The sequence below is a fragment of the Melopsittacus undulatus genome, chromosome 5, assembly GCF_012275295.1.
Source record: "Melopsittacus undulatus isolate bMelUnd1 chromosome 5, bMelUnd1.mat.Z, whole genome shotgun sequence".
NCBI lineage: Eukaryota > Metazoa > Chordata > Aves > Psittaciformes > Psittaculidae > Melopsittacus > Melopsittacus undulatus.
In genome coordinates, this window is record NC_047531.1 from 3,827,072 (window position 1) to 3,941,466 (window position 114,395).

At 44.8% G+C, this 114,395-nt stretch overlaps 1 protein-coding gene across 3 annotated transcripts; it reads left to right on the forward strand.

Annotated features, from left to right (window-relative positions):
- The first annotated feature begins 3,806 nt into the window (after nucleotides 1-3,806).
- MKLN1 (muskelin 1) lies at nucleotides 3,807-108,518 on the forward strand. Of its 3 annotated transcripts, none has more exons than XM_034063148.1 (18): nucleotides 3,807-3,921; nucleotides 20,683-20,752; nucleotides 28,312-28,454; nucleotides 29,814-29,902; nucleotides 36,096-36,205; nucleotides 39,962-40,154; nucleotides 48,841-48,918; nucleotides 50,107-50,172; nucleotides 59,153-59,265; nucleotides 77,818-78,030; nucleotides 79,857-80,078; nucleotides 81,988-82,117; nucleotides 91,151-91,298; nucleotides 92,360-92,474; nucleotides 95,097-95,236; nucleotides 98,286-98,388; nucleotides 105,920-105,974; nucleotides 108,174-108,518. In XM_034063148.1, the coding sequence occupies exons 1-18, from the start codon at nucleotides 3,827-3,829 to the stop codon at nucleotides 108,293-108,295; spliced, it is 2,205 nt and encodes a 734-aa protein (XP_033919039.1). In that variant the 5' UTR covers nucleotides 3,807-3,826; the 3' UTR covers nucleotides 108,296-108,518. The 3 variants fall into 3 exon arrangements, with proteins under 3 accessions (XP_033919039.1, XP_030909712.1, XP_030909714.1); XM_031053852.2 differs by lacking the exon at nucleotides 3,807-3,921 and adding an exon at nucleotides 20,501-20,519; XM_031053854.2 differs by lacking the exons at nucleotides 3,807-3,921; nucleotides 20,683-20,752; nucleotides 28,312-28,454; nucleotides 29,814-29,902 and having other exon boundaries at nucleotides 36,098-36,205; nucleotides 39,959-40,154.
- The last annotated feature ends 5,877 nt before the right edge of the window (nucleotides 108,519-114,395 follow it).

The following is a 114,395-nucleotide window of genomic DNA, read 5'->3' on the forward strand; positions in this document are numbered from 1 at the left end:
GACCTGCAGGATGCTGCTCCCCTGCTCACCACACTCCTCCTCACCACGATGAGTCTGCTTAGAGAGTGGAAAAACCCTCTCCCAGTAACTGCATAGCACTGGGAAGGCTGAGAAACCAGGAGGACTCTTGCTTGCAGCTCAGGATTGCTTTGCTTCCTCGCAGCTTACCCTGCTGCCTATGCTGCAGATGAATAAAGGCTCTCCAGGGCTGTCAGTACTGCGTATTTCACCAGCATTCACTTCGCTTTGAGTCTGAAATGTGCTAAAAATAAGCTGGCTTGGTCTTGATTCAATTGGTAACAGGATACCAGGGCAGAGAAACTCCTGGGGTGGTTTGCATTGTGCAGCGGTGAGCAAGGAGCTGCTGGATTGCCTTCCTTCTCTTCCTCTTCCTCCTTCTCTTCCTCTTCCTCCTCCTGGCTCCAACTCACAACTCCCTGAATGTCATATATGCAGGTCACAGGTTTTATATGGCATTGCTCCTCTTGGGCTGGTTGTTAGAGAGGCTCCGACACTGAGGTGGCATCTCTGCCTCTGGGGTTGGGGGTGTATTACTAGTGAGAACCATAGTAAACTATTTAATGCTACATCATTGGGGAAGAGAGGCTGGAAAACTGCCCATAGAGAAGGACCTGGGGGTGCTGATTGAGTATGGGCAGCTTGTGCCCAGGCAGTCAAGAAGCCCCCAGCATCCTGGCCTGGATCAGCACCAGTATGGCCGCAGTGATTGTGCCCCTGCACGGGGCACTGGTGAGGCTGCACCTTGAATCCTGTGCTCAGCTCTGGGCCCCTCACTACAAGAGAGACCTTGAGGGGCTGGAGCAGGGCCAGGGAAGGGCAATGGAGCTGGTGCAGGGCCCGGAGCACAAGAGAGATGGGGAACAGCTGAGGGACCTGGGGGGTTCAGATGGAGAAGAGAAGGCTCAGGGGGGACCTGATGGCTCCCTCCAAGTGCCTGCAGGAGGATGGAGCCAGGAGGGGCTGGGCTCTGCTCCCAAGGAACAAGGGATGGGACAAGAGGAAACGGCCTCAGGCTCACATACGGACTCCATAGCACCACTGCAGAACCGTGTGGCTTTGACAGCAGCGAAAACCCTGCGAGCCCCTCTCCTGGGCAGGGCCTGGAGATGAAGCTCTTGCTGCTCCCTCTTGCTTTGTATAATCCCCCGTTGATGCTGAGCGCTAAAGGCTGCAGCACAAGTGTTCCATCCGCAGGCACATCCTGCTGCCACGTTCTCGCTTGCCTAAAATAAAGGGGGGGGGGGAATAAAAAGAGCCTTGTGCTAATTTAATGGAGGCAGGCATCCATCGTGTCCTGCCTGGTAATACCTCCCCAGGCTGTCCTCTCAGCACACAGCTGCTTGTTTGTGTGTTTGCCTTCATGGCTTTTCTGCCCTGCTCTGGGAATAGCTCCTCTCGTTTCTCCAGCATCCCCAGGGATGTCCCAGACCTCCCCATTGCTTTGGCCTGGGGGAAATATCCCTAAGGAAAACACTACAATAACCTCAGAGAGAGAAATGGGTCAGAGGATAGTGAATGTAGGTGCTGGTTCCATAGGTGTTTGGAGCCAGGCTCCTGCCATGCAGTGGGACAAAGCACTGAACCTGGTGCAGGTATGGAGATCCTCATGGATCCCTCCAAGCTTGAGCCTGGCACTGCAGACCCAGAGAGGTACCAAAGCCACCAGTGAATTATCCAACAGCATCAACAGCAAGGGAGGAGATGGGTAATGTTTTAATGGCTGTTTAGCATCTTCCTAAGGGATGTGAGGGTGCTGAGGTACAGGGTGCCCAGAGAAGCTGTGGCTGCCCCATCCCTGGCAGTGTTCAAGGCCAGGTTGGACACAGGGGCTTGGAGCAGCTGCTCCAGTGGAAGGGGTCCCTGCCTGTGGCAGGGGTTGGGGCTGGAGGAGCTTTAAGGTCCCTTCCAACCCGAACCAGGCTGGGATTCCATGAGAAAGTGCTTCCTGATGAAGTCTGTCGATGATACCAAACCAAGTGGGGAAGCTACAGCAGGAGCACCTGGACTGGGTACTGGGTTAACAAGGACCCTGTGGAGTGCACCTGGGAAAACACAATCCCGGAGTGCAGCACAGGCTGGGATATGCCCTGGGAGCAGCTCTGGGAATGGGACTTGCTGGTCCTGGTGGACACAAACTCCATAGGAGTGAAGAGTGTGCTGCTGTGGCAAAGAAATCCAACAGGATGCTGGGGACCATCAACAGGGGCATCACCAGCAGGGATAAAGATGTCACTGTCCCACTCAGTGCTTGTCCGGCCACACCTGGAATAATGGGTTCAGTTTTGGTCTCTGCTGTACATATGGACAGGCTGGAGAGGGTCCAGAGAAGGGTCACAGAGATGATCCAAGGATTGGGAAGCCATGTGAGGAAAAGCTGAGAGCACTGGGACTGTTGAACCCAGGGGAGACCTTATCCCCATGACCCAGTATTTAAGGGGTGGCTACAAAGATGGAGACTCCCTGTTGGCAAGGAATCGCATGGAAAAGAGGTGTGATGGGCACAAGTTACTGCTGGGGAGATTCCAACAGGACACAAGAGGGAAGTTTTCCCAATGAGAGCATTGGAATAACCTCCCCAGGGAAGTGATGGATTCCCCAGATTAGGATTCATCTGCACAGGTGCTGGGACATCTGAACCTAGGTCATACTTTACCTGGAAAGCTTGGACCAAATGATCCTTGAGGTCCCTTCCAACCTGGGGTTCTGGGATTAAATACAAGTTATTGCCTAAAATCCACAGCAAAGGAGATACGTAAGTGATGAACCATGACATGAAATATGGGGAAACACTCATGCTCCTTCCCACAGCTGGGACCCCCAGGTTGCCTCTCCATGGGGCACATGGATGAGCTGTTGTATGGGTGGAATGTGGGACCCAAGGAAAAGAGCCGTGATTCACGCTCAGTTTGGAAGTGCTTTCAGAGGGGACTGTTGGTTATGGGGAACGTGGGAATCACTTTGATTTCACTTGTTTGCTTTTATTTATCTATTTACTGTCATTTACAGTGACTTTAATGGCTTTGCCTCCTTCTCGGGATACAAACCTCCACAACCAAACCCACCAGTGCTTATTCATTGGCACAAGTGTCAAAACAAGCTTGGAAGTGTGGGATTACACAGGCACATATTGGGCTATAGAGCGGAGAAGGGGATGACAATGTGCAACCCACGGCACAGGGGCTGGTGCAGGAGCAGCGTTGGGATCACGTCCGGTTGGGTTTCCCTACATCCCGTTCCCAAGCACCGACCCATGGCAGTGGGAACATCCCATTCCTGCCCCATGGTGCTTTCTCCTGAGCCCCACAGCCCCGTGGCGCATCCCCCTGAGCCCCAAAGCCCCATGGCGCATCCCCAAGCCCCACAGCAGCTCTATACGGAATCCCCCTGAGCCCCACAGCAGCTCTATATGGAATCCCCCTGAGCCCCACAGCCCAATGCAGCGCCATGGCGCATCTCCCTAAGCCCCACAGCAGCTCTATATAGAATCCCCCTGAGCCCCACAGCGAGTGCAGCCCCATGGCGCATCCCCCTGAGCCCCACGGTGCATCCCCATGAGCCCCATAGCAGCTCTACACGGAATCCCCCTGAGCACCACAGCCCAGTGCAGCCCCACAGCTCCAAGGGGCATCACCCTTTAGACCTCACAAGCCCCCTACCCCATTGCTACCCCATTGCTGCCCCACATCCCACCTCCATCCCCATATCACCCCCAACGCTCCCCCACAGCCGCCGCGGCCCCTTTAAGAGCTGTGCTCCGCCCCTCGCGGTCGCTGCCGGGGCCGCGGCTGCCGCTGCTGACAACAAGATGGCGGCGGCGGCGGGCCCGGCGGGTGTTGAGAGCCGGGTGTTGGGGTACACCCTGCACCGCTGGAGCAGCTTCTCCTCCACCTACCTGCCCGAGTGAGTGCCGGCCCTCACCGTGGCCTCGCTCCGCTGCCCCTCACCGCGGCCTCGCTCCGCTGCCCCGCTCCGGGCCGCTCCGCTCCGGGCCCCTGCGGCCTGCGCCGGGCCTGCGCCTGGGGCCTGTGCGGGGAGGCCGCGGCCGCTGTGAGAGGATGGGGTGGGGGGGGTAAGGGGTTTGTGTGGGGAGGGGTTGGTTGTGGGGCGGTGTGGGGTTTGTGTGGGGAGGGGTTGGTTGTGGGGTGGTGTGGGGTTTGTGTCCACAGGAGTTGGGGGGAGGTGTTTATGTGGGAAGGGATGGTTGGGGTTTAGGGATCTTTGTGTGAGGGGGGGTTGAACAGTAGGATTGAGGGGGGTTGTGTGTATGGGGGTTTATGCAGAAGGGTTTGGGGGTCTGTTCGGCGGGATTTAGGGGGTGTGGGTGAGGGGTTTGGGGTGTCTGTGTGTGTGGGGTGTGCAGAGCAGGGTTTTGGGTGTCTGTACAGGAGGGTTGAGGGGGGGTTGTATGTATGGGGTTTGGGGGGCTCTGTGTGTGTAAGTCTGTGAAGCAGGATTTAGGGGCTATGGGTGAGGGGGCTCTACCTTAGGATTTGGGGTGTTTGGGTGCATGTGGGGTGTGCAGAGCAGGGTTTTGGGTGTCTGTACTGTTGGATTGGGGGGGGTTGTGTGGCAGGATTTGGAGGGGCTCTATGTGAAGCAGGCTTTGGGGGTTCTGTCCATCAGGATTCAAGGGGGGTTGTGTGCATGGGTCTCTAGGGCAGGATTTAGGGGGTTGTGGGTATGGGAAGGGTCTGCAGCATGATTTAGGGGTTGTGTGTGTGGATGCTCAGCAGGGCTGGGAGGGTGTTTGGGTCAGCGGCTGACCACCACCTCTATGAGGGGTCTGTGTTGTGTATGGGGAGCAGTGGTTGGACACATCCGGGGGGCTTTGTGTGGTGTTTGGGGGGCCTGAGCTGTAGGTTTGGGGGTGAATTAAGTGTGGGGGTCTGGCTGTTGTGTTAGCATCAGGTAGGAGCCGGGGGGAGATATGGACTCTGTGTGTATGAGAGGCTGGTCACCATGTGAAGTGGGGAGAAGGGTCAGTGAACCTGCCCCATGCCCTGCCCCATGGAGCTGGGTATGTCAGGTATGGGGTATGGGGCACTGTTATTTGGCTGCCTGTCCTGCCCCTGACCTCTGAAACACTGGGCTCCCATCGTCTGTTGTTGTGGGGGGGGTTTGGGGAAAGGAGGTCAGCTGCTGCCCTCCTGCCCTCTGTATCTGGGGCTTGGCAGAAGGGAACTGGAGCTGTTTTAGAGCATCCGTTTGTGCTGCTGTGCTAATGTGAACCCATCCCGCATAGGAAGCGCGGCTGTGTAGCCTGTTACATTCCTTTACTTACTGAAAGTAAGGTTTGGAGCGGCTACAACGTGGTCTGATTGTGCTGTTCTCAACACACCTCAGGCTTCAGTGCTGGAGGTTGGGAGGACTTGAGGATTACAGCTCTTGGGTCACTGCAGAGTCGTGTCTAATCATTGATGGTGCTGGATTTAACACCCTTTGCTTGAACCCACACTCAGCAAGGGGCAGGGTTGGATGGTTGTGAATAATTCATGACGGGAATAATCTCTGCTTTCCAAAATGAAGTGAGCCTTTAACAAAGCCAAAGTTTCCCTGACTAAACTCCTTGTAGATGTGTCTTTCTGTGTATTGGCTTTGTTAGATATTAAAAAGAACAGGATTCTGTTCTGGTTGATAATCTTCAGTAATGAAGTAATCCCTTTACCTTCCTTGTTAACAAGACTGGACTTTAAGGTGTTTCAGCTCTGTGACCACGCTTGTAGTTGTTTCTACCAGCACTTCTGGCTTTTGACAGCATGTTCTTGTTGGTCCCTGGATAGAAGGATGACAGCCCATTATTGATCTCACTGCTGTGATATGAAAACATAATTCACCTCAATATTCCATTCCAAGGCTCTCATTAGCCCTTTTTTGCTACAGACTTACATTGGGTATTAATGTTCACGTGATATCTGCAGTGCTGCCCAAAGCCCTTAATGTCATTGCCTTCTGCAACACAATTCCCTTTCCTGTAGTAGGCCTGGTGTTCTCCAAATGCATGACCTTGCATTCTGCTGTGTTTTATGGTGTTTAAATGTGCTTATCACCAGTAAAAACAATGTTCAAGGCTTTTAAGCAGTGTTCAGTGATCTCGGTGATGGGGCTGTTCTCCAGCAGGCTGACCTTGAGTCTGAGGGATGCTGGTCCTATGCTGTGTGTTGTCTGCTGGGAAGGCTTTGGGTTTTAACTTGCTGTCTGTTAACTTCTGCTTCCTGTGCTCTGGGGGAGAGTTTAAATGCTATGGGAAATGGATTGAGGATGAAATTCTCCAAAGGATGATTTATAAAGGAACGTATGGGAGGGTGGGTTTTGGGGGATGGAGGGAAGATGGAAAACTTCTAACATGCTGGGACAGGAACATAACATCCTGCAGGATGAATGTGGAGATCAAGCTGAAAGTTGATTTAGTATTTAATCTGTGGAACAGAATGATGCTTTTCTGGAAGGATGTTGGGAATTCTGCTTATACTTTAGTTTCAAGTTTTCTTGCTAGGAAGAAGCCACATTAACCTTGAAGAAGAGGAACTTGATCATAATGTGTATAGGAATATACTACTTGTTAAATCATGCTGCTTGTCGTTGGGAGCTGTGTGGTGTCACAGAGTGCTTTTGGAAGAGTAGCAGAGTGGATTAGCTGTGGTCTTTGTCAGCTAAGTGCAGTTGAAACACACTTCTGAAGTAGTTGTATGGTTTGAAATGTGAAACAAAGCCATGAAATATAAAGCTTTCATCATCACTGCCCAGGGGAGAAATGAGATGCCTGGTAACTTCCATCACCTCTGCTTAGGTGATGCTGAACTGCACTTGAAGCTTTCCAGAACACTGAAATCATCTGATAACTGCTCTTTTTAATTAAAACAAAAACGCCCTCAACCAACCAACACAAAACAAACACAAAACCCACAAGTGTTTTGCAAAGACCTTTCTGGTCATGGGCTGGTTTGGCATCAGTCTGTTGAAAACCGCTTCTTTCACTGACAGAGAAGTTTCTTCTGTTGAATGCCAGGCTCTTTCCTATTGTTTGGTGGTCGTACAAGGGGATTAGTGCTGGATCCAATTTCTGGCTCTTTTACCAGTGCTGCAGTTTACCTCCGTGTTTGCAAAGGCCTTTACAAGCATTAAATGAAGATTGCCCTTCTTGAGTCAGCCAAGGAATAATTGCTCTGTTACCCAAACTGCCAGAGTTGTCCTCTATTGACTGGTAGCTACCAGCAGGAAGACTGACTTGAGTATTTGTTTTAACAGCTCTATGTGTAGAAGTCAAAGAGCTGATTTAGTTCTCATGTCTAGTTCAGTAGGTTGTGCCTTTGGGAAGCAAACTGATCCAAGAGGAAATGTGTTCTTGAAACATCTGGTGTTTCCAGACACACTCAGCCTGTGCAGAGGCAACCGTGCGTGGAGAGGCTTTGGCTTGTCCAGCTTGGAGAATATTCAGCCCAGCACATCGCCTGAGACTCTTCTGTCAGATCCCTTCCTTTGGCTCTCCGTGGTTCCTCTCTGAAGGAATGGAGCCATGTGGAAGGTTGTTTGTTCCCTGGTGTCTCACAGGGGGTCATCCCATAGATTTCCCCCACCCCAGTCACTTCATGTGAGTACATATGCTTTAGACATATGCTGATGGAGACCTGGACTTCATTCCCCTCTTTCCTTCTGCAGAAAGCAGTGAGCTCAGTCCCTCCTTGTTTGAGGGAATAGGGAACTTACAGAAGGTAAAACAACTGTTGTTCAAACTGGGGTTATTTTCTGTGACAGAACCAAAAGCCATTGCTCTACATTCTGGCAGAACCACTTCATATCCTGCTTTTTTCAAGAGCCCCTTTTTGTGCCTGCTCCAGTTGGTGAATAAGAGGTGAAGCATTGTGCTGTGTGCAGTTGTGTCCCCTCAATTACTGTATGCCAGGACCATGGTTTCTAGTGCTTGTGTCACACTTGTGACTGATGGTGTCTTGTAGTTTGCTGATGCACTCAGGTCCTTCTGTCACTGTTTCCTGCAGCTGAAATCCCAGTTCAGAGACTAACGAGGTTTTTGCTGTGTTATCCTTGTACCTTTGTGGGGAAGCTTCATCCCATTTCTATTGCTCAGACCTTCAGAGTCACTCAGGTTTTCCTGTAGGATATTTCTATAGAGGAAGATCAGCTGTTCCCTACATTGGTCTTTATGATATTTATTGCTGTTTTGTTTGATTATTTCTTGTGATCAGGTTGTTACTAAGAATAGAAACCAAGATTGTTTTCCTGGCTGATAGCTAAATACCATTAGCAACTTCCTTCTCATTGGTATGGCTTCATGCAACCTGTTTTTATCTGTTTCACTGTGGACTTGATAATTCCAGGCTTTTCTATTTTGACACCTCAAGTGGTGCTGCAGCAAGTCTTGAAGCCTGGAAGGCTCTTTCCTAGAAAGCACACTGGAACCTAGAAAGATCTAGCTGACCTGTTACAATACACTTAAAATAGCTGTGTTTTTGCTAGTTTTCTCTATTTCCATCAAACCAGGGGAAGCAAATGAGGTGAAAGATACTTTGTTAGTAAAATCTGAGTGCCAAAATGAGAATGCTATTGTTTCTTTTGCTTTTTAGTTAGAGGATATGGCAGTAAGTTCCTGCCCAGTCTAACCAAACATCCACTGTGTTGTGTTTACTCTGAAACAGAGATGTATTCTCCTGTGCCTTCAACTCTAGGGTAAGTGCAATGCATTAGTAAGAAAGTGCTGAGAGCATCTATACCAACCTTTTTGGGGTAAAGTCCATAAGGATTTAAAAACAACCCCTACAAAGCCAGCCACAAAATAACCTGAATCCCAGCTACCCTGTTCTCTGTGATTTCTGTAACAGGAAACACCGAGTATTTGTGGCTAGTGAAATGTGATTCTCAGGTTCTCCTCCTACCACATGAAGCTGATGATTCAGCTGCATGAGGTTCACAAGTCTCGTTAGAGATGCAGCCAGGTCTCAAAGAAGCTCATGTTCAAGTTGACATCAGTGATGACTAATGAAAAGGTTTGGTTTTTCCTGTTCCATTTTCTCATACTGGTTTCTGCTTGCTTGATGAGGTGAAGGTACTTCTTTTGAGGTCTCAGCAGTTTAAAGCTGTCTACACCAGATCTAATGCTGGACTGCAAAGTGTGCTTTGAACTTTTCTGGCAGGGTGATCTGTGTTCATGGTCCATACACTAGAAGTCTTCATTATGCTCCATGATCAGAGAGGGCTGGAGCAGCTCTGCTCTGGAGCCAGGCTGAGAGAGCTGGGCTGGGGCAGCCTGGACAAGAGAAGGCTCCTGAAGGGGAGACCCCAGAGCAGCTCCAGTGCCTAAAGGGGCTGCAGGAAAACTGGAGAGGGGCTTGGGACAAGGGCCTGTAGGGACAGGCCAAGGGGAATGGCTTGAACCTGCCCGAGGGAAGATGTGAGATGAGCTCTCTTTCTCTTGGACAGAGCTTGGAGCAGCTGCTCCAGTGGAAGGTGTCTCTGCCCGTGGCAGGGCTTGGAACTGGATGAGCTTTAAAGTCCCTTCCAACCCAAACCACCCTGTGATACTGCGTATGTCCTATCGTTTCTTACGTTAACGTGGTAGTGATGATTTCCATTTAGATGTAGAACATTGACTCTGGTGTTTATTTTGCACATACAAGCACAAATGTAGTTGTTTCAATTTAAACAGTCAGCATTTACAGCTTTACTTGAGCATTTTAATGTAGCCAATTCACTTGCCATGTTGTAATTGCTTTGCCTTGAGCAATGGGAAGATGAAGGGCACACCTGCAGGCTCCCTGGAATTACATGTTTGTGATGTCTTTGCAATGCAGATCGATAACATTGACTAAAATGAGCTGGGAGTGCAAACACTGCCCAGTGAAGTGAACTGATGGACTCTGTCACCTCAGGTGAACCCTGTGTAGAGAAATGTTTTCACTTCTGCTTCTGGTCCTTTTCAGTGTGCAGTTTTCTCCCACTTGTTTGTCCAGAAACATGGAGAAAATCCATAAGATCTCATGTTATGACAGGCATTTTCTTACCTCTCTACATCACTTCACCTGAAATTAAGCACTTACAGAGCAAAATCCATAGAAAGTGAAGTTATCAACAGGTTGAGTATGTATTAGGTCCTTTAGTGGGAGAAGGGGGTGTGGAGAGAAAGGAAAAGGTCAGGGAGGTGGAGGGAGTGAAGAAATCGGCAACAATTGCAGTTATTGGCATCAGAACTCCGACAGCTTTTTCTTCGCAGGTAAAAGCTCAAATGCTGAGGTCTGAGAAGGAATTCCTTTAAGCTCCAGTTCAAACAGCCATTGTAGGAGAGGTTTGGCAGAGTGTTGTTCCCTGGCAGAAGGCTGAAGGTGAAATGCTAATAGCTGTAGTTCCCTGGTGTGCCTAACCTGGCAGAACCTGTGTAACTCCAGTGTGCAGGCTTTTCTGGGATGGCATTTTTGGGGAACATTAAGAATGTCAAATTTTCATAGGAGCTGTTAACACCATCACATTATGGATCATTGGCTCTCTATGTGATTTTATAGCTGGAAAGTTTAATAAAGGTGTTCAAGCTCCTGATTACTGATTACTTGAAGACTAAAACCCTATTTCAAGCAGGGCACAACGTGTCTGGGATAACTCTTCATACTGCTCAGACATGTATAGTCTGATTTGTGTTATTCATGGCAAAGAATACAGTTTCTTATTCTGCACGTTCATCTTTTTTAGCAGGTCACTGTTAGAATGCACTCTTGGGTTGATCACCTCCCCTGGTTTTACAAAGTGATCATGATTTTTAAGTTGAAGTTAAGTGGTGTGTGCAGCATCGAATCAAGTTATCTAGAGGTCAGGAGCTCCCACCTGCGGTTCTGTGTTCTGCTCTGGCACCCCCAACACAAGTGAAGCTGTTGGACCAGGTTCAGAGGAGCCACGGAGACACTGTGAGGGGGCTGGAGCAGCTCTGCTCTGGAGCCAGGCTGGGAGAGCTGGGCTGGGGCAGCCTGGACAAGAGAAGGCTCCTGAAGGGGAGACCCCAGAGCAGCTCCAGTGCCTAAAGGGGCTGCAGGAAAGCTGGAGAGGGGCTTGGGACAAGGGCCTGTAGGGACAGGCCAAGGGGAATGGCTTGAACCTGCCTGAGGGGAGACTGAGCTGAGCTCTAAGGCAGAAGCTGTTCCCTGTGAGGGTGCTGAGGCACTGGCACAGGGTGCCCAGAGAAGCTGTGGCTGCCCCATCCCTGGCAGTGCTCAAGGCCAGGTTGGACACAGGGGCTTGGAGCAGCTGCTCCAGTGGAAGGGGTCCCTGCCTGTGGCAGGGGTTGGAACTGGATAGGCTTTAAGGTCCCTTCCAATCCAACCAGTTCCATGATTCTACGTTCCAAACTTCCAAAGCAAACCAGTACTTGACTTACTTTAATTCTATATTAATATAAACTTGCAGAACCAAATGTAGTTTTGCTTTTTTGGTTGTGGTCTGTTGAATTGTATACAGCATTGGGCTGTAAGTTCAGCTGGGTCTGAGTTACAAATTACTGGAAAGGGAAGAAGGAGTCCTGAAGACGTAGAGTGGTTTGTTACCTTATGTAGCTGCTATTTTAGTCACTGAAACTCAGTATGCATAATGTTAGATAAATGATTTCCTGGATCAATTTAAATCAAGGAGCACAACCATATATTTAAGTTGAGGACAGCAGCCTACATGTCTGACTCCACACTGCAACAGCAAACTGGTTTCTAGCACTTGCTCCTCCTCTGCTGGCATGTTCTGCAGTTCCTGGAAAATGGCATGATTTGGTAATGGAGGAAAATGATCCACTGCTCACTTTGGATTTGGTGGTGTTTTTCTCAGCCCTCTCTGCCTTTTTTACCCTAGCTCCTGGGTTCATAGTGTCACTCTCCAGCTGTGGGTATGTGCCTGCAAACACTGCTTAGGACATGACCGGTGTATTTTTGAATGCTTTTCTCTAGGTACATACATCAAGCAGCATTTGGTTCTTATGGTAACTATTTAGATGCTCATTTCCTCACCTGTTCTACGTATGGAAGTTGTGGTAATAAAGAGATGCCCTTAACACAGGGGGTTAAAATGGAAGAAGAATATTTGGAGTATTAAATTGACCTGTGGGTAAGGAATTGTTGGCTGAGTTCATACCCTGCTCTTTCAGGACAGCGTGTTACTGCATATTGTGTCCTAAAAATTCTGCTTTCTGGTACAGGGTTTGGAAGCTGCCAAGTATGAAAGTGATGATGGCTTGGGGACTGGGGGATTCTTTAGCAGGATTTGTGCATATTGCCTCAACATGAGGAATGATTCCATAATGCAGCTCCAGGGACAAATGTTTCTGACTTGTAACACAATTCCCCCCATAACCTGTGCTTAAGGACAGGCTGATATTTCTTTGCTCTTCCCAGGTCAGTATTTTGTCTTCTGGATTCCCTGGATAGAGTTGCATTGATAGTAACAGAGCCTTGATCCTGAAAGGAATGTTGATAGAGTTAAGATTGTCCCACCTGGAAGCAGGCATTTTACATAGAGTTGTTAGGGACAAAGCTCAATACCTGATGTTATTTTGCGCCTGGGGGGGCTTCAGTCTCTTTTATGGGCATCATTTTTGGGTGAGCTTGATACTGAGTGAGAAGTTACAGTGCTGCTGTACAGTGCTGTACACTGCTGTACAGTGAAGTTGTGGTTATGGCTCACATGAGGAATTCCTCATCTTTAGGTGTTATCACTCTGTTTTTGTGGATTCCTCTTTTGAATGGAAATATTCCCAACTTTGTGGCATGTCAGAGCATTGTTGAAATGCTGTGAAATCATGGAAGACCCAACTCTACTTCCTTTGTAAAATGTTTCCATATGTGCGTTAGTCAAAAATATTCCACCAAACTTGTGATACTTCCAAAATACAGCACAGGGGATTTACATGGATGCGTGTTAGGTATTGATTTCCTCCAGTCATCTTGTGAAGGGGCTGTTGCTTTCCAGGAAACTGATTTTGGAAATGAGGAGCAGTTCTGTTCCACCAGTATCATGGAACATTTGTGGATCACTTTGGACAAGGGCCTGTAGGGACAGGCCAAGGGGAATGGCTTGAACCTGCCCAAGAGAGGGGAGACTGAGCTGAGCTCTTAGGCAGAAGCTGTTCCCTGTGAGGGGTGCTGAGGCGCTGGCACAGGGTGCCCAGAGAAGCTGTGGCTGCCCCATCCCTGGCAGTGTTCAAGGCCAGGTTGGACACAGGGGCTTGGAGCAGCTGCTCCAGTGGAAGGGGTCCCTGCCCATGGCAGGGGTTGGAGCTTTAAGGTCCCTTCCAACACAAACCATTCCATGATTTGGGAAGCCTGCGTTCAGTGGCTTTTCTGGTGCTGGCTGGCAGTAGAAATCCCAATGCTCACACGTCATCTAAACTGTTTCCTCAGCAAGATGTGGTATTTGCGTAAAATTAAAACTGAACTTTGTTACAAAGTGGCCATGGCTCCTGATGTCTTAAACTACCAGCAGATTTTACTGCAATATTGTATCTATTGACTACAAGTCCAATCAGCTGCAGAATTTAATCTCTTTGACTTTTCCCTTGAATATTGAAGGGTAGAATTTGTGCTATTCTTGGGCATGTTATTAAGACAGGGATTTATTCCTGCTCGGGGAACCTCTTGGAAACTCATCCAGGCTCAGCTGAGTGCACGCCGTGTCACTTGTGTTAGTGCTTTATGCATTTCTGAAAAGGCTGCATTTCAAATATCGTTGTCTTAGAGATGTACAGATGAACATTGGGTATGAAATAAGCAATAGAAATGATTCCAGATAATAAATAACAGGTTGGATGGGGCTTGGAGCAATGGGCTCTAGTGGAAGGTGCCCCTGCTCATGGCGGGGGGTTGGAACGGGAGGAGATTTAAGGTCCCTTCCAACCCAAACCAGTCTGTGATTATTATATATAATAAATATATCCATATCTATAACATGAATAGTCATTCACTAATGTAAGTTCACTAAGTACATCGACATTTTTGTTTCTAAAAAGCAGATAGACGTTATGTACACGGGAGAGATCAGTTTTAGTGATGTAACAGTTATATTTAAACCCAAGGCTGGTGTGGAGAGAGAACAAACCTGATAAAGCTTAAAGGTTCAGCATCACTCACCAGTTAAGCTGCATCTAAACTATCATCCCTAAACATTTAGACTGGTGATCATCAGCAATGTGTGAAGTTATGGTTATCACCAACATACCTGACTAAGCCTGACTTTAGTTATTCTCCTCCAGTTTCTTTTTCCTCTGTGCTAACACTGTTATAACCGCCCTGGAGCTGGGGAGCTCTTGCTGCAAAGGATTTGGGTTGCTCAGTGCTGTGATACAGTGAAAAGTTTAATCCATGATTTAGGGTTGCTGAGTGTCACTGGAATGGAAGTTATTCCACAGGCTCTGATGATTTGCTGGGAATTCATCACCCTGCAGCAGTTTTAGTCACTCCTGGTGACATTTAATTCTTGGCGTGTCAGGAGGAAGCTCTGAGGAATCCAAATATTTTGTTTAGAGAAGTCTTAACTGGGTGGAGGGAGAGAATCCAAAGTGCTTTTTAACTGGTGTTACTGGAAATGGCTGCAGCAGTGTTAGTTTGTGGTTAAGAAGCAATTTGTTTTACAAAGGCTGAAGCTAAGTGATACCTGTTTTGTTGTCCAGTGTAGTTAGATGTGATCTGGTAACATGATTTCTGAGATCACTTTAAATCACAGAATGGTTTGGGTTGGAAAGAACCTTAAGATCATCCCATTCTAACCCCCTGCCATGGGCAGGGACTCCTCATGCTAGACCATGTTGTCCAAGGCTCCATCTAACCTGGCTTTGAATAACACCAGATGAAAAGATACTGCAGGATTTGTGCAGTAAAGGTAAAATCCCATAAATCTGCCTGTTGTAATGGATGAGAACCAAAGCAGAACAACTCTATGAGGCAAAACTAACCTCAGCAAACCCCAACACAGCTCTTGAAGTAAAGGTTCACTTGTTGTGAAGTGCCCCAAGACAAAACAAGCGCAAGCAACGGCCAAACATGGGAATGGGATGGACTGTGGATGTATCATTTGATTTTGATTTTTACCACTGGCTCAGTGTTTTCACTTGTTTTGCATTTTTTAAAGTCCAGGACTTCCTATAACCCCACTGCTGAGAAGTGCAGCGGCACCTCTTGTATGGTGAAACAAAGCTTGAGTAAACTGTGTAGCTGCTCAGTTTTAAATGCTGTGTTGTCATGGGATTTGCCAGTTTACTTAGGCTGTGCAGGAGTGTCTTTATTGCTGATGCTTTGTACTGGCTGGTGTGATGCCTCCGCACGCTTGAAGTGGTTGGTCCACTACATCTTGCAACCATCTATAAACTTGGTTCCAGCTCCTCAGCAGTTTCACACATGCATCTGGTAATTATAAATTTAACTGGGCCCCTCACTACAAGAGAGACCTTGAGGGGCTGGAGCGGGGCCAGAGAATGGCACTGGAGATGGTGCAGGGCCTGGAGCACAAGAGAGATGGGGAACGGCTGAGGGACCTGGGGGGTTCAGATGGAGGAGAGAAGGCTCAGGGGGGACCAGGTCACAGCTGACTCTATTGGACAGCAAACCAGGTGTCACTTAGCTCTGGCATAGAAATAATTGTGTTCAAACCAGTTTCTCACTTATTTCTTTCAATGACCAGTTTACTTTTGGTTCTTTTAAGCTTCTTTGGTTCTTATCACTGCAGCCCAGTGATACTCAGAGGCCTTGACTAAAAACCAGCCTACTGCTTAACCATACAGTGACACTGCTGCAGACATTGCAGTAACACAGGTTAAGAAGTACTTCTTTATTCACTCCCCATTATTAAGACCTCTTTAAGACAACCAAACTCAAAACCCCTTCTTCCCTGAATATATCTGTGTACTGCATAACACTTGTGCATGTTTTAGTGTCTCAACAAAGAAATCTTCATGTGTTTATGCCCTTAGGCCATTTAAAGTAGAGAACTTTTCCAATAGAAAGGAGAGAAACTTCATAACAAAATCCATAAAGTTTTTTTGTGCTATTTTAGGGGAGAGCCAATGGCCTGCTGAGCTTTTTAAAACCTGGGTTGAAGTCAGCATTAGTTGCATTAAGTGTCTGGGAGTTGCATGAGGGGAAAATTCCATAGTTCTTTCCAGATCCATGAACTGGGCTTGTTGCTGGTGGTGTTTCTCCCTTCTCCCCCCCTGTTTCTTCTCTCTTAAGGCTGTGTGTACATTCCAGTGTCATTCAGGCTGGGCAGGAGTATCTGTGTTGTTGATCCTTTGTACTGGCTGGTGTGATGCCTCCACATACTTGAAATAGTTGGTTCACCATGGCGTGCAGCCCTCTGCAAAGTGGCTTAATGGTGATTTTAGTGCATTCTAGTTGCTGCATCCTTGCTGGTCTCTTTTGGGGTGGTTGTAAGGAACAATGAGGAAGCATCACATGAACAACCCTGAAGGAAGCACTTTGTCCGTTTTCGGTCAGGCTGGGTTTTGTTGCCTTCCAAATGCAGTGTAGTGCTGTGGTACCTCCTTTTCTGCACGAGCTGTGTCTGAGTTCCAAGTCCTCTCAGAGCTGTGTGTGCTCTATTCTGCACAGCTGCTCTCTGAAGAGCACTTTGATTGTACCAAGCAAAGCTGGTGTTTTGGATTTGTTTATTCTGAAGGACTTGTTCCTAAAGTCATGGGTTTCTTGAGCAGCAGCTTCATGAAAATATTTAGGTTAGATACAAATTATAGCAGCCTTAAACCTTATTTCGAGTGTTTTCTGCAAAGTTATCTTATTCCTCTCTTCCATCCCCACTGATATGGAGAGTAACTCCCCCTTAGGGACTGTCATGCCTGAAACCACAGAGCTGTTTAGAGAGGTCCTCTGGTAGCATCAAGTGTGGGGCCATTTCTCCAACTCCAGCAGAGAGCAGTTCGTACAGTGCATGTGATGGTTTCGGGGTTGGCAAAAGGAGAAATGATCTTCCAGCTGTTGCAAGACCTGTGTCTGCAGGGGAAGAGACTTCCACTGTGGTCTGCCAAGAGAGCTTTCTCCATAAGGCAGCCACTTCTCCTACTTAGCAATGGGAATGCTTACAAGAAAAGCTTAGCTACTAATAGCTGGGAAGGAAGCTGGGTTATGAAGTTTAAGGCACATTAGTGCCTCTGGACGTGGTGCAAATAAAACAGCTCCTTCTGCTCAGCATTTAGTGCAGGATCGCCCACAGAGTAGCAGAACTACCATGGCATGTAAGTTCTTCAGTAGCTACTTGCCAGTGTTGGAGATTGGATGTTCTGTCTGAACCCCTCATCCAGATCCAGCCGCTTATCCTTTCCTTGTCCTTTTGTGCTGGTACCAGTAGGAAGCTGAATTGGACTGACTAAAGGAGTTATTTATGCTGCTCTTTATTGTAGGTATGAGGAGAGGGAGGATCAGGCATGAGGGGATGGACTGGTCCCTCTTGGCAGTGTAGATTGATGCTAGACTTGATCTTGGATCTACAGTTGATGGTTATGAGTTCTCTCAAACCACATTTTAATGGGTTTCTTTTCTTCACAGGAAAAGCTTGCATAAAACTATTTGGTGCTTGTGGTAGCTCAAGGGCTTACAAATACCCTATTTTAATCCCTTGTGAAAATTCCATTGAAAATCATCGAGGTAATGGAATTTTCTGAAGTCTCTCAGATGTTAATCTAGGTGTAATACAGGACCTCCAGGTACTGTGTGAGAGTTTTGTGATGGCCACAAAAAGGGCTTTACATGGAAAACAGCATCTGTCACTAGGGTATGCGTTTGTTTCTTACTGTCTCATGACTTCTGGAATGCTTGAATTCCTCCAAGCTCATAAATTTCCCTAAAACAGTGCAATAAATTGACTTTTTACATATGGACTTGTCTTCAGTGTTTGTTTAATCTTCATAAAATAATAAACCATGTGTTTTTAAACATTTATAACTCCATTGACATTGCCGTCTTCATCTTTTAAATGGCTTTTCAGCCTTGATTTTCAGTGAGCTGCCTGTGCCTCTCCTGTCTCTTACAGAAGAGATGTACTGATTGAGGTCCTCTTTAGCTGTGGCAAACTGAGCTTTGACCTGGAGAAGCAAACAAATCTCCTGTTAAAAATACGATCTTTGGGATCTGTCCCAGTTATAAAATGCCTCTTTCCAACAGGGCATTATCTGACCATGTACCAGTGCCAAGTCCTGCAAATGTTGCTCAACATATGAAGAGCTTATCTGTTGTTTAGACAAATGTAATAGCAGCATAAATGAAACTTCTTCTGTAGGGTGGGTTGTCTTCTTGTGGGCTGGGATTAAGTTCCACAAAGGAGAAGAGCCCCATAGCGGTTCTATCTCCCTTCATGTCCCTTATGTATTTAATATGATACAGATCTCCTTCAGTACAGCAGTTTTTCCTCTTTCCAGATATTAAAAGGTATTGGGAAATTAATAAGCATCCTTTTGCCTTGCCTATGGCATGGTATAGGAGGCCACAGGTATGGTTCTTCTCAAAACAATGTGTTTTGGTTTCTAGTGGTGACTTTCTAGTTTGAGACTGGCAACTTCTATTAGAAATCTGTGTCTTATCCTGGAATCATATGGTTTGGAAAAGATCTTTAAGATCAACAAGGCCAGCCATTGCCCAGCACTGCCAAGGCCACCACTAACCCATGGCACTGAGGGTCTTGTCTACATGGTGTGGAACACGGTTCCCTTTGGCTTGGTTGGTTCTTCTTGTCCCTGTTACAATTAAAGACAGCAGCTAGGTTTTCCCTTGGAGTTGAGCCTCTTTGTGCTGCAAACTAGATGTAGCTGGGTGTTTAATTATATAGAAATGATGTTTAATGGTGATGTTTCCCTTTTTGATGAGGTTAGAGCAAGAGAGTAGTGTTCAAACGTGTTGAATAAACATGACTAAACCACCTGCATGGCTGTGATAATAACCACCATGCTATGATGGCAACCAGCTAAAGGGAGAGAGAACCTGAGTTTTGTTTCTGTGCTGTATAAATATCCTGACATATCTCAGCCAGCCCTCAATGTGTGTATTACTTTGGGCCACCTTCCTCTGGCTCCTTGCTCTCGCCCTTGTCACAGCACAGGACTGCTTGGATACCGTTGCCACTGTGGTGATCCTGCTCTGCCTAGTGTGGAAAGAGCGAGCTAATAAGTCTTGTCTGTTAATGCTCAACATCTGACTTAACCTCTTTCCCTTCTGAGCTTTTCTATGAGCACTTTTTCCTCCGGTTCTCTAGAGTAATCCAGATGCTCGTGTTCTTTCCCTCCTACACAGCAGATGGAGATGGCATAAGCCCTGTGATGATAGCTTCCTTCTTGCTACATAAGTTTTATGAGCTGGCAAGTTTGTTAGTTAGAGGGGGTAGAGCTCCTAAGCCTTGTCCAGCAGGTGATGCTTCACTACTTCATCCATAATTATAGATATATATTAGTTTATATTTTAGTTTAATCTTTGAGGTAGGCTTTGCCACATGGTTATAGGAGAGGGAAAAGCAGATCCCTCATCTGACTGTTGTGATGAATTGTAGAATTGTTTGGGTTGGAAAGGACCTTAAGATCATCCAGTTCTAACCCCTTGCCATGGGCAAGGACACCTTCCACTAAACCATGGCACCAAAGACTCCATCTTGGCCTTGAATACTGCCAGGGATGGAGCTTTTATCACTTCTGTGTGCACCCTGTGCCAGTGCGTCAGAACCCTCACAGTAAAGAGCTTTTTCCTTATAACTATCCTGAACTTCCCCTGTTTCAGTTTGAACCCATCACCCCTTGTCCTATCACTACAGTCCCTGATGAAGGGTACTCTCCAGCATCCTTGTAGCCCCCTTCAGACACTGGAAGCTGCTCTGAGGTCTCCACACAGGTTCTCTTCTCCAGGCTGAACAGCCCCAGTGTTATCAGCCTGTCCTCATATGGGAAGTCCTTCAACCCCTGATCACCCTCGTGGCCTCCTCTGGACTTGCTCCAACATCTTCACACCCTTCTAAAATGAATGTATTTCACTTTAGCCAAGAAACCTATTCTGAATTCACATTTGTTACCTGAACTTGTAAGAAAGCAATTTGAAAGTGTTTTTGCTGGGTTGAAAAGTTGGACTTCTCTTGTTTTGTTGTTCCAGGCTTGTAGCTCACATGAAAAATACTTGTTAAAAGTTGGCATCAGTTGGATGGTTATCTTCCACGCTCGTATGTTTGCAGCATTCATTCCAGTCTCGCCTGTCTAGTAAAGAACAGTGTTTGGCTTTCAAAACCATTTTACTGCTCATCATTAACCTTAGTGAAAAGTTCTTCTCCCACTGAGGTGAATGAGCCCATTTTTTCCACTTTGCTGTGGACCGGAGCCTACGTCAATTCATCTGGTTTACATTGGTTTCACAATTTGGCTTTGATTTTGCAATGTGGAGCTGCATTTCACAACCACAAGGGTTTGGAGGCGGATTTTGATGGGTCCTGTAAAACAGCAATGTAGAAAGCCTCTAATAAGAAGGGGAGAACCTTAGTCTCTGCACAGAGATGTAGGTAGTTGCATGAGAATCACTGAATCATAGGGTTGGAAAGGACCTTCAGGTCATCCAGTTCCAATATTACTGAGCTGCATGTATGATATGTCTGATTGGAGACTCAAATACACTGTGGCTGTTCTTTAAATGACTTCTGGCTTCTTGTTTTTTCTTTCAGGAATATCTTGGTGGATAAGCCCAATGATCAATCCTCAAGATGGTCTTCAGAGAGCAATTACCCTCCCCAGGTAAGCATCGGAATCTCTGCTACTCTGTAGTCATTGTACAGCTTGATATAGACTGGAATTCTCATTAGGCTGCTATTATTTATATTGACAGCCTTTAGGGGCTACCTTCTCTCTCCCAAATACTGGTTCCAGCTATTTATTTGGGATCTTTCACCAAATACTTGGGTTTTGGGGGGGGAAGTTTCATGTTTCATCCTTGACAATAGCAGTTGTGCTGGAAATCATGTACCTTATGGTCAGATTAAGCTGCTAATGAGGCGTGTGGGTTCCCCTTTGTCAGTGCTGCTGGAAGCTGCTGGAGATTCCTGGCCTTCAGTCCTGGATCTAAAGAGCTTGTGTTTGTTTCTCCTAATAGCACATTTGGAAATGTAGACTCTGTTTAGAGAGGTTAGAATGTCACCTCTTCTGTTCATTGAAGTAAGATTTGTATTGATTTTTAGTCTCTAATTTGCTTTTCCATCATTAATCAGATTATCCAGAAAAAAATATTATCCTTTTACTTATTTTTTTTTCCCTCCAGTAGATCTGTTATCATTCTCTTTATGCTAGTTCTGCACTTTATTCCTCTGGTGCTGTTTGGGAATCCCAGGCTGGCTTGTGTTGGAAGGGACCTTAAAGCTCACCCAGCTCCAACCCCTGCCATGGCCAGGGACACCTTCCACTGGAGCAGGTTGCTGCAAGCCTCATCCAGCCTGGCCTGGAATGCTGCTTGTTCTAGATATTTTTGTTTCAAACACTGATGCAAAGTATTTATCTCTCTCATGCAGAGTTCTTTTGCTTAACTACTTATTTATTCCAGGTATTCCTCATAAGTTAAGTTTCACAGAGTATCTGTGTAGGTAAACCTTACTGCTTTGTTTGGAAGTGTATTAAGAATCTATAGTCTGAAGTGGTGGCTTCCTTATAGCAGCAGCTCATGTCATCCAGCCACAAAGCTTTTGTCTTGATATACATGATGAGGTTTCTATACTGTTGTGTCTCTAAAAGTGGGGTTTTCTTAGGAGGAGATGGAAAACTCCCCTATTGATTCCATTTACATGTTTCATAAACCTACTTGTGGAGGCTTAATTTTGATCCTCTGTGCATCTACTGCTCTTCTAATTTGATCTTTATATATATATATATTTTGATAAACAGCATAGGAATTTAATCCATAACCTTGAGCAGTTTTGGTCTATCTAGGAACTATTGATTGCAGGGTGATAGGTATTGAGCATAAGCTGTATACCAGTCTGTGTCATCCTTTACTCCTTTTATGTAGGAAGCACATGTTTTCCTTAGGGCTTTCTTGTTCACAAAGCAAGGTTGGCTTGTGGCCCAGCTTTTGAGTGGGTTCTTCACCTGAGGTGCTTTTAGTTGTGGCTGAAAGTTGCTCTTTGATTTTTCTAAGCCATCCTGAATATTTTGTGCTTTAAAAAACTTGATTCTAGCAAGGGAATGCATCTCCTGTAACTGGGTGCTTTAGAATATTCCCAGCTTATGCTTAAAGCTGACAGGCAGTGATACAAGTTACAGTCAGACATGTAGATGAAGCAGGGAGTGATTAGTGTGGTGGACTCCTATACAAACCACGTGAGCTTGTTAGAGATGTATTCCAACATCTTTCATAGAATTGTAGGATGGGTTGGAAAGGACCTTAAGATCATCCGGTTCCAACCCCCTGCTATGGATAGGAAGACCTCACACTAGACTATGTGCCAAAGGCTTTGTCCAACCTGGTCTTGAACACTGCCAGAGATGGAGCATATGACACTTCTTTGGGCAGCCTAGTGCAGCTCCTGATGAAGAGTCCCTCAGCAGATACTGGAAGCTGCTATGAGGTCTCCCTGCAGCTTCTCTTCTCCAGGCTGAACAGCCCCAACTTTCTCAGCCTGTCTCCATACAGGAGGTGCTCCAGGCCCTGATCATCCTCGTGGCCTCCTCTGGACTTGTTCCAACAGTTCCATGTCCTTTTTATGTTGAGGGCACCAGAACTGTACACAGGCTGCAAGTGAGGTCTCGTGAGAGCAGAGCAGGGTGTGTATGTATTGGTCATGGCCTGAATGAAGATGCTTTTGCAGAGCTATTGAATACAACCCTTGAGAAGTGGGCTCTGCCCCGCATACTGAGCAAGTCTTTGAAACCAGACTTTAGGGTAGAGATGAATTAACATGGTCATATATATCTACCTGTATATCTCAGATCAGCCTACATATATATATATGTATGTGAGGTATCCAGATTTGAGGTCCTTTCATCTGACTTGCAAAAAGTTCCTCTTTGTAATAGTGACTGAGATTTTGCAAGACAATAGTTAGTTGAATTTTATTGAGTGTTAAAAGACAAAGCCAACAGAAAACCTGTCTGCCTGAGTGGAAGATGCTGAATTCCTCCTGCGTCAACCTCTGTATCCAGCAGTGAGAATACAAAGGGCTATGTAGTTGCTCATGTATTCAGCAAACGCAGTCCTGAGCACTGAGTGTGATGATGTATTTGCAGTGTCTCCAATGTGTACTTCAGCTCATTCTCGTGCTTCTAACCTTAGAGTTTATTTATTCACATAAAGCATTTCTTTATAGTGTAAACTTCTCTGTTGAAAAGTTACCTGGAAAGAGAGATCAGGGAATTGCAGTTTGTAGAGTCTGGTGTGCAAAGAATGCAGTTGTTGTTTCTGTGTATAGAGTTCCAAACTGTCTTGCCTCACAGTTGACAAAAGAACTTCAGATTTGGGTGTCTTTTGCTCAAAACAATGAATGTTTGCACCTTGACCATTGAAAAACTGCCCCATTTTAATGTAGGTTAAAGGTTTTCTGCTTCCTCATTCTTGCAGATGCTAAAGTTCTTAAAGTGGATTCTTACCTTGGGAATCTTCAGTTGAAATAGTGGTGATTGAATTGTAAGTGTGGTTGAGAAGTTGGGGGGGGATGAGCTGCTTTGTTAGAAGTTGGCTATTTCCAGAGAACTGATCTATGCACATAACTTTTACTCCCCAGAGTAAACATGGTGTTTTCTATGGAACATGGAGTTTCAATGTGTTTTATGGTTTGGGTGTTGGCATCACTTCATTTAAGAACTGTTCACTTTTGTGGTGATACAAAACAAGTGGGTGGCTTTCACAGTCCAGGACAGGAAGTGAACTAAAACTTGGGCAAATAAAGCTTTCCTTGTTCCCAGCTGTGTTGGCTGACCTGTGGGCTAAGACACAACACAAGGACTAGTGTCAGTTGTGCTCACTGGAACCTCTGCAGCCCTTGTTGCTGCTGTTTGACCCATCAGTGTCTCACCTTAGTGGAAGGGTTTAGTAATTCCCTGCTGAGGGGTAGGTGTTGTGCTGTCTTAGAAGTAAAAGTACTAGGTTGATGAGAAACTGAACATGAACTGGCTTCAGTGTGAGCTCGCAGCCCAGATACCAACCATGTGCTGGACTGCATCAAAAGGAGCATGACCAGCAGATCATGGAGGTGATCCTGCCCCTCTACTCTGCTCTGTGAAACCCCACTTGCAGCACTGTGTGCAGTTCTGGTGTCCTCAACATAAAAAGAACATGGAACTGTTGGAACAAGTCCAGAGGAGGCCATGATGATGGTAAGACGGTTGTATGGAGAACTCAGCACCTTCCAGTGTCTGAGGGGACATATAAGGATGTTTGAGAGTGACTCTTCATCAGGGACTGTAGTGATAGGACAAGGGGTGATGGGTTCAAACTGAAACAGGGGAAGTTCAGGTTAGATATAAGGAAGAAGTTCTTTACTGTGAGGGTGCTGAGGCCCTGCAAGAGGTTGCCCAGAGAAATGGTAAATGCTCCATCCCTGACAGTGTTCAAGACCAGGTTGGATGAAGCCTTGGGTGATATGGTTTAGTGTAAGGTATCCCTGCCCATGGCAGGGGGGTTGGAACTGGATGATCTTAAGGTCCTTTCCAACCCATTCTATGATGAGTCCCTGAATGCTGATTTATTCCCTTCCTGAGTGAAACCTTCCAGGCATCTTGTCTTTTAGAGCATTCCCCTTGCTGGGATGAGCACAAATCAGAAGAACATAGGAAAGAATCTGAGAACGTGTTCAGTAGCTCAACAAAGGCACGTGCTTGGCAGTGAATATGGCAGGGTCCATATTAAACCCCTTTGAAAAGGCATAGGAACTGGAAGTGGAAGTCTGGCCACTTGAAATGCTGCTATGTGACTATGTTTAGCAATGGGTTTCCCTAACTTTATGGCTATGGCAGAGTTAAATAATTCCTGTGGCCCTGAAAGCCACCAGTTGGTTATGAATGAGTGCCAGGGATAGGAAATAGAGATGACAGCTGCTTTTCTGTTTATTAAACTAGATATCTTTCTCCAGTCAAAAATAGAATGACCCAGAAACTATATATTTAATAACAAACCTGTTATGTAGTAACCTATTCAGGCAGAAGAGGGCTGATAGGTCTATTTATAAACTAGTTCTAGGCTTACATAGGAAGTGTGAAGCTGGTAATGCTGCAGACCTGTTATAAATGCTCATCCTGGTGGCTCCAGTGATGGTCTGACTTGGAAGACTGTATGCAGAACAACACTTAACTTCCCTGGGTGGCTTGATTTAATACTGTGGTGAGCAAAAGGGGCTTCATTACAAAGGCAATGGGTAGGTTTGTGCAGCAGCCCCAGTTATTTTGTTGGACTGTGGGTTTATCTTTACCTTCAGTGCAAGTTTCCCTCCTCCCCAGTTAACTATGTGAGCAGAACAGAGAAATGGGTAGAATTCAATGTGACTGTAATTGCACTTGCAGCTTGCAAGGTGCAGTTTGAAATCTGAACCAGTCTATTTGATGTGGAGATGTAAGTTCTGCCCTGTTAAAGAGCGTATGTCTAAAGTTAGTGGCACTGTCCAAACAACTGGTTTCAGTTCTGCATCTGAGAAGAGCAGTTTTCCCTCTCTTGATTTACATCCTGCTGTGTCAATGGTATCAGGAACTAATTTAAAGTCCATTAATAAAACTTACACTCAGTTCCGTGATGCAGAAGTATTGCACATGGTTGTCATCAAACAGTAGCACATATTAGAGCTTCAAATGAGCTTGCAGTTGGCTGCTGCAAGCTGTCTCTGTGACAGGGCTAGATCTGCTTGTTGGTGTTGGGGTGTTTACCCTAACAAGCTGTTAAGGAGCCATACATGACTCTTTGGGCACCTTTGCTTCCTAATGTGTTTAATCATAAAACAGAAGTTTTACTCTCTTAATGTTTTGTAGCATCTTTGTAAGCATTGCGATTTGAGGCTGAGGTTTTAGTGCAGTTACTCCCATTCGTGCCTGTGCCAGGCTTCTAATGAGCAAAGCCTTCAGCTGGTTAGTCTGGGTTTTTAGAATGCTTCATGACTGCTGGGCAATGAAACATACTGATGTTGCTTATAGAAATAGGATGGAAGAGTGTCAGATAGCTTGGTGTATGTCTGAAATCTCTAGACTTATTCTCTCCAGGTTGAATAAATCACTTGGTTTTATGTACACTTGTATCACATCTTTCAGAGCTATAGAGAATAGTCTGACACATGTAAAAGCCTGGTAGCAGTCCAGAAATCTCCACGCAGCCAGCTGTTTGCAGCTCTTGAGGCAATATATAGCATAGAATCCCAGATTGGTTTGTGTTGGAAGGGACCTTAAAGCTGATCCAGTTCCAACCCCTGCCACAGGCAGGGACCCCTTCCACTGGAGCAGCTGCTCCAAGCCCCTGTGTCCAACCTGGCCTTGAACACTGCCAGGGATGGGGCAGCCACAGCTTCTCTGGGCACCCTGTGCCAGCGCCTCAGCACCCTCACAGGGAACAGCTTCTGCCTAAGAGCTCAGCTCAGTCTCCCCTCTCTTGGGCAGGTTCAAGCCATTCCCCTTGGCCTGTCCCTACAGGCCCTTGTCCCAAGCCCCTCTTCAGCTTTCCTGCAGTCCCTTTAGGCACTGGAGCTGCTCTGGGGTCTCCCCTTCAGGAGCCTTCTCTTGTCCAGGCTGCCCCAGCCCAGCTCTCTCAGCCTGGCTCCAGAGCAGAGCTGCTCCAGCCCTCGCAGCATCTCCATGGCCTCCTCTGCACTCGCTCCAACAGCTCCACGTCCCTCTTGTGCTGCTGCCCCAGAGCTGGATCAGGGCTGCAGGGGGAGTCTTCCCAGAGCACAGCAGAGGGGCAGGATCCCCTCCTGGAGCTGCTGCTCATGCTCTGTGGTTTCAGCTTGATGGAGTAGTTCAGAACAAGCAGATTGATGCCCATGGCACTTTTTTGCTGGTTTCTTCTCAGGAACCAGAGGAAGCATCCACGTGCATGCAAATCCCCTGGTTAATGGTGATAAAACACTGAAAATCCCACATCAGGTCTGGTTTGGCAGTGCTGCTGCTTGGAGGAAAGGGCCACCAGCAGTGCCTGCGGTGGGAGGTGTCCTGCAAGGCTTGATCTTCTTGTGCTGTGCCCTTATCACAGGGTTTTGTAACAAAATCCAGCAGGATCAGTAACTGTGATTCCGCACTTCGCCTCCTTTCTCTGTTGTGTCCTTTCTCAGAAGTCAGGCGAGAGAATTAAACACACTGTTTTCAGGTGTAAAACTCAATATATTCTGCAAACTAGGGTGTCTCCAGGCTCTTTCCAAGACCTGGTTTGTAGGGGGAAGTTAAATAAACGTGATGCTTGGTGCTTCCTGATGAATGGTGCAGGTGCTTCTCTGCACAGGCTTTTCCAGTGGAACACAGCTTTTCTTCCATCAGTGCTAGTGAAGCTGATAGCTGGGACCTGAAATAATCTGACTGTTTATACGGGGGGGGGATGGACATTTGTGTAAGGGGGGAGTCAATGTTCACAAGGGAGAGCATCATCATAGAATCCCAGACTGGTTTGGGTTGGAAGGGGCCTTAAAGATCCAACTCCCTGCCATGGGCAGGGACCCCTTCCACTGGAGCAGCTGCTCCAAGCCCCTGTGTCCAACCTGGCCTTGAACACTGCCAGGGATGGGGCAGTCACAGCTTCTCTGGGCAACTTCTGCCTTATAGTAAAAACCTTCTTCCATGTGTAAAGCCCCTTTCTTGTCTATTAAGTGCTTGGGTATATTTGCTATGGTTAAGAAGCATTTACTTCCTACACTGGCCACACATCAAACTTGGTCTGTGTTCAGTGGTTAAATAGTGTCAGCCCAGAGAGGAAAAAGTAATCTGATGTTCTCTTAGCATGTGGAACATACTGTATTTATCTAATTGTGTATTCAGTTTAGGTTTCATTTCAGGCTGGAGTGGGCGTTTGAATCATCACTCTGTGTAGTTTAATCCTATTTGCCAGATTTCAGGAAGTCTTGCATCCAACTTGAAGGAATGTATGTACTCCCTGAATAGAAATGCTATTTTATAGGTATAGGTGGTTCAAGCAAATCTTTTTCCTGGATAAACTGCTTTTAAAGTAATATTCCTAGAAAACTCTCTGTTTAATCCCAAGAGAAAATATAATAATGGGGAGCAATCATCATAGCTTTCATTCTTTGGCTCTGGAAATGGAGTGTTTGAAGGCTGTAATGCTTCTCCCTCAGTGTGTTTTGCAGCCTTGGCTTTACTATTAAAACTCACTGTTCTCTCTTCCACAGTATTTGATTCTGAAACTCGAAAGACCTGCCATAGTCCAGAGCATCACGTTTGGCAAATATGAGAAAACACATGTCTGCAATTTAAAGAAGTTTAAAGTCTTTGGTGGAATGAATGAGGAAAACATGACAGATCTCTTGTCCAGGTAAGATGGGATTTCGTCAGCTATGAGAATCATAAAGGCTGGACCAAAAGGCTTTTCCCCTTCACACCCCAGCAAACACATAGCTCACCGTGTAATAGAGCTGTGGTTGTGATCCTGCAGTTAGTTATCCTTGTGTTTATGGGCAGGTCAGAGAGCAGCAATCCCCAACACTTGCTCCAGGAAGCCTTCCATATCCTGCTCTAACCACAGAGGATTTGTGGAGAGCAAAGTCTTGGAGACTTGGAAGAGCTGAGAGCAGGTTATGATGTTGCTGGGTTGTGATTCCTTTCTTCTGTGTGCTTGAGGCACAAGAGAAATGATTCCCCAGGTGTGGGTAGCTTAAAGTAGCTTTTAAAAGCCCAAAGAACCTGCTCATGTCAAGAACCTCATTGCAGCTGAGAAGGCCTGAACTAGTCAGCTGCTCTGCCTGTCTTCTAATGGGTAAATACATTAAATAAGCAGATGGAAAAGCTGTGTTTTCCTGCGTTTAGTTTGATACTTGCATTGATAAGGGCTTAAAGAAAACACCTTTTGGTTATTCCAGATATCCAGAGCTGAGGAGTTGCTAATGTAAATTGACAAAGGCCTTCTTGAGGAGAAGAAAGAGGAATCTTATTGAAATGTCTTAGGAATACAGGAGAAATGAATAGCAAGAAGCAGTCTATTTTTAGAGGCCAACAGAAGGAAAGTCCACCTCCAGGGAACGTATGGGTGTACATCATCTGTAGTCAAGTGGAATAGCCATGGAAAAATGCAGGTTCTTTGTTGCAGGAGTCCTTCAAGATGACATAGAAACTAAGCACAACCCTTCCCACCCGTTTGCCCTCTTTAGATAGACCAGCCTTGCAGTTTGACTTCATTGCTGCTAGAACAGTGATTTTTGAGACCTAATGTCATGTCACTTGTACTGAAGTTGAATAAAAATGCGTATTTTGGGTCCTACACTTGTATCTTCAGTAAAAATCCTTAAGCTTTTTGATAAATGACACTAAATATTTGATGTTTTTAGGAAGCAGAGCCCATCAATGGCTCACAAAGCACTTTGGTGGTGTGGTAACAGAGAGCTGATCCATCCCTCTCTTAATGCGGTTGAGGCAGATCCCTTCCTGAAGTCAGAGGGTGACAGGCACAGATGAGCAGCATTGGTCCCATGTCAGCTCCCTCCTAAACCCACTCCCCAGTGCTCAGGAGATAGAAGGGTGATAGAAGGAGGTGGAGAGGAATCCAGGCATTGGTCCAGCATGCATACTTATGATTCATAGTAACGTGAACCATTTCAGGCATGACCTAGATTGCATTTATTAGCTAGTTCTAAAATACAAGGTAAGATTTAGTAACCTTATTTATTTTTTCCCACAGTGGCTTAAAGAATGATTATAACAAAGAAACATTCACCTTGAAGCATAAAATTGATGAACAGATGTTCCCCTGTCGATTCATTAAGATAGGTAAATGCATTTTTTCAGCATTCTGAGTAGAAATTAATCTCTTCTTATACTTGTGCCGATCTTGGCACTTGTGACTTCATTGTACTCAGGCAAAGTATCCACAAGAGCTGTTCCATTTCGTGATCTTTTAGGCTGGTTAGTTTGGAACCTAGTGAAGGCCTGTTAATAAGAAATAACAGCTTCATAATATAGGTCCTGGGGAATGAAACTGGAATACAGTCATTGTCAGAAACAGAGTTGTTGAGTCAACTAGTTGCTGGAGAAGCTGTTTCTGTCTACTAGAAATTGCTATCTACAGCTTTAAATAAATCATTAAGTACTGGTATAAGTGTCAGCATTGGCAGCCCTGGAGTTTGAAAGCAGCTCTTACTCTCAGGCATTCTCCAAACACATAGAGTAACAGCAGAAGCCTTCCTTGTTCTCTTCCTGGTACTCTAATAGTTATGTCTAATCCCTGACTAAAGATGACATCTAGGGGCAAAGAAATGCTGTCTGGTGGAGCTAATGAAGGCAGGTTGCTGTGACCTGTGTTGGGAGCGGGTAGGGAGCTCTCTTCTTTGCTTCATGCAGGCCAGAGAGAACAAGAGCTTTACAGTGGCCATCAGTGGATTTAATCCAAGAATTTAGAGCATTTCAGCTGTTTGTAGCTTAATAAATTTATCTTGCCCTTCCTATACTGACATAGTAAAATGATGACTGGTTTTAAACTGGCTATTTAAGGTTAAAACTGGAGCAAAGAGGTAGCTGCTGAAAAATGAGATGTGTTGACTCATTTAGATGAATTGAGGAATGGTTTGAAGCTTTGAGTAATTCCTTTGCCAAGGCTTGGAGGATAGTGGCTGTGCAGGGGCTCCCCTCAGAGCCCTCTGCTCCTGTCTCTACATGGCTTTCTGCATCTCCTCTCATGTTTGCTTGTGGAATTGAAGGCTTCAGGCTGGGAATCAAGCAGTTGTGTTTGTGCCATGAACAGTGGTGTTTCCGTTCCTAGAAGAGTAGAGGAATCGGTTGTGCATTGGGCTTGTTTTTGGCTGTTACTTTTGGAAGCATCCATAGCACTTGGCTTTAGGAAACCTCAAGAGGTGCAGAGTAATAGAGTTAAGGTTGACTACAACAGGAAAGTCGATTTCTGGAGCTTTCTGCTTTAGGTTTTTAGGAAATGTTGTTTTTCACTGGCTAGAAACCAGCAAGTAGTTACTAGAGGGCTAAAGGGGTGGATGGAAAGATGGAAGGATTACCAGCTACTTGTCTGGATGTGTGTATCCTGTCCAGCAAAATGGGTTGTGATGTTATGAAGTGTTAGCAGCAAGTTGAAACATGTAAGGAAAGTGAAATGCTGCTTAATTTCTACTACTAGAGCTTTATTTTCTCTGACATGACATGAGTAATAGTAATAGTTACGTGGCTTGTTCTGTTGGGAAGTGGTTCCACACATGGCAGTAGGGATAGAGGCCAGGTTGGACAGGGCTCGGAGCAACCTGCTCTAGTGGAAGGTGTCCCTGCCCATGGCAGGGGGTTGGAACTGGGTGATCTGAAGGTCCTTTCCAACCCAAACCATTCTGTAATTCTATGATGTATATACATTAAACCCAAAAAAGATTTGTGTTTAACTGTCACTTGCTTACTAGTTATAATTTGAGATGACTTCTCCTTTCCAGTTATACCTATAGCCTGGTATTACTTGACTCTGTCTCCTCTGAAGAAATCCCTGTGCTAGGACAGAAATGAGAATCTCTTCCCTAATAAAAGCTTAACAGAGCCTCCAGCTGATGGGTACTGTGCTCCTGAAGCTCTGAGGGTGTTCTTTGCTGTGACACAACTGCAAATGCAGGTTACGAAATGGTGTTATTTTTCAGAGACACAGCTTGACTGTTTTGGGTTGGTTAGAATTTCCAAGCTCCTAGCCAAAGGAACTCACAATGTGCAACACCGTGCTATGTTCCTGCTAATGCTGCCAGGAAACAGGAGGCCAAAATCTGCCCTTTTGGCCTTGCAGAGACTGACATGGCTGAAGTTGCTGCTGTTAGTGAGGTTTGTGTATTTGGGGAGGCGTTATGGTGAGTTCTGCAGCGGCTTCCATCAGGTATTTGCTTTCTCATTTCACAGCTAAACATACTGTTAATAACAGAGCAGTGAGGTTGGTGTGGGGGGACAAGGCAGGAGGAACAAGACGTGAGAAAGCTCAATGGGGATCTGATGGTTCCCTCCAAGTGCCTGCCAGGAGGATGGAGCCAGGAGGGGCTGGGCTCTGCTCCCAAGGAACAAGGGATGGGACAAGAGGAAACGGCCTCAAGCTGCACCAGGGCAGGTTTAGATGGAGCTGAGGAACAATTCCTGCCCCACAGGGTGCTCAGGCGTTGGAACAGGCTGCCCAGGGCAGGGCTGCAGGCACCGTCCCTGCAAGTGTTCACACAGCGTGGAGACGAAGCCTTAGTGCCATGGGTTAGGGGTGGCCTTGGCAGGGCTGGGAATGGTTGGACTGGATGAGCTTAAAGGGCTTTTTCTTTCAAGATGTTTTCCAGCTCAGTTGATTCCATGATTCTATTATTTTATGGGTAAATGTGAGAGAGCAGAAAATACTTCCTGCTCCTACAAGTTCAGTTGTTCTCATAGCAGAAAAAGCTTCAGACTCATAGAAAGCAGAAGAAATAACTTCTCACTCTGTCAAGGCAAGACTTGCACTTCTTTGACTTAAATGAGTTCAGCTCCTGTTGCTGTGCAAGCTTTTGTCCTTCTTGACAAGGAACTTGTGCATTTCATGTCCCACCTCATCTAAGACCTTGGGAGGGGGAAGAAGATAACTTATCCAGACCAAATACTGAAGAATAATCATTTTAATGCCTTTAGGCTTTGTTTCTGGCTCTGCTTTCGTGGTTACTCAGAGTAAAGCTTTTTCTTTGTGCTGAGTCCTTGAAAGCACCAAGTGTTGTAAAGTCTGATTTGCCATGAAGGAACTTGAAGAACTGCTGGTGTAATTCTCATGCCAGTTTGTTACTAGCATGGGAGTTACTAACAAGGCTTTGAGATTTTGAAGCTTTAGTGTGATAGAAATGAGCCAGACTTTATTTATGGATGTTCCCAGTGTTTTTACACACATCATTTGTTTGTCTGTCTACTTCCTGGAGAGGAGGGACACAGAAATTACCTTGAGAGAGGTATTAGAAATGATTCTACCATGTTTAATGCCTCTGTTACTGATCTCTCTAGTACCTAGACTTGCTGTCCTTGCACCCAGGATCTTACATTGCTGTTACCTCCAAACAGCGCAGAAACAGAGATGAGATTTGTGTGTCACACTGACAAGTAATGTGTATCACGGTCTATGTGACTGTTGCCACTTCCTTGCTGCACTTACTGTCTCCTCCTCCCAGCTCTGAAAGGAGATGTGTCAAATGGACACCTCAGAAAGGGGCAGAGGAAAGGATGAGTTGAGCCTCCTTCCTGTAGCCTGGGAGTAGGGAGTAGCATCAGAAACAAGATGATCCAGCAAAACACTTGATCTTTCCTAACTGGTATAGAAACCACTCTGTAGTTTCCACCCTTCTGCTGTGTTGCTTTTCTTACTCCTATGGAGTATCTGTAAAAAGATCAGCTTCAGTTTTCTGTGCTTTACAGCACTGGGGAAGAACTTACTTTGTGTTCCCTGTGTAACTTAAGGACTATTTAAGGCCTTTCTTAAAGTGGGTAATCTCACAACAAAAATCTTGATGTTAAATCACTGTTGCTGGTGATTTGTTTCCTTAATGTGAACAGAACTGTTGAAAGCGCTGAGTTAACCAGTGAGAGAAGTGTTAGCAGGTTGATGGCTTTGCATTGTTACTGGTGATGATAACAGTGGTGGCAGCTGCCCAGGATTCTGGTGCGCATCCCCAGGATGTCTTTCATGTCGTGTTTGGTTACCAGGAAGGTGAATTGTGAAGTTTTCCTGGGAGAAGCTCATGTAAGTTCTGAGACTAACTGTTGAAAAGTAATCCCAACCTAGTATGGGTTAGAAGGGACCTTAAAGCTCATCCAGCTCCAACCCCTGCCACAGGCAGGGACCCCTTCCACTGGAGCAGCTGCTCCAAGCCCCTGTGTCCAACCTGGCCTTGAACACTGCCAGGGATGGGGCAGCCACAGCTTCTCTGGGCACCCTGTGCCAGCGCCTCAGCACCCTCACAGGGAACAGCTTCTGCCTAAGAGCTCAGCTCAATCTCCCCTGTTCTGGCAGGTTAAGGCCATTCCCCATGGCCTGTCTGTACATGCTCCTATAAAAAGCCCCTTTCCAGCTTTCTTGTTGGCCCCTTTAATCGCTGAAAGATGGACATTTCTTTGTCTTTCTCTGGAATACAGTGGGAAAGTGGTAATACTGAGCTTTAGTTTTTCACCCAGTAAACTCAGTGTTACGAAATTACCCTCAGGTTCACTATGAGGAAATTGATGGCCTTAGTCCATTTGAGGTGGTCTGTGGTTTGCTGCAGTGTTTTGATGCAATGAGCTGAAGGATAGACTTTGATTCTTTATATCTGACCAAATACCAACTTTAACTTCAATTTGGTCTTGGTCTGTATGTTCAGGCTGAAGACAGATCAAAGGTGTTACCCTTTCATGTGGTATTTTGTCAGCCTGCTGCCTTAATAGGTGGAATACCCCAGATTAAGCTGTTTTGTGGTATAAAGGTCCTTTATTGACAGCACTCATCTTGTGCAGGGGACAGAGCTAAGCAGGAAAGAGGTTTCTTGAGCAGAGCATCTGCCATATGAACAGCAGATAAGTGACTTCTGGCCGTTCTGACCAGTTCATTTCTCTCCTGGTTCCACACACATGCATCCACTGGGAATGCTCTGAAAGCATCTCACTCTGTGCTGAACAGTCAAGCAGAAAAGTGCTTGAACAGGATGATTTGAGAGCTCTAACATATGAAGTGCCTACTTAGGGGTAATAAAATCAGTTAAGAGTCCTATATTCAGAATCACTTTTCTAAGAATCTCTTCCCTTGATGACTGTTCCCAGAAGTTGTCATGAGTCTTTAGCAATAGGGTTGTAGAAAAACCCTTTAAAATAGAGAAAATCATGTGTTTGAACATATGCTTTGTGCCCAGACGCATTGCAGAAAGTCATAGATGTTGCTTGCTTGAAGTATAAATACTTAAGAACCTTGAAGAGCTGAGGAGCAACTTTGAGGGACATGTTGGGTTTTATTTCCTCAAGGAGTAGGTCAGAAAACCCCTTAATTCACCAAGTAAATCTCCGTTGTATTCCATGGCGGTTTGAAAGTCATAAGGAATTTCCCTGTTGTAAAAATAGCTTTGGTGGAAGGGAGGAGGTGGTGGATTCCACGCTGTTGCTGGGAACTCCTCATTCACCTCTAATACTATCTTTTCCTGTTTATCAGCTAGAAAGGAAACAGAAGTATCTGAAATGAAAGTACTTGATTTCGCTGCAGTTTGAGGGAGTTGGAGTTGCTTCCACAAGCAGAATCGAGTTCTAACCTGCAGCTTAATCAGTAAATGAGTGCAAGACTATAGGTACTCACAACAGAGGGGGAGAGAAGCTTTAGGTGAGAGGCTGCAGTGTGCGTTTCATGGGTCAGTTAATAGTGTTTGTTCCAGTGTGTAGATAAAACATGAGCCTAAAAGCTGCCCAGATTTAAGCTTTCTTTTAAGTAAAAAGAGGAGTAGATGTAGTTTCTAAATAGCAAACTGACAGTTTTCCCTCCCTCCCTCCTCCACAACTTGCAGATGTTACTAATTCTGTCCCATTGAAACTACCCAAGCTTCTTGTCTTCACCATTAGGGGAAATAATTGTTGCTGACAAATGGGGAAATAAATGTACTGTGAGGAGCAAATACTGTCGCTGGTGTGCTCGTGATTCCCATCCATGTCAAAGCTTGTTGCCTCTTTGAGCTGGTTTAAATGATAGGATTTTTGCTCTTTTCGCTTGAAGTGAGCTTCTGCTTTGCAATGATCTGCTGTGTTAATGCTGCTTGGCACAGGTTGCTTGAAATGACAGCTTGAACATGATGTATTTGGTAATTCTCCTCAGCTTGCTTAAAGGAGCTAGAATTTATGTCAAATCAGAAATACTGAGTTTTGTGTGTAACCTGTAAAATCATTCTGTTTGAAATAGTACTGTGTATGTAGCCTATGATGAGATTAACACAGTGGTGCTTTGATGTTTATGCATCCTTTTTTCTCCTTTTCCTCTCTTCTCCAGTTCCACTCTTATCCTGGGGACCTAGCTTCAATTTTAGTATCTGGTATGTTGAACTTAATGGCATTGATGATCCAGATGTGGTCCAGCCATGCCTCAACTGGTACAGCAAGGTAGGCCTCCATTTTAGATGCCTGTTTGAAGATGTGTACTCTGAGAATCTTGTGAAACTCCTTTTACTGGAATTACTTGACCTTTTCATTCCTTGGAATACCAGCTCTTGAAACAACAAACATGCGTCGTTGCAACTCAAACCACATGGCTGAGTTTTTGACTCAGAGTGAATGCTGTTGGGTTGTATCTGCTTATTCCCTTAAACCCAACAAAACACCCCAAAACCACCACCAAAAATCCCTACATCCCCCCTGCTATGCAGACATCACAAGAAAGACAAAAGATTGAGTCAAAAGGTTCAGTGTGGGTAAAACAGCACTTGTATTGGAAGGGAAATGGATGTTAGCAAACCCACATTCCATTTCTCCCTCTTCTTGCCTTTTCATTACTCATTCTTTTACCATACCAGCCCTTCTGTAGAGCCTAGAGCCTCTTGGATCCCATATGCACCTTTTGTTACAGGGTATAAAAACGAGCTTGTTCTAAAGAGAATCACTTGATGTCTTCCCCATTGCTGCTCCTTGTACTTCCAGTGTTTCCCTCTTAGTGTCTTCTTGCTGAATACCCTGGAACAGAGGGGATCTGATGCCACTGGCCTGTGGGATGAGCTGATTTATGCCATTTGTCACTTTGATAGACAGAAAGTTCAAAGGGTTCTAAACATGAGTTGTATAAACTGTATGTAACTGAGTACAACAGATGCCTCTCCTGTGGGAGGGAAGTGCACATTGACAGCCAGAATTCATTTTGTTGTTGCTTTTTATGCATAGATTTTTGTGGACCAGTGTAATGAAATTCATACTGTGTTGCAGAGATTGCCTTCCCAGTTAGAGTAATAGTGAGGAGTGGAGCAGTGTCTCTCTGCCTCCAGAAAGAAGAGCTTAAAAGGGGCTAAAGATTGTGCCTTGTAGTACTGGGACTCCCTCACCAGTTACAGTGCTGCCAGTATGTTAAAGAAACCCTGTGGCCTCTGCTGCTCATAACAGCATCACAAGCTGCTTCACAGAGGACCTAAAACCACCCCTGACAGCCTCAGTGGAAGTTGTAGCTGCTTTATGTTTAAGGTGATACTGATGGTCCTTAGTCTTCTGGTTGCTGATGTCCAGTTCTGAAAGGTCCAGTTGCTGATGGTTTTCTGTGCTTTTTTCTGCTGCCTCTGTGCATGGTGGTGTCTCTGGTGTTTTGGACCAGATGCTGCAACCAGGAAGCTCTGATTTTTGGTGTTGTTGGGTTTTGCTCAGAAACCATCTGGTGATGATGATATCACCATCTGGTTTGTTCCCTCTTATCCCATGGAATTGACACTTCTTGTGGTCAGCATATATGAAGTGACAGCTTCTTCAAGCGGTGCCAGCATTGTTCTTCTGAAGCTTTGAGCCCTAAAGCAGCAAGGCAGAGACTTAGTCATGATTGTTTGGGCTGTACTAGAATCAGTTGCCAAGTTTTTGACGGTGAGAGCATGTCTCAGTGGTGTTCTCTTCTCTCACAGCCCTGAGAGGCCACTGTTGCTGGATCCACATAGGGAGGATCTGTGTTGACCTGTATTTGGGGAAAGGTTGACCTGTTTCTTCCACTTTTTGGAAGTCTCAAAAGCTTTGAAATCCAGTATTCCTTTACTGCCTAAGACATCAGACGGGAATAAGGTGCTATGTGAAGTTGCCCATCCTTCTTGTGTGTGCTTTAACCAACAAAACACTCCCTTTAAGAAGGGAGTAGAGTTGGGGATAACAGCTATGGACTCAAAGCAGCAAGCACACTCCTCATTCTCTAGGGCTCCCCTACTCCATTCCCTCCCTGCTGCTTTCCCCTTGCTGTCTAGCTCAGCCTACTGCCTCCTAAAGCCTCACCACTCTGCTTTTACTAAGAGTGGGTATACTTTAGCAATGAAATGGCAGTTAAGAAATGGCTATCACTTTGATACTGAACACTTAAATATTTCTACTAGTGTATTTGACAGTGTTAATATCTTAGTCTCATGTTCTCATTACATTTTTAACCATAGGAATTATTTACAGCTTCAAATCAAAGCTATTATTTGGGTTGTCATCTCTGACAGCGTTTAAAAAGGAGCTTTTTTTTACACTTTTTGTACACCTTTTTGCATTAAAATAAGCTTTTTACATTCAACTTCTGAAGTATTACTCTGCTGTCACTGAAATAGAAACTTTAATATTGCATTGAGTGGCCAACCTGCACCCAACAGTCATTTTGTGTTTTATAAACCCACTCTGTCAATCATGAGAGACTCAGTGGAAATACGCCAAGACTTGAGTTTTGTCTCATATCTAAACTGAAGGAGCTGAAATGCAGAAGCTGGTTATTCCTGGTGTGCAGCAAATCCTTCTGCTTTCTATCCCTTTGAGCAGCAAAGAATCAGGTGGTTTTGGCCTGGAATGATGTGAACTTCTGCTTAAAGACAGTGTCTAAAAGTATCTCTTAAGAAGGAAAAAGAAGTTGTTGTTTTCCAGTTGTGCTGCAAAACTCTGCTTTAGCTTTAGTATTCCTTTGCCACAGTCTTGCATTTTTATCAGTGCATGTCCTTGGCCTTTTTCATGTGGGCTGGGAGCTGCTTATCTAAAAATGCATAGTTCTGACTATTTGCAGCTGTGAAATACTGATGGATTAAGACCTAAAAATACAGCACATGGCCGTGTTTCTTTTTAGCTGCTTTAGTGTATGAGGTTCCTGCTATTCAGACCACTGATTTTTGGTGCATGTCAGTGTTAGTTCCAGGTTTTCAGGAAGATGGCATTTGTTTAAATACCATAAACTTCACTTGGAGCAGTGGGGTCTGTTTAGGAGCAAAATCTTGTATCTTCATTAGTTTTATAGATGCTTAAAGTTACATTTGCTTTTTACCGCAGTCGATGTGCGTTACAGATGGAATTGGGATTATTTATCTTCATGTCCTGCTTAAACCATGACACTTTAATGCTTTAGCATTTAGGTTTGAGGAGCCTGTGTAAAATAAGTGGCTCTGCTCCTTATCAGCTTAAAAATCTGTTACTTAAAGTTAGCAGCTTTGAAAACACAGTGGATGTTTGGTGTGTTAAAGCACAAGCCGCTGCTCTTACACAGTTCCCTCTCACGTTTCTGTGCCTGGATGTTTGACCCAGTGTGGGTTTCTCACCCCTTCCCATAGCTGAGTGGGAAAGGGGCAGCTTTGAAGCATCCGTGGTATGAAAGCAAGGGTATGAAAGCTTCAAGATGCAGGGCGAATATAAGGGAGGTAAGGCTTTGGCGTGCCCATCAGTCGGTGCTGCCGTTGGATCGAAAGCCACAGGATTTGAGGGCAGGAGCACTGGTCATTCCAAGTATTCCTGTTCCTCGTGTTTGGCTTTTTCTTTCTTCTGCTTCTAGAAAAGCTGTGACCTACTTTTCCAAATTATTTTGTTATGTAAGAGTCATACAATCAACTTACGTAACACCGAGAGCAAAGGCTTTTTCCTGCCCTGCGCTTTGTGTAGGCCTTGAGCAGTGGATGGTGGGGAAGTGATGGTCACTCCAGAGATCTGGGGCACTCTGGCTCTCCCTTCTTCTACTTATTAAATGGGATGATACCACCTTGTACAACTTCTGTACACTGTTGGCAAGTAAATCCCTGCAGAGCTTATGTCTTTCACACAGCGTTCCTCTAAGCTTGTGAGCCATTTATGAGCAGCATCTGTAAGCTTCTGTCTCCAGGCATGTTCCCAGGTACAGTGGTGGTAAAAGACAAATCTACATGTCTCATAGGTTTTCTTGTGTTCCAGTAGTACCGTGAACAGGAAGCCATTCGCCTTTGCCTAAAGCATTTTCGTCAGCACAACTACACGGAGGCTTTCGAGTCGCTGCAGAAGAAAACCAAGATTGCTCTGGAGCACCCCATGTTGACAGACCTGCACGACAAGCTGGTGCTGAAAGGAGACTTCGATGCTTGTGAAGAGCTCATAGAGAAAGCTGTGAATGGTAAGAGAACCAGAGGGGTCTGGTATGTCAATTAGAAAAAGCATTGAGATGTTACTGCTTTGAATGGGGATGGACTGCATGTCGTAATGAAGAAGGGGTGGACTTCTTCACCCTTAGGAGTAAGATGCACTCTTAGGAGGATGTCCCTTTCCATGGCAGGGGATTTGGAACCTGATGCTCTCTAAGATTCCCTGTAACCCAAACCATTCTATGATTAGTAGTAAAGTCCATGTGCTGTTTCATCTCTAGCGTGGTGTCCTGTCAGCTTTTGGACTTGTGAGTACGTGTACGATGAAGGCTAAAAACTCAGCCAGTGAAATGTCTCATTGCTGCTACTTTTGGAGTCTCTTTTCCTGAGATGACAACATGGTGCACTTGAGGTGAAGATAAGCTCTTCATGTAAGTGTATGGCAAGCTGAAGGAGGGCCTAACTGTCACAAAAGTCACTGGAGTGGTGAGCAGGGAAGTGTAAGACTTCTCACTAGTGATCTGTGCCATAGTTTCTGGTTAGGGCTTACAACCTAGTTGGTGTGTCAGCAGTTTTCAGTGTTTGGATGAGAGTGCTGCCTTTGCTTATGTGGAAAACAGTCCTTGGAGAACGGTGTAGTTGTTACAGTGACTGGAGGCAGAGCTTGTTTTCCCTGCAGAGCAGGAGCTTGGCAGCAGTTTTCATTGGAACATCTATTAATTTTTTACTTGGAAACCTTCGGCTTGGAAGCACTGTGTGTAAACACCTCTCAGCTCCTAAAATGGGGGATATGGACTTTCTGTTGGTGGAATGGGATAGAGAAAGAGGTGGGCTGTTGCACTCAAGTGTTTCCCAAGAGCGGCGCAGTGGTTTTGGATCTCGGTCTGATAGAACAGAGGTGCTCTTGGCTATGGTGCAGTTGCTCTTTGTAGTATGAGGAGAGAACTTTGTGTCTGATGCTACTGGAGCTAGGGGCTTAGTGGACCAATTCCATGGATGTCTGGCACCAGAGATGTTTCTTCTAATTCTGGGCTAATCAGTCATTTTGTGATACCTTTTGGGTAAATACCAACATAGGTGCTCGACTCCATCAGTGTGGCTTGTATCACTGAAGCTGGAAGTGGTTCTTGATATCTGATAGAAATGACAGCCTGACATTGTCTGCTGTGAAAATCCACTCTCTTCTTTTGAATAAGCCCCATCCCTGGCAGTGCTCAAGGCCAGGTTGGACACAGGGGCTTGGAGCAGCTGCTCCAGTGGAAGGTGTCCCTGCCTGTGGCAGGGGTTTGGAACTGGTTTAGTGTTAAAGTCCCTTCTAACACAAATCATTCTGTGATACTGTGAATAAGCTATTCCACTAGGAATAGCTCCAATGTCATGGAGTTTACTGCAACAGGTCATTGAAACCTGCAGTTAATGGCTTTCTACAGCTTTTGGCCCAAGGTTTCTTGAAGCTATAGACAAAACAGCTGAGCTCTGCCTTGCCCTGAGCTCCCTGAGCAGCTACAAGCCTTGAGACAGAGAGCTGCCAGCATTCATCCTGCCCTCCTGAGACAGCGCAGCGGTGTCGGCTGGGCCGACAGCGTGAGCAGCTTCCTGCAATGCAGCGGCTTTTTGGAGCTGGCAGCCTCCTCCCGAGGCTTGCAGGATGGGAAAGGAGCAGGGAGGGAGGGCTGCTCCTGCCTCTGCAGTGGTTCCCAAAGACAGGACTGCCTGGGGGGAGCTGATGAGCCCACCATGAGGCAGGATCTGCTGCGAGGCAGAGCAGTACCGTGTGCTGATGGAGATGATTTTATCAATGTCTGCTGCCTTGGTTGGGGCTTAATCTTGTCAGTGCCTAGAGGCTGTCCTCTTTCTATTTCAGTGCAGGCTGTAGTAGACACTGTTTCTTTAATGAAATGGCACTAGACGCATGCTGAAAAGGTTCCCTTAAAAATGGGCTTTTTATTTCCTTGGTCACTAATGAAGTGCATGTTTGTGCCCTGATTTTTTTGTGCTGTTGCATGTTAATTTCTTTTATTACTCAATATTTTACATGTGGCATTTATTCTATCCAGCAGTTTTCCCCTAGGATTTGAGGTGTTTGTTTCCCATTCTGTGTTGGGAGTGGGATTGCTGTCTGCAGTACTCAGCTTTTCCATGTGTGGAAGTGCTGGCAAAGGACTTGGCAGGTAGAAAACCTCCTGCAGTGTAAGGTGTCCCTGCCTGTGACAGGGGTTTGGAACTGAGTGAGCTGTAAGGTCCCTTCCAGTCCAACCCAGTCTAGAATTCCATGATTCCTAACAACAGACCGTGGATAATGCAGCAGGAAAGACTTCAGGTGGCATCATTATGTGTTGTCACTGCTTTTGAGGGACAGAATAATATGCATGAGGATGTTTATGTGGCTTCCTTTTAATGTGGCACTGGGCTGACTGAAGTTAAAGGTCAGTGCATGCATCTGCTGGTTGGTCATCCTCAATGATTCTTGCTTGTGGTTGAATACATGAACCTTCCCCCAGCCTCCTGCAAGTCTTTATACTGACTTCAGCTCTTGTACCCATTTATAGCTCTGTTGCCTCCCAGAAGCCTTTGGAGGGAAGTGCCATCTATCCTGTGATACCAAAGCTGTATCCCATGTGTTTGCTCCAAGTTGACACAACTGCAGGTTTAAGTAACTGGGTCGATCCTGCCCTTCCTCAGGACAGTGTGTCCCCTGTCCTCTCACTTGCTGGCACCAGTGCTTTTGCTGCCACGTGGCAAACCACGTCAGGGAGCTGAGCTATTGTGGGGGAGAAGACAGGACAAGCCTCTTCTGATGGCCACAGACCCCCTCAAGCTGCAGCTGGAATAGATTGAAGCTGTACAAGGGGACGGTTGAATGCAGCTGGTATTAACAGCTGGATCCTTCTGCTTGGTAGGGTGAGAATAGATGTTTTCAGCCTTCAACATAGCTTCTACAGTATTGCTACCATCTGCTCCCTGTGGTCCTCCATGGTTAGCTGTCCTGCAGTTCTGCATCTCTCCAGCTCAGCACCCAGCATTTCACTGTTCTGCTGTCTTAGCATCTCCGTAGCTTGCTGCTTAGTCTCTAAGGTGTGGGTGTTCTTACGACTGAGCTCCTCTCTGATGTGCTGTTTTCCCAGATTAACTTTAATCCTGTGTACGGTCCGTGTGGTGCAGTTGAAGCGTGGAGTGAATTGCGATATACATACCCTGATAGGATCCCTGCAAGCATTCAGTGAGTGAACTCTCCTGTGACACACAGGACATGAGTATGTGAACTCGTGACTTCTTGCTGGTCGCAGTTCTCCTTGCCTTAAAGAAACACAAGTGCAGTGAGATTGACAGGGATCCTGCACACGCACTTCACCCTAACCCATCTCTAGAGGCTGCTGTTTGCAGCCGTGGGTATCCACGCAGTGAGATGCGCTGCATCTCTTCACGGGCTATTTCCGTAGGCTTAGTCATGGAGAAAAAGAGTAGGTGGTCAAGAATTAGTGCTAAGCAGAGAGCTAACTCCTGTTCTTTTGCATTGCTAATGCTGAACGCTGTCTTCCACCTCACAGCACCAGATGATTTCTTTTGAGCGCTCGGTGGCAGGCAGCCACGCTCTTCCCGCAGATTCTTTTGACTTGTGCATTGCACTCAGAAAATGGGCAAATGGAAACTCTGGCAGCTGCCTGACTTCGTCTCAAAGAGAGAAAGGTTCCCTAAATCTCAGCTGCTTCGCAGGCTCGCTTTGAATGCTGCACATTTGGATTCATTCCTGTAGCTTTCAGATAGCCTTATATTATTGAAGGGGGGGGGGAAATGTGCTTAATATTCCTCCAAGAGGGGAGGTGGAGTGCAAATGATTCAGTTGAGCTGTTTGCAGCTCCTGTAGACATTGAAAGCTGCTTGAAATGGGTTGCAGATCTGCTGGTTTCGTATTAGTATTCTAGGGACTGAGGTGTTGCTTCTGGCAGGTCTCCTGTCACTGTGTGATATGTGTTTATCTGTTGACACATCAGCCCCATATGACAAGTAAGAGGTGGTGATGCACAGCCTGTGGGCCCGAATGTCTCCAGAAACTTAGGATGCACACACAGGAACAGTTGTATTCTCCTGGAATAGCTCTAGACAGACACACATGCCTTCTGGTATCTGAAGGAGGCCTACAAGGATGCTGGAGAGGGACTCTTCATCAGAGACTGTAGTGATAGGACAAGGGGTAATGTGTTGAAACTGAAACAGGGGAAGTTCAGGTTAGATATAAGCAAGAAGCTGTTCCCTATGAGGGTGCTGAGGTGCTGGCACAGGGTGCCCAGAGAAGCTGTGGCTGCCCCATCCGTGGCAGTGTTCAAGGCCAGGTTGGACACAGGGGCCTGGAGCAACCTGGTCTATTGTGAGGCTGCCCATGGCAGATGGTTGGAACTGGATGATCTTAGGGTCTTTTGCAATCCAAACCATTCTATGATTCTTTATATAAAATAAGCTATATATATGCCTTAATTGTACTATTAAATATGGTTGGATTCAGTTCTGAGAAAGTGTGGATGCTGGGTTCTTGCTCAGTAGTACTGGAATACATGGAAGGGAAAGGCTTTGCCAGTGGACTCAACACCAAGTAGATGGCAGAGTTTGTGTCGAAGCAGCGTGTCTTGTGGGTATTTGAGAGCAAACCTTATTTCTGCTAAACAGAAAGTGCATGGGAATAGTACAGCTTTGAGGCTGGAAAACCTGTGTGTATTTCCTTGTTGCTCCCACGCCTTGAGGAGTCATTGAGTGATGGCTGGGGTTTTAGTTGGTGTCAGGTTTGTTTTCTGCTTCAGGTTTTCTGTAGAAGGAGCTTGGTGACTGCAGAAACCCTCGATCTCTTTGGGGTTTTGGGTGCTTTTCTTTGATTCTAGGAATGTCTCAAACCCCAGCACCCAGAATTTAAGGGCTCCGTGCCCACTTGAAAGTGTTGGCAGTGAATAGATTTTAGGGATCCTATCTAGAGATGTATGTTGTCTAGAAAGAACCTTAATACAGCTTTTACTTGTTCCTGAATGGCTTCAACAAAATACATTTGTCTGTGTTGTTTATCCTTATCCTGTCAGGGTAACCTGTAATTCCCAGACAGAACCAAGGCTTTGGTTATCAGGGAGGTGGAATTTACTGAGCTTTAACCACTGTGAACTCGATGTTGTTACGTCCAAAACGCGTCACAACTCGCTGTGAATGGCTTGAAAATAGCACTGAAGAAAAGTACTGGTTTTGGCTGGGAGTTTGGAGGGTAAACACCAGGACAATGAAATGAGAGCAAAGGAAAAGGCTTCCTTTAAAAGCTTCCACTTAATGCCTGCTTTTCTGTAGGAGCCTTGAGATCTCTTCATTGGGAAGAGCTTGACAAACCTGAGCAGGCCCAGGTCATCAGTGCCTCCAAAGCAGAAGCTTTGGAGACCTTTTGGTCTGCAGTGTTATCCTGGCAAGAAACATAAGTAGTTTGCTAGGATAGGGCTGCCATCGGATGCAGGATCCACCTAGAAATCCGCCTTCATTTCCCTGGTGGTGATTCAGCTTCCAAAACAAGCTGCTGCTGGTTTGCAGTGCGAGTAGAATGGACGTGGAACTGCTCCCAGCAGAAAGAAACATTTCTGGGAAGCAAGCTGGAGTATTTCCAAACCAATGTCCCATGGAAGACAAGAAGCATTATTAAGAGACTTGAAAGCACAGTAGGGGAGAAGTGTCATATCTTGACAAGTGCAGGCTGTGGGTGTGGAGCATGAGAGAGAGGTTAAATCACCCTTTCACATGGTCTGGGGTGTAATTCATCCCTTTGAGCTATTTATGTCTGGTTATCTGTTAGCTGCCATAGGGATAAATACAGTTTTGCATTCTGTCTTGAAGACAACTGATAGTCAAAAGGCTGAATTTCTGTCCAGGTCTGTGGTTAGAAAAACCTGCCTGAGTCATAGAATCATAGGATGGTTGGGGTTGAAGGGACCTTAAAGCTCCTCCAGTTCCAACCCCCTGCCACGGGCAGGGACCCCTTCCACTGGAGCAGCTGCTCCAAGCCCCTGTGTCCAACCTGGCCTTGAGCACTGCCAGGGATGGGGCAGTCACAGCTTCTCTGGGCACCCTGTGCCAGCGCCTCAGCACCCTCACAGGGAACAGCTTTTCCTTATATCCAGCCTGAACTTCCTCAAGTATGGAATTTCTTATAGCTCATGCATTTGATCTGTTGAAAGTTGGCTTTTCTGCATCAGAATTCACAAACTCTCAAGCTTAAAACATCTCATGTCTAGTTCCAACTTGGCAGATGCTGGAGAAGTGGGAGTTTGGAACCCTCCTCTTGCAACCAAAATAAACCACTTTCCTACCTACATTGAACAGACCTTTGGCTTCCCTCAGTTACCTTGTGCTGGGAGAAAGATGCTTTTGGCTCTAAGGCAGGTGAAAGAAAAACTGCTTGAATGCACAAAGCTGAGTTTAGCAAAGTTGAAAGCAGTTTTGTGTTTTAACACCAAATTCAGCACCTTTCAGGAGCTCTTGAGTGCCGTTCTTTTCCTATTAGAAGCTCTCTAAATAGAGGATTCATCTTCTCCCAGCAAACACTTGCTGGCTTGGGTTTGAATTAAAACCTGGATTTCGGTTATGGCAAACTCCAGGGTGCCAAGAAAACGCTTGAAAATATGATCTGAACATTGTGTTTGTGCTTAATAAAGATTTTTTTACCTTTTAGTAAATAAATAGGGATGTGTGCAGGGAGGATTATTCCTTTTCTGTCTGCCTCCCAAGAGATTTTCTATAAATAAATAGAGGCATTGGTAATCTGTTAAATCGTTCCCTCAAAGCCACAGTTCCTGGAGTCGGAAGAACTACAACGTATTAGATGCAGTTTGGTAACTTCTGTTTTCCTTTCTCTGCTCTGGAAGGCAAAACTGATTCCTGAGCAAGTTTGCAGGGTAGTGTTCTGCCACAGAGCATGGCCGTTGTGGTCTTGCTCTGGTCTTGGACAGTGTGACCTGTCGGGTGTTAGGTGATGAAGGACCCCTGATTGCATCCTCCATCAGAGCAGTGTATGTGCAATGTACTGTTTCAGTACAGAACAGTGTGAGTCTGTCATTTGAGTCCTCAATCTGCCTGTGGTAGTTGAACTGGGTGTCTGAACTCCCCTTTTTTCCAGGTAATGCATAAATGTGGAATAAATGTTTATTGTAGGCTTATAGAATGGTTTGGGTGGAAGGGACCTTAAAGCTCATCCAGTTCCAACCCCTGCCACAGGCAGGGAACCCTTCCTCTGGAGCAGCTGCTCCAAGCCCCTGTGTCCAACCTGGCCTTGAACACTGCCAGGGATGGGGCAGCCACAGCTTCTCTGGGCACCCTGTCCCAGCGCCTCAGCACCCTCACAGGGAAGAAATTCTTCCTTACATATAACCTAAATTTCCCCTCTTTCAGCTTAAAGCCATGAAGAACTTGTGTCTGGAGGTTGTGGGGTGGTTTTGGATGGTATATAGCCACTGGGCAAGAGGCTGGCCATTAGTGGTCTAATAGTTTGTTGTCCTGCAGGAACATAAGGTAGGTTTAGTGGAGACCTTTGGAGAACAATAGCAACAAGTTCCCCAAACAAAGCCCTTCCCAGACTGAAGAGCAGCCCCAGAGAACGTGGGTGCTATGAATCTCCTTCTAAAGGATTAACATTGATGTGATATTCTGGTAACATGTCACTAGAATTAGGAGCTGCCTCTTGATGCTGTGGAGATGAAATGTGGTAGGTGTACAGAAGGAGAGAGACAGGAGAGCTTGGATAGTGGTGGAGTTACTGTTGTGTACAGGGATGCTGCACTTGGTGTATCTGCCCACTGACCTAATGCATCTTCTGCTACATCTCTTGCTTAAGTCTGAAGGGAATGTAAACTGTTAGTTTGTTTCTCATCCAGGGCTTGGTTGTCCCATATCATAGCGTTTAAACAATCTACTTTGCTGCCCTTTTCTTAGCTGAAGCTCCAGAGATGCTGCCTGACCTAGTTTTAACTTAACATGTACTCAAATGGTTGAATTTTACATGCACTGGCAACTTTCCTTGTGCTTAAATAAAGGGGAGGGATTCTGTTCTTCATTAAATACACTGCACAGGAGTTATATCAACAATTGGCATAACCTGGCAGGCAAAGGGAGGAGTAGTTTTTATTGTAGTGCTTACATATTTAGATCAGTAACAAGCTTAACAAACTAACTGATATAGAGAGAGAATTTACTTCAAAGGAAGGGTTTGGTGTAGTGTTCTGGGTTCAGTTAGGCTGAAGTTACCTGCATTAGAAGTGACTGCTATAATGGAAGTATAAATCGTAGAATCACAGAATGGTTTGGGTTGGAAAAGACCTTAAGATCATCCAGTTCCAGCCCCCTGCCATGGACAAGGACCCCTTCCACTGGAGCAGCTGCTCCAAGCCCCTGTGTCCAACCTGGCCTTGAGCACTGCCAGGGATGGGGCAGCCACAGCTTCTCTGGGCACCCTGTGCCAGTGCCTCAGCACCCTCACAGGGAAGAGCTTCTGCCTTATCTCCAACCTGAACTTCCCCTGTTTCAGTTTGAACCCACCACCCCTTGTCCTGTGACTGTAGCCCCTGATGAAGAGCCCCTCTCCAGCATCCTGGTAGCCCCCTTCAGACACTGGAAGCTGCTCTGAGGTCTCCACACAGCCTTCTCCTCTCCAGGCTGAACAGCCCCAACTTCATAAACTGTTCACACAGCATAACTTCTGTTTTGCAGATGGCTTATTCAATCAATACATCAGTCAACAGGAATACAAACCTCGCTGGGGGCAGATCATACCCAAAAGCACCAAAGGTAAGGACTTCTCTTAAGAAATAACTCACACGTTGCCAGTTCTGTCTTGTCCCTTTGAGGATGTTGAGTAAGAAAATAAGGCAAGAAAACCTCCTTTAGGACAGAGAATGGTTTCCTCTATAAAAAACTTGCATTTCTCTGCAAAGTTGGTGGAATGCAGCCTGGTTTCCGGTTGAATAAGGAACTCTACAGGAGCAGTAGCTGTAAATTCAAGGATAGCTAATCAGTTCAGAATCTAATCTCAGAATATAGGTTAAGCATGAGAGCAGTTACCTGTGTGACTGGATTGAACACGTGGAGTCAACTTGAATGTACAGCAAAGAGTGGCAAATAAATGCATATCTTAAGTGGGAGTATTTAAAATTGGATGCATCTTTGAAGTCTCAGTTTGTTACACAGTGATTTCCAAACTGCAGGATCTCTTTCCATTGTGTTTTGCCTTGGAAAATAGCAATGGGAAGAGGAAATTCCTAGCAGCAGCCTTGAGTACAGTAATGTTTGTCATAGAGCACATGTAGGATTCCAGGTGTGACAGTACTCAAACCTCTTGGGAAGGGTTATCTATGAGTGCCAACAGAATGTGGGTTATCTTTCTAATTCTGCTTCCCATAGATGACACCTGTCCTGAATGCTTAAGATAAGTTGGAAAGCTGCTTGAATGGGATAGTTGGAATTCCCTTCTATGTGAGAATAAGTCATTAGCTCAGAGCTGTATCTACACTATTACCTCTTTGCTGCCATCTGTGGTACATGCCCTGTCATTTGAGTGTCTGGTCTCACTGCTCAGCCTCAGGCAGCTCTCAGCTGGGGAGAAATGGAAGGAGAGCAAAAGGTTGTCTGTGTCCTCACAGCTGGAGAGCAGCAAAGGTAGCTCAGACCTCATTTGTGCAGACTTGCATGCTTCAGGAGCTCTCAGGCTCCTTTCCAAGGCTCTCAGAATCACAGCAGAGCACTGGCTTTACTTTAGCTCACCATACTATCAGTCACCAGGTAATTCAGTATAAAGATCCACAGTTTTATTAGTGCTCAGAAGAATTTTCCCTGGGAAAAGTGTTGTGCTCATGCTTAAAGAATGGTGAGTTATTAAGTTACTCAGCTTCCTTCTATATAGTATTTAGGCCATATGTGAGGTTGTATCTTTGATTTTCAAGTCTTCTTATGGCAAACTCCCTTCTTTGTTTGTTAAAGGTGATGGAGAAGACAGCCGACCAGGGATGAGAGGTGGCCATCAGATGGTTATAGATGTTCAGACAGGTGAGTGGTTGTTACATTGCTTATTTAATCAGCCATTTTTCATATAAATAGACAAATATGTTTTTCTTTGGAGACTGTTTTAACTTCAAGTTCTGAGGAAAACCAAAAGGACTTCCTAATAACTGGATGAAATCCTCTGCGTTCCCTCTGGAGCTATACTCCAAGTGCCATTCCCACCCCCCTTCTTCTTATTAGTTCTCTGTTACACCTTAGTCATTGTCTTGACTTAACCAAGAAACCAAGAACAATTGGGTTTAATTTTCTGTCCCTCCTACCCTCTTCGAGCAAGAGCTTAAACAAGAGAAGAGGAAATAGGGACAATGATTTCCTTTATCTGCTGCGTACTATGCTCTCTGAAATAATGCTCAACAATAGATCCAATGTGTTGTAACATGCCTTGGAGTGGCTTTTAATTTCCACAGTGTGCAAGAAACACTGTGTTAAATAGAATTTGTTAAACATTTTTCTCCCAACCTGTTTCCTTACTATGTTAGAGATTGGTTCAGGCTCAGAGAGCCTGCAGAGAAAAGAAAGGGTGTTGTGTGTATGTGTGTGTGTAGCAGCTCCTGGGATTTATGTTCCCCATAATTCCCTTTATCTTGCTATTATTTAATCAGATTTCTGTGGTATGTCTTAGAATCACAGAATGGTTTAGGTTGGAAAGGACCATAAGCTCACCCAATTCCAGATCCCTGCCATGAGCAGGGACACCTCACTCTAGACCATGTCACCCAAGTCTCTGTTCAACCTGGTCTTGAACACTGCCAGGGATGGAGCATTCACAACTTCCTTGGGCAACCCATTCCAGTGCCTTACCACCCTCATAGTAAAGAACTTATTCCTTATCTCCAACCTGAATTCCCCGTTTCAGTTTGAACCCATCACCCCTTGTCCTATTGCTACAGTCTCTGATGAAGAGTCCCTTTCCAGCATCCTTGTAGCCCCCTTCCCTCCTTATTAAACTAAGGAATACATCTGCCTGCATCTTTGCTAAGTAAATAACTGTATGAGTAAAAGGATTGTTTCAGGGAAGGAGAAACAAGATCAGGGAGCGAGCAGCGGGGAAGGATATAGGGTGGCATTGAGAGAGTTGGCAACAAATTGCCATGCCTGTATCTGTTGTGGTCATATGGATGGGGAGTGAAGCATGTGACGGGATCGTCCCTTCAGGAGTAATTTGCTAAGTCACAGTGAGCAAGCAGAAAAGCAGCAGGAGCTGCAGTCCTTGGCTTTTCCTCAGCGTGTAGTTACTGCTCTGGAGGAAGCACTTGAGTTATTTTGTCTATGAAAGCAAACTGGGTTTTTTTCTTCTCCTTTTGGTGGCAGAGGTTTGAGGCTCATTAGAATAAACGGCTGCTGGAGCAGTACTGCTGTTTGCCTACAAAGGAGGCTGGGAACGCTCCCTAGTGGCATCAACGGATACAAGTACCCGGTGCCTGTTTGACAAGAAACATGACACTTGTCAAACTGCAAACGGTGTAAACCTCCTGAAAACAAGACAGTCATGGTAGTGTGAGGCTTCCTTTCACTCCTGTTGGTTTAAGTCTTAGTGAAGTGTGTTATCTCTGCCTTTGACGCCAGGTTTCACACTTTCTGCTTTAACAAGGCAGTGAAAAGCATCGATATTTCTTGCACAGACCTGGCTGGAGAGCAGTAGAGTCACAGTGTGGGAGAACTGTCCCACCACCCCTTCCTTCCTGCACCTCTAGCCAGTGGTGGCTGAATGCCGTCAGGAGGGTTCTTTGTGGGTTGTAGGGAAGTTGTTCTTAGCTTTACTTCCAGGCTCACGGAGGCTTGTAAAAGCCTTCATCTCATAAACATTATCACTTTTGCCATTAGTTTGGCTCATGACAGTCCAGGAGAGGTTCTTGGTGCTGTTCTTAAAAGCGGCTGTTGTTGATCACTTGACTTGAGTTTTCCTTTTGAATGCAGGGAGTGTTTAATGAGACTGTGGGAATTCAACCAGTTGTGTCAGGGTGTGTTTTACAGACTGGAACTGTCAAGCTGGTTAACCTGTAACAGATCTAATGCCAATGGAGAAAAGATCAGTGGAATACTTTATCTTTCAAAGACACCTTCCCTTCCTTATAGAGTCACAGCCTGGTTTGGGTTGGAAGGGACCTTAAAGCTCCTCCAGCTCCAACCCCTGCCACAGGCAGGGACCCCTTCCACTGGAGCAGCTGCTCCAAGCCCCTGTGTCCAACCTGGCCTTGAGCACTGCCAGGGATGGGGCAGCCACAGCTTCTCTGGGCACCCTGTGCCAGCGCCTCAGCACCCTCACAGGGAACAGCTTCTGCCTAAGAGCTCAGCTCAGTCTCCCCTGTTCTGGCAGGTTCAAGCCATTCCCCTTGGCCTGTCCCTACAGGCCCTTATCCCAAGCCCCTCTCCAGCTTTCCTGCAGCCCCTTTAGGCACTGGAGCTGCTCTGGGGTCTCCCCTTCAGGAGCCTTCTCTTGTCCAGGCTGCCCCAGCCCAGCTCTCTCAGCCTGGCTCCAGAGCAGAGCTGCTCCAGCTCTCGCAGCATCTCCGTGGCCTCCTCTGCACTCGCTCCAACAGCTCCACGTCCCTCTTGTGCTGCTGCCCCAGAGCTGGATCAGGGCTGTGGGGAGTGGGGTTGGGGAGACTGGCACCCACACACTTGAGTTGTTTCAACTCAGCAGAAGTCTTTGGTAACTGAATTAGAGAGTGCTCACTTTGTGCTTTGGGTTAGAGGGGTTAGGTCCTTTTCAAACATGAATATTTTCTTCTTGTTCAATGGCTTAGAAATGAAGTGGAACACCAACATTGTACATATAAGGACGTTCTGAAATTTCATATCACACAGAATAGGTGTTGGAAGCAAATAGTATTGTCTGATGTGAAGACCTGCTGTAGCTATAACTGAACTATGAACAGCTTTGCTTTTTGATTAACCTCAAGGAAATATCAATCACTTATTGCTGACTGCAGGAATCTAAGTTCATTTTGAACTTATTCAAAATGGATTAAGTTGGGCAATGGTAGTGAGCCTGCTGGATGCACATGTGTCAGTGTTGGGATGAAGGGTACGTGTTGGTAGCAGTTGAGATACATCTGAAGTTACTGATGGTGTGTTAAGTCACTGAGAGTCTATCTCCAGGTTTCACATAGAATGTAGCTTAAGTGCATCTAAACTGCCTTTTAGTATGCTTTGTTAGGATAGGCTAAAGTAACTACAAGAGCAATTGTGGGATCTCTGCTGCCAACAAGTAACTTGTGCTGTGGCTCATTTCCATCTGATGTTTGCACCCTTAATACCTGCTGCGACTGTCTTAAGAGTAAGTGTAGTCATCTTTGTGCTTTGGAAAACTCTTAAAGCAGTTTGGAATGAACATATTGGCCATTTTGGGATACAGAACTGTGAATGCAGCCTGAGATGTTTCTGTATTAAAGAAAAAGGAGGTCCTGATGCAGTGTCTTCCATGCTTTTAATCGTATTAACACCGAGACTGGAATGATGCTGATGGCATAAGTTTGGGATGCTTACACGGAAACAATTACCAAGAGGCATTCCTGATTATAGCTGGAAACAGCTGTTATGTACCTTAAAGCTTTAGCTGTAAGTGAAAACAGAAGCTTTATGTTGCTTCTGCTTTTTGCCTGCAAGGTGCATGTCTTTATGTGGTTGTCCATTTGGGAGGCTGGAGAGTTTTCTGCCCTTTTCTATAAGGAAAGGGAAGTATTGGCCTGGTCACAACCCATGGATTAAACCAAAAGTGAAACCAAGCCCAGACTACGCAGGAGCACACTGTGTTAAGTGTGCCGAATGTCAGTCATGAAAACCTACACTGCTGTTTGTGTAGGCTCTGGTGAAATACTCTGGCAGGAAATGTTGGCTTGTGTGTAATACTGTGTTCCCTGGTGCATTAAGGCCAAATGCAGTTTTGGATGAGGATGCAGGCATCTAGTACTGGTACCTTGATTAATACCACTCTGATTGTGCCTTCTCAGACCTTTATAATTGCAGTGTGCATGCATTTTGAAATACTAATGCTTATTCTGGAAGAAAGTGGGAATAGGGATTGCCAAATTCCAGTTCTGAGGAATAATGTGGAATAATGAGGAATAATAAATTTTAGAGGAATGTGTGTACTGTGTTGCAGAGGTTTGGTTTTATAACTCCATAGTTAAGGTGGAATTGATCTTCTCTGCTTTTACAGGGCAGACACTTCCTCCTTATAATCCAACATGAGCTTGCCCTGTTTCAGTTTCAACCCATAAATACCAGCTAAGCAACCAGGGCGACTTTCTGTCTGCATTTCTCTTCTCTTTGGAAAGAGAGACATGTTCTGAAGGCAAACGTTTGTGAAATGGTCTGTATTGATGTTACCTCTGGTCCCTCACTGATGTGAAGCTCCTCTGTCATGTTGGTTGTACTTCATTTGCTTTTCGTTTCACAGAAAGGAACTGTGCTTATTTCACTCTATTAGATAAGTGCCAACAAATCTAAGTTGGGAGCAGTGGGAGATGCAGAGCAGTGGGCACAGTGTGCCCACAGTATATGCCAGCAACACTGTGGAAATGACAAGCCTGGCTCATAAGCACCATGGAAAGATGAAAGCAGCAGACATGAAGGATGCTGTTTTGCCTGAGGAAAAAACACTGTTATCTGTAAGATACTTAAAGACAGGACTTGTGTACAAGATGAAGAGATCTCTGAAACAAAACACAGATGGCTTCTGAGCTCTGAAACACAAACAGCTGCTGAATCCTGGAGGTTACTCAACTTCATGGTGCTCTCACATTTGAGAGGAAGAGTGTATGCCTGAAAAAGCTTATATCCAGCCACCTTCTACACTGAACTGTGGTGTGATACCTTAAGAACATTTAAGGTCTGGCTTTATAGCTGTGTTCTAAGTGCTCCTTAGAAAGTGGCTGATGCTGCTTCCAGATAACTGAATCTGTGGTTCCTGCATGGAGAAATGATGTCCTTCTGCAGAAGGCTTTTGAGATATCTTGCACCTAGATAGCAGGACAGTCCCACCCTAGAAGTGCACCTTATAGAATCCCAGCCTGGTTTGTGCTGAAATGGATCTTAAAGCTCTTCCAGTTCCAACCCCTTACCACTGGCAGGGACATCTTCCACTAGAGCAGGTTGCTCCGAGCCCTGTCCAACCTGGCTTGAAGCTTGGGCTGGTAGGAGACTGAAAGTGGGATGCAGTACATTTGGGCAATAGTGTGGGCTGGGGACTGACTGCATGGAAAGGGGATTTGCAAGGTGGGAGATAGCTCCATGTGTTCAGCAATGTCCTTATAGCAATGAAGGCCAACCTTCTCCTAGGCTGCATTAGCAGAAGTACACCCAGGAGATTAAGAAGAGGGATTAAGGTGGCTTCAGGCATGAAACAGAGGAACATCTGGAGTGCTGTGCTCAGTTTGGGCTCTCTGGTACAATAAGGATGGTGCCAATCTGAAGGTGAGCCCAGTGAAGGGCCACCAAGGTATGCAGGGCTGGAGTGGAGACATAATGTATGGGGAGATGCTTATGGAGGTGGTTTTGTTCATCTTGTAGAAGAAAAGCCCTTCTCCTTGTACCCATGGGAGGAGCTCAGAGCTGTCTTCAACTAGCTGGTGGGAGAGCATGAAGAAGAATGGCTGGGCTCCTTTTGGGTAGTGAAGAGGGATAGGATGAAGGGCAATGGATTCCTTGCAACAAGGGAAATTCCACTTAATCTATTAGGAAGAATAATCAGCCACTGGAGCAGGGATCCAGGGCCTGAAATATCCATCTTTGGAGATACTGGAAGTGTACCTGAATACTTCCCATGCACCCTGGTCTGTTGCTGTAGTTTAGCTCTATTGTGAAGGGTTTGGGAGATGACTGATGGGCCAGGTGACTTGCAGAGGTGTTTTAGGTCCTCAGTTCTTTCATAGGCATGGTTAAATAAGTCACCAGGATTGGAATGTGTTCATTGTACCTATCTATTAGGAGGTAAACCCCAGGATGCTCAGTCATACCAAACATCTCTTATCCACCTGGCTTCAGCAGTTTGCCATGGAACACCCATTAGATGAGAGACATCCACTGAACCAGAATCCCACCAAGGATCCCACCATGTGGAGAAGATGGAGTTAAAAGGAGTCAGAAAAGCTGACTTGGAGAACATGTGAACCTGGACTGAAACTACTCCAGGATTTTGGTATTTAACAGGGATTGGAGAAGGCTCCTTTGTGTTCTTTTCTGAGAAGTAGAAGTTAAGGAGGGGTTGACAGGATATAGGTTAATTGTGGGGAACATAAGATATCTAATAGTGTGAGGAATGCTCTTGCGCCTTCTGGGCTTCTAGAGAGTACGGGAAGGAAAGACTTCAGACATTATAGGTACATTTTAGGCTGAGCAAGCAGTTTAGAAATAGTCACAGAGCATCTTTAATTCACAGTGTTGAATTTGTATTAAAAAATAAATGTAGAAGAGATAAGGTTAAGATGCTGGAGGAGGAATTGGAGTTCCTAAATGCAGCTGGTAAAAGCTGTGGGTAAATATAACCACTTTCATGTTTTTCTTGTTGCCTTGCAGGTAGGATTGAAAATCCTTCTGCTCTGTCCCCAAAGCAGAATAGAGGTTTGCTTTAATAAAGCAGCATCAATATTGCTGTGTTAAATATTGCTGGGATACATAGAAAGAATCCTTCCCTCTGCCAGAGCAAGATGCCCTGCTTGCATCTTCAGTTCCCAGTGCTACTGGAGTAGAAATAGCTCTGTTGATGTGAGACTGTTGTGCTGTGCTCCTGCTGCCTGGAAGTTTGTGGTTTCTTCCCTGCATCTTCTTTGGGTATTTGCTAGTATGTTGTTTAGGTGGCAATGCCTGGGAGCACTGGGCATGCACTGTGGGTCTGTCCCTTTGGATCTCTGCATGCAGGGTGAAAAAATAACCCTAGAATCATCATAGAATCCCAGCCTGGTTTGGGATGGAAGAGACCTTAAAGCTCCTCCAGTTCCAACCCCTGCCACAGGCAGGGACCCCTTCCACTGGAGCAGCTGCTCCAAGCCCCTGTGTCCAACCTGGCCTTGAGCACTGCCAGGGATGGGGCAGCCACAGCTTCTCTGGGCACCCTGTGCCAGCGCCTCAGCACCCTCACAGGGAACAGCTTCTTCCTAAGAGCTCAGCTCAGTCTCCCCTGTTCGGGCAGGTTCAAGCCATTCCCCTTGGCCTGTCCCTACAGGCCCTTGTCCAGAGCCCCTCTCCAGCTTTCCTGTAGGCAAACCCTCCCCATAAAATCTGTATTAGATAGAGCACAATGTGTGATACTGGTTGGGGAGAAAAGTGAAGTTTAACTTCACAACAAAACAAAACCCTCCAAAGTCACCAAACTCTTTTCCTTACACCACAAGAGAACAGTTGGAAGTTTAAACCCTATGAAAAATGATTTTCTTGACATGACCAAGGGATGCATTTGTGCACTTAGAAATGCGCCTTTAAAACCACAAACCCTCTTGTAAAAATATATATGTTGTTCTGTTACTGCATCATAAGAGTAAAAATTGAGTCATTCTGAGTCCGGGTCCTGATGGAGCTTGTCTTTCATCCGAGCTACAGTTTTCCATCAGGCTGAAACCCAAGTTTGGCACACTGTTCATGGCACTCGTGTTATCGCTGTTGCTGTCAGGCTCTAGGGATGCTCGCGGTTTACACTTGCCATAGGTTTGTGCTCCTCTTTCAGCACTTCCATGCTCTTGAATTATGTCAGCTCCCTTTAGGTAACTTCCAAAACCGAGAGTTTTCATCAGATTCATTCAGGTTTGCTATTAAATTTCATGTGAGACAACAAAGCCTTCCCAGGCAGGCATGAAGTTTGGCAAGGCCCCAGTAGGATACGTCGCTTGGTGCCAAATCCTTTCTTTTCCCCGGCTATCAATGAAGCTGTTGTGGTAATGTGGGTTTTGTGAGCTGTGAGAATTTATGTGCACAAAGGGACCTGCTCTTTGCAGGGAACACTGGGAGCCCTGAGTCCAGGAGGAAGGGTAATTAAAGTTAATGAACCAGGGTAACCTTTCCATGGTGATGACCACTATCCTGATGGTAGGTAAGGGTCAGGGACTATTCCCATTTTATACTCATGCTTCTAACGCTGCTCTTTAATTGGGGTTGGATTAAAAATTGGCTGTTACCTCCCAAATGGAAGTGGTTTGTGGATTTTAAAGGGAGTTTTTCAAAGCTCTACAAGTCTTCAGTGGCTTGTTCATCTTGGCCTTGGCTTCGTGTTGTGTTTAAAAGCAGCCTAAAACCCAAGTATTTTTAGCATTTGAGACCAGATAGTGATGTTTCTATAATGGGAGCAGCTTTAGTTATCTCTCCCTGTCAGGACAGAGACTCCTTCCTTAAATGCTTCCTGTGTTCAGAGGCTTCATCTGGTTTTATCAGTGACTCTGAGAAGCCTTAGAACTTGCTGTGCACAACACAGTTGTGGGTATAAGGTGACAGGCTCTGTAGACAGGCCTGACTTATATCTCTAACTGTTCTGCTTCCTTGCTTTTGTGGCATCAGGTAAGTTACTTTAGGCAAGGCATATATTTCCCTTGAAGAGGACTTCATAGCTGAAGTGAGTTTTTCTTTCTGAGGGATAGACTAAGCAGCAAAGCTTTGCTGCTGCTCTCTCTGAAGTGTTTCTAATGTACAGATCTTGCACCAAACTGGGTGCAAGCTGAGATATCACTGATAGACTGCAATGCACAGTATCCAAAATGTTAACTATTGTTCTATCTTGACTGTTAATCAGGAGGCTGTGGGTTTGATTGTAAATGTTGAAGCAGCAAATGACTCCTTGAGAATTGGCTGTCTATCAATCCCAACAACTTCCTTTACTAAACCAAACCAGATTTCTTTGTCTTGGTGACTGGGTCTGTTCAAAGTAAGAATCAGTTTCAGTTTCTCTTCTCTTTGTGTTCAAACAGGCCAATACCTCCCAAACACCTGGGACACCCTTTAACAAGAAAATTAACATCTTCTTTCTTTTTGTTTCCAGAAACTGTCTATTTGTTTGGTGGCTGGGATGGAACTCAGGATCTGGCTGACTTCTGGGCATACAGTGTGAAGGAAAACCAGTGGACTTGTATATCCAGGGATACTGAGAAAGAGGTAAGGTCTGCCAGCCTCCTGTTGTTAATATATGAATCATTGCACAGGAAAAGGCTGTTCTTGAAGGGCTTGTATTGATGTGTAACATGCAGTGAGCGCCACAGAATACAGACCCTTCAGTTCTGAAGGCTTCCCAAATGCTGACATGGGGAAAATATGAATGTGAAGTGTTGAGATGGCTGGAGGGGAAAGATTAATTTCTCGAGAATAGGTTGCTTGGCCAAGAAGCACTTCACTGAGTAGAACATAAGGTAAATAATTTGATAGGGACTGAACACACAGACTTGCTGATAAGCATTTCAGACCTGATGCTGGTGTCGAGCTTCAGAAACAAATTGCTTATTTTGTTTCTTTCATCTTCTGTCAAAAAGGAGGAGAAATGGGCAACCAACAGCTGGAAGCCTCTAGAGCAGCTGCCAGAGGCCACACAATCCCAAGAGCTTTTGTGGTATTCATTTGAGCCATTTTCCTTGGCCTGTTTTGCTCAGTGTTTGACGTAGGAGCCTTATGAAATGAACGTAGCTTGGGTTAGAGGAGGTAACAAAAAGAAGGTCCAGGACCTTTGGCTTGTGTAATTCATTTTGCTGTACACAGTGAAATGTTAAAGTTCTATGTGGTTATTGTGTTTGGAGTTCTTACTTCAAGTGCATAACTTCAGGAACTTGGTGCAGCCTCTTCCTGAAGGTATGAAGAGTTGGAGATTCCACCGCACTGTGACAAATGTAGCACCTGATTTCCTCAGCTACTTGAAAAGTATAAAACCACCTTATTTCCCACTTGTATTTTTCCAGTTTCTTGTCACAACTGATGCATGAGTTCTGTCCCAGGTTAAATAACACTGAAGTATTGCCATTTTTTCCTGGCAAAGGTGGTTAGAGGTTGTAATCAGGTAGGACACATAGCCTGAGTTGAAAAAGTCTCCCAGTAAGGCACTTTCTTTAGCCTTCAAACCTCTGTGTGTGTGTGTGATGCACTTACTGATTCCGACACCCTTTACAAAATGGGGAGTAACAAAACTGAACTGACATTCAAGTTTCTGTCATCACAGAGCTGTATTAAGGTAAAATTGTCCTTGCATTTCATACCTTTGTAAGTTGGTTTTAGTCTCATTTTAAGTTGTTTTTTTAATCTTTGTCCTTTCATCATTGCTTGTGGCTGCTTACAGAATCATGGAATGGTTTGGGTTGGAAGGGACCTTAAAGGTCATCCAGTTTCAACTCCCTGCCACGGGCAGGGACACCTTCTTGTGTTTAATGATCCAATGCTGAAGGTGGTTTTAGCCTTCAAGGCACCAGTCCCTGTTGTGTTGCCCCTGTTTGTCTTGAACCATGGGTTTTCCTGTTTTCCTCACTGTTTACTCAGCAGGTAACCTGTTCTTAAGATAAAGGGGAGTGTGTGTGTGTGACAGAGTAGCAAGTGGAAAATGGGACTTGTCTCTTTTCTCAACTGTATGGTAAACAGCTAGACCTTCCTTTCCTTTGCCTCCCTCTATAAGGAGGGTGAGAAAATGAAGAGCAGGTATAGAAAAGGTGGTACAACAAATTGTCTCTTCTTTCACTTCTTGCTCTGTAGCCACTTAGTGTGTACCTTTGTCTGGCTCAGGACACAGTGAAATAGGGCCGGCTGTCAAAGAGGAGTTACCACGTTTTCTTCCTGCACAAACCACTGTGAGTAGTTCTAGTGTTTAAGGGATTGATTTGCTTTCTCGCTGGGATCCTGACACATCCAGTTGGGCTTCCATAAAGCTTGGGAGACCTGTCTGGGATGCAAGGCATCAGCGGTGCCAGCAGTAGGGTATGTTTGCTCTTGGAGTTCTTCCTGTCTGGCTTTAGCAGGGTAACACGGGGATGGGAGAAAGAAGGAATATGTGAAGGAGGGCTACAGTAGAAGAGTTGGGTTGTTACAGTGAAGTGGCAATGCAGAGATTTTGGAGGATAAACAATATGGGGTGCAATGAAAGGTCAGGAAATGACAATAAGAAATGGGAAGGGCTTTGAGCTGAGAAGAAGATAGGGGAATTGGAAAAGAAAGGGCCATGGGTTAGGGGTGGCCTTGGCAGGGCTGGGAATGGTTGGACTTAGTGATCCAAAAGGTCTTTTCCAGCTTGTTTGATTCTATGGTTCTATGATTCCACACTTTCAAACCAGCAAGTGTTTCTTTTTCCCCTCTTTCTAAAGAAGTCTGGATAAAACCTGATACAGAGATGGAAAAGGTCAATCTCAAACGTCAAGAAGTAAATGCAAAAACAAAGACTCCAGATGTTTCTATGATGGGGACATCAACTACTCACAAACTATTTGCTAAAAGGAAATGTCTGTTGACATGGAATTTGAAAAGCTATTCCAAGTGGATTCCAGTAGAACTTAGTCTTGTTTTTATGTTCTCTTGTGCTGGTTCTGCTTCTGGCTCTTTGCTTCTAATCCATCGGTGGCTGTGGTTCAATCAGCCACTCAATCAAGCTTGGATATGGGGAAAGTTGCATTTTACCCAGTGTTTTCATGGAGGTAACACACAGCAACGCTTTTGGGATAAAGGTGCTGGGAGCTTCTGTTGCAATGTGTTATGAGAAGCTTGTGTGACCTTTTCAACAACCTCTGCTGCTGTTGTTGTTCTGAATTTGCCAGCGAGCTGGAGAAATGGCTCTTTGTCTCCTGGAGTTAACAGTTAGATTACCAAAGCTTATTCTCCAGAGCTGTTTGATGTCAGGAGCAGATGCTCACAGCACTGTTGGAGTAGCTGATAACTTAAGAGTCTTCAGGGTGTATATGCTTGCAGTGTTGGGCTGAACCTCCAGTGTATGTACCATAAAGGACAAAGGGACTTGAATGAGAACTTCCTACCATCCCTTCAGTGTATGGATCTGGCAAAGCTCCTCCAGTCACGGTCAAATCCTCCTGCTTCTCCAAGCTGGCATCTTTCTAAGGAGTTACACTATGGAGCAGCTCATGACCTTTCAACTGGACCCACAGCTTCACCCTCTGTGGGGCTCTGAAGTGAGCTCCATGGATCAGTTGGCATGAGGCACAGCCAAAGCTTGTTTAGTCTAAGAGCCTTTAAGGGTTTTTACCATGAAGCAAGTGGAATGTTCTGACCAATGCTGTTGTCTCCAGGGTTATTAGTGGTGGTAGATCAGGATCTGGGAATAAATACTTGTTGAGAAAATAAACCTTGTCATTCCTTGGGCATTTTGATCCCAGGCCAGTGTCAATGAATGGAGAAACTTAATGTATGTGTTTTGCTGTCTTTTAATATTTTGAGTTCCCAAGCAGCAGCCTCCTGTCTTGAAGGCTGATTTAGTGAAATTTGTGGAATCATGGAATAGTTAGGGTTGGAAAGGACCTTAAGATCATCCACTTCCAACCCCCTACCATGGGCAGGGACACCTCACACTAAACCGTGTCACCCAAGGCTCTGTCCAGCCTGGCCTTGAACACTGCCAGGGATGGAGCATTCACAACCTCCCTGGGCACCCTGTGCCAGCGCCTCAGCACCCTCACAGGGAAGAGCTTCTGCCTTATCTCCAACCTGAACTTCCCCTCTTTCAGTTTGACCCCATCACCCCTTGTCCTATCACTCCAGTCCCTAATGAAGAGTCCATCCCCAGCAGCCTTGTAGCCCCCTTCAGACACTGGAAGCTGCTTTGAGGTCTCCAGGCAGCTTCTCTTCTCCAGGCTCAACAGCCCCAACTGTTCAGGGCAGGAGAACAGTTGGAGTGAACTGTTGCAAAGACTTTGCTTGGTGTAAATTGATAGTTATGTGTGCTTAAAAATAGGATTAAAATGCTGAGAGATGTTGAAGCCTCCAGAGAGTTGATAAATGAGAATAAAGCAACGTAGTGGTTGGCATATTTTGTATGTCATTGGTATTCCTGTAGCTTGTCTCAGTATTCCCTAGGGACATGAGGAGAGATGCAGGATCTCCCTTCAAACAATGTGTTACTGCACAAATTGGTGTCTTCCATGGTGTGTGTCTGTAACTGTGGTATGTTGACTCCTCTTCATTTGGCTTTTCTAGAGGAAAACCCTGCTCTCAAAGCAGCCTCTTGAAGGACATGGCAGTCCTGTAAGTGGGTTAGGTTCAGGTGACACTCTTCCTTCAGAACTCTTCAAGTGTTTCATGCCAAAGGTAGAAGTGGAGGTCTTGTCACGCTTAACTGCTTGAGAGGAGAAATCATTCCTCACAATGAAGTGTAGGTCAACAAGTACCTTCTTTTCAACGGGTTCAAAAGGATGCAGAGGATTGGTGTGTTGTGAGGTGACAGCTTGCTGCCAGCACCAAGTGCTTTTCCAGGGTGCTGAAAGTAAAAGCTGACAAGTATAGAAAGGTCTCATAAGAGTGAGAGCCAGGGTGAATTTCACCTGCTATTGTGTTCCCAGTTACATTTTCTATGGTGTCTGCATGCATCTCTTTACATTTGTTGACAGGGATGAGTTTACCCAAAGCTTCCAATGTCACATTACCACTTGATGCATCTGTAAGTGTTTGTAACACCTGTGACTGGGGTTTCTTTGGGTGTCATGCAGAAATATGTGAGCTTCTCAATGTAAAGCTTTTACCCTGTGCTATTTGAAGTGTGGGAACTGAGCTAGTCTCAAATACTGACTCCTTCCCACAGATGCTGATAGAGTTTGGAGGACACTTGAAGTAACTTGCGTGATTCTTTTGTTTCCAATACTGTGATGTTTATGGACTGGAGATCTAATACACTGCATGTACCATGTCCTACTTGTGAGTAGTTCCAGTTGTACGGATGCTCAGTGGTACGAGATGCCTGGTGCTGCAAAAACACACAGGGAGAAAGCAGCTGTCCCAAAATGCCTACAAGAGAAACTTGGATACTGCAGATACACCTTGGAGCCAACTTCCTAAATAGCATAAATGCCTACAAAAGCAGGAACATAGGAGGCAGATGCTGAAGGGAACCAAATGAAAAGTATTCCAGGCTGATCCTCAGTATCCCATGCTAATGTGTTATTTTCCTTCTTCCTTGGTGGAATAAGGGGTTTCAGCTCTTCCAGCCAGTAATATTTCTCCAAAAGGTTAGAGAGAGACTTTGAGATGCCTGATGGACTTCTCCAGTCATTTCCACATAGGCAACCTACACCAAGACCTTGTTGAGGGAGGAGTATCTCTATTATTACTATTATTATCATCGTCATTATTACTGATAATACTAATATAAATGTTTTTTGGGAAGGTTTTCAGCTTTTAAAGATAACTCTTTATTTGCTTATGCTACTTTGTGTGCCTGAGGAGCTCTGTCCTCTCCTTTCCTTACACTTTTCAACTTGTTCATAAAGATCGTCCCTATTTGCAAACAGCTCTGGGTCATTAGTTACTCAGTACCATCACTAGGGCCTGTAGTTCTTGCTTCCAACTTAAAAGAAGGCACAGAAAAGCAGACACACTTCAGTTATTTCTAACACCAGATGTTTCAGTGTGTGGAGGTCCCTTTCCTTTGCACATTGGTAGTGAATTTGATCTTAGAAGGGAGTGCTTAAATACATTATGTTCTGAAGGCAGTTCTGGAGGTTGTATGTGCAAATCTACAGTTTATATGTGGATTTCTAAACTATCTTAAAGCCTTCAGATGCAAAGGGTGCAGCTTCTAAACTACTTTTACCCCTTGAAGTAATGCATCAAGCATAGATGATTTGTGGTGTTGGGATGCTGATAAAAATCACCACTTCAGCTTGAGCTTATGATGAGTTTACTGCTCTGATCCACCTCTGGAATGCAGCTTTATTTTACTTATATGGCTTTCTTAGGAAGTTATAGCATCATGTAAATTGCAGATGAGGCAGTGTACAGAGACACACTGGAGTGGTTGTGAATGCATCCCAGGGAAGATGACACATTATTCAAATGCTTAAAGCATTATGGAGTTTTTCAGGTAAGGATTCAGTGAAGCGATGGATATTGGTATAAGGGGCACTGATTTATAACCTTGTGGGTCTTAAAGAAATACATGCCTGTAAGGGAAAGGCCAGCTGGAATCCCTGGAACCCTCCACTTTCACTGAATGGATGGGGAAAAAGGATTTTAAAGAAACAAGGGAGTATATGGGGGTGGAAGTAAAGATTATTCTCATGTCATCCAGGTGAAAATAGCTTCACACAAGGATCTATAAGGACAGGCCAAGGGGAATGGCTTGAACCTGCCCGAGGGCAGACTGAGCTGAGCTCTTAGGCAGAAGCTGTTCCCTGTGAGGGTGCTGAGGCGCTGGCACAGGGTGCCCAGAGAAGCTGTGGCTGCCCCATCCCTGGCAGTGTTCAAGGCCAGGTTGGACACAGGGGCTTGGAGCAGCTGCTCCAGTGGAAGGGGTCCCTGCCTGTGGCAGGGGCTGGAGCTGGAGGAGCTTTAAGGTCCATTCCAATCCATTCCATGATTCACACATGAGTTAACTCTGCCCTGGGAGTAGAGTAGTCTCTTATTTCAGCTCGACTGTGAAATACTTGGTTTACATTAACACTCCTCAAGCTATACAAATACAGAAATCCCTAAAGAAATATCAGTTATCCCAGTACGGTAGCACAGGGGAAACATTCTCAAGTAGTATCATAGACAAATCCTTTAGCTAAATTGGCTGGATAATTACGTGCTTGGAAATGTAGTAGGTTTTGTGGATCTTGCTACTGACAGTTTATTTCTACCTATGGCTTTTGGACATAATAAGGGCTTAAACTTTCTGGACTGTCTCGAGAGCATGCACTGGCAGAAAGGATAGTGCATTGATAACATACCAAGTTTTCAGACCTGAAAGAGTTTCATATGCTTAAATAGCACTTAATCTATGAATTTTCTAGAGCATGTATGTGAGGGAGATTTTACTGATACTGGGTTTCAGGAACTATTGGCTTCTTGTACTTGCACTGCTGTGTGCGTGCTTTGATTTTAGTGCTGTCTTTATAAGCTCCTCCAGATGTGATTGCTGCCATATGTTACGCTTGTCATAGAATCCCAGACTGGTTTGGGTTGGAAGGGACCTTAAAGCTCCTCCAGCTCCAACCCCTGCCACAGGCAGGGACCCCTTCCACTGGAGCAGCTGCTCCAAGCCCCTGTGTCCAACCTGGCCTTGAATGCTGCCAGGGATGGGGCAGCCACAGCTTCTCTGGGCACCCTGTGCCAGCGCCTCAGCACCCTCACAGGGAACAGCTTCTGCCTAATATCTAATCTATATCTACCCTCCTTCAGTTTAAAGCCATTCCCCCTTTCCCTATCTCTTGTTGTCCTCCTGTTACATGGAAGAGAAAGGTTAAGCACGGTGCTTCCCACACCTCCTTGAACATGCTTACACTGTTTCTTGACTCATTTTCCTCTGTATAGATCATTGCAATACTGAAGGTGCCTTGTTTCTGCAACTGCACCACAGCAGAGACGAGCCATGTGCTGCACTTGCAGTCGTAATAGATGTGGTTCCTGCAGCTGAACAACTAAATGTTGTTCTGTGAGCAGCTGAAAGGTGAGAAACAAATCTCAGAAGACACAGCTTTCATTACCTGCCTCTTAGTTCAAAAGAAAGGATGGCAGTGTCCACAGTTGTGTTTTTCTCTATGCCCAAACCACTCTGTTCTGATGTTTTCCTCTTGACATGTTGCTGTAACAGCTAACAGAGGAAGTCTGCATTAAACCTAGTGTCTGTATCCCTGAGGTGGCAATCCCATAGCCATGCCCTAGCCCAAGGGGACAAATTATACAGCCACCTGGATGACTTTCTAGCACTTCTGGGTACAAACCACCTGTCACTTGTTGAAGACTGTTCTCAGAGACAGCCTGTGGCTCTCAAAGCATTTAGACTTCTAATGTCATGTTTATCTCTCACCAGCTTTTCATGGACAATTAATACAAGGAAAAGAAATCCCCTTTCCAACATTTTGGCCTTGCAGCATCCCCATCTTTGTGGCTGAACAGTTTATAAATGACTAGTTAAAATGTCTTTGTTAGCCTGTTGATCTGAAGCTAAACCCAAGAGTTTGCATCTATGGAAAAATCTCTTCTTGGCTGGCCCTTTGCTAGTCATTGTTCCTGGTAATGAGAGGACAGGGTGAACTTGTGATGCTTGCAGGAATGACCTCATTCCACATCCTGCAATTGTTAATGGGGTTAGTTAAATTCAGCACATGAGGGATGTTGTCCTCAGGGCCCATCTCTGGGAGCTGCTGAAAGCTCTGGTTCTGTGGTGGGTCCTCTGTTGTATGTCATCAGTGGTACTGGAAGCAGAGCTGAGCAGCTGATGTGTGACAAAGCAACAATTTGCTTGTGAAATGGAAGAAGCTATGGTTTTAGTCACATTTCATCACTGGGTTTGCAGGTACATCGTGTCTTTTGGTGGAAATAGCACAATATTGATGTCCTTTCACTGTGAGGTTGTCCTGTTGTAGGGTATTACTTCCGTGCTTCTCTTGGTTGCATTTCTAAGTGAATCACATAGGCTGGATGACTAGTTTTGGACTGCAAACTAAAGCCTGGATAATGTTTTCATACATGTTCCTGCAGCCTTCTTCACATAGATGGAAGAATTATTTGCATACTTGAAGCTCTGGGAGGTTTTTTCCCTTTTTGCCCTATTCCACTTGCCTGCTTAGACCTTCTCTTGGTCATAGGATGCCTTGGTTTATTTACTGCAACATGAGCCCCACAGTGTTATGCATTGCTGGGAGGCCTTGCTGATCCCATGGTATGAGAGCACACAGCTGAGAAATGACCCAGGAGCATGGCTCCCTGTGCTGGCAGCAGCACAGGCGTCGGTTGCCAAAGTTGTTTCTGCACTGTAGGTAAGCTGATGCACCACAGCTGTCAGAAGCAGAGTGTGGGTGCTTTAGGACATTCATGAGTCAGATCATAGGGTATGCTTTCTTTCTTTGCAGGCGTCTTCATCAGAACCCAGGTGATGATCTGCTGGGTCATTCCTTTAGGAAAATGCTCTGGATTAGTTGCTGTTGCAGGCAGGTCTGCAGGGAGACTCATTTTTTACAGGTTCTCTCATGGGAATAGAGCATTAAAAGCAATAGAGCATGAAGCATCTATTCTTTTTCATAGCAATGTTCACGTGCTGCCCCAAGTCTGTGCTGTGATGAACCTGCCCTGGACCCTCTGCTCTGGAGCCAGGCTGAGAGAGCTGGGCTGGGGCAGCCTGGACAAGAGAAGGCTCCTGAAGGGGAGACCCCAGAGCAGCTCCAGTGCCTAAAGGGGCTGCAGGAAAGCTGGAGAGGGGCTTGGGACAAGGGCCTGTAGGGACAGGCCAAGGGGAATGGCTTGAACCTGCCCAAGAGAGGGGAGACTGAGCTGAGCTCTTAGGCAGAAGCTGTTCCCTGTGAGGGTGCTGAGGCGCTGGCACAGGGTGCCCAGAGAAGCTGTGGCTGCCCCATCCCTGGCAGTGTTCAAGGCCAGGTTGGACACAGGGGCTTGGAGCAGCTGCTCCAGTGGAAGGGGTCCCTGTCTGTGGCAGGGGTTGGAGCTTTAAGGTCCCTTCCAACACAAACCAGACTGAAGGACTGAGCAAACAATAAGTCTTATGTAGGACTAGAAGGGATGTCCCTTCATGGACCATCAAATCCAGTCCATTCCTATCATAAGGACCATGTTGTTTGAGGATAATCAGTTGACTTGCATGCTCTTTGGACTGTCTGTCAGAGATAGAACACCTGGGTGTTTATCTTTTGCTTCCAGTCTAAGCAGGAAAAGTCCCTCTGTGGCAGGTTCAGCTGGAGGCCAGGAAGTATCAGCAGTGAGGAAGTGGGCCTATCCCAAATGTGTGCGGGCTTTTAGGAAGGAGAAAAAGCAGCACTTCATCCTGTTTATTTGGGTTTTCCCACCTTCAAGACAACTGTGTGCTAAAACCTGCATCTGACTTTAATCTGCTCCGTCATGTCTGAGTCAGATGCCCAGAAAGGACTTTGCAACTAAATCTATCTGGTTGTGTTGCTATAGGAGGGTGCTCCTAAGCAGATTAGCCATAGCTCAAATACTGTGTCAGCTGCCTGACCGGACGCTGCCTTCCTTGTCTTAGATGTGGCTACACTTAGAACCACAGAATCACAGAATAGTTAGGGCTATAAAGGACCTTAAGGTCATCCAGTTCCAACCCCCTGCCATGGGCAGGGGTACTTCACCCTAAACCATATCACCCAAGGCTCTGTTGAACCTGGCCTTGAACACTTCCAGGGATGGAGCATAACTTACTCAGAGTTAACTGTTTGCAAATACTTGTTAGAGGCTTTCTGATATCCAAAACTAATACTTGCTGTAAGACATTGAAGTGTTCGGTGTGACAAATGCTGTAGACCCATGGCATTCCAGTACTGGGCCTGGGGGGGATTTAAGCATTGTGATTCTTAGTCAGGTTCTGATCTGTTTAATAGGCTTCCCAAAATGTTTATTGTCAAAACACATTAGCTTGTATATTCTCAAAGAATATTCTTTATAGCTGGTACAGCTGTAAAGGTATGTTGGGATATCTGTTATCTTTCATAGAGATTAGCAGGAGTATCTTACAGTGGAAATCTGTGGCTGCTGACGTGGTGTAGCTGAGAGCTTCATGTGCTGCTTTAAGCTTTTACTTAAGGCAGACTGGCAGAGTAATTGAATGAATGCAATGTACATTCATCACTCAGAACATGTTTCTTGGAGCTAGGCTCCCATCCTGTGTTCCTAGAAATACTTGAGAGCCCAGTTTAATCCTTTGCCGCATGTACCCTATGTGACATTAAAGGGTTTTAAGTCTATTGCTAGAGTCGTCAATTCATGGGCATAAAATGCCATGCACAGCAGTTGCCCAGAGAAGCTGTGGGACTCTGGCAGTGCTCAAGGCCAGGTTGGACACAGGGGCTTGGAGCAGCTGCTCCAGTGGAAGGGTCCCTGCCTGTGGCAGGGGTTGGAGCTGGAGGAGCTTGAAGGTCCCTTTCAACCAAAACCTGTGTGGGATTCTGTGATTCCTACCATCATGGAGAGGAGGAAAAGAGAGCTGGGGCATGCTCTTTATGGGAGGGTCTTGCACACTTAAACCCTTGTAGACAGCACACATCCCATGCTGTGTGCCTTGCTAGGCTGCTTTGACCACAGGCATGGTCATGATGCTCCTATTGTGTGACCTGCTCCTCCCGTGCCTTGGTGCTCCTGGCACATGGTCAAGGATTGCCCAGGCATTAGAGCAACACATCAGCCATGTGCTGTGTGGTTTGGGCTGCTGGGCAGTGCAAATGTCCTATGCTAAATATCCTAATGCTAATGTCCTATGATAAAATATCCTAAATCCTAAAAGATCCAATCATTTTATTAGGGTTCTGGCTGAGAAACTTAACATGCCTTCAGCAGGGAACTCATCTGGGATGCAAGTGCCTTGTTATAGTAGTTTCTCTTGCTGAATTTACTACACATCCAGAGTAGAGCAAATCGTTTCGAGCCACAGCTCCGATGAAGCATTTTGGGAAGACTCATTAGCTAAGCCTGGCATTGATAAAGCACTAACAAAGCTCTCATCGTAAAAAACATATAGACTTGAATGAGCCCCAAGAATAATCTGCATTTCCTTTCATTTCCAACATTAGGAAGAACTTTCCCTTGGTGTTTTTTGGGATGGGGGTGGGGTGGAGGAGGAAACGAATTCTCCTCTGGAACTGGGAAACGAGAGCAATTAATCTCTGCAGTTGTGTGTAGGCAGGAGGGCCTATTTGTTGCCTGACAGCCTGCTCTCAGCACTGAAAACAAAGTAGGTTGTTTATGTCTTTTTATGTCCTTGTCCTAGTTTGCTTTAGGACAAGAGCATTTACCTCACGGTGCTTATTTTTGAACTTTATACTGGAGGCACTATTCACATTCCATTCAGGCTTTTACAGCACCAAGAAGGGAGAATTAGTCAGCTGGCCTTTGTTTTTATTTCCCTGGCTCTTGAACAGGCTCCAGGCTTGCTCCTGAGGTTTTTCATCTGGATCAGTGTGAATAAAACAGATCATCTTACAACTGAAACCCCTTTATCTGTGAAAGGTTAAGATAACCACAAGAAGCCAAGCTCCCCTAGGTTTTGGTTGGGGAAATGGGATGGGAAGTGGAACTGGCTTCTTGTGGTCCTGTTCACATTAAATCAAGTTCAAACTGAAACAGGGGAAGTTCAGGTTAGATAGAACAAAGAAGTTCTTTACTGTGAGGGTGCTGAGGCTCTGACACAGGTTGCCCAGAGAATTGGTGAATGCCCCATCCCTGGCAGTGTCCGAGGCCAGGTTGGACACAGCCTTGGGTGCCATGATTTAGTGTGAGGCATCCCTGCCCATGGTAAGGGCTTGGACTTGAATGATCTCAAGGTCCTCTCCAGTCCAAACCATTCCATGATTATAGGACATTTATAGAAGCAAATTGAAGCAAAAGATGAAAGCTGCCATCTCTGTGCCTTAGTGGATGCCAGGATGCTGTTGCTAAGATGATGCACGCTGATTCTGGCATCAATAGTTATGTTGAGCAGACCCTCCCCTAAGGAGCTAAGTCCCAATCCTTTCCCTCCTGTATAGGAACAAATCAGTTATTCCACGGAGGCCGTGTTGTCTCTCGGTGCCGTTGTGTTGCCTTTTGAAAACGTTTTGTAAGTTAGTCCTTAAGTGGGATAATTGCTTTCAGCATTTGCAAGTTAAATGAAGAAAGCTCTAATTAGATTTGATAAAGTGGCTTAGCGTGGGGAGAAGGCTTTTCATAAACTATAGTGTGTATTCACTTGGCATTGCACAATTGAATCTCGTGTAGCATTGATGGAACCAAAAAATCCTATTTGGCCATGGTTGCTCCTTAGTGATTAAAGGCTTGAAAGCCTGTTGTATGTACTCCTAGTTGTACATACTCTCTTCCTTTGTCTTATTATCCCACCATCATCAGGGCATTTATCTGTATTGTAGAGATTGGAGGAGTTGCATCAAGACCGACCTGTTTGAGGAAGGATATTAGAGCAGGCTGCAGATTGTAATGCTGGAAAACAGGGCCATGGCAGATAGTGTTTAGTCTGTTGTAGGCTTTATTATGTTGTGCTAATTGTACAGTGGTGCTGGGTGGCAGAGAGCCGTTTTGTTCAGGTCAGTTGTAGCTCCATGTAGGCACTTATTGAGTTCCCCAGAAACTGAACAGTGCCCATGCTTAGTAATGTTTGGTATTGTTTGGTGTCCTGTGGCTTAGAAATGTGATATGCTAATGCTTTACTATTGCCATCACAGCCTTGGCAGAAGCACAGGCACTGGCCAAAGCAGTGTAGCACATTGCTTGCTATCTGAATAAGAACTTAGCTTGGTCACAAGCTTCTTTCACGTGTGGTTTCTGCACTGTGTGTGCCAGGAGCTTCCTGATGAGAACTGGAAAGAGTCCCCAAAGCCGGTGTTTGTTCAGATCACTCAGGCTGTTGCTTGACGTGACTTACTGCAGTCTGTTGTCACAGAATCATTGGGGTTGGAAGGGACCTCTGGACATCATCCAGGCCAACCCCTTGCAAAGGCAGGGCCACCCAGAGCAGGTTACATAGGAACATATCCGTGGTGGGGTTTTAATGTCTCCAGAGAGGGAGGCTCCATGACCCCTCTGGGCAGCCTGTTCCAGTGCTCTAATGTAGAGAAGTTCACCTCATGTTGAGGTGAAATTTGTCTTTTAGTTTATGGCCATTGCTCCTCATCCTGTTGCTGGGCACCACTGAGAATAGTCTGGCACCATCCCCCTGGCACCTGCCTTTGAGCTATTGATCTGCATTGATGGGATCCCCTCTTAGGCTGTTCTCCTCTGGACTAAACAGGCTCAGCTCCCTCAATCTCTCCTCATAAGAAAGATGCTTCAGGTCCCTGATCCTCCTTGTGGCTTCTGCTGGACTGTTTCTAGTGGCTCCTTGTCTTTCTTGTATTGAGAAGCCTGGTTTTAACCAAGAACACTGTTTGGCAAGCAATACCTCTGCCAAAACAGTCAATGGTTTCTTGGTGCTTCATGTGCCAAACTGCAGATCCCACATGTGAATAACTTTGAATGATCTGAATGAAAGTTTGATGATGTTAGATCTAAAGACAAGTACTTAATGAGGAGTCTTGTGTTGCTTTGTGGTGAGTTCAGATAACCACAGAAGCAGATTAAGTGGGAACTGGTCAAAACTGTTACTTGTCTTCTGCTCTGCTTGAGAAGACTTGGGCTTGTTTAATCTTCTCTTGTGGTTATCAGTGTGCAGTTAAAATTGTCATCAGCTGTAGATATGCTTGGGAATGGCAGTTGGCATATTTAGAGGAGCAGCAAGCAAATATGTTTGGTGTGTCTGTAATTCATCTTTGGTGATAAGGGCCAAATTTGCGTATGGGTATAGAGATCTTTAGTAAGATCCACTTCCCTTGGGACATTAACTCCTGGTTTCTCAACCAGCCTATATCATGGCAAGGGGGAACAGAAGGTTGTTCTGCTCTCTAACCATGTGTTGTCTCTTTGGCTGTGGAGCTGAACTGAGTCATGTCTATCATACAAGCTCAGTGGAAGTGAACAGTGTGCTGCTGTGACAAAGAAAGCCAACAGGATGCCGGAGAACATCACCAAGGGTATCACCAGCAGAGGTAGATGTCATTGGTCCACTCAGCCCTTGTCAGGCCACACCTGGAATACTGGGTTCAGTTTTGGTTCTTGCTGTACAAAAAGGAATCAGACAGGCTGGAGAGGGTCCAGAGGAGGGCCACAAAAGGTGATCCAAGGACAGGGAAACCGTGTGAGGAAAGGTTGAGAGAGCTGGTTTAGTTCAGCCTGGAGAAGAGAAGGCTCAGGGGAGACCTTATCCCCATGTACCAGCATTTAAAGGGTGGCTACAAAGAAGAGGGGTGATGGGTACAAGCTACATCTGGGGAGATTCTGACTTGGACACAAGAGGAAAGTTGAGAACAATAAACCATTGGAATGATCTCCCAGTGGAAGTTGTGCATTCCCCAGTGTTGGACACTTAAGATTCAGCTGGGCCATCTGAATCTAAGCTGTGCTTTGCCTTTCTAGGTTGCACCAGATGATCCTCAGGGGCCCTTCCAACCTGGGGTTCTCTGCCTCTGTGATTCTATCATGGTTTTTCTCACTTGCTGCTTATAAGGGGTCAAGTTCTTTGAACACTTCTGGAATCCAAACTCTTTCTGTTTGAATTTGGTGGGTCACTTTCTCCACGGCAAGTTGTGGCAGTGTGTTCTTTGTGTGAACAGGCTTCCTATTGTAACCACATGAAGTACACTTCTTTGGATGGACATTCACAACCACCCACAGGCTCCTGATGCACTTAACCACATGTGCCTTGAAGTGTTTTACTCATTCTCAATGTCTGCCTGTATCTGTCACCATAAATGGACTTTGTGTCCTCCTTTGAAGTGTACACACACTACAAGGGCTTCCATGGTCAAATCAAGTGAACACAAATTTAAGCCTTTCTTATCTTCTGTCTCAAGTACCAAACCAGTGTGTACCACTGTTTAAGGGAGTTACTTAGAGATAAGTGTTGGCAGGTTCTATGTGGTCTTGTAAGTGCTATGCAAGAGAAACTGCAGTTTTCTTTGAGGAAAGGTTATGAATTGGATGGAGTTTTCCTTATTACAAGAGATGGTTCATGATGTGACAGGCTCTGCAAGTTGCTGAGGTTGAAGTTCTGAAGTGAACTTGGATGTGATAAAACTTCTGTGCCTGTATAGGTGAGATGATGGAATTTAAAGCCTTTAATAGCCCTTTTTAAAAGGCAGATATTACCATGAGATGTGACCAGCGCATAAGAAAAGGTAGCTCTCCTGAGTTCTCTCATTTTGACATAGTCTTAGGAGTTGAAAGTGGTATTTTGTGTACTTAACGTAGCAACTGTGCTGTTGATGCCCATGGCTTGAAACTGGTATTGTAGGTGTGAAGTGTCTCAGCCTCATGTCTCTCCTCAGACAGACTTCAGGTGAGGATGCAGTTCATAGAATCAGAGAATCCACAGGGTTGGAAAAGCCCTTTAAGCTCATCCAGTCCAACCATTCCCAGCCTTGCCAAGGCCACCCCTAACCCATGGCACTGAGGCCTCATCTCCACGCTGTGTGAACACTTGCAGGGCCGGTGCCTGCAGCCCTGCCCTGGGCAGCCTGTTCCAATGCCTGAGCACCCTCTGGGGAAGAAGGTTTTCACTTGTGTCCTAATCAAATCATACACACTGGAGGCTTTATTGCTGGGGTTACTTTACATAACTATGCCAAGTTTCCAATTCCAACCCCCTGCCACGGGCAGGGACACCATTCACTACACCAGATTCCTCCAAGCCCCAGCCTGGCCTTGAGGGAGGGAGGAAAGATACTTAAATCAATAGGTTCAATTCAAAACCTGCCATGACCTTTGCAAAGAGGGGAGAATCAGAAAGCACAGGTAGTTCTGAACGTTTCATCTACAAGGCAGCTGAGCCAAGGCAAATATGTGCTCCTTGGCAAAGGAACAATGGCATATCCTGAAGTGTCCCAGCTGTGTGACTGGAGGTGGACTTTGTCTGCTGGGGTTATTATCCTGTGAATCAGGGCAACCTTTGTGTATTCACAAAATCAGTACTTTTAAGGCAAAGAAACTACTTTGGGTGTTTGGAACAGGGTCCTCTAGAAGGTACAGTGTAACAGGACAAGAGGAAACAGCCTCAAGCTGCACCAGGGCAGCTTTAGATGGAGCTGAGGAACAATTCCTTCCCCACAGGGTGCTCAGGCATTGGAACAGGCTGCCCAGGGCAGGGCTGCAGGCACTGGCCCTGCAAGTGTTCACACAGCGTGGAGATGAGGCCTCAGTGCCATGGGTTAGGGGTGGCCTTGGCAGGGTTGGGAATGGTTGGACTGGATGAGCTTAAAGGGCTTTTCCAACCTGGTTGAGTCTGTGATTCTAAGGTGCTATCTTGTTTTTGCTAGGAGCAAGGCAGAGTATGTTGCTGGCCTCCATGCTACCAAAGGCAGTGAATGATTTTCTGCTGCATCCCAGGATTTTATGCTAATATTTCACTTATATCAGTGTTTTTTTCAGAAAAGAAAATGATCTTAATTACTGTCAAATAACTGCTTATAATAACCTGTAATCCACATAATGCTTCCTATTTACAAACTAGGAGCAGTTCACCTCTTCAGATTGTCATTTGTTGCTGTAAACAGTTCCCCCTAACAGATGTTTATTGAAGAAACTGAATTCTGTAATGTTAATACTAAAGTCTTTCACTACACTTTAATAGGCTTGTGTTTTGTCTTTCGTGCTTGAATCTTCTGTGCCTCTTGCTGTTCTTTGTCACTTGCAATCAGTTTTCATGTTGGTTCCCAGGGTGCCCAGAGAAGCTGTGGCTGCCCCATCCCTGGCAGTGCTCAAGGCCAGGTTGGACACAGGGGCTTGGAGCAGCTGCTCCAGTGGAAGGGGTCCCTGCCCGTGGCAGGGGTTGGAACTGGATGAGCTTTAAGGTCCTTTCAACCCCAGCCATTCTGTGTTAAGCTATAGAATTCATCTATAGACACAGGTGCCAGTTTTGTCTTCTCTTGTTTGTCTGCTATTTTGCAAAGCCATTTTGCCGTGTCGTATTTTGCCTTTGAGCATCCTGATTTTTGGTATTTTGGAGTACAGCTGTTGTGGTTTGAAACCAGGACAACAGGAATGTCACTCCCATTCTTCAAGATGCACGTACAAAGGCTCACAAAACCAGATTTGGGAAGCAGAAAGGTTGCTGCCCAGCACCACGTAGCGTCATCTCAATGTCATTGACTAAATCAGCCCATAATCGAACTTGAGCACTCCTGAATGGATGGATGAGCACATAATAACTGGACAGGGCCTCTCTGTGTTTCTCTTGAAGATCATAACTCATCCAGTTCTGTTTACCGTGGGAAACTTTCTTGGATCTTGTGTCTGGAATGGCCTTATCTATTTGGGAAGGACAGGGGGTGCTTTTGTTACCTTCAGGGGCCCATTATGGGCTATGATTGCTTGTGGGAGTGTCTGCTTATGAGCTGTTAGAAAACAGCCTATTAATAAGACAGAGCTTCTTGTAATAGAGCACTTATTAATCTTCTTCCTGTGTGGTTATTTATAGACTGTGACATCTTAATTTGCCTCTCATGTGCATCAACCTGTGTTATTTTAAAAGATCAAGTAGCTTTCGCATGCCTCTGAGGATCACTTCTGGAGGCAACAGGCTGTTTCCTGAGGAATCTCACAGGCTGCGAGGCTGAAGTTGTACAGAAGAATGTTAAGGTTGTCACTGGTGTCTTTCTAAAGGATAAATAAGTTATTATGGGATGTCCAGTTACAGAGATATGTATGAGGTCGGTGAGGCACTGGAACAGGTTGCCCAAAGAGACTTGGGCGACAGGGTTTAGTGTGAGGTGTCCCTGCCATGGCAGGGGGGTTGCAACTGGATGATCTTAAAGTTGTTTCCACTCCAAACCATTCTATGATTAATCCTGGTTTTGATTGCAAGGAGATTTCCTTGACTTCTCAAAGGCTTTCCAGTTGCTGATAGTGCTTCCTTGCCCGGAGTGAGTGTGCGTTGACCTACCTGGAACGATACTAGATACCTAACTCTATTTTTGTGGTTGTTTTCTTTATTAGAGTGGTCCCAGTGCCAGATCCTGTCACAAGATGTGCATTGACATTCAACGAAGGCAGATCTACACACTGGGACGCTACCTGGATTCCTCTGTGAGGAACAGCAAATCTCTGAAGAGTGACTTCTACCGCTATGACATTGACACCAACACATGGATGCTGCTGAGTGAAGACACCGCAGCGGATGGAGGCCCAAAGCTGGTGTTTGATCATCAGGTCAGTTACACTGATACTCCTATTGCAAGTTCTCAGTGTTCATGAATCAGTTTTGATTGCAGTATCCTGTGATTTAGAAGAGCTCCACCAGGTAACAGCAGTGATGAGGAAAGCTGTGGTCTGCACTCGGTTAAATCTTAATAGCACCATTGTCTCATGCCACTGACTGCTGGTGTTCTAATCAAATCACATCAGAAGGATCATAAAAACCTTTGCAAACAAATTTATGTTATTAAGACACATTTTATTAAAGCTCAAAGCACAGTTCATCTGCTTTTAATCAGTGGTTGAGCTGGGTTTGCAGATCTGCCTACTCAGAGGGCACTGAGGAACAACTTGCAATGCTCTATATGATACCTTCAGAAGAAAGCTATAGGCAAGCTGCTGAAATGAGGCCAACAGGATCAGGATTCTTCCAACATTGCTTATCTTTTACACTTTGTAATATGTTCTTGCTTTGTTTGGGCTTAAACACCTTTGACTAGTGGCTGCTAACCTTTAAAAGGCCATACCTGTCCACGTATTCAAACCAAATACCCCTTTACTCGTGTATGTAAAGTTCAGTGGCTTTTGCACACTTGAGAAAGGTGGTTTACCCTTAATTGGTTTTTACAAAGCATGGCCAAGAAACAGCACAGCAGTACTCATTCTTAAAGCAGCTCCAGAACTGCTTTTACTGGGACTAGCTGTTTTGTAACCAAAGCTGTTGTTTGCCAGCACAATATGAGTTTCTGCTGACACCGAACGTTTAAGATACGTCTTGTCTGCAGAACAAAAGCCAATCAGTCTTTTCAGTTCTATTAATAACAGATACCAGTGTCCCAGGTGCTGGGGTAAAGGCAGAAGTAAATTGTCAGCTGGCAAGGCTACTCTGGGTACCTTGTTTGTTGCCTCTGAAATGGTTTCTTTTTCCCCCTGCTGTCTCTTTGGAAAGAATGTTCTCCCTGAATTCTTTATCAGTCTGCAGCTCTTCCTCTCCTTCCCTACCTCCTGCGATAGCGCTTTTTGTTTAACCTTCAAAACACGTGCTGCCCTAGAAGCGTTTTGTGGAAGCTTTGCTGAGTAGCATCTCTGACTGTAATCTTGCCTTGTTTTCTGGTGTTCTGTTTCTTTCTTTCCCTTCCCCATGGTGTTTTGTAACCCTCTGCCTTGCACCGCGGCTGAAAACATCACCTGGAGTCAAGAAGATTGCTGTTTGATTTGTACTGCAGTGCCTCTCTTGTCTGCCATAACCTGAATTCAGGTTTTGGGGATAAACATCTTCCTGCTGCAGTCTCATCAAAAATCCTTGGCCCGGTTATACTCCTGCTTTGTGTTGAAGCAGTGGGGGTAGCAGTCAGTGTGTGCTTAGGATGGAATCTGAGTAACACATTGCAGGCTGATATTTGGATTGATGGAGGGGAGGTCAGTGAATTAGCAGTGATTTTTGATTTTTACCCTTGCATAGCTATTGTCAAAGGTGCCATTCTATTAACTTGCTGGCAGAATTGGTTACAGATCCTGCTGAAAGACTTTAAAACATCTTTGCTTTAAATCAGCAGTTAAAGGCAAGGTTTTTAGGTGGTGAAGGTTATGTTTAGTGATTTATTTCATTTCCCTTCTTTTGCTTATTATATATTTTTCTTATTTAGTAAGTTGAAATTAGGCACATTTTGAACTAGTTTTCACATCAGCTGTGAGGATGTGTGTGTTTTGTGTATTAGAGGCTCAGGAGCTTTGCAAAGTACCATCTAACTTAGCAAGTATCACTTGCAGGGGAGGAATGTTTAATCTTAGTGTTTAAGTCTTAATGTGCTGCCCTAAAACTACTTCTCTCTTTCTCCCAGATGTGTATGGATTCTGAAAAACACATGATCTATACCTTTGGAGGCAGAATCCTGACCTGCAATGGCAGTGTGGATGACAGCAGAGCCAGTGAACCACAGTTCAGTGGGTTGTTTGCTTTTGACTGCCAGTGTCAGACGTGGAAGCTTCTGAGAGAGGATTCCTGTAATGCTGGACCTGAGGATATCCAGTCCCGAATAGGACACTGTATGTTGTTTCATTCTGTAAGTATCCACACCATACTTGGCTTTATGATGCTAAGGGGAGCATCTGGGTTTGATTTTCCTTGGAAGTTTGAAGCTCTTTAATCTCCCAGGCGGTGTGTTGGCTGGCTTGATTCTGTGTTTGCTGACATTTTGTTGCTGCTTTGGTAAGTGCAGGTGGTATTAATTCAGATTTGGAGCTTTCAGGACTTGGAGAGAATAAGATTCCAAGTAAAAGAATATGAGGTGAATTTTACAAGGTTGATTTAATAGAATAATTATAAATAGACCCAAGGGCTATGGTTCAGTTTGAGCTTTTCTGTTAAAGTTGGTAGAGCAATTTAGAAGCCTCTGGTCTAGTAGATAATTCTACATAGTTACTAGAATGGAAACCTGTCTAGTGCAGAGGCTTCCTGCGTGTGTATTGAGATGCACAGGCCTCCTGTTCCCTTGTGCTGAGCCCCTTGCTGCTGGTGCTTGTCTTGAGCAGATGTTAACAGCTGGGCACAGCTGTCTGTGTGGGTACTTCATCCACAGGCCGATGGAAAGGCAGAGGAATGGGACAGTGGGCTGTGTATATATAGCATTTTATTTATTGTTAGGTATTAGAACCCACCTTCCATTGTCTTTCCAGTTCGGAAGTGCAGGGGGAAGGTGGTCAGGGGAGGTGGTTACTGGCCTGTGTGTTCTGAGGTGCCTTTACACGTAGGTGTTCTCAGGGGAGTAGCACAGTACAGAGGAGATTGGCATCAAGTAGGAAAGCTTGCCCCTACATGGTGCATTGGCAGTTCTGCACTGTATTTACATGGAGCTTCTAAGTGGTTATAAGTGGAGTTTGTAGAGTTTTGCTTACATTAAACTCTGACTCAGAGGTTAAGAAGAGAATTAAAGTTATTATTGTGGTATTCGAGTGTATACTGATACCACCAATTCAGACCTGCCCAGTTTGAGCAATTTACAGAGTTTATTCCTCTTTCCCTTTCAAATGAAGGATTGGAATTTTTATAGTGAATGCCATGTTTTCAGTGCCTTCAATTTGATTTTTGCTTTGAATGGCTCTCTAAAATCTGGTGAAATACATATTGCCCCACAGAGTTCTGGACAGGTACCTGAGGATTCTCAACTATGTGTCTGTGGCAAACATAAGAATCCAGGTTTCTATAAGCACAGGTCCTGGAAGTTCAGTTCCCTTGCTGTTTTCCCAGCCATTTGAAAGAAAAATAATCTGCCTCTTAGAGACTTTCCACTTGGCAAACCTCAGAGAAGTAATAAACCTGTTATTCTTGGCTTGCTGGTTACCGCTTGCCTGCTCTGAGTTTAGTAATGTGCTGGTACCTGGATGATTTTTCTTACAGTCCATCTTTTATTCCTATTTGGATTTATTTAACAGTGAAGTCATGATTTGAAGGGGTTTTAGACATGAAGACTAGTAATGGTTTAATATTAAACCTAAAAAATGAATTGTTCTTTTAATGTTCTGAAGTTGTTGCTGGATCAGGCAGGGCTATAATAGTTAAGCATAAAATCTGCCTAGTCACTGTGGAGCTGCAGCCGTTGGATCCAGGTTTGTGGGCCCATACAGATCATGAAAACTTCTTATAATTGCACTTGCAAGAGGCTTTTTAGGGTTGGAGAAACTCTAAGCCCTTAATGGTTTAGCCCTTGAAACTGAGAAATCATAAATTCAAGACTCCAGACCAAGGATTCTGAAGGTTTTTACTGAGTATGACAGTGATACTGTTGGGAATAATTGTTCCCTCTGAATCTATGTGGAGACGGCAGTAAAAGACACTGGTAGACCTGATAGCTAAGGCATGCTTTTAAACTCTGAAGGAATATATCTGTTACTGTCTGATGCATTAATGCTCCTGTTAATGGTCACAGTTGGCCAACATACTTTATAAAGACATCTTTTTGTTTTCCTTCCTAGAAAAATCGCTGCTTATATGTATTTGGTGGCCAGAGATCGAAGACTTACTTGAATGACTTCTTCAGTTACGATGTAGACAGCGATCATGTGGATATCATATCAGATGGCACGAAGAAAGACTCAGGGATGGGTAAGAGAATAACTATATATTAATTGATCAATGCTACAGATGAGAACTATATTGTTAAGTAGGTGAAAGGCCAGCTTCAGTGGCCTGAGGTGTCAGGTTGGCATCCTTAACCAGCCCTCCGCATCCAAGTAAACTCCACACTATATAGGTTAAACTTATGCCAGCTCTTCTGTCCGTCCTGTCATTTGACACTCACCATCTTCATCACATTACAAATAATTGATGTGTGAAACCACATAGCACCTCGATAGAAAGAAATCCAGCAAAATAAGAACTAAAACCATCTCCTTCAAAACTGCAGTAAGGAGCAAAAAGAAAAAAAAAGGGCTGAAAAAGTCATTTTCTTTAAACCAGGAGAGGAGAAAGCAATTTTTTCCCCCCTAGTTTTCCACCAAGTGAAAGATGCTGTAAAATAGAAATAAGCTGCTTGGTTTGAGATGCAGAAAGGCAGCTTGGATGCTCAGAGAATTGGAGTAAAGGGACAGAGATTATTCTGCATGCCAAGAGCTGAATAGAAAGATGAGACCTGTTGCCCTGTTATTCTTGTACTATATTATCATAGAACCGTAGAATCAACTGGTTTGGGGAAGACCTTTAGAATCATCAAGTCTGACCATCAGAGAGAGGCAAAATAAGGGAGGAGGAGGGAGCAAGAATTTGGTCCTGTTCAGTTCACATCATAGAGCGATAGACACCAGGCATAGTTCTGCATACCAGAAACCTTTAAAAAGAACCAAAAGCTGTTGCAACAGCACCATCAAGAACTGATTTTACACCTTTTCTTTCAAATGATGTAGAGAAGAATGCTCTTTTCTTTTCCAAACAGTATTTCTGCATGTGTTGTCTTAAGGTCCTTTCCAACCATAACCATTCTATGTAGAAACACATGATTTTCTTCTTGCAAATACTCTGACCTGCAGTACACAGCTCAGAAGCTGAAATCTGTGTACTACTATAGGGCAGAAGTTTTGAATATTTCTCATATTAGGTATATTTAGCCCTGATTTTTTCTCTTCTCCCACTTACCAGAATCCCAGGAATCTCATTTATCTTGAATTTAGGCTGTCTTCCTCCTTTTGATCAGCCTTATTTCTTAGCAAGTACTTCTGCAGAACTTCTGAAGGTGAATTATTGATGGTTATGAGTTATTGTTTGCTCATTCAGTTAGTTATTATGCCAGGGAGGGAGAAGAGTACCCAAGCTCTTATTCTCTGGAGTCATTTATTTACTTGAGTGCTTCCAAGAAAGAACCAGCTTGTATTGTTGACAGTCTCCTTTATTAAGGTGCCTGCATGTTGCCTGTTGCTGCTTTACACACACCCACACACCATTTGTTGGCCTTAGAGCTTTTAAAGAATTGATTATTTTTTTCCTCATGAAATTGCATTCTACTGTTTAGCTTTTTTAAACCTGTATTTTCTTATGGCTTTCAAACATGTGGCTTTAAGCTGACACATATCTACCTCAGAGTTAAAGATGCTGAGCTCATTGTACGGCTGGAGAATCATAGAAGGGTTTGGGCTGGAAGGGACCTTAAAGCTTCTCCAGCTCCAACCCCTGCCATGGGCAGGGACACCTTCCACTGGAGCAGCTGCTCCAAGCCCCTGTGTCCAACCTGGCCTTGAACACTGCCAGGGATGGGGCAGCCACAGCTTCTCTGGGCACCCTGTGCCAGCGCCTCAGCACCCTCACAGGGAACAGCTTCTGCCTAAGAGCTCAGCTCAGTCTCCCCTCTCTTGGGCAGGTTCAAGCCATTCCCCTTGGCCTGTCCCTGCAGACCCTTGTCCCAAGCCCCTCTCCAGCTTTCCTGCAGCCCCTTTAGGCACTGGAGCTGCTCTGGGGTCTCCCCTTCAGGAGCCTTCTCTTGTCCAGGCTGCCCCAGCCCAGCTCTCTCAGCCTGGCTCCAGAGCAGAGCTGCTCCAGCCCTCGCAGCATCTCCATGGCCTCCTCTGCACTCACTCCAACAGCTCCACATCCCTCTTGTACTGCTGCCCCAGAGCTGGATCAGGGCTGCAGGGGGGGGTCTCCCCAGAGCACAGCAGAGGGGGAGAATTCCCTCCCTTGACTGCTGCTCACACTCTGGGGATCAGCCCAGCACATGGTTGGTCTTCTGGAGAATACACTGAACTCTGCTTCTCAGCAAGTACATTAACCTCGAGGTTGGGTTGAGCAAATGAGATGATAATATTTAGCCCTCCTCCCCATTCCCATGGGCCCCAAAGTGGTGAATAGTAGACTTTGTAAGAAAATGACTAATTGGAAATAATTCATGAGTCGATTTTCAGTTCACTGTTCTCCTGTGTGTAGAAAGTCAACAAACAGATCCGAATGTTTCTCTTTGAAAGAAAACGAGAGGATTATTTGCATTTTAACAGGAAGAGAACAAAATGCTTGTTCCATTCAGACAGCAAACGTTGACAGCACGACTTTCAACCTCCAAAAGCAAGTCTTTATTGTGCTCTGTTAGGTAGTGCTATACCATTTTGATCTGCATGAACAAAGTGATTCCCTGTCTGGTCGCTGCGCAGTTTCAAGCTGTTCAGTGTGATGAGTCAAGTTGAGGATGCCTGACCTAAATGTTCCTCTAAAGTCCCATGATTACATTTTGTTCCTGGCTCGCATGTGGCATTCAGTTCTATTCTTAGTGGAGCTATTTTGATTTTTACCCTTCCTAAAAGAACTTAATTGTCCATTTGTGCCGTTGGAATAGTGAGAAGATTTCTATAGAACTAGTAAAAGGAGTAGTTAAGGATTATCAGTAACACATGGTTGTTAACAGTGCTAGAAAACTATGGTAATACTAAGTTGGTTTTGCTGCTGTCATCTTTTAGATGAGGTGTTTATGCTGTTTAGTGTATTTTTGCTCTTAGTTGTGCCTTTGAACATGGAACCAGTTCCTTGTATAGGTGATGGGTTTGAGAATGTTGGGTGATGAGTATCACTTAAACCTTCATAATTTGAAGTAAAGGACTATAATTGTAGCAAACTTCCTTTTAATTCCTGGGAAAGTTCACAGTGGATCAAGGAAGTTTCTGAAGCACACAGATCTGCCTACTAAACTTGTGTCCTGACTTGATCTGTTTTGAAACAGGCCTTGCAGCTCGTGGTGTTTGGCATTGCCAGAATGGCACCAGATGATGGAATCACCATCCCTGGAAGTGTTCACAAGCCATGTAGATAAGGCCTTAGTGGCATGGGTTCATGGCGGCCTTGGCAATACTGGGGAATGGTTGGATATGATGAGCTTAAGGTTCTTTTCCAATCAGTTTGATTCTATGTAAAATCCTGGTGCTTTCTCTTTTCTGTCAAAGGAGGGCACTCCAGTGAAATTAGGCCATTAGGGATGGTTGTCTTTCCGCTGCTTGGTAACTGTTTGGAGCAAGAAATTTGTTAGTTCAACTAGTGAACGGACAAAATGGGACTGAGGAAAAAAGAGAGCTGTAGTGATGGAAGCGTAGTACAGATGAGTAGATCCTGTGGTTGGAGGGCAGGAAGAAATGCCTACATACTGATGGAAATACCCTTTTAAAGCAGTTGTATACTTTTAGTTACTTAAACCCCAAACTCAACAAACAGCAACACATAAACAACATCAAGAAGAAAGCTAAACCATGCTTGTGTACATCAGAGAGAGTGTATCTCTGAAGCATACACATGGTCTGGAGATGCTGCCAGTATCAGTATGCCCCCCATCCCTGGCAGTGTTTAAGGCCAGGGGCTTGGAGCAAGCTGCTCCAGTGGAAGGTATCCCTGCCCATAGCAGGGGGTTGGAACTGGATGAGTTTTAAGGTCCCTTCCAGCCCTAACCCATAATGTTTCTATGGTCAGATGTTTTCAGCTATACTGTCAGCTTGCATGATTTGCTTAGCACACAGCCCATGACTAAATCGTGGACAGTCATTTCAGGTCTACAGGAGCTAACGGGAACTCTTGTGGTCAAGGATCCTGTGATAATCCTTTTATGACTCAGGTGATGTATTAGAGCTGTTGGCCAGAGGGAGAATTTCCTTCTGTAAGAGAATCACGATCACCTTATATCCTTTGGCATCGATTGTCTTCAAATGAAAACAAGCTTTAAACATTCTTGTGGCTCCTATTTAAGGTGAAGTAGGCCCTATGGACAAATGACAAGTATTTATAGCTACTGGTGAACATCCTATGTCTTTTCCTGGGGCATATGCTCATTTGGGATACAGATTCTATGTTTCTATGTGTGCCCCTGGCAGAAGAGAGGTTTCATTGATAAGCACCACGGACAGAGGCGACAGAGCCCAGCCCAGGGAATACTGATCCAAACCTAGACCAAGGCAGAAACACATGAATCAAAGGAGATGGATAGCCCAGCTTAGCATGGCCAGGATCCAGCTCAGACCAGCAATCTGAATATCCCATTTTGTTCATCTCTTTGTTACACCTGACATGCTTTGCTCTTGTTCAGTCCAAGTTCTAACTTGCCACTAGCTACTGTGTCTCTTGCTATGGAAGAAGCACTTAGTTTTGTGAGGGCCCTTATGTACTCTTCATGTGAACTAACCTCAACATGTTTTCCTCTGACTGTGAAGGTGAGGAGGAGAGCAGGCAGGCACCACATCCTAAAGATGCTTTACAGAGATGGCACAGCAGCAGCAGAATTCCATTCGGATTCACTAGCTGACCTGTTTCCACAATTTCATGTTGCTTGGGAGTCAAGCATTGGACATCGGATTGTTGCTTTTTCAGTGTGACAGCTGCCCTGTGTGCTATCACTCACTCATTCAAGTTTGCTCCATTAAAGTTCAGGGGAGGTGCTGCTTCAGTTTTATATGGATTATAAGTTGTGGGATGGAGTAGTTTGTTGCGTGCTGCTTTTTAAAAGGGGGAGGTACCAAGTTCTGGTGAACATAAGTATCCAAGTGATGGAGCTTCTTGTTTTCTGATCACAAAGGATGCTAATCCCAATGCAATTGATTTGCACGTAGCAACATGTTCTGAGGGTTTTGTAACTTAGGTGGCACTGAAGGGCTGTCACTGAAATTGCTTCTCTTGATGATCCTTCACGAAGCCTTCAGAAGTGGGCTGTAGACCACAAGTGCTGTATCATTGTTTTGCCAGTGCTGTGCTTCAAAACATGTTTAAAAAGATGCTCTAGTATCCCCTCAAAGGGGAGAGGTGAGGTGTAATTCCCAAACTTCTGCCTAGTGTGATGAGAATCACATCTGTGAACTTGGATTTACTGCTTTGCAAGCTCTGCGTCTGTTTTCCTGCTTGGATACAAGCAGCAGCCAACTCTGTGCTTTGAAACAACTGTGTTTGCACATAGAAGCAGCCAGAAAACATTCAGCGTGCTGAATGATCACTAGAATCCAATAAATGCCTCGGAGTAGGGATGGTAATAGTGGGAATGTATTTGTTTCATGATTTGGTGTCACTTCCGTAGGGAAGCTTTTCCCATGCATTATATTTAAATGGGAATTACATTGTACAGGGTTATGCAGCACCTTATCAAAGCTTTCTCAGGAGTTACTCCTTGTTTATGTAACTGGCTGCTAACTCAAGGCCTGTGTAACTGAATATTGTTTTCACATATTGAGGCTGTGAGCTCTTCACTTTTGCTCTAGAAAGATAAATGAAAATGCCAAGTTCTGGAGGGCGGATTCAGCCCTCTTATTTCCAGCTAGTTACTGCATTCCTACCCTGGGCTGGTTAATGAGATTACAGTGGCAAAAAGTAATGGCACAGGAAAAGCATTCCCCATCTAGTAGGCTTTTGGGGATTGTATTGCTTTTAGTCATTTCTCTCTACAGCTTTTCCTCTTCAATCAGTGATGTATTGTCACAGGAGCCAAGTTAATATCGCATAGCGACAGGCCAGTGCTGTGTTCAAAACAACCAGGGCTGAGTCCTTGCTTTACGTCCTTCAAGCTGACCTGAGCCATCCCCTGCCCTGAGACACACTTGGAAAGGTGTGAAATCTGTGGAGATTAGCTCCAAAGCTGACTTACATTAATGTTAAGAAGCGGAAGAGTGAGGGACTTCTATGGACTCTCTTGGATCTACTACGCTGGGAATCATAGTTCTTTGCAGCGCACTGCTTCAATGCATCCAATTCATACCCCTTGTTGTTTATGACTTTGTACTCTTAAGTCTTTCAAATGTAAATCCTAAGCAATCAGCTGCTGTCACAGCTTCAGTTTGTTCTCCTATGCAGAGTTACATTTCCTTCCCAACGTACATCTTGTTACCTAAATATCACGAGTACTTTTCTCAGGTTTACAGCCCGTGTCCCTCTCTAATGTGCTGACCACAGCCATCTGGATTGCATCCAGCAGTTACTGAGTCCCTGGCACTCGCAGATCGTGGTGCTCTCTTACCCCCTAGTGGAAGTATTTGTAAGTCATGAGCATCTAATGCAGCTCTTTTGCTCCGTCAAGGATCAGACTTCCTTGGCAAACGGCTTTTGGACGTTTCTGTTGTGTTTAAAATATCCTACCATTTCCTGCTTACTGTGTAGGAGCTTGCCTTAGTTTCTATTTATTTTCAGGGACTTTTGAACCAGATCTGTGTTTTGTTGTGTTTTCTTTAATCGTATTACATCTAACTTCACCATTCTCTGCAAAAGACTAGATGTCAACTTTGCCTCTAGCCCAAGGCACCACTTAAATTATGTTTTCTACACTGTTGCTTAGATAGGTCAAAGAGTTTGTGGAAGTTGCTCCTCATCTTAAGCTCTGCTAAATGTAGGGATAACATATTTTCTGATATACCATTTTTCTGTCCTTTCTGCGTTTCAAAACAGTCTCAAGAAGACATCGATTTACAAGCGAGGGAAGCCTGAAGTGACTTGACTTGGATTTGGTTTTGATTGCAGCTGCTGCAGATAAATCCTGTTCTTACTACCACGAGTAAACAAGAAAAGAGGCACTGAACCTTAGTGGCTTTTCCCTCCTTCATTCCTGAAATAATCATTTCAGCTTCAGGAAGTCCAGAATAAACTAGATACAAAACTTATTTATAGAACAACATGGAGATGGAATTCCATAGACAAGTTTCATACTCGTTCTATATCAGCATTAATATAGTAACCATATTGCTCATGGTTATAACAACTTTCATTTCTATGAGCCTCAGGTGTTAATGCTGTGAAGATTTCATGCTTGTCTCTAAACACGTGGCATGGGCTCTACTGTTCAAAGCAGCAGATAGGGTTGCAAAGACATTTCCCATGTACATTAGCACTGCTGCTCAAAATCAGATGGTCCTCGTGCCAGAACTGTCTCAAATCGGCCTTGAATTTAATCCTTTCGGGTCAATGCAGTGAAAGCAAGCATATAACATGATGCTCTTCAAAAAATTAACAATCTATAGCCTATAATTGTCTTTATATTTAATCTATAAGACTCTTTTTACTCTTTATTTCCTTATTGGGTAACTTTGGCAGTTTTTATTAGTCTTGCTAAAACACTTCTTCGTGCATTGCAGGTAAAACACGGTATGTAGTTGTACCAGCGTTTTGTTCCCTGTTCTTTCCTCTGCTCTGCCACCCATTTGCTTATAAACCAGCTTAATTTTCCTTTGAAGCCTCATGGCAAAATTGGAGGTTGAGATAAGCAGTTTAAGCTGATGGGGGCTCCAAAGGCTCTTCTGCCTGCTTTGCCATAGAACCATAAGCAAGGATTTTGTTGACGGGACTTCCAAGAATGAATTATCCCAATAGATTTCAGTTCTTATTGAAGTTTAAGTAAGAATTAAGCATTTTTCGTCAAAAAAATAGGTTGTTTTTTTTGGCTTTGTTAAACATTTGAGTAGGGGCTTGAAGTGGAGAAAACCAAATCCTGCCCTGAATTCTTTGAACTGATGCTTGGCCTACCCAATGGGAAGTATGAAACCAAACCCTATTGTAAAACGGGCTGGGAAAATACCATTTAGTGTGTTCTTAAACAGCAATATTATCAGTTTATTAGAGCTTGTTTTCTGGGCTCTGTGTGCAATTTACAACTAATTGCAGGGAAGAATTTGCAAAATACAAGAGTTGTGAGCATTTTTCATGCCAAAATCTTGAGTGAAGGCCAAGAACCTTCACCAGCCTTTGTCAACTGACCCAGAAAGAGAATCGAGACAAACAGGATCTGTAAACAAGGATCACGTGCCCTTCACAAATCCATTTTGGAAGGATGGTTGCCTAGGGAAACAGGAAATGGGGAATTAGACAACAAACAAAAAGGATTTGCCAAACAAATTTGCTGACCTTTTTTTTTCCGGGGAATTATGATGAAAACTGTTGGAACGCTCAGGATTTCACCACATTTCTAAAGCTGAAGATGGAGCAGAAGAAGAGCTGGGTAATTATACCACAACTATTCAGAAAGTACAAAAAAAACCCACTTCCTTGACATCTTTGTCCTAAAGGAAGCAATGGGAGCCATGGAATCTTGAGTTCATCTGGAATTTTGTTGCGTTTCCCAGCTTTTCCAATTAAGCTTTTTGGATTCAATGCTTCCTTTTACAAATGAGACAATAACAAAGTCACTCCATTTATATCTTCATAGATCATCTGGCTCTATCTTCAGGCAGTTTAATCCTCATTTCTGAGCTGGTAGTCTCCCATATAGTTCTAGCCATACCTTTCCAAAGGAAATAGCAGCTTTCAGAAGGGTTTTTGTACTTCCAGAAGTCACGGATGGGAAGGGAACAAAAAATTCTGCACTGGACTTGTTAACAGGGAAGAAATCAGCCTCTGGATGATTTTTCTTCCTCTTATCCCTCTCACCCTCCTTTAGAGGGCATGTGCAAGAAGGAAGTTGGTTGCATGGTGACTTCTGCATGCCTCTGAGCATGATTTGGGTTGGAAGGGACCTTAAAGCTCATCCAGTTCCAACCCCCTGTCATGGGTAGGGACACCTCACACTAAACCGTGTCACACAAGGCTCTGTCCAACCTGGCCTTAAAACACTGCCAGGGATGGAGCAGCCACAACTTCTCTGGGCACCCTGTGCCTCAGCATCCTCACAGTATTCTCCATTGTTTTCAGTGTGTAACTTCTCTTTTCTTTTGTCAGTTCCAATGACAGGTTTCACTCAAAGGGCTACCATTGATCCAGAACTGAATGAAATCCATGTCTTGTCAGGGCTCAGTAAAGACAAGGAGAAGCGGGAAGAGAATGTAAGGAATTCCTTCTGGATTTATGACATAGTGAGGAACAGCTGGTAAGTTGGTGAAAGGGGTGCTGTTTCTAACATCAATGCTGACTTCCTTTAGAAAGCAATCCTGTCTCCCAGGTAAACCACAACCTCTTAGAGCCATGGGATGGTAATGTTGAAGGCAACAGGGTTCCCTTGAGGCACCTTGTTTTCCCTATGGTGTTTAGAGACACCATAGCAATAAGCCACATGAGGGAGAAACATCATCAAAGGAACTTCTTTATTGGAGTCAGGTGGAGGGATGAGGTTAAGTGAGCCAGTATAAGGAGCTTTTCCTCTAGGAAGTCTTAAAAGCCAGGATTCATCATCAGTGCAGCAAATGCAGTCAAACGTAAGTTGTTAATAGCAGCCCACAGGGTAGGAGGAAACTGCTGCATGAACAGCGATGGTGAAGTCTTCATGCAAGATCTACCAGCTCTTTCCATGCTGCATCAGGGGTACTTCAGGTAGCTACTAGATCCAATAGTCTGAGAAAATATTTCCTTATCTGTTTGCTGTGTTGTATTTGGCAGCTGGTTCCCATTGTCCCTTTCCAGAGCTGGCAACGTTTTTGCATTCAGGGTCTCTCTTAGTATGGGGGCAGTCACTTTGAAAGGTGTGAATGTTGCTTATAAAAACGGGTTTTCAGTTACAACTTAATTCTGCTTAAATCAGTGCTGGAAATGTTAGCTTTGCTCCAGTCTGGGGCCTGTACTGCTGTGCCCAAGATGGTATTCTCCATAATGAGAAGTGCTTCATGCTGATAATTCTGCTGGCAAATCATGCAGCATCTAAAGATACCTCTAAAGCTCATGACATAGAGTTTTCTAGGATTGTTTTCCTGTTTGGCTTGTGATTGAGGATTCTGTTCAGCCAAGATGACCTTGTATGCTTGTTGGATGGGGTTTTTTGTAGTGTTAACTATGGGGATGTGATTTCCTGTTGTCCTCTATGTAGAGAACAACATATAGAGAAGAAAATCTTTGGTGTTACGTGTCAGGCAGTTCAAGTTGACATCATTTAAGTTACTAAACCTTTTCTACTTCCTGTGGGTACTGCTAATCCTTACTTCCTGCCTTTTATTTCAGGTCTTGTGTCTATAAGAATGACCAAGCAGCAAAAGAGAATCCAGGTAAAAGCCTCCAGGAAGAGGAGCCCTGCCCAAGGTTTGCCCATCAACTGGTGTACGATGAGTTGCACAAGGTATGAGGGTCCAGTTTACATATACAGTGTTTTAAAGTCTTATTACTCTTAAAGTGTAGTTTCTTCTTCAAAGATGGTACGATGAATATAGCTTCTTGTATAGTGTTAATGTGGAGGGTACCTTTCGTTTAACTTATTCTAATCTTTTGCAATCAGGTGCTAAGCTACTTGTGTCAATGTGAAGTAAACATGATAGGTCCTACATGAAGTAAACATGCAGACAATGGGATATACTAAACCTTTATAAAGTTATCAGGCAGCTAGCTCCTGTCTGTTCTTAACTAAAGCTTCCTTCTTTATCCTCAGGGACTTAATGTCACAACCTGTTGATGACTAAAAGGTCACAGATAGTTACCCATGTTTCTAGGAGAAACTCTGTTTGAAGGAACTAATCACTGTTAACAGTCTGCTCTACCAGAGGTGCTTTCCTTTGCCCTGCACATCAGCAGCAACTGCCATTCTTTAGCACTGTCTGACTTGACACATTCATGCTTAGATTGATTTAAAATGGTTTATAGTGTACATGAGTGCTCAGTAAACTTAGGGCTTTGTGCACGTTAACCAGTAAAGCAAACCCCCATGGATTAGATACCATAATTGTATTAACCTATGAATTCATGTTACTGTGACACATTTACTTACTCTTTCACAGATATTTTGCAATTGAAAGAAACCTTTTCTTAACCTTGTTTTCAGTCTGAATTGAAAAAGACCAATATACTGTAGTCTTATCATTCCATGGGATGTTCATCAACTCTGGGAAACCCAACTAACCCAAGGGTTTAAAGGGGCTTTTAAGGAGGAATGGGTGCTTCTGTATGGAGAACTCATATTGTTTGTCAACTTCACAGACTTTAATGATAGCCTGTAAATACTGTTCTGCCTTTGATGGCTTACTTCTAAGTGTAAGAATAGACTAGAATCAACTCGGTTGGAGAAGACCTTTAAGATCATCGAGTCCACCTGTTAACCCAGCACTGCCAAGTCCACCACTAAGGTACTATGAGATTGAGAGTAGTATTTTGTAAGTTACTGTGAAGGTTGCTAGATCATAGCAGTTGCCCAGCTTTATCTGAAGAGCTGTTTGATGTGCTTGTTTGGAAGAGCCTTATTTTTAGAAACCTCTGTTCAAATGACCTTTCTCAACTTCTCTGATATAAATAAGGAGAGCCTACATCAATGGGATGTAGAATACATTGTTTGGAGTGCTTATTTTTAAAGCTGTGGAGAAGGGTAACCACTTGGACTTCTTGAGCCCATTCACTATTTGAAGACCCATGTGGCCTGTTTCTTATCAGCAGTTCAGAAATACCAAATGATGTGAAGGGAAAAAAGGTGAATGAATAAACAGTCTTTTTTCAACACTTCCACTTGAGATGTGCCTCTCCTGTAAGTCTAGCCTTGCATTTCAAAGGTGGGGTGTCCTGAAACTATTAGAATGGTGTTAAAGTGCTTCATTTGAGCTACTGTGAATGCAAAATGAATTTTGGGGACAGAGATATGTAATGTTTCCATGTTTGGCATCTCAGCATTGCTAGAACCTTTTCTGAAGGCAGTCACAGTAATGGTTGTGACTTCTAATTCTAGGTAAGATTGGTATTTTCATCCTCAGTTGTTCTTAACATTACATTTAGTCTTTTTGGTTTACTCTGCATTCAGTTAACTGTTTCCTTTGTGCTCAGGTAGTGTGTTTGGCATCTTGTAGCAAGGCTGCTCTACTGAGATGAGACAAATCTGCCTTCCTAGAGACCATGGGAATACTCTCTGCAAGTCAAACTAGGGCTCTGTAGAGTTTATGGGACACTTTGGGACACAGGCCTGTTGGTCATCTCCCAACATCATGTCACTTTGAGCATCTCTAGTACTTCCACTCACTTTATTATTGACCCCTGTCTTTGGGGAAGATAATGGTCTTCCCTGCTCGTCTGAACGGTGGTACTTCATAGTGCAGCTTCACCAGCAGTGCTCTGATGGGAGCCAGAGCATTAGTCTGCAAAGTCCCTTTCATCTGAGCTTTCCTAACATGCATGGAAATGTTTCTTTTTCAAAGAAGATGTGTGATTACTGGAGTCCTTTCACACTATAGGGGTGTAATCTGCTTATCCCCAAATGAAAGACAGGCTTAATACAGGCTCTTTATTTACCCTCTTTGGTGACAATGAGAAATTGGGGTCTTTGAGGACAAGACTGGAGAAAAGGTTGGTAATCCATCAGTTTGAGTATTGTTTGCATCAAGGATTTTGCATGGGGCAAAAAGAGTTGGCTCAGATACTTCTTTTCTACTCAGATCTTATGTGCTGAAGGGTTTATCATGCTCAGAGGCTTTTCCTAAAGAAAGAGATGAAATGGTTTGGGGATGTTTGTTTGTAAATACCTCAGGAATCTGCTAGAGGGAGGTTTTAGCAGTGCAGCTCTTTTAGTATCTTAAGATGTAAGTCGTTTAAGAGAAGTTTCTTCGTCTCCTAAGGGACAAAGTAAGGCTAATAGTGAGATGGAACAGCTTGTCTGCAAGGCAGAGTTATCTCCCTCCAGAATAAACCTCTCCAAAGATGCTGACATGGTAAATAGCCTTTGGTGTACACAGTCAGTCAACTTCTTTTGCTCTGCTTCTCATTTGCTTAGGTTCATTACTTGTTTGGAGGGAATCCTGGCAAGTCCTGCTCTCCAAAGATGAGATTAGATGACTTCTGGTCCCTGAAGCTCTGTCGACCTTCAAAAGAATACCTGCTAAGACACTGCAAATACCTCATAAGGAAGCACAGGTACAGAAACAAAAAGGGATTTGCACTTTTCTTTTCAAAAATGTCTCTTTTTTAAAGTTGCTAAAACCTGAATGTCTTGTAAATGGCTTTGGGAAATATCCCTTTGATGGTTATATGGTGGTCTGCAGGTTTTCGGATTCTTTTTCATTAAAACCCTAAGCTTAATAATAGGACAAGGGGGAATGGCTTTAACCTGTCAGAGGGGAGACTGAGCTGAGCTCTTAGGCAGAAGCTGTTCCCTGTGAGGGTGCTGAGGCGCTGGCACAGGGTGCCCAGAGAAGCTGTGGCTGCCCCATCCCTGGCAGTGTTCAAGGCCAGGTTGGACACAGGGGCTTGGAGCAGCTGCTCCAGTGGAAGGGGTCCCTGCCTGTGGCAGAGGTTGGAACTGGAGGAGCTTTGAGGTCCCTTCCAACACAAACCATTCTGTGATAACAAAAAGCAGTGGGGTATGGCTGAGCTACAAGATGAACTTCATTCTGGTGTTACTATGTTATTCTAAAACTAGAAAAATCTGGGTATTGTGTGGGGAGTCATGGGGGAATTTTTAGATTCCCTTTTCACTCTGCTGCTCATCAACATGTGTTTTGGTGCTGTCACATCCCAAGGAAATGGAATGTGTTTCTGAAACACTGTGCTAGGAGATAGTAACAGCTCGCAAGGATGCTAATGAAGTCTGGGGGCTGGATGCCTTTGCACATCTGAGACTCAGCCGTGGTGAGGTCGTCAGAGTTTCTCATTCAGAATCACTTGAAAGATCTCACTTATGCGGAATTCAGCTACACTGTGACGCTTCCTGTGCTGTGGCTGCTTCAGAGCTGCCTTCTATTTGCTATTTAGGGCAACAGCTTTTTAAAATCAAGCTTATGGTGTTGCATTAGGCAAGAAATTGCAGCAGTAAGACAGCCTTTCAAGACCCAGCGAATGATTTGAAGGCAGTGAATAGCTCTTTCTGCATTCTTGGTGAGAATACTTTGTTATCAGGTTCTGCCAAGTGTTGGAGGTTAGTTTTCACTGATGGTATTTTACTTCTGAGGCAGCAAGCAAATTGCTTTACCTAACTGACAATCACTGTGGCTTGATGAGGCCTTTTGCAGATTAGCCATGCAGTAGATGAGAACACCTACAGGAATGAATAAAGGTCCGGGCCAGTAATCTGGGAGGTTTATTAAACCCACATGTGGTTGTATGCATATTCAGCTGAACAGCCTCCAGAGACGGCTCTGCATGACTTAGTTATTACTTCCTTAAATTGCACTGAAAGGAGATGTTGCTGCACGTTATCTGGCAGAAGTTTGGGGTTTATGCACCATGCTCCCTTTTATTGGGGTCCATAGGAGGGAGCCAGATGCGACCAGCCCAGGGGCTGGTATGATGGGTGCTTTGATGGAGTTCATGTGCCTGGCAGGGCTGGAGCTGAACTGCTGTAGAGTCACTTGGCTGCCCATTATCTGCATTCCCTCAAGCTCTGGGTGCCAGAACAGGTACTTGACTTGCAAATCCACTGTATTTGCTGGAGCCCTGTTTGGCTATTAACTTGTTTACAGCAGTCAAGCCATAGTGAAGAAGAGCAGTGAGGTATCAGTGGGTCCCTTTGTTTAAGGTACTTCAGCTCTCTGGATCCTGGTGGTATCATGTAGGAAAATCTATGTGAATATTAGAAGAAATCATCCTTAACTACCAGAATGTCGTGTATATCAGGTAACAGGCTTAGTCTTTGTGCACTGCCTAAATGCACTTGCATCTTTAGGTGGTACCAAATTTGGGCTACAAATGTCCACTGTATTATAAACAACCAAGTAGATGACTCAAATGAAAACATAACATGGTTAAATCTATTCAGTGTGACTTTTCTTCAGTTTGACAAGCTACAACCTCTTATAGGTAACTGAAATATATTATGTATAAAATACCTTGTGTTTCTATAATACAGTTGATGCAAGGCAGTGAAATAACTGAGAATGTGGTTTTTAGGGTCCTCATTTCTGCAATCTGCAAGTGTCTGAGCTGTTTTCCTGGAAAGGTTTAGTTCTGTGTGTAGGTGATTCAGAGGATGACAGTGTGATACTGCACTCAGTGGATAGGTGATAGGAGAAAAACAGACATCATTTTAAACCTCATCCTTTCCAGGCTTATGCACCCACCTCAGAGCTGCAGGGAAGGAGCTCTGTTCACTGAGGATGCTGAATCCAGAATCACTTTCAGCTCTGTTAACTTCGTAGGGAATTCATAGCAGTTATAATTTCTGTTCATTAAAAGAAAATGAGGAAATAAGCTGGTGGTGCATAGGATTTCCATGTACGTATGCTTTTCCTGAAAGTGGGAATATTTAGGCCCAGTGTTCATTGAATCTGGGGGTTTCACCAGCATCATCCCTTTTTCTCTTGTTTGCCAGCAGCTGGGAGCTATCTCCATCCCTGTACTTCCAGTTACACTTCTGCATGGTCAGGAATCTAAATATCCCTGGGACATAAGTGCTCAAGGCTTGCCTGTGTCTGAGCTGTGCTCCTCGCATCAGGTGCTACTCATACCTTACTCTGTGGAAAACAAACTGTACTAAATTGTTTATATTTCTGCATTAATCATAGAATCCCAGACTGGTTTGGGTTGGAAGGGACCTTAAAGCTCCTCCAGCTCCAACCCCTGCCACGGGCAGGGACCCCTTCCACTGGAGCAGCTGCTCCAAGCCCCTGTGTCCAACCTGGACTTGAGCACTGCCAGGGATGGGGCAGCCACAGCTTCTGTGGGCACCCTGTGCCAGCACCTCAGCACCAATGAAGAAGTTGCTGTACATACTCCTTTGAATACTTTTAGTGAGGGTGTGATGCTTTACCCTTGTAACTCCTGTATACCTGCCCAAAAGCGCCCTCTTCTGTATTTCAGCTTGTCTGGAAAGCACGTGCTTCGTGAATAAGGGCCAAGCTGCCATTAACATTGTCTTCCTTGGTAATATTGGGCTGAAGGTTTTCTTAGATGGCTTTTGCTCCCTGTACAAATAGGAGTAGTCCTGGAGGAAATGGCTGTGTTCAAGTCTTCTGTCTCCTCTTTTCAGGTTCGAAGAAAAAGCTCAGACTGAGCCTCTTAGTGCACTGAAGTACCTGCAGAATGACTTATATGTAACTGTGGATCACTCAGACCCTGAGGAGACAAAAGAGGTAATGATGAATGATCCCTGGTTTAGTTATAAAGAAAGGTAAATTCATGTGAGAGTTTTGGGCCTCTTGAACCTTGTTTTTTTATTCAGGTTGAAAAAGCTCTACAGGTGTATGACACTTTGTTGTATCATCTATTTCTCTGCACTGAAGATCATAGTGCTTTAGCAAACAGTCACTTTTACAACTGCGGTTCCAGATGAAATAGCTTTTGCACTCAAACCAGTGAAGAACTAGCCCTTTGTTTTAATTCCAGGGTACTGGTGTGTATTTTGGGAGCTTTAATTCAAATGTAAACTCTGAAATGTCATGAGTCTGTAGTTGGTTGTGTAGTAGAAAGTGAGTAAGAAACTCACGCTGCCTTTTGGCTTGTCAATATTAAATAGCTCTGGGGGAGGGAAAGAGGCTTTTTCTCTCGTTGATAAGTATTTGTGGAAGCAGATTGTGAATATGCATTGCTTTCTAGCCTTCCAATCTTGTTTCCTCTGCCTTTTTGACTGTTATCCAGTAGGCATGTTCTTTTATTTGTTCCAGGCATTTGTTCCCATTTCCTGTTTTGATTCCATGACCGCAGTGTGTGTCACTTTGCAAAAGGATTGCAGAAAGAGTGAGAAGTGTCATATAATGTGGTTTGATTGGACTCTGCCATGAATTTCCACATGGAACTTGGGGCAGCTAACTAAATGCCCGAGCGTTCAGGGTAGAGGAGGAAGAGGGGACCATGGTTCTGACTCTCTACTTGTGTTAATGACTTGGGAAGTGATTTAAGGGTTCCATCTATAGAGCTGTGATAGGAGAATGGGCACTGTTGCTCCACACTGAGTCTCTGGATTAAATCACTTCATCTGATAGTTCCAGTTTGTTACTCTATGTAAAGAAAGGATTCTCATCCAGACAGTAAAACCTTTTGAGGGAGAAAATGCATCTTGCATGTGCACTATATAGAGTTGTGGGGTTGGAGGGATTAGGAAGAAAGTATTTACACGTGTCAGTACCTTGGAAATGATCACACTGGTCATAAATTCTGGTTACTCTTTATAATAATCTAATCCAATAAAATATCCAGGTGCTAAGTTCTCTGGTAGATGGCTTCTCAGTTCAATTCATAGACTCACAGAACGATGAAGGGACCTTAAAGTTCACCCAGTGCCAACCCCCTGCCACGGGCAGGGACACTTTCCACTAGAGCAGGTTGCTCTCAGCCCCATCCAGCCTGGCCTTGAACACTGCCAGGGATGGGATAGTCACAGCTTCTCTGGGGAACATATAGTTTCACATCCTGTCTAGCCCTTTCTAGCAGGGGGAAGATAAATAACACATGATCCTGCATTATTTCAGGTAGAAAAGGAGGTACTCCTATGCAGCATGCCCCAATTGTGCCCCATCTCCCCAGTGCGGTAACACTTTCCTCTTTATAATTGAACTTTTAATAACCTCTGCCATAAAATAACCATTCTGCTGCTCTCTTCATCCCTTCTTCTCCCTCCCACCCACTCTTGAGGCCATGTCCTGTGTCCTCTGATCTCCCATGCTTTCTCACTGTGTGCTGGTAGCCTATGAAAGCCATGTCTCTCTTTGGCCAGTTACTCCTAAAGAGACCTTGTGTCTCATGGCTTGCTGTGCCTTTTTGTTCCCTGAACAGGAAACATTTGGGGTGTGATCAGAAAGCTCCTCTCTTTTTAGATCGTGCTGCCTGCTGTCACCAGCAGACCAAAGGCACTGCCATAAAGACTCCACATTGTGAACCTCTGGCACAGGAAATCCTTTTAATACTCTGCATTTGATTTACCCAATTCAGTGTGTAGCATTTACCTTGGCCACCTTGTAGGAATGAAGAATTTACCTGACTGCATGGGCTCCTCTGAGATTTTGGGGGAAGCTAGTAGTTGTATCACATAATGTAGAAATAGAATATAGATTATCCCTTTTCACAGAGCATACTAGTATTGTGCACATTAATGATGTGGCCTGTGAGGTAGCTCAATACAGCTGAGGGAATGTATTGTGAATCATTTCTCTGCAGGCTTAATGCCTGATCCAAACAAGATTCAATAGCTTCTGTCTGCTCTGTCGCATTGACACGTGCCATTCAAGCTTCCATTCCAGTGGTCTCCTAAAACCATGTCCCAAGTTCCAGGAGGCTTTTTTGTGTCTTGTTTTGCCTTGCTCATTTTTTAATCACATTTTTAATTAAGCTGTTCTAAGAGCTTTAACTTCCCAAGTGTTTTTACACTGGAGCAGATCTGGCAGGGATATGGCCCAGAGCCAACCTCTGCACTGGTACTGACTGGGTGTATTTCCAGTTGACGTCAATTTACCTTCCGGTTATCACATTGAGTTGGCTTTTTGCTCTGGCATCACGTCTTCAAATAGCTCTTGTGCTTTCCAAAGGACTGACGCAGGCTTTTCTGGATTCCATATCCAATTTCAAGCACCAGTTTGGTTGTGTATCTCAGCCCAGGCACCTACATGCACTGTCTTTAGTTGTATCTGAGATCATAATATCAAAGGCTGTATGTCTAATCAGCTTGCTCTGGGCTGGTTACAGCTGTTGAATCATAGAATAGTTAGGGTTGGAATGTTGTAAGTCGTCTTAGCATGGCAAATCCTAAGGGAATTGGTTTCTGCCTGTTGTTTCCCTTCTCTTTAGGCCAACTGTTAAACTTGGGAAGGACCAAATTGAGTAGGTTTATCCCAAACTTCATGCTGTTGTGCTTTTGGAGGCAGGTATAATATGGTTTCATGTTTTATGGACTGGTATATGGGTAATCTTATATTACAAGCAGAACTGCACTTTGAGGCAAGGCTGACTTGCTTTGTAAGAGAATTTGTTCTAACTTAGTTAGGCAAGTCCCTTCAGCTGTTTTGAGTTGGGTGCCAAAGAAAACAAACAGCCTGTTCTTGAGGCTTGCTTTGGTGTTAGTAACCAATTTTGTTTAAAGTAGCACGAATGATTGATAGTAGGAACATACTCCCAGATTTTTCCTCCTTTGTTATGAATTTTAGGTATGTTAATAGGATTATAGTTTTATTTCTGGGGTTTTTATTATTCCAAATGAAGTAGATGACTGCAAGTAACGGGTATCATGCAGTACATGTTTTAGTGGCCATAGGCTCTATGCCAGCTCTGCCTCTGCTGTTGCCCATAAATGCAAACGCAGTTCTTTTTGACTGTGATTCTGCTTGAAATCATAAAGGATTTGGGTTGGAAAGGACCTTAAAGCTCATCCAGTTCCAATCCCTGTCACAGTCAGGGACACCTTTCACTAGAGCAGGTTGCTCCAAGCCTCATCCAACCTGGCCTTGAACACTGCCAGGGATGGAGCATTCACAGCATCCTTAACAGGCTGTTCCAGTGCCTCACCACTCTCCAAGGCTATAGATGATGTTCCTTGAGCACTAGAGTCATCGTTCCTGAACATACCCTGCTGAGTGGGCTATAGGAGAAATGAAGATGGGACAAAAAATGGCTGGTGCTGTCCATGTAAAGGAGAGCAAGATGAGTCTGTACATTGCGATTCAGCTCCTGGAGAAGCTCAATCCCATGACTGCTGTAAAACGGATACAAAGGGCAAGCAGAACTTGCAGTGTGTTTTTCTTGGAACATGGAAGGAGAAAGAGCAAGGACCTGGAGGCCAATTTGAGGCCTGAACTAGCCTGTAGACTGAGGCAGGAGGCCCCTGTTCAAAGCTGCTTCATACTTTCCATTCTTAAGGCCTTGCCTCCAATAAATTTGCCAGATAAAGCCAGCGGGGCCCAAAAGTATTGTTTGAGTCTGCATTAGACTGATATTTCTGGGAAAATTGAAACCCAAATGGGAAACATAGTTCTAGGAAGGAGCTAAGAAAAGCATGCTTCTCCTCTTCGTGTCCTGCTGTGATTCTCTGTAGAGCTTCAGAGGCTGAGTGCTGCAGGAGGAGAGGTTTTGGAGCCTTTCAGAAACAGCACTCAGCCCTCCCAACTTCAGCGAGGGATGGCATCCTCCTCAAAGGATTTGAGCCTCTCTTTGCTGCTTTGAGAGAGCTGGGCAAAGCTGAGGAACTGTTTTATGCTGTGATCTGAGCACTTGGTGTATATTACAGAGGGGGAATTACATCTGATTCATCCAACCTGCTGGATATCCCAAGCAGGAGTTACGCATTCCCCTCTAACTATTTCATTTGGCAGAGGCATGCAGCAAATATATCAAGACTTCTATATGGCAGAATTGCTTTTTTGCTGTAGGTAGAAGCAGCTTAAAGTACACACAGCTGGTGAAAGAACAGTATTGTTGGGAACACAAAGGCCATAGCTTGGGAAGTGCCAGAATTAGTTTTACTTGTGTCTTAATCTGGCCTCTCTCTGAATGTGGTTGATTATATTCATTAACTTTATATTAGCCAGATATCTATAACTAATAGATATATAACCAATATAACTTTATATTAGTTGTCCAGATAGATGTGTTTCCAAGCAACCCCTGCCTCAGGTCAGAAGGTGGATTTGGGCTCTGAAAGAGAAGTTAATTGTCTAACAAAAGGGACCTGTTGTCTTCTGAATAGAGACTTCATTTGGAATGGATGAAGGCATCGAGGCAGAGGGACTGTAAGCAGAAAACGGGGTGGTGCTGTGATCAGAGCACTTGGATGCTTCTGCTGGATAACAGAGTTCTGCTCTTTCCTCTGTAGTGGAGTTGTTATGTGACATTAAGCAAATGGGTTTTCCTAGATGGTCATTCATTAGATCTTTCAGTCTGGGGCCTGATGGGGGAGATCCAAGGTGTGGTTTGCTTGAGAGCTTTTGCAAGTGAATTCAGGAGCTGTTGCATAGTACTGTGTGTGTTGAGAAATCAGGTTCTGGCTGTTTCAAACAAGAGGCCCTAGATTAATGAGGATTTGAAGGGTGTCTGTTGTGATAACAATTAATATGATGGAAAACCTGATGAAGAAATGAATTTCTTCTTCAGAGCACAGTTTGAACTTCAGAGGAAGAAATACAGCATTGGATATATGCTGTGAACACTGTGTGGGAAACCTGTCTTGAGGAAGCAGTAACCATCCCATGTGTGGGTAAAAGAGATGGGGTCCTTTGGGAGAACATCCTGGGGTTGGTTGGCATTGTAATGCAAATGCAGAGTGAAGCAGCTTAGGCTCAGTGCTGTCCGTAACTGATGCCCTTAACTTAGGTGCTTGACTTGGGTGTGAGAAAGAGCTTTTTAAATGTGAAATGATGCATAAAATATAACTTCAGAGCAAACAAAACAACAGACCGCAAGGTTAACTGAAGTGCAGTGTCATCAGTGAAGGAGCAGGCTGGATATTGCTTCCCCACACAGCTGGAAGGAAATGGGTAGCCGTGAAAATCCATCACGCATTGTGCAGATGAGGCTGAAATACTTGGCAAAAGATCATTTCAAGGGATTTTTGGTCTCAGTTCAGCGAGTTCCTAACTGAATCCTGGTTATATGTTCTCTTAACTGGGCATCCTGAACCCCAGCCTCAAGTATGGCTTGCGTTCTGTTCACAGCAGGATGGCTGCCCCGTTGCTGAGGGAGGCAAGGGAACCCCTCGAAGCATGTGGATCAGCTTTGTCCCAGCAGAGCCAGCTTCATGTGCTACCAGGCAGTTGGCAGCGGGCCTGTAAGGCAATTGTGTGGGATGGAAAGATGGCTGGGACATGGCATTTGCTATCAGGAGCAGCATGGATTTAGCCACAGGTTCTATTGGAACTTTCTGAGCTATTTATGCTGGGCATCTGGTTAAGTACATTGCTGATTCAGAGCCAAGTTAGGCTAGTGGTGAAATACACGTGTAGCATTGCAGTCCCCTTTGATTCATATAACCAGACCTCCCACTCAAGAGGGTGCTTAATCAACCTCTTCAATCCTGTATCTGTCTAACCTGTTCTTAAATACCTCCACAGTGTTACCTGCATGTTGTAGCCTCTCCAGAATATGCAGACTTACTCTGGTGCACCACTGGCCTTATTTTACACTGGGTTTTCTCTTGGTATCACATTGATACTGATCTTGCTGAAGTGTTCTTGTTGTTTCCTGAACTTAGGTATAAATTTACCTTTTTGTAGCAACCTCTTGCATTTGTGACTCTTGCAGTTTTCTCCTTGGATATTCTGTGGTGCTTCTACAACCTTGACTCCTTTGAACTTTCTTGCTGGAGGAGCTTTAAGGTCCCTTCCAACACAAACCAGTCTGGGATTCTCTGTTTCTATAAGCTGGATAAAATAGAGAAGCAGTCTGCAGCCTGTCTGCTGCCATGCTGTCAGTCTGTCTGAGTGTGCTGTGAGGTCTGTGGACCCAGTGGATGTATCCTTTTCTCTTCAGGAGGTTCTCACTGAAAACCCAAAGTGATGCTGACCATGGGGTGCAGGTGAATCACTTGTGATTCACGGCTCCATTTTGATATCAAGCCAGTGATGCCTACCACCAGCAGAGTCAGTTGCCTCCCTTGCTGTTCCCTGTTAATCTAGATGAGGCCATGATAATTTGTCTTAAATACCATATAAAAGCATCAGAAGTCCTATGAAAGTCAGAATGTACAATGTCTATTGCCAGGTCCCATCCATAGGGCCTGCTGCCTTGCAGAAGAAATCAGTTAGATGTGATACAACTTGTTGTTGCCAAATCCACATTGGCTGCTACTCGTCACCTTCCTCACTCCTACATGCCTGCAAATTGTCTGGGTTCCCATTTTGTCTTGCAATTGAAATTAAACCGATGGATATGTAATTCCTGGCTGTCCTTCCCACTCCTTCCCTGAACATATTTGCTTCTCTTCTGTTTTCTACCCCCCCTTTCTTTTGGGCTGTGTGCTGTAAAGACATGCAGAAAAGTGGGAAAAGATTATAAGCCTTTAAGGAATCTTCTAATTCTTGAAGGAAACATGACAAAGCACAAAGCTTTGTCTCTGTGTGGGTAACTGGAAACAGCAGCCACAGGCAGAGGAAGATTCCATGTTCACTATCAGTAAGACATGAAGGGAGACTAAAACCATGAATGCATTACTTAAAATGGTTTTGTTGCTGATTCTGATGTTCCCAATCAAAGGATTTATTTTGATGGCGTTTCTTTAGTTAAAAAGACATTGTGATACGAGTTCTGGCAGTTCAGAAAGGTTGTGGCCATATAAAGCGTTCTCTGTGTTCAAGGAGTTGATTCTGCTCTGTTCTCATGTCGTCTAATCCTTGCTGAGGCTGTGCCACATTGTGGCTGTGTGCAAGAGGCTCTACCTTACTCCTGCTCTCTGGTATCTGCCATAGAGGTAAAAAAGAGTATATGAAAAATCAGCTTTTAGGGCTCCCAGTCAAGTACCTTTCATTGCTTCAACACTGCTCTAATTCTAGGAAAAACCATCCAGCTTGCTCTGCCAAGGTGACAAATCGTGTTGCTGCAGTTATTCACATGTGTGGCACAGTACCCTCAAGGACTGTGCAAAGAGAACTCAGTAACCCCCAAACCACTCGGACATCCATGCATCTTTTAGTTTTTCTCCTGTGTGCTGTCAATAACACTTGTTTCTTTGTCCCTCCTCTCCTGCAGTTTCAGCTTCTTGCCTCAGCATTATTTAAGTCTGGCTCGGATTTCACCACTCTCGGTGAGTATTGTGTATCAGAAGAATTAGACTGTGTTCCCTCTGATAATTGCTATTAGTTTCTGCTGGTTTTTATATCAAGTGTTACGGTTCACATGAGCTCTTTTTGGTTTGAAAATGCAAAATGCCACTACATAGACATTAGAGTATTTGTAATGAGCAGTGCCCAATGCCCCTCTGCCACCAGTGGTTTTAAACCTGTGCCTTCTGGGCTCATTTTGTGGCTCTTATTACAGTTGATGCCTCACCCAAATAAACAGCTTTGGTCAGCATAAAGCCCCTCCTGTCTTCTCACTTGGGAATGTCACAGCGTGGCTACAGCTCTGTTTGCTGTGATAACTGCAATTCCTGGAGCAGTTCGGTTCACCCTGTTCTTTGCAGAACTAGTTCTGTGGGCAGAACGTCAAGAGCGCAGAGAACAGTGGTGTGGAGGGCTGGAAACAGGAGCTCTGAGCCAAAGCCACTATTTGTTTCACTCTTCTGTCCAGTTAACTCTTCTGAACAGTTGAGAGATTAATCCTGGACAAGCTATAGGAAGGCTATAAGCATAATTTATGTCTTATAATGTGTTCTCCTCAAGTCACTGAGCTCTTTGCAAAGGAGCATGGATGCCTTCAGTTCTTAATGAACCAGCAATTCCCAATCTAAGCAATTGATGGAAGGAAAAAGCCCACTCCACTGTCAGCCTGGCTGGATGAGAAAGCTCAGCTGAGCTTGTGTGATTTGGAAGGTCTTATTTAGTTGATGTAATATGATGGATTCCTTAAAGGAAGCAAACCTACGTTTTAGAACATTGTTTTCTCCCCTAGTTTTAAGTGTTCTGAAAGATGGATTACTTCTTGACACAACACTTTGTTCAGAGGTTGGCTCTACAAATACATATATCAAGTGGTGCTTCTAAAATACAACAAAAAAACCCCAAGCCCTCCTTGATTTGATTAACTTGCTTGACTCTGATTAACTGAAGAGTGAGTTCACTGAATTAATAAGCATTCCTTGGAGATCCCACTGATGGAAGTCATACAAAGCAGAGGAAATAGTTGTATAGCCCACTCTATTGTTCTTGCTGTTGGTGGTTTAAGTATGAGGATTTGGATAAGGAAAGCTCCAGACTAAACCCTCCCCTTTTGAGAGGCAGCACTTCACAAAAGGGGTTTGTAGAGCACCCTTGTGCCAAGATGCAGCTCTGACTGAGGGCTCCTGCCATCAGCAGAGCTTGTCTAGAGAAGAACTGCATGCAAGGCAAGTACCAGTTCTGGGTGAGACAGTCATGAGGATAATGAGGAAAGCCTGAGGACAGAAGAAATGAGGCACCACATAAAAATAGCTGCAGAGATTTTGTTTTCTGGGACATCAGAGCAGCCTCCTGAGGATTCTTGCTTCCTGCAGTTCTTCAGGGCTGTCAATGAGCTTGACAGCCATTTGCTTATTACTTTTCATATCGTTTGATTGCAGCGTTAGCTTGGGGTGGCGTGGTCTGTGTGTGTGTCTGGGCTCATAGTAATAGGACAGAGAGCTGGGGGCCTTGGTTAGCAGAGGTAGAAACAGCAAACAGGTTGATGGGGGTGATCCTGCCCTTCTACTCTGATCTTGTGAGACCCCACTTGCAGCCTGTGTGCAATTCTGGTGTCCTCAACATAAGAAGGATACGGAACTGCTGGAGCAAATCCAGAGGAGGCCTCGAGGATGATCAGGGGCTGGAGCAGCTCCTGTATGGAGACAGGCTGAGGAAGTTGGGGCTGTTCAGCCTGGAGAAGAGAAGGCTGCGTGGAGACCTCATAGCAGCTTCCAGTGTCTGATGGGGGCTATAAGGATGCTGGGAGGAGCTCTTCATCAGGGACTGTAGTGATAGGACAAGGGGTGATGGGTTCAGACTTTAACAGGGGAAGTTTAGATTGGATATAAGGAAGAAATTCTTTACTGTGAGGGTGCTGAGGCACTGGAATGGGTTGCCCAGGGAAGTGGTGAATGCTTCATCCCTGGCAGCATTCAAGACCATGTTGGATAGAGCCTTGGGTGATATGGTTTAGTGTGAGGTGTCCCTGCCCATGGCAGGGGTGTTGGAACTGGACGATCTTAAGGTCCTTTCCAACCCAAACCATTCTATGAATATATGAACATCTGTCCACAATGGACAACCAGCGTATTCCACATTTGGAGCAGTGAGCACTGACTTCATTTCCCCTTTTCTTTCTCCTCCAGGATTCTCAGATGTTGACCACACGTATGCGCAGAGAACTCAGCTCTTTGACACACTAGTCAACTTCTTTCCAGACAACATGACCCCTCCTAAAGGCAACCTGGTGGACCTCATCACGCTGTAACAGAGCAATCACTGGACACATGGAAGAGGGGAAAAGCATCCATTTTCAGTATTTTCATTTTTCTACTGCATTGATTGACTGCTGGGATGAAGTAATATAGTAACCCCTAGGTGTTGGCAAGGGGTTTTATACGTGTATGGTGGATCCCTGAAGCTTTTCCCTTGGAGTAGGTTAATAAAATGTAACTGACGTACTTCTGACTAAATAGATATATTTTTTCTGACTTTGGAGTTTGAGTTAGCAAATGGAAGATTGAAAGAAAAGGGTTTTTTTGGAGGGGAAGAGGATAAAAGATAAAACCCAATCACGCAGTGATTACCTATAGGGGAAAATTGTGGGTTGTCTGGAATTAATGATGATGGATTTTATTTAGGGGGTTGTGAGGAAGTGGGAAAGGTTGTTCTTTGCTCATTTGTAGCTAGTCATGGTATATTGCTTTATCCTACAACTCCATCCTCAGCAGCTGAAGAACTTGGAGGCAGGACACTGGCACGTGTGGAGGTGATAGTAATGTTGTGTCTTGAGTCTTGTATTGCAGTTTGTCTGTGAGGGGGAACATGTGTTACAACCTACGTGCCCCCTCATCCCAGAATCAGGCTGAGTAGTGTGTAATTGCATCTGATACCCCATTTAAACCTGAATACCTGCCTGCCTATCTTCTGTTCTCTGGAGCTTCCACTTAAACCTGCCAGGCAAGTGGGTACCTCAGAGAAACCAAGGGAACAACTCCAACAGGAGTGTAGTGCTCATCTGCCCCTTTTCAGTGGATGTTCTGGTTTTGCTGCTGTACTCTTCCAATGGGAATCTGTGCGGGTACTGGCAGGACTGGGTCTTCCATCACACGCATCCCAACCTCTGCAGTCTGACTCTGGGTTGGGTGTAGGATATCTGAAGCAGATTGTCTTCGTTTACATGCACCTGTGCTTCTGTGTGCAGTGTTTGTCGATGTGTAAATATAAAGAGGATTGCTCCCAACAGCTTGTCTGCTCCCTCTGCAGTGCAGCTCATTCACTTCTCAATGCATTTTAGACCTAGATCTGAATGTAAGGGAGGCCTTTTTAGCATACATCCTTTTGAAAGCAAGCTGATGCATATGTATAGAATATGTATTCTTCCTAGCTGAAAGCCTTCTTTATAAACAAGGTAAGGGCTTGGTGCTGCACTCTCAAGTGGAGTGAAGGATACACATACCCAGCAGCAGAATCTTTTTGCATTTGCTGTCAGTGCAAACTGGCAGATGTAAATATTGATATGAGACTGCAAAGCTTTATGTCCAGAGCTGTTCATGCCAGTGGGGTTTCGTTGCTGCACCCACCGTGGCTACATGACTCCTGTTGAACTTGATGGAAGTCTTGTGTGTGCAAAGATGATTTGGACTCTGAAATAAAAAGAGTTAGTGAAGTGTCTTTTTTCAGAGCTTGAGTGTCTGCTTGCTTTGATTGCATTGTATTGCCTCTTGATCATGTCCTTTGTGTGACTTTTGTAGTCCTGGTACGTTAGAAATAAATTTATAACCTCATATTAGTGTTTAATCACTTAGAAAGGAAGGAGCAACATGTTGGAGGCTGGGTTTTGCTTTGGCTTCAGGGAGGACCATACAAACACAGTGTTTTTAGGTAACCTGTAACTTGAGGAGACTGTTTAGATGTTGTATACTTCAGAGGACAGCAAATCAGATGTCTGGTGGGAGAATCCACTCGGTACGTAGTGCAGTAAAGGAAATCTGGTGGAATTGTTTCTTTGAAACATTGCCATTTAATGTGTTTTCCAGTGACATGGAAAGTTTTATGTCACTGCTGGGCTTTACGATGTATTAATTTGATGCTTTGTTAACTAAAGTAGAGCTTATATAGTACAAATGGAGATGCTGGTTGTGCTGGAAGTGGTTTTCCATTGAGATTAAACTCGGTACTCTTAATGCAACCCGTCCAAATGCAGCCCTCTAGTACTTCAAATTGTAATGCTGTTATGCTTCCCCATCACTTGTTCTCATTCCCTGTGTATTCTCCAGTGTCAGTTAGATGGTGAATCGTGCTTTTGGTGACAGTTTTCTACTCAACCAAGCCCTTCACAAACTTCTATGTGTACATCTCTGGCTATACATGAGGCTGAACCCAAAAGAGAAAACCCAAATGAGGAGGAGCCATGGCGAGCAGGCAGTACTTTAGGAACGCCAAAAGCTCTGTGGATGGTGGTGCTGGTGAGCAGAACATTGTGTCAGGCTTGATTAGTGTTACAGAAGTTCAATCAAAACCCATTGTCCTCTGCATCAGGGTGCGTGTGAAGCCTGGCAGCTTATGTTCTTGTAGCATGGCATAAATGGATGATTGTCTGAGCGAGGTGAGCATTGCTTCTGCAGGACTGACAACCCCAGTTAATGAGAGCACTTCAGGATGATCAAATACTGACCTACCTTTATCCCGAGCAGATCGATTTCAGCTCGCACGACTGCAGTTTGTGGGTTACAGCTGGGCATGAACCAGCAGAAGCTGTTTGCTCAGCTCCAGCGTGTTTGTGGAGCAGCAGAGGCACCCTGTGGCCAGAGAGGTTAATCCAGAGTGAAAGCTTTGTGGCTTTGCCAAGGGTCTTTCCTGCTTCTGTGTCCTTTAGGAGGCAGAATGAAATGATTACTCTGCATTGGTGTGTGCTGCACTACCTGCTTTAAAACCTAATTAAAACTTGGGAGCACTGAAGTATAAAGTTCCTTTCAAAACAAGCCAGCTATTGACAAGCAGCGACAGGGAGAGTTTGAATGTAATTACATGCAGATCTTTCAAGATGCTGGTGATGTTCCAGGAAAGCGTTGGATGTGATCAGAACAGAATTAACTGAAGTACAGACTGCAAAGAGAACCTGAAAATGTTGCACAGCCCACTGCATGCAGGGGTATAAATAGCCAAGCCGTGCATAAGAAGTCTCTGAACCTCACCCTTACTGCTTGCAGGCTGGAGCAGAGACTGCTTTTTAGCTTAGACAAGACTATATATGCCTCTACCTTACACTATAAGGTGACTTTATGTATGGATTTAACACCTCTGCACTCTATTAGCCGATCTCTAAATGAAGTGTTAACTTGTAAATAAGGGTATTGCAAAGAAAGGAGCAAGGAGGGGACTCATTTATGGTGACTGGGGTCTTAAAGCCAAAGTCGCAATGTTCTGGTATGGTTTGTAAAGCTGTAGGTAGTCAGGGTGGGATAAACCTGTTACAGACAAGACTTTAGTCCTGATTTAGCTTTTGAGGTCTATGAGTTTGGTTCTGCACTGGCTTTCAGCATAGCTGCCCTTCCAGTATTAATCAGTAGATCATCTCTTTGGAAGACTTTATTCTATATGCACATACACAATAATATTCTATATATGCAGAGTTGTTCCTATCAACTAATGCATTCTTCCAGAGAAGTAAAGCCCTTCTGATTAGATTTTGGGTCTCTGGGATTAGGCATAATTGAGTTCCTTAATGTTTGTCATATGCAACCCCTGATAGTAGCCATGAGGCAGAAGTCCTTGAGCGTTCTCCCCAAATGTCTTCTCTAAGCAAGTACTGCTATCACAGTGGGACCCAACATGTTTTCATGTGGCAGGTGGCAGCAGAACCTACTTCTATGATGTTAAAAGTGAGATTGCAGCCACCTTCTTGCCCTTTGTTATTTTGAGGATACCATTAATACCGATCCTGTGGAGGCAAAGTGGTTGTTGAAATGTAGTTTTTTATCATCTGTCTCTTTTAAAGGCGTAACATTTGTGACATTTATTCTTAAGCATATGTTCCTTTTGCTGAGTATAATGAGGAAGGAGAACTTTGTCTTGGAAGGGTTTAGTTTGTCCCCTCTCTGGACAGCATCCTCTTTGTGTAGTTTAAGTAGTCATATCCAGATGCAGACATGAACATCAGGGATTTGGTGCTGTGTGTCCCAGGATGGCTCTGTGTGCACAGGTACGAATTAGCTCCAGGATCAGAACATTAATAGCAAAATGCCACTCTCCTTTTGGAACATCAATCTGGGAAGACCCAGTTGGAAAAGCTTTTTCTAAGGTTATTTGCTGTGTGCAGTCACAACTGAGAGGGAAATGAGGAAACTTTCCTAAAGAGCATCCTAAAGCTTCCCTTTATGCAGCTTGTACCAGAGCAGGGATGCAGTGCAGAGCAGGGATGCAGTGCCAGGCTTCAGTTATTGCTGAAACGTTTTGGTCACTGATGATAATAAAATGCCTGGAAATGTAATGACTTAAGGAGTCAGTAAGTAAATGAGCTGGAGCCACCTATTTGCAGGAGGGCAGGCTCTTTGCAGATTGTTAGTGGGCAGGGATTGCGATGGCTTCATCTGTGTATTTAATCAGCAGCCACAAGCATCAGGGTCTCCATTAGCTGTTCCTTCTTCCAGAAGGGACACCTTCCAAAGCAGGGGAATGAGTCTGGAAGAGCATTTTCCATAGGGCTTTGTGGGAAGCTGTTTTCTGCATCGTTTTCCTGATGCGTGCAAGGGAGTTTTCTTCATTGCTGATCGTGTGCTGCCATGTGAGTGCTGCAGACAGCGGGTGGTAAAGGCAGAGCTCTGTTCTGACTTGAAACTTGTTTACTGCTCTTCCTGGAAGATACATGAGCATTAATGCTGCTCATTTCAAATGCAGGATGGTGGCAGGTACCTGCAACTGGTGATTCTCTTGCTGCCTGCTGTAGTTCAGAACTGAGAAGGAAATATGCTTGTAGAGCATCTTGAGTGAAACCTCTTGTACAAATTAGCTCTGTGCACCCTTAAATGACATCTCTGTACATGCAGTAATTCTCTTGGTGTCATTCTGTGCTGCTTGTGGGGAAAATGGTGAAAAATCATTAGATTTCCATGCATTTTTGAAGCAGAAAAATGCCTTGTGCAACCTTGAGCCCCAGTGTGCTTTGAATTCATAGTTGGCTGGCAGTGAAGGAATGTTTGGCTATTGTCAAGTGAAGTCCTGACACTAAAAACAACTCATGTATGTCTCTGGAAGCACTTGTGTTGTTTTATAGCTGTGCATATTAGAGAGACAGAGGTGGGCCAGTTGAGAAGATGAACATGTTTGCTGTTCTCATAAGGGGGGAAGATGATGGAAACTGAATGAACTTTGCCAAGTTAATAAGTACACGTGATAATTTGGAGATGGGTCTTTTTGTGAGAGTTTAAGAGCAATTACATGATCTTAATATAGATTTGATAGTCGTCTGGAAGCTGTAAACAGTGTTGAAAGGTAAATGTACTGTCAGAAGCTTGTTAGTGTTATCTAAATGCCTTTGGGTATGGGAGAGTTCATCATATCCTTTCATGGGAAAGGTTGGGCTGGAAATGATTCAAGTTGTGGTCATAACTTATAGGCAAAAATCCCTGTTTTACTGAAAGCCTCTATTATAATGAAAAGTTGGAGTGGCAAATGTAGGTTTACTGCACTGGAACCATTAGAGCAGTCCATGGCTCAGGGCCTGGATAAATTGACTCCAGATGCTTTTATCTGGAAGCCCTGGATCCAAATGCGGTTACAGAGGGGAAGCTGGTTAATGACCTGCTTATTGCCATTGGAGAGTCCCATAAGGAAGCAGCACAGTTGCTGCCAGCAGGTATGCTCTTGGCATTCCTCAGAGGCTAAAGAACTGGATGGAGTTCTGGATTATCCACCTGTGCTTTGGATCTATACGTGAACCCCTGAGGAGGACTGCATTGTGTGGGTTGTCTGTATCACCAGCTATATATCTTAGGGCTAGAGGTCTGCAGGGCAACATCTTCCCCAGGCAGAGATCCTCAAGGTAACATATTGCTGCAGTCTCCTTTGCTTCCACCTACTTGAGCTCAATTTGTTAGCAGTGAACTCCGGATACTTGCTGTGACCCAAATTCAGTGCTCTGCTTCCAAATACCTCCAGCCACAGACTTGCTTATGCTGCTGTCAGTGTATTGATGGAGTATCCTGAAATCTTAATTTATGCTTGGTGCAGACAGAGGTACATGATGCCTTGGCTTCCAGCTGTTTGCTGTATGTCAGCACAGCTTTTACTTACTACCTGGAGACTCTAAGTACTTGAGTGCTGTCAGAAATCACTTGACTCTGTTCAGCTCTAATGTAGCATCTCAG

Bases quoted from the DNA above. Each gene is read 5' to 3' on its own strand.
- MKLN1 (XM_034063148.1), top strand. From the start codon at position 3,827: ATGGCGGCGGCGGCGGGCCCGGCGGGTGTTGAGAGCCGGGTGTTGGGG. The intron at 82,118-91,150 runs GTAAGAGAATAA...TTCTTTTGTCAG, and splicing joins GAAGAAAGACTCAGGGATGG to TTCCAATGACAGGTTTCACT. The intron at 98,389-105,919 runs GTAATGATGAAT...CCTCTCCTGCAG, and splicing joins ACCCTGAGGAGACAAAAGAG to TTTCAGCTTCTTGCCTCAGC.